General features: G+C 47.5%; 14 protein-coding genes, 4 long non-coding RNA genes and 1 pseudogene across 28 annotated transcripts; 12 read left to right on the plus strand and 7 right to left on the minus strand.

The window, feature by feature from the left end:
* The first annotated feature begins 995 nt into the window (after positions 1-995).
* On the plus strand, positions 996-3,441 carry LOC120656726 (probable phospholipid hydroperoxide glutathione peroxidase). The gene is made up of 6 exons (XM_039934914.1): positions 996-1,347; positions 1,622-1,698; positions 2,309-2,370; positions 2,515-2,633; positions 2,954-3,121; positions 3,216-3,441. The coding sequence occupies exons 1-6, from the start codon at positions 1,087-1,089 to the stop codon at positions 3,255-3,257; spliced, it is 729 nt and encodes a 242-aa protein (XP_039790848.1). The 5' UTR covers positions 996-1,086; the 3' UTR covers positions 3,258-3,441.
* A 327-nt stretch (positions 3,442-3,768) lies between these two features.
* LOC120656725 (tripeptidyl-peptidase 2) lies at positions 3,769-25,623 on the plus strand. Of its 2 annotated transcripts, XM_039934913.1 has the most exons (35): positions 3,769-4,349; positions 4,432-4,570; positions 5,249-5,327; positions 5,453-5,526; positions 5,860-5,969; positions 6,054-6,134; positions 6,312-6,398; positions 6,475-6,617; positions 7,296-7,446; positions 7,524-7,646; positions 7,857-7,940; positions 8,041-8,228; positions 9,611-9,785; positions 9,893-10,014; positions 10,418-10,497; positions 10,871-10,929; positions 11,189-11,343; positions 11,746-11,924; positions 12,287-12,399; positions 12,465-12,635; positions 12,779-12,907; positions 12,980-13,080; positions 13,168-13,285; positions 13,694-13,773; positions 19,837-19,909; positions 19,996-20,081; positions 20,157-20,208; positions 20,289-20,420; positions 20,616-20,684; positions 20,793-20,885; positions 21,814-21,909; positions 22,748-22,846; positions 22,936-23,028; positions 23,377-23,526; positions 25,266-25,605. In XM_039934913.1, the coding sequence occupies exons 2-35, from the start codon at positions 4,510-4,512 to the stop codon at positions 25,419-25,421; spliced, it is 3,762 nt and encodes a 1,253-aa protein (XP_039790847.1). In that variant the 5' UTR covers positions 3,769-4,349; positions 4,432-4,509; the 3' UTR covers positions 25,422-25,605. The 2 variants fall into 2 exon arrangements, with proteins under 2 accessions (XP_039790847.1, XP_039790846.1); XM_039934912.1 differs by lacking the exon at positions 4,432-4,570 and having other exon boundaries at positions 3,783-4,349; positions 25,266-25,623.
* A 1,032-nt stretch (positions 25,624-26,655) lies between these two features.
* LOC120654188 (histone H3.v1-like) lies at positions 26,656-29,456 on the minus strand. The gene is made up of 9 exons (XM_039931729.1): positions 29,357-29,456; positions 28,832-29,157; positions 28,646-28,748; positions 28,483-28,557; positions 28,279-28,405; positions 27,718-28,193; positions 27,512-27,600; positions 27,198-27,284; positions 26,656-27,045 (listed from the first exon to the last, which is right to left on the minus strand). The coding sequence occupies exons 1-9, from the start codon at positions 29,387-29,389 to the stop codon at positions 26,937-26,939; spliced, it is 1,425 nt and encodes a 474-aa protein (XP_039787663.1). The 5' UTR covers positions 29,390-29,456; the 3' UTR covers positions 26,656-26,936.
* Positions 29,457-31,471: 2,015 nt separating this feature from the next.
* Positions 31,472-34,839, minus strand: LOC120656727 (non-classical arabinogalactan protein 31-like). The gene is made up of 3 exons (XM_039934915.1): positions 34,481-34,839; positions 34,183-34,237; positions 31,472-32,254 (listed from the first exon to the last, which is right to left on the minus strand). Exons 1-3 carry the CDS (start codon positions 34,766-34,768, stop codon positions 31,833-31,835), a joined length of 765 nt encoding a protein of 254 aa, XP_039790849.1. The 5' UTR covers positions 34,769-34,839; the 3' UTR covers positions 31,472-31,832.
* A 1,554-nt stretch (positions 34,840-36,393) lies between these two features.
* Positions 36,394-37,369, plus strand: LOC120653685 (16 kDa phloem protein 1-like). The gene is made up of 5 exons (XM_039931372.1): positions 36,394-36,469; positions 36,556-36,621; positions 36,712-36,850; positions 36,967-37,102; positions 37,199-37,369. The coding sequence occupies exons 1-5, from the start codon at positions 36,394-36,396 to the stop codon at positions 37,367-37,369; spliced, it is 588 nt and encodes a 195-aa protein (XP_039787306.1).
* An 11,716-nt stretch (positions 37,370-49,085) lies between these two features.
* LOC120656728 (calcium-binding mitochondrial carrier protein Aralar2-like) lies at positions 49,086-53,587 on the plus strand. The gene is made up of 10 exons (XM_039934916.1): positions 49,086-49,196; positions 49,429-49,594; positions 50,120-51,389; positions 51,499-51,617; positions 51,719-51,843; positions 52,065-52,164; positions 52,279-52,356; positions 52,594-52,677; positions 52,886-52,971; positions 53,085-53,587. Exons 3-10 carry the CDS (start codon positions 50,186-50,188, stop codon positions 53,200-53,202), a joined length of 1,914 nt encoding a protein of 637 aa, XP_039790850.1. The 5' UTR covers positions 49,086-49,196; positions 49,429-49,594; positions 50,120-50,185; the 3' UTR covers positions 53,203-53,587.
* A 1,714-nt stretch (positions 53,588-55,301) lies between these two features.
* LOC120653686 (subtilisin-like protease 3) lies at positions 55,302-56,976 on the plus strand. The gene has a single exon (XM_039931374.1). It carries the CDS (start codon positions 55,391-55,393, stop codon positions 56,870-56,872), a length of 1,482 nt encoding a protein of 493 aa, XP_039787308.1. The 5' UTR covers positions 55,302-55,390; the 3' UTR covers positions 56,873-56,976.
* A 1,232-nt stretch (positions 56,977-58,208) lies between these two features.
* LOC120654189 (subtilisin-like protease 4) lies at positions 58,209-60,726 on the plus strand. The gene has a single exon (XM_039931730.1). The coding sequence runs from the start codon at positions 58,234-58,236 to the stop codon at positions 60,592-60,594; it is 2,361 nt and encodes a 786-aa protein (XP_039787664.1). The 5' UTR covers positions 58,209-58,233; the 3' UTR covers positions 60,595-60,726.
* A 2,673-nt stretch (positions 60,727-63,399) lies between these two features.
* Positions 63,400-68,155, minus strand: LOC120656732. Of its 2 annotated transcripts, none has more exons than XR_005667975.1 (4): positions 68,002-68,155; positions 65,435-65,487; positions 64,726-64,834; positions 63,400-64,264 (listed from the first exon to the last, which is right to left on the minus strand). It is a non-coding gene; the product is annotated as an uncharacterized LOC120656732 (long non-coding RNA). The 2 variants fall into 2 exon arrangements; XR_005667974.1 differs by having other exon boundaries at positions 63,400-64,281.
* LOC120656731 (U-box domain-containing protein 33-like) lies at positions 63,586-68,005 on the plus strand. The gene is made up of 8 exons (XM_039934917.1): positions 63,586-63,903; positions 64,484-64,605; positions 64,735-64,856; positions 65,018-65,122; positions 65,450-65,873; positions 65,963-66,100; positions 66,182-66,715; positions 66,800-68,005. The coding sequence occupies exons 1-8, from the start codon at positions 63,624-63,626 to the stop codon at positions 67,778-67,780; spliced, it is 2,706 nt and encodes a 901-aa protein (XP_039790851.1). The 5' UTR covers positions 63,586-63,623; the 3' UTR covers positions 67,781-68,005.
* A 7,024-nt stretch (positions 68,156-75,179) lies between the features above and the next one.
* On the plus strand, positions 75,180-88,750 carry LOC120656733 (U-box domain-containing protein 36-like). The gene is made up of 7 exons (XM_039934918.1): positions 75,180-75,518; positions 76,785-76,915; positions 77,043-77,164; positions 87,259-87,369; positions 87,505-87,649; positions 87,729-88,220; positions 88,339-88,750. The coding sequence occupies exons 1-7, from the start codon at positions 75,335-75,337 to the stop codon at positions 88,543-88,545; spliced, it is 1,392 nt and encodes a 463-aa protein (XP_039790852.1). The 5' UTR covers positions 75,180-75,334; the 3' UTR covers positions 88,546-88,750.
* LOC120656737 lies at positions 76,534-77,049 on the minus strand. The gene is made up of 2 exons (XR_005667986.1): positions 76,807-77,049; positions 76,534-76,685 (listed from the first exon to the last, which is right to left on the minus strand). It is a non-coding gene; the product is annotated as an uncharacterized LOC120656737 (long non-coding RNA).
* On the minus strand, positions 87,592-88,081 carry LOC120656736. Its single transcript, XR_005667985.1, has 2 exons — positions 87,945-88,081; positions 87,592-87,794 (listed from the first exon to the last, which is right to left on the minus strand). It is a non-coding gene; the product is annotated as an uncharacterized LOC120656736 (long non-coding RNA).
* A 3,778-nt stretch (positions 88,751-92,528) lies between the features above and the next one.
* Positions 92,529-97,811, plus strand: LOC120656734 (U-box domain-containing protein 33-like). The gene is made up of 11 exons (XM_039934920.1): positions 92,529-92,799; positions 93,371-93,495; positions 93,642-93,763; positions 94,030-94,134; positions 94,351-94,547; positions 95,119-95,291; positions 95,379-95,522; positions 95,638-96,177; positions 96,256-96,318; positions 96,399-96,887; positions 96,978-97,811. Exons 1-11 carry the CDS (start codon positions 92,544-92,546, stop codon positions 97,794-97,796), a joined length of 3,033 nt encoding a protein of 1,010 aa, XP_039790854.1. The 5' UTR covers positions 92,529-92,543; the 3' UTR covers positions 97,797-97,811.
* On the minus strand, positions 93,233-98,658 carry LOC120656735. 9 transcript variants are annotated; one of them, XR_005667978.1, is made up of 5 exons: positions 98,232-98,658; positions 97,860-98,132; positions 97,509-97,732; positions 94,349-97,329; positions 93,233-93,558 (listed from the first exon to the last, which is right to left on the minus strand). It is a non-coding gene; the product is annotated as an uncharacterized LOC120656735 (long non-coding RNA). The 9 variants fall into 9 exon arrangements; XR_005667983.1 differs by lacking the exon at positions 93,233-93,558 and having other exon boundaries at positions 93,902-95,501; positions 95,597-97,329; XR_005667981.1 differs by lacking the exon at positions 93,233-93,558 and having other exon boundaries at positions 94,062-95,715; positions 96,958-97,329.
* A 2,303-nt stretch (positions 98,659-100,961) lies between these two features.
* LOC120653687 (serine/threonine-protein phosphatase 7 long form homolog) lies at positions 100,962-103,801 on the plus strand. The gene is made up of 5 exons (XM_039931375.1): positions 100,962-101,128; positions 102,422-102,761; positions 102,852-103,259; positions 103,346-103,546; positions 103,718-103,801. Exons 1-5 carry the CDS (start codon positions 100,962-100,964, stop codon positions 103,799-103,801), a joined length of 1,200 nt encoding a protein of 399 aa, XP_039787309.1.
* Positions 103,722-105,070, plus strand: LOC120654190. Its single transcript, XM_039931732.1, has 3 exons — positions 103,722-104,559; positions 104,645-104,692; positions 104,766-105,070. The coding sequence occupies exons 1-3, from the start codon at positions 104,484-104,486 to the stop codon at positions 105,005-105,007; spliced, it is 366 nt and encodes a 121-aa protein (XP_039787666.1). The 5' UTR covers positions 103,722-104,483; the 3' UTR covers positions 105,008-105,070.
* A 10,642-nt stretch (positions 105,071-115,712) lies between these two features.
* On the plus strand, positions 115,713-119,093 carry LOC120656740 (aquaporin PIP1-2). The gene is made up of 4 exons (XM_039934921.1): positions 115,713-116,298; positions 117,361-117,656; positions 118,077-118,217; positions 118,681-119,093. The coding sequence occupies exons 1-4, from the start codon at positions 115,962-115,964 to the stop codon at positions 118,774-118,776; spliced, it is 870 nt and encodes a 289-aa protein (XP_039790855.1). The 5' UTR covers positions 115,713-115,961; the 3' UTR covers positions 118,777-119,093.
* Positions 119,094-119,678: 585 nt separating this feature from the next.
* LOC120656738 lies at positions 119,679-127,878 on the minus strand (annotated as a pseudogene).
* Positions 127,879-137,070: the final 9,192 nt, after the last annotated feature.

Raw genomic sequence — 137,070 nt, forward strand, 5'->3', positions numbered from 1 at the left:
TCCGAGGTAGAGGCGGGCCCGGCGGATTTCATGAATCCTGAACCCGTGAACCCGAGGGGAGCGAGCGAGGGCACAGTGCAGCCTAGCTTCTCCAGGAGCTTTCGAGCCACGACTCTAGGTTGGTGTCGTCATCATCAATGAGCAGAACCTTCAGGCTCGCGATTTGGTTTGTTGGCGATTGCTCGCTGCAGACAGCATACTTACATTAGCAATGAGCCAATGACTTGAAATACGAGGCTGGCCGAAGGAAGATGCTCGGGATTATGCTCCTTTCACCAGTAACCACAATGCTCAGCAGGGTTTTGTCTCCTCGTACGGATCGAGAAGAGAAGTTTCTTTTCGGAAAAAGTAGAATAGGAAGTTCCTGCCCCACATGCATGCTGCAACGACTGCTAGCCGTCAGGGGGATCATACGAGATGCCACTTTGGGCACCGTTGCCAAGACGGCATAGTATGTTCCGCATTCAATAATCACTCGTTCGGCAGGTCCAGCAGCCTCCAGCCCAACAGTATTTTTTTCTCACACCGCTCCAGCACCAGCTTCCAACCACCAGCCAGCCAACAGTATTTTTTTCGCATACCACTCCAGCCACCAGCTCCAGCTCCAGCCTAGCGAACAGAGAACAGAGTGAATGTATGGTTTCGTATCGCACTGTAATGTAAGAGTGTCTCCTGGTCAGATGGCAAATTAATCATCTTAACGTTCCAGTGTCACCGCTGAGGCTAAGATTAGATGGTCGAGCGGCCGCGTGAAGATCGCGCAGCGAAGGGCCGCCGAATGCCGATCGGACGACGGAGGCCTGCGTTTGACCAGAGTCCCGATTGACGGGCCCGCGTGGGACGTGGCGAGAGGTAAGCACTAAGCCGCTCCGCGCCCTCTGAGGCCCCGGCCAGCCAACACGACGCATCCGTGACCGTGGGCCCACACCGCCCACGCCACGCATCCGCCGAGTTCTCTCCTTCGGTTTCGGAAAGCGTACCCGATTACCTGACCGCCGCAAGATATTCCCATTCCTCAGTCACCCACACGCGCGCTCCTCACCGGCTCCGCCGCACCGGTAGAATAAATCGCGGCCCCGATCCCCGATGCCCCCTCGCCCCGCCCCACTCCTCTCCCGCCTCCGCGCTGCCGCCGTCACCACCCCTCCCTCCTCCGCGGCGCCGCTGCGCTACGGCCGCCACCCTCGCCACGCGAGCCCCTTCGCTCTGCCCCCGCCCTGCCTGCGCTTCCCCCGCACCGCCGCGGTCTCGCCGCTCGTGCTGCGCCCGATCGCCGGCGGGTTCGCGCTGTTCAGCATGGCCGCCGCCGCCTCCTCCGCCAGCTCCGTCCACGACTTCACCGTCAAGGTGCGCAAACGGCCCCAATCGCCACTGTACAACACCAATACCCCGTTGCGTTTTGAAGGCGAGAGTTGGAAGTTTGTAGTCATGTTGTCGCGGAGTTTAGCATTTGCACATAGATCCCTCCTGACCCCGCTGCTATTCAACCCTTCTCGTGTTATTGAGCCATTTTTTTTAGTTCTCGTTTGTTTCGTTCCCCAAAGTCTCCGGTTGTTGCGGAGGTGTTATCATACGGTGTGAATTCTGATCCTAAAGAATTCCTGTTTTTTGTTGCTTGCAGGATGCTAGCGGGAAAGATGTGGACCTGAGCACCTACAAGGGGAAGGTACTGCTCATCGTAAATGTTGCATCCCAGTGGTACGGATTATTACTGCCTTAACACCATTTTTTCTGTTATGTGGTAAAATTGGTCATTGCTTAAGAAGTTGTGTGGAATGCATCATGTGATCCTTGCATTCATGCTGAAATGATCAGTGGCTCACGGTGAAACTGGCCCTAGAAGAGCTTTTTTGGTGTTTATTAGTGGCATATGCTCATTTAGTTATAGCGCAATGTATTTGAAATTTTAAGTGGTATGAGCTACCAAATGCGGCTATATAATTACGCTTTATTATGTAATATTAGCATATTGGAGTTTAAATTTTTGCTTGGAATTTTTTGTTCTAAACATGCACCTTGAGGGCCATAGTAGTTTCTGTTCTTGAGGGTTGACATGTGAGTGATTATCCATGTGTGGGAAGAAGTTGCCTAGTCAAGCAGAAAATGTGATTGCAGTTGGCTGTTGATATGTTGGGCTTCCTCGAAAAGAAAAGAGGATTGTTTATGCAGATTTAAGTTCATGTTTCTGTTTCTATTTGTATGTCAAGGAATAGAGTATACTTTCTGATTTTGAGTGCAAATATACAAATGCATGGTATAAGGTTACTTTTACTACTTTTGAATTAACAAAGCTATTTGTCTGTTGCAGTGGCTTGACCAATTCCAACTACACAGAGCTGAGCCAGCTGTATGAGAAGTACAAGGACCAGGGTAAGTATCTAATGTTGTATCTGTTATTCCTTAATTATGGTTGTCTTTTGGATATGCTCTGTTGCTCATATAGATTAGTTCCTTCATGCCAAATCATTGATTCATAATGTGATAAATGTTTTTGTCAATTTGATGCAACTTCAGGTTTCGAGATCCTTGCTTTCCCATGCAACCAGTTTGGTGGGCAGGAACCTGGGACTAATGAGGAGATTGTCCAGTTTGCTTGTACTCGCTTCAAGGCCGAGTATCCAATTTTTGAAAAGGTAAATTTGCGCACACTAATTTCCTTCTCCTTTGTACTATGTTCCAAGCTGAAAGGAAAAAAAAATCAGGCTGTTCATGACCAAGGAACTCAACCCAAGTACTTTCTGTTTTTCCGTATGTGGTCTCTGTGAAAAGTAATATTTGAACTCAATGTTCTGTTGCCAAGGTATCTGACATTGATTCCAGAAACAAATAGCTGGGTTTAGGGGGGCAGTTCCTTTGTTTAATTTATTCACCAATTGAGTGATCCATATGCTTGTAATTGTGATTCTGATTAGTACCAAGGGTGTTTAAAATTGTAACTTCCATTTTCTGTTAGGTTGATGTCAATGGTGACAACACTGCGCCCATCTACAAGTTCCTGAAGTCCAGCAAAGGCGGCCTCTTTGGTGAGAACATCAAGTGGAACTTCTCCAAGTTCCTTGTCGACAAAGAGGGGCGTGTTGTGGAGCGGTATGCACCTACCACTTCTCCACTCAGCATCGAGGTAAGTCACAACTTAACCATCAGTCTGGTCGGTGCTCTGATCATTGAGTTACAAATTCTCATCTTGCAGCACTAACTTTGGCGCATTTTTGCAGAAGGACATCAAGAAGCTACTTGGGAGTTCTTCAACCTTGTAACTTTGACCAGTAGCTGCAGTGCTGCATTGCATTGAGCACCTGATGCCTCAGGGATGTTGTAATAAAGCTGTCCTTAGAACTGAGATGTTTTTACTGTATTTCCTCTCCAAGCCCTGTCGTGTGGTAAATGCCATCTAATAAATTTGATGCAATGCATGATTTCTCTTGCAAAGTTTTTTTTTAATGAAACTTCTCTTGCAAAAGTTCTCTGGTATCTCGGTTGGCTGTTGACATCGGGCGTACTTGCTCGCCTGAATAAGAGGTCCGGTTGAGCAAGGGCAAACGTCAGAAGAATTCTTTCTAAAGACCAAACATGCATAATACGGAGTGTTTTCTTTTTTTTTGTTTCATGTTTGAAGTGGGAATTCCTAAATGGTGATGGTTTGAACTACGAATGAAGTCGTATGGGCTCAGTTTGCCTTTCCCATACGGCCATACCTCTCCACATCCTGGATTTTCCAGCTATTTTGTCAGGATATCACCAAAATTATCTGTTCAGCTCCAGCCACCCACCGGCTGCCAGACTGCAACAGCCACCGGCGGCCGGCGCGGTCTCTCCATTGTTGCTCCACAGCTCCAATGCAGCATTATTCGTACCTCCACTCCAAATCCCCACTCATTACCTCATCATCGTTTTCAGAAGCAAAGCTTTCCACGCAGATTCCACGATTAAATTGTACGAACGTTCAAATTAAACACTCAAATCCCGGAGACGTGAGGTGGCAGCACTAATCATGTGGCCGTCGCTACATAAGCCAGTCGCCCACGCCCAGCTGCGTCTCCTCCTCGCAGTCTCCGCCTGCTCCGGTCCACTCCGCTTCGGCAACACCAGCGCAGTTGCGGCGGCGGTTACGACCCGAGGCCCGAGCCCAAGCAGGGGCGTCGCGACCACCGCGATGCCTTCGTCGTCCTCCTCGCCGCCGCCGCCAATCGAGGAGACGACCGCCGCCGCCGCCTCCCCCGCGGGTGGGTTCCGCCTCACCGAGCCCTCCTTCCTCGAGTCGCTGATGCCGAAGAAGGAGATCGGCGTCGACCGCTTCCTCGCCGCGCACCCCGAGTACGATGGGCGCGGCGCGCTCATCGCCATCTTCGGTGAGTGCCCCCTTCTTCCCCATTCTCCAACTAGTCAATGCGTAAAATTGCGTAGCGCTACCCCCGTATGGGTTGGCTGCAGTTGACTTTCACTTCACACGAGACTGGAAGCTGGTGTTCGCGGACGCCGAGGAAGTAGGATTGAGGTGTTCGGCGCGACATGTTGAGGGTGATTCTAGGAATGCCGCGCTACTACCATACGGCATGTCGCCAACTGAAGGGTGGAGTTCACTAATGTTTGGTTCATAGCTTTGTTTGGGTTGCAGTGTTTAATTAAGTAGGCGAAGTCATTGTGCTGTGTAGATTGAGTTTTCTCTGTTAGTGCAGGTTTTTTTTTTTCGAATTTATCAATTGAGTTAGGCTCCGTGGGTTAAACTAGTTAAATCTTATAGCCTCACTGAATTTTATGGAGTAGATTTGAGTTTTCGACATTTCTGGTTTAAGCTAGTGTGTATAGTGTGATATCTGTCACGCATAGGCGATTCATTCTCTGTGGAAGTGTCAATTGAATTTTGCAGGATATAATTTGGTATTTGTAGAACCCTGCTTGCGCTTAGGGATGACTTCGCTTGCTTGTTGCATGGTTCAGATAAGGATTTACTTGTTTGCACATGTGTTTGTTTTACTAAAGAAACACAACCAAGTTTGTTAACATAAATAACCGTAGTTTGGTAATATCAAGATAAATAAGCATGGGAGGTAGTCAGAGGCTGTTACATCCGCATTAGGTATTCCTCTGGAAAGTTTGTTGTTTAGCAGAGCATGGGCAGTTCGCATAGCTCAAGTCTTAGGTAGTTGGGTGATCTACGATGGATTTGATTTTGCAAGCAATTCTATACATTTGATAGGTGTTGATTCTCCTAGATGTGTTGTACTGATGTGACTTGTAAACATGACAGATTCCGGAGTTGATCCAGCTGCTGCTGGGTTGCAGACTACTTCAGATGGAAAGCCTAAAATCCTTGACGTTATTGATTGGTACAGCCAACACTTCCAGCGTCTGCTTATCTGTTCTTGTCTTTTCATTTTCGATATGCCAACTTCTCTTGAATGTTGTGTTCATCAATTCAAGATTTCAAGTACATTTATGCTCCAAAATGCAGCACCGGTAGTGGCGATGTTGACACATCCAAAGTGGTGAAAGCTGATGCTGATGGTGCTATAGTTGGTGCTTCAGGTTAGTCAAATTGTGTTTAGCTTCTTTGTTATTTGTTGTTCTTCTCAAAAGGTAGAATTTAAAAGCTCAACTTCTTTTTGAAAAATGAATCGGAACATGAACTACTTTTACTTGTTGTGACACTAGGCTATGGATGTTTTCATTTTCTGATGCTGCACTAATTTTAGCACATACAAATCGTATAAATTCTTAAGGCATCATCTACCGGTCAAATTTTAGTTTACTACTGATTGAATGTTCCTTGTCTAGTCAAAGCTATGCTACCAATAGGACCCGTATTCTGATTGGCATTCTCCTGTTCCTCCCTGATATGCTAAGCTCTGTTTGCACCAGGTGCTCGTTTGGTTGTAAACTCCTCGTGGAAGAACCCTTCTCAAGAGTGGCATGTTGGCTGTAAATTAATATATGAACTGTTTACTGGTACACTTACATCTCGATTGAAGGTAGCTTTCATTTTCAGTATCTGCATCCTAAGTTTTTTATGTTGAAGTTGAGGTATTAACATGGATTACCCACCACAACTTCAGAAAGAAAGAAAGAAGAAATGGGATGAGGAAAACCAGGAAGCAATTTCTGATGCTCTGAAGCAGCTAAATGAATTTGAAAAGGTTTACATCCATTCTGATTTCAGCATTGGTTCTCCCCTCCTGCCTATTTGCTGTTTTTAGTTTCATGTACTGCATTCAGTTTGCTCTTTGCAGTTTAGACAAGTACTGCTGCCAGGAGCAATGCTAATTGTACATTCAAAAGTTCTCACCTTGGTGATAATGGGCTAATGGCTGCAGAAACACACTAAGCCTGATGACACCGCGCTGAAGAAGGCTCATGAAGACCTGCAAAGCAGACTTGATTACCTGAGGAAACAAGCTGAAGTAAGAAAAACACATATAATGCAAGGGAGTTTTTCTAGCTGACTTCTGGTGTAATGCGTTCCTTCTGTTTTTGCAGGGTTACGATGACAAGGGACCTGTGATTGATATTGTTGCATGGCATGATGGTGATGTATGGAGGGTTGCTGTTGATACCCAGACCCTTGAGGGTAACAATAATGGTGGAAAACTAGCAGACTTTGTTCCGTTGACAAATTACAGGTATGGTTAATTTTGTGTTATTCTGTTGTTAACTAGATGCAGCAGTCCCTTACATGCACAGTTCTTGTTCATTTCTTATCCTGGTTTTGTTTTATGCTGGTTTGAATGAATTGTATTTCATTTATCACTGATTTGGGTGCTACAAAGTACTCTTTTTCATGGTTATATTATATGGTTCCGCAACGTTCACTATTTGAACAAAAAAAAGAAGTGTTCAATAAAAGAACATTAAGTATTCAAATGATCAAATCTAATGGTTGATTTTCTAGTATGTTCAATATATGGCACTGCAATTATATAGTTCTGGTGTCAAAATGCGAATTCTGTATCTCGGGACTTAGGAGTCAGTTTTAGTGTAAAGAAGGTTTTTATGCACCTTATGTGCATGAATGCTTATATACCAGAATGTAAACTCTACTTGTTTCTAAGTTTTAACCAAAGAGAATTTTAACTCTATTGGCTTATTATGGTCGGGACTTCTGGCTGTTTTATATTTATATATGACCGTATCTATCTAGCTTCGGTTTATATGCAGTTTAGATTTCTACTGTAGACTAGGCATTCAAACATAACTTTTATCTTTGTTTTCACTTCTGTTTGATACCCATTGATGTTCTTATATGGATCAATATGTTTCTGATATCATTTGCATATCTGATCTACAATTTTTTTGTGCAGGCTTGAACGGAAATATGCAATTTTTAGCAAATTAGATGCTTGCTCTTTTGTAGCAAACATTTATGATAATGGGAACCTTGTTAGTATAGTAACTGACTGCTCTCCGCATGCTACTCACGTCGCAGGCATTGCTGCTGCATTTCATGCAGATGTACGTTACTTAATCATTGGCTTCTCGTTATATGGAAATTGTAAAAGGCACTATTATCTTGATATGTTGTTGCACAGGAACCTTTGCTTAATGGAGTTGCACCTGGAGCACAATTGATTTCCTGTAAGATTGGAGACACCCGCTTAGGATCAATGGAGACAGGAACAGGTCTGGTTAGGGCCTTGATAGCTGCTGTAGAGGTGATAATACTTCCTCCATTCTGTATGTCATTTATTGGTGTGAATTGCAAACTAGTTTTGCTTGTGGTCTATTGAACACTACCTTCGTAATACATCCTGGTGAAGTGCTTAATGGTTGAGGAATACCTATTTGACTAAAACATGCTCAGCACTCCATTGAAACTTAGATTTTTTTTCCCACGAACTGATTCCTTAAATTCTGACATCCAGCACAAGTGTGATTTGATTAATATGAGCTATGGAGAGCCTACCCTTCTTCCCGACTATGGAAGATTCATTGATCTTTCTAATGAGGTGAGATCCTTTACTGCATTGTTACTTCTTATCCATATTTATTCTTGGGTTCCAGTATTCTATCTTAGAATGCAAGCTGAAGATCTATATTGTTTCACAGGTAGTGAACAAGCATCGTATTATATTCATTGGTAGTGCCGGAAACAATGGACCTGCTTTAAACACTGTTGGTGCTCCTGGTGGGACTAGTACAAGCATAATTGGTGTTGGTGCCTATGTTTCACCAGCTATGGCTGCTGGAGCTCACTGTGTTGTACAGCCACCAGTTGAGGGGATGGAATACACCTGGTATGTTATTAGTCTGTAGTTCTTTCATGGTATTTCATAATACACCTGGTCAATAATTTCATGTGACATTGTGACGTCATCTTATTATGATTGACAATATATATTATGCAATTAAAATAAGTTTGGTACAACCGAGGAATTTAAAATCAGGTGTGTTTGTTAGGGCTTAGCTTCTACTTCTCTTTGGATGTAAACCAAAGCACAAATTCGCGGCCTTTTTTAAAGTTAAAACAACCCATGTAAGTAGAAGCGAGCAGATTGTGGTTGTTATGTGAGGTAACTTTGAAGTTTTCGAATCCTTAACATAAATGTTTGAATTTAAATATTTTAGGGTTCAGTATTTGAAATCCAGAATCGAATTTTGATATTTATAGTGCTTTGAATGCTTGATATCCAAAATTCAAAGTTAGAAGTTTAGAATATTTGGAACAATATGTAGTCATGTAGGATAAAACTGAAAGATAAGTTTTTCACATTGCTACTTTTATACATCTTTTGCCTCGATTTTTTGCCCATTTGATTTAATAGAGCAGCCACCTAATCTGGAGAATTTTCAGCCTAAACAGACTGGACATCATTCTCTGTACTAAAATCTTACCGTCTATTTGGTTTATTTATTAGGCAATATTTTTCTAGAGAGAATGAGTGCAACAAGTGAACAGTGAGGGGACAGTTTCATATACAAACTTTATGGGTGCAAGCAGATGGGAACGGGTGAGGAAGCTCCTCAACCATTTAAATTTTCACATTTTATGATCCGGACGGAAACGATGATGGGAATGGCGGGAACAAAGCGACCATAGGGGATGTGGGAGTAGGAAAACGAATGCTGGTTGCAGGTGGGAACAGCTAATTAAAATCGGGATAACCATCTATGACATGTCTTGAAAAACACATAAACAGGATATATATGTGTGTGTTACCCACCTGAAAATGAGATTCCGCAAAAACACGAGGAACAAAACCCCTCCCATTTCGCGTCCCGTTACTAGTGGGCTCTATCCCCAGAATATGTAGGTGGGTAAATCTTGGTGATTGTAATTGGGTTCCACCACATAAGATTCTTTTATGTAATCTTCTGCTTCTAATTAAGTTTTTGGCCTAGAAACCAAACTTTCAGCTTCAATCTAACATGTGTAATTGCGTATCATATGCTATACTTGTCCCTGTGAAATATTATCCTTGTTCTAGTGAAGGTAATTGTTAGGAAAAAAATGCAAGGAAAAGGAGGCCACATTGTCTTGTGGTATTGCTTCCGCTTGATCCTCATACTATACGTGGCAAATTCTAGATTCTTTAATATGCTTGATTTCTCATTTGGTGTATTACAACCGTGCCTGTTCTTAGAAAGTAACATTTGAATCTGTTTTTGGAAATGTAAGGTCTAGCCGAGGCCCTACTGCTGATGGGGATCTTGGTGTCTCCATTAGTGCACCTGGTGGGGCAGTTGCTCCTGTACCAACTTGGACGCTTCAATCTCGCATGCTCATGAATGGCACTTCCATGGCATCTCCTTCTGCCTGTGGTGGGGTAGCTCTTCTTGTTAGTGGCATGAAGGTTTGTGTGGCCAACATTTTTTTTTGTTAATGCAATGCAGTTAACCTTTTTTATGCTTGGTAAAGCAAGAGAAAACGACACTAGTTCTAATTTGGAATGCATTTCAGGCCGAAGGCATTCCATTAAGCCCTTATTCTGTAAGAAAAGCAATTGAGAATACAGCTGCATCTATAAGTCACGCACCTGAGGAGAAACTGACTACAGGAAATGGGCTTTTGCAAGTTGATAGGTTAGCTGCAGTTGTCTCTTCCATGTTATGCTCTATGAGGAAGATTGTGTGATCTGATTGATGGACTATGGATAAAAGCCCCCACCCCTCCCACTATAACACCTGGGTTTTATGGTCGGGTTGGCTAGGCGGGGCGCGCTAACATGGTACCAGAGCCGAGGTCCCGGGTTCGAACCCACCCGGCCACGCATTTCCGCTGCGCGATTTCCCCTGCGCTTCTCGTGTGTTGAGACCTGCTGCGGGCTACGCCGGGCTCGCACGCCGTAGGGGGAATGATGGACTATGGATAAAAGCCCCCACCCCTCCCACTATAACACCTGGGTTTTATGGTCGGGTTGGCTAGGCGGGGCGCGCTAACACTGATTGTGTTGGAATTTCAGCTGACGTCATATTGTTTTGGCAGGGCTTTTGAATATGCACAGCAGGCTAAGAAGTTGCCACTTGTTTCTTACAGAATCTCAATCAATCAAGTGGGAAAGTCAAGTAAGTGCCCTATCTGTTTTTAGTATTTAATTTAATAAATATTCTTCCAAGTGTTCTTGGAATCTCATTTGATCAAATCCTAATGTTCCCTTTCTTTTCGTGCGAGTCATTTTTTCTCATGAAAACTTCTTTAATTTGCACGATATTTATGCTTTATTTTGAATTAGCATTTGTAGTAATCGAATGTTACATGTGCATGTGTATACATGCTTGCATGTTTTTTATTCTATATTGTTTCTAGTCTTGAATAATGATGCAATCTCAACATCTGATGTGTTTTTATTGACATACAAGCTTAAAGATCTGTATCGATTTTTGATGTTGAGTTGATATATTATGTAATGGATAGCATGACAGCATGTCTGCCTTGCAGTTCCAAAACTAAGAGGAATATACCTTCGTGGGAGTAATGCGTGTCACCAATCAAGTGAGGTTAGTTCCCGCTAACCTGTTCAACCCACCCTATCCTGCTTGTATTTTTTCTTTCCAGACAAGAGGCTGGAGGTGCCAGCAGTGTCATTGACCAACGGAGATGGTGCTTTTATTTCTGTAATAGGGTAGTAGAAATGTTAAATTACCTTTTCCCCCCATTTTCCCCTCTGTAACCTGTAGGAGTAGGGCAGCTCAAAAGAGTGATCTATACTAAAAGTTCCTATTATATTGATAACTAGAATCATGTTTCACTTTTCAGTGGACTGTTCAACTTGACCCTAAATTTCATGAGGATGCCAGTAACTTGGAGCAATTGGTTCCTTTTGAGGAGTGCCTGCAGCTGCATTCAACTGATACATCTGTTGTTCAAATTCCTGAATATATATTGGTGACAAACAATGGGCGCAGTTTCAAGTTGGTACCTTTTATCTATGCAGCTAGATTGTTTTATTTTTTCTTTTATTTGCCCAACTTTAATATAGTGTTTTTTCAATATTTGTTGTGATTTCCAGTTTATGTGAACATATCAAAAAATAATTATTGGTGTATATGCATCTGGTCATGAGTGATGACAATACTTGATTTTTTTACCGGACAGTGGTTATTAGCTTAAATCACAGACTTTTATTGAAGTGATAGCATAGGGCATTTTAGCGCATAAAAGGCTGAAAGCTCTTCTGTTGAAGCTAGATGTAGTTTCATATCGATTAGATTTGCACATTGTTAATAGTAAATCAGAATCATTTGATCAATATGTGCTGTAAACTCTGTCAAGTGAAACTCTTCTCATTTGTTTTTTGCTTTGCTTTTTTGCAGCATTGTTGTCAATCCTGCTAATATCAGCAGTGGCCTTCACTATTATGAAGTTTATGGCATAGATTACAAAGCACCGTGGCGTGGACCCATTTTCCGCGTGCCAATTACTGTAATAAAGCCTATTACTCTACTGGGAGAGCCACCATCATTGTCAATTTCAAACCTTTCGTTTAGATCTGGTAATCATTTTTGTCACTTACAAAATTTTATTTTTATTCAAATTGTATGTCTGCTTGTTTTTGGATGTACCAGATTATGTCTGTGTGCCTAAATTATTTTTGGATTCTCAAATCACTTTATTTTTGCTTATAAAGGTCTACCAAAATATTTACTTATTCAGCCGGTCATTTGCTAAACTGTGCAACCCCCAGATCTCACACAGTGTACTTTGTTCAGAAAAATAGTATTTTCGTGAGTTTGGAGCTCTGGCTCATTCTTTGTTTGTTATATTTCTATTTATATAGTTTAGAGATTTAATTAACTCATCTATTTTGATTCAAAATAAATATAAGTTTGTATAAATATTTTCCCTTTCTTACAGGTCATATTGAAAGGAGATTTGTAGATGTGCCTTTTGGAGCTTCATGGGCAGAAGTTACCATGCGTACGTCAGCTTTTGATACTCCAAGAAGGTTCTTTTTGGATACTGTTCAGGTATTACTACATAAGTTATCTTGGTTCCTATTTCTAGATGCAATCTCTAACATCAAATATGTCAGATTTGTCCACTGAAGCGACCTATCAAATGGGAGGCTGTTGTTACTTTCTCTTCACCTTCTTCGAAGAATTTTAGTTTTCCTGTAGAAGGTGGTTTAACTTTGGAACTGTCCATAGCACAGTTCTGGTCTAGCGGAATTGCTAGCCATGAACCTACTTGTGTTGATTTTGAGGTACTTCTATCTACATGAATACTGTTTGTTCCCCCTGGTCAGCCTTAATCCTTACCTCCTAGATGGCTTTGTAAATTGTATTGAGGCACTCGTTAATATCAGCTGTTTCCATCCATGCTGAATATATTCATTTCAAATTGCAGATTGTGTTCCATGGAATATGCATTGATCAGAAAGTAATTGCCCTTGATGGCAGCGAGTCACCCTTGCGTATCGTTGCTAGATCACTTCTAGCATCCGAGAAGCTTGCTCCTGTTGCCACCCTGAACAAGGTAAGTTGAGATTTTGTAGAAGCTTGTGAAGAGTTTCAGTTATGTTTTCATAATTGATTTTTAAGCTTGCAGATCAAGACGCCTTATCGACCTGTGGAGTGTAATCTTTCTTCACTTCCCACTGACCGTGATAGATTACCCTCTGGCAAGCAAATTATTGCACTGACCTTAACGTGAGTTCATATTTGCTTCTGACATACCTATACATTCTTGTCAGGATTTTTTTGCTTTCATTTCTTTGTCTCACTGGATTTCTGCAGTTACAAGTTCAAACTAGAGGACAGTGCTGAAGTAAAGCCCCATGTGCCGCTACTTAACAACAGAATATATGACAACAAGTTTGAGTCTCAGTTTTATAGAATATCAGATTCAAACAAGGTGCATTTGTTTTCCTTTCAGAAAATTGTTTCTTTAACTTATTTGTTCCTCTTCAATGGTGGTGAATTAGATGTTCTCTCTTTCTGTTGACTATTTCTAGTATTGATTAAAGCATTCTCATCTTTTCCCTGATCTGCATGGATGTACCTGTAAAATTATCTGAGTTTAGAATTTGTGTTTTCACTCTTCTTAAAAATACAACTTTATTAATACGCGAGATGAATTATAAAATTATCTAGTTAGTCAGTTAAATCTGGTGTAGGGTCAATTTTCCCCACAGAACTGGGTTTGTGCACATAGGGAGCAGAAAATCGACATTGATATGATTGGTCGAAGTCACTCCTTTGACTTTTTAGTCCAACCAACATATCTGATATTGCCTTAGAATGTGTTTTTTGTGTGAAGCAGCGTGTTTACTCTTCTGGCGATGTCTACCCTAGTTATGTCAAACTTTCAAAAGGCGAATACACACTGCAACTGTACATAAGGTAAATCTCTCCACCTACAGTACCTACTTAAGTATCTCTGTATGCATTCTCATATTTGTTTGGCCTCATTTGTTTTTAATAGTATTGAAATGTGTTGATTATACATTGGTTAAACATAGAGAAACTTATTATGACCTCTGTGCTTATACACAACTACTCATAACAAGAGTTTTGATACATTATTGTAACTTGAATACTTCAGCTACAACAACCTATATATTGACACATCAATTATTTGACACAGATCTCTATACCATCGATTAGTCATGTCTCATTCTATACCATCGGATTTCAAATATCTTCACACCATGCTATTGCTAGATGTCCTTTCATATCTGGATGGCTCCGATTGAAAGTGGAGTTATCATTTATCCAACAGAAAATCATGAGTTAGGAGCTTCCCTGATGGCATGCACTGGATTTATGGCTATAGAAAAACAAAATATTATTCCTTACTAAAGCTTCCTATTACTCGCACGCGGCTCCTCTCTTGTTTTTCTTGCTAACATCTTTAGATCCTTCAAAAGAAAAAAATGTCGTCAAGGTGCAAATCTTGACTAGTGTTGACAGTGATAAGGATACAAGAGATGACTCTTTAATTAGATGAGCAAAAAACAGGATTAATGTTATGTCTTCTTACCTATAGTAAAAGGATAGGTTATGCATTATCTTCATGCTCTTTGTGTTCTTAGTTACTAAACACTAACCTTTATGTTTTGGTTGTAGTTTAAATACACTTTTGAGAAAAATAAATACACTACACTCTTTTTGCATCATATGGTGGTACATGGGAATCCTTTTCATTATATGTGTTGGTGTATATTGAGTCCATGTATAGAGGCCAATCTAGAGGCCCATGTATAGGAACTATATATCCCACCCTTCTAGGGTTTGGAGGAATACAAGCAATTATTCTCTCCTACATGGTATCATTTGCCTAGGGTTTCTCTTCCTCCCATCCCAGCCGGCGCCGGCGCCATGGCCGGCCGGCCGCCGGCGCCGCCGCCTTCATCCCTCTCCTCCTTCCCTCCCCTGCTCTGCTCAGCCGCCGGCACCGGGTCCTCTGCTCCGCCGGCCGCTGGATCTGCTGCAGGCGCCGCCGCTGGCCCCCTGCAGCTCGAGCAGGGGCGGGTCTCCTCTGCTCTTGGTGCAGCGCCGGCCGCGTGGCCCCGGCCGCCCCGATCCGCCGCCGCAGGAACCTTGGCCGCCGCCCGATCCGGCCCTGGCGCCCCTCCGGCCGTGGGCGCGGGTGCGTGGCCCGCCGCCGCCGCCGCCCTGGCCGCCCAGGGTGCGGGGCGGGCTGGCCCTGCCGCCGGATCCGCCCGTCCCGAGCTCGCCCTCCTGGCCGCGCGGGCGTGCCCTGCCGCCGCCGCCGCGACCGCGCCACCGTGCGGGCTCTCCCTCCTGGCCGCGCGTGCCCCGCGCGAGCTCGTCCTCCTGGCCGCGCGAGCGTGCCCTGCCGCCACGGCCGCGCCGGCTGCGGCGCCTGCGCCCACGCCCGCAGTGCCCGTGCCCGCTGCCGCGGCGCACAAGCCATGGCGCGCGTGTCCGCGCCCGTGCTAGCCGCGGCACCCGCGTCCCTGCACGTGCCCGTGGCCGCCCCTGACCGCTCCCGCGGCGCCTCTTCCCGCGCCCACGCCGCCCGTGGCCGCGCCCGCGTGGCCTTGGTTCGGTTTGCCCCCCACGGATGCGCCGTTCGCCGCCGCCGCCTTGCGCGGGCCGAAGACCGCCGCCAACGCTGCTGCGGCCGAAGCTGCTCTCGCCGCGGCCCTCCTCGCCGCCAAGTCCGAGGCTACGACGACTCAGGAGCGGGTCCGCGCGGCTGCCCTCGCTTGGGAGCGCGAGCGCTCCGCGGCCGACGCTCTCACTCGTCGGGTCGCCGCGGAGAACCGCTACTTCCTTGCCGCCCCCGCCCCCCTTCCCTAGCACGGCGCCTCGTCCTCTCACCAGACTCCGCCCTCTGGACCTGGACCCCGGATCGAGCCCCTCCTTGGTGCTCCTCTCACCGGCCAGACCGGGGGTGGGGAAGGCCACGGGCGTCGGCGGCGGGGTGGACGTCGTGGTGGTTGTGCTGACGGCACTACTCCGGCTCCGGGTGGTATTGGTGGAGGTCGTCGGGGCACTCCGACCCCGACTCCGGCTCCCACTCCTGCCCCTGGAGGTACGCCCTGGCCATCCTTCAGCGCCTCATGGCCAGGGCGCCTCCCGATGTGGTCGTTCCATGGTCAGGGGGGGACTCCTCGTCCTCGGCCCCAGCCGGCGGCCATACTCGCCGCCGGCGCCGGCGCCATGGCTGGCCGGCCGCCGACCTAGCCTGGGGGGTGGGACCAGGCCGCACTGGCACAGTCCTTCAGCGCCATGGGGCGGACGACGCCGGTCAGCACCGAGTGGATCGCCGACTCGGGTGCTTCCTTCCACACTACCCCAGATGCTGGTATCCTCTCTTCTGTCCGTCCCCCACACCCCTCTTGTCCTTCTTCCATCATGGTTGGTGACGGGTCTTGCCTTCCTGTCACCGCCGTGGGTTCTGCTCCTGGTTCTTTTCTTCTTCCCAATGTCCTTGTTGCTCCTCAGATAGTTTATAACTTTCTTTCTATTCGTCAGTTTACTGCTGACAACTCTTGTTCTATCGAGTTTGACTCTTCTGGCCTCACTGTAAAGGATTCGGCCTCCCGGCGTCCGCTCCTCCGGTGTGACAGCACGGGCCCCTTTACATTCTTCACCTTCCGTCTTCCGCTGCACCACTTTCACCTTCTTCTTCGTCTGCCGTCTTTGCCGCGACGCCGTCTTCTACCATCTGGCACCGCCGTCTTGGTCACCCTGGCCGCGATGTTCTGGCTCAGCTCAGCCGTAGTACCGATGTTCCTGGTACTAAGGCTCCTGCTGAGCACCTTTGCCATGCGTGCCAGCTTGGTCGTCATGTTCGTCTTCCTTTTTCTTCCTCTTCTTCGCATGCGACGCATGCCTTTGACCTTGTTAACTGTGACCTGTGGACCTCTCCTGTTCTCAGCCTCTCTAGCTACAAATACTATCTGGTGGTGGTCGATGATTTCTCACACTACTCTTGGACTTTTCCTTTGCGCGCCAAGTCTGAGACCTTTCCCACCTTCCTCCACTTCTTTGTCTGGGTGTCCACTCAGTTCGGCCTCACCATTAAGACCGTCCAGTGTGACAACGGGCGTGAGTTCGATAACTCCATCTCCCGTTCTTTCTTCCTCTTTCGGGGTGTTCAGCTGCGTATGTCTTGTCCGTATACCTCTCCTCAGAAAGGCAAGGCTGAGCGGATGATTCGCACGACGAACGACGTCGTGCGCACCCTTCTGATCCAGGCCTCTCTGCCCCCGCGCTTCTGGGCCGAGAGCCTCCACACCGCCACCTACTTGTTTAACCGCCTTCCGTTCACTGATTCTCCTGCTCCCACTCCACACCACGCTCTCTTCGGTACCCCTCCTCGCTACGACCACCTTCGGGTCTTCGGGTGTGCGTGTTACCCTAACACCTCCGCCACCGCTCCTCACAAGCTGGCGCCCCGCTCGACTCGTGTGTTCCTTGGGTACTCCCCTGACCACAAGGGGTACCGATGCTTTGACCTCATCTCTCGCCGCGTTCTGATCTCCCGACACGTCGTGTTTGACGAGTCGGATTTCCCCTACTCCTCCACACCTTCTCCTGACCCCGAGCTGGAGTCACTGTTTCCGACTGACCCGATGGTTCAGCCACCATTACCTGTCTGTCCTTTCCCTGCAGGTTCTCCCGGCACCGCTTCCGGTGATCCCTGCTGCGCCGAGCGCGGCCCCGGTGCCCGCTGTCGCGCCATGCGCGGCCCCAGGACCTCCTGTCCTGCCGGGTGCAGCCCCGAGGTCTCCTTCTGCGCCACGCGCGGCCCCGGTGCCTCCTCCTGCACCTGCGCGGTACGCTCAGCCGGTGCAGGTGTACCGGCGTCGGTCGGCACCGACATCGGCGCCGCCGCGGTACGCTCAGCCGGTGCAGGTGTACTGGCGTCGTTCGGCGCCGACTCCGGCTCCGGAGGCTCCTGCGACGCCTACACCGGAGCCGTCGCTGCCGCCGCCTCGCTCTCGAGTCGAGCCGGCGGTGTACCACCCGCCAGTCGTCCATCGGGATCCTCGACATATCCATCCCATGGTGACTCGGCGGATGGCGTCTCAGGCTACGACTCTCTCCGCCACCGAGGGAGAGCCACGGGTCTCTCCGGTACCCTCTGTCCGCGACGCCTTGGCGGATCCTCACTGGCGTCGCGCGATGGAAGAGGAGTACGCGGCTCTTCTTGCTAACCAGACGTGGGACCTCGTGCCGCGTCCATCTGGTGGCAATGTGGTCACGGGCAAATGGATCTCGACGCATAAGCGTCGGGCTGACGGCTCACTGGAGCGCTACAAGGCTCGCTGGGTTCTCCGGGATTTCACCCAGCGGCCTGGTGTGGACTATGATGAAACCTTTAGTCCAGTGGTGAAGCCTGCTACTGTGCGCACGGTCCTCGCTTGCGCTCTCTCGCTCTTGGCCTGTGCACCAGCTCGATGTGAAGAATGCATTTCTTCATGACACTATTAGAGACAGTCTACTGCTCTCAGCCGGCGGGATTTGTGGACTCCAGTCGTCCGGACATGGTCTGCCGGCTCAACAAGTCTCTCTATGGTCTGAAGCAGGCTCCTCGAGTTTGGTATTCTCGGTTCGCCTCGTTCTTGCTGATTTTGGGATTCACCGAGGCCAAGACTGACACTTCTCTGTTGATCTACCGCCGTGGGGATGAGACTGACTACCTGCTGCTCTATGTTGATGATATTGTGCTCACAGCCTCCAGTCAGCAGTTGCTTGAGCGCGTCATCTACTCTCTGCAGCAGGAGTTTGCTATGAAGGATCTTGGTCAGCTCCATCACTTCTTGGGCGTCACTGTTGAGCCTCGCCCGTCTGGCCTTCTCCTTCGCCAGCGGCAGTACGCACTCGATATTCTAGAGCGGGCTAGGATGACTGATTGCAGGCTCTGCTCCACCCCTGTCGACACTCAGGCGAAGCTATTTGTTGATCTGGGTGCTCCTGTGACTGATCCTACTGCCTACCAGAGTCTGGCCGGTGCCATGCAGTACCTCACCTTCACCAGGCCGGACCTCACCTACGTTGTTCAGCAGGTCTGTCTCCATATGCATGATCCCCGAGAGTCACACCTTGCTACGCTGAAGTGTCTCCTCCGCTATGTCCGTGGCACTGTGGACCTCGGCCTGGTGCTTCACCGCTCGTCCTCTGCTGAGCTGGTTGTCTACACCGACGCTGACTGGGCTGGCTGCCCGGACACTCGCCGCTCCACTTCCGGTTACGCCGTCTTCCTAGGCGGCAACCTGGTCTCCTGGTCGTCAAAGCGGCAGCCGGTTGTCTCCCGCTCCAGTGCCGAGGCGGAGTACCGTGCTGTCGCTAACGGCATGGCGGAGGCGTCCTGGCTACGACAGCTCTTGGCGGAGCTCCATAGCCCGCTCGCTAAGAGCACGCTCGTCTACTGCGACAACGTCAGCGCCGTGTATCTCTCCACCAACCCCGTTTAGCATCAGCGGACAAAGCATGTGGAGGTCGACTTGCACTTCGTGTGCGACAGGGTCGCCATCGGCGATGTTCGGGTACTCCATGTCCCGACCACCTCCCAGTTTGCCGACATCTTCACCAAGGGACTACCCTCATCGACCTTCTCGGAGTTTCGTTCCAGCCTCAACATAGCAGGTGGCTAGTTGTAGCTGCGGGGGGGGTGTTTGCCCTTTGTACTTTCTTCTTGTCCAGTCATGAACACCACTGCGACGGTTGTTCAGACTGCGGGGGGTGTTGGCTTTCTTGTTGTCCAGTCTTGAACACCGCTGCGCCGGTAGTTCAGACTGCGGGGGAGTGTTGGTGTATATTGAGCCCATGTATAGGAACTATATATCTCACCCTTCTAGGGTTTGGAGGAATACAGGCAATTATTCTCTCCTACAATATGTTTGCAGGCTTATCATACTCAGATGTTGTAAACCATGTTATGTATCATGGCCTCTGGTTTATTTCATAATATATCTAATGGTGTAGGCATGAGAATGTGCAATTCTTGGAGAAACTCAAGCAATTGGTTCTGTTTATTGAAAGGAAACTAGATAAAAAGGTATCCCATCTAATACTGGTGTTTCACATTTCGAATAGTGATTTACCAACAATATGGCTTATGTAGATGTTGTGACCTTATTGCAGGATTTCATTCCATTGAGTTTTTACTCTGAACCTGACGGCCCTATAGTTGGAAGTGGCACCTTCAAATCCACAATTTTAGTTCCAGGGTATTTCATACTCAAATGTTTGCTATTTTTTTTGCTATAATATCACTTTGTTACAACATATCTTTACATTTTCAGAGAACCTGAAGCATTCTATGTGGGTCCTCCATCTAGAGAACAACTCCTAAAGGTATATATCCTCTTGATTTATATTTTGGTTAGATACAAATACTATCCCAAAAGCATGCTCTTGACTTTGTTGCCCTGCAGAATGCTCCACCTGGGGCTGTTTTGGTCGGGTCCATAACCTATGGTACTGTAAGCACATTTAACAAGACAGATGGACAAAAACAGCATGATCCAGTATCTTATCATATCTCGTATATCATTCCACCCTCAAAGGTTAGTATCTCCAAATCAAATTGCCGCCTCTCTATTTTCTACCATGGTTGCTGTTATTATGATTCTTTCTGGAACCATAAAGTCTTGATACTTTTTGTACACACGTTTGTGCTCTATAATTTGCTCATATGTGCAATTGTATTTTGTTTCATCCATTCATTGTTCAGCATATTCAATACAATTATGTCATCGCAGGTTAATGATGATAAAGAAAAGTCGGTTTCAGTTGGAACAAAGACAATATCTGACCAGTTAGTTGAGGAGGTCGGTCCCCATTTTAACATTATAAATCTGTGATGTTTTTTAGATTAATAATAACTAATTCAAGCTCCTGGGAAGTAATACAATCCTTACAATTTATTGCATGACTAGGTCCGGGACACCAAGATAAAGTTTCTTTCCAGCCTTAAGCAAGAAACTGAGGAGGACAAGTCTGCCTGGTCTGAACTTGTTGCATCTCTGAAGGTAAGCGTTGACGTACAATTCTTATTAACAATTTACCTTCTGATTAGTTGTAGTCAGAAAGATCAAATGGTATGATATCTACATTGTGCAAATTAAATCACTTGTCTAATATTCTGTTAACTATGTGTCAACTCTCCTTTCTAGTTCAAACTTTAGGCAATCTTGTAAGCAAGGATGGTTATTTCCTTTTGTGATGTTTTTGTAGGATCCTCAAATGTAATTACTGCTGAATTACTCATCATGCAAAGTTAAAAAATCAGGGGCAAACGTGTAGTTGGACTTCAAAATAAGGGCAACCTTGCAATTTTCCCTAAAATATATCATGTTAACATAAATTTGGAGGGCTATGTATATCTGATTCGGGTGCCATGTAATGGCTAAATGACAATCATAAAAAGGCTATAAATGTATAGGAAAACTCAAGATGTTCCATTTTTCATGTTGTAAAAATCATTGATCTGATTTGTTTCGATTCACATGGCTTTCATGAGAAGTCTCTTTTATTCTAAGTTGTATCGTAGAGCACTAGCAATATTCAGTTTCCTGTGGAACTGTTCTTCTCCAAATATAATTTTGTTTCCTACATAATTTCACTTTCAACTTTACTAAACATATGGATTGGAACATCTGATGCACATACTTGATCAGTTGATGTCCTATATCATGCGAAGTATCTTACTGACAGTTTACTTCCTTTTTGGTAAGGTTGTGTACTCGTACAGAATTGCTATGCACTACTTCTAGCCTTGGTTGGTATTGCATATTAGTTATTATTATTAGATGGTAAATAAAATATTTTATTTATTTTCTTTCCGAAAAAGTTAATGTTTGAATTTTTCTCTTGTCAGAATCGTAAGCTGTACATAGTTATATTGTATTAGTTGTTTTTGTAATGCCAACTAACTTAACCTTTCATGGCATGTTGCAGTCAGAATATCCAAAATATACACCTTTGCTTGCTAAGATTTTGGAATGCATACTCCAGAAAGCAACCTATGATGATAAGATTGGCTATGAAAAAGCGGTAACTACTAACTAATGTTCCTTTTCATTTATGGTGATCTGCACCTTTTTTTTCAGAATGTGCCATGCATATAATGTCTAGTTTCTGAACTTACTAAAGTTTAAACAAATTTACAAATTTGATGTACTTGTTGGAGTATAAGTGAATTGCATGCCTTTCCCCATCAGCTTAATCTTTTGGGTTGAACTGGTCGGTGCATGCAACTCAATATGGTATCAAAGCCAAAGGTCTCGAGTTCGAATCCTAGCTGGCACAATTTAATAAATAAATTGTTGCCCACTCCAATATTCCACGTTTGCGGCCTGGGGGAACCTGCACGTGAGGGGGAGTGTTGGAGTATAAGTGAATTGCCTGCCTTTCCCCATCAGCTTAAGCTTTTGTGTTGAACTGGTCGGTGCATGCAACTCAATAGTACTCATATGAGATTATGCTCCTTGTTTAATGCTGTCTACCATCTCTATGTTTGGTGCAAACCATTTGGATAATGCCTTTTGAAACTCATTACTAGCTGTAAGACAGATCAGATCGGTATTCCTAAACTGGAAATAGATTTTCCCAAGGAAGCCTATCTGCAACTGCATGGGATGAGATATGTGTTACAATTCTCCGTTTCTTCTTGGCTTAGATCACCAGTACAGCTGTTTGTGCTTCTTATTTTTCGCTTTACTATATTATGAAGACCTTGGCTCTCTTGGCTTTTGCATAGCTCGTTTTCTTTATTTTATATCTTTCATATATATATGTATACAGCAGTAAGGGCTTCCCTACTGTTTCGCTCACCCAAAAACAAAAACTCACTACTTCTTCTTTTTTTTCACTTTGTAATTTTTGTGTTCAGGTTATTGCTGCAGCTGATGAGGTCGTGGACAGTATTGATAAAGAGGAACTGGCAAAGTATTTATCTCTAAATTCAGATCCTGAAGACGAAGAAGCACAGGTAATTGGATGAGTACTTTTTTTGTTTTAGTGGAAATGTACCAGCTCTTTCTGAATGCTGACTACCAGAAATATTTTACTCCATGATAGAAATTTAAGAAAAAAATGGAAGAAAGACGGGATCAGTTGGCTGATGCATTATACCAAAAGGGTCTTGCATTGGCAGAGATTGAATCACTAAAGGTGCAGCATCTTACCTTTTCATTTCATGATTCATTTGCCTAAATGCTTTTTTTTTTAGTTTTTGTTGCTCATGTTGTCAAAACCTAGAGCTTTGATCTGCATCTTGCTCATTATTGTTCCACTTTTAATCACTTTTATCCTGAAATTCTAAATGTTGGAAACCTTATATCAACATTGCAAAGTATATCCCGATTAGTTTTTCAACTTTTTTTGCTCAGCGAATATGTGGGTTTTTTTAATGCTATGTCCATTTGGTACTCTAATTTCTTGTTTATGGTGTAATATTTTTTCAACTGAATTTTCAAAAGCATGCATTGTGTCATAACTCATATCCTTGTTTTGTGACAGTCCGATGAATCAATTGAGGCATCTGCTAAAGATATTTTTGAGGAGAATTACAAAGAATTGATTAAATGGATTGATGCCAAATCTGCTAAATATGGCACTCTGAGTGTCTTGCGTGAAAGACGCTGTGGAAGACCCGGTACAGCATTGAAGGTATGCTGTGCCTACCAGTTTCCTACGATTTGAAAGTGCAGTCATATAATCTTCATGAATATAATCAGAGGATACCATGGGTAGGAATTGCAGAATGATATATTTTTATTGGTAACCATGTTTAATGATAATATATGACTATCTACTAGTTATTATTGTTTAATTGGATGCTTGCCGAGTTCAAGCGAAAACTTGTAGATATTGCAGAAAAGAAGACTTATCTGTAACTACAAACCATAATCTAGTGTTTGCTATTCCTGTAGTTCCGGCACATCTTCTGCATATTTTAGCTAGTACATGGGCTAGGAGCAGTAAAAAGTGACCCCTTTATTTATTTTCATTGGACAACACGTTGTTACTAGAAGCGATGAAATTTTAGGTTTATTCATTGGAAAACAAAACGTTGTTCCCTTGCATTGGTCTCAAGTCTGAGCTGGCTGGTCTTGTCATGCATACTTTTATTAGTCTTACGAAATGTATGATAGTCAATATGTTTCTGTTTTGATCTACTCTTAATTTGTGTAGAATTTACATCAATCTACATTGGGATTTATATCAATTATCAGTTTATTACTACCCCAACCATAATTTGTCATACGAATTCAGTTATGGCCTGTTTGGATGTTGGTATTGAGGCCCAAGAATTGGCATTGGCCTCGAATACCCTCAATTCTGTTGTTTGGATGGTCTTGACATTCGCAGGCGGAAACGAGCTCCAATACCATGCGACTTTCCATCTGCTTTCTCGACCCAGCCCACGATACCGAGGCCTCCTCCGTATTCACCAGAATCGAACCTCCTCCTTCCCCATGCGAAACAAAAACAGAAGCCGACGCTCGCCTCGTGTGGCAGCGGCTGCGCACCTCGCCTGAAACCTCTCCCGCGCAGCAGCCCCTCCCCCTCTCCTTGCCGGAGACCTTCTCCCCTCATGCACCAGCCCCCTCGCCACAGAGCTCCTTCCCCTCGTCTTCTCCTGCTCCGGCAAGGCGAGCGGCGGCTGCGAGGATGGCGAGCGGCGGCGCGAGCTCTCGGCGTCCCTTCTTCCCCAGCAGCCGAGCTCCCCCATGGGCAGCCCTTCTTCCCCATGGCCGGTCGACCTCCCCCATCGGTGCCCCCTTCTTCACCATCGTCTACCGGCTGGCGAGATCCGCCATGGCCGGTCGAGCTCCCCCTTCTCCCCCATGGCCGGTCGAGGCCCCCCTTCTTTCCCATGGTCGGTCGAGCTCCCCCATGGTCGCGGCTGCTGAGATCCGCCCGCCATGGCCGGGGTCGAGCTCGCTCCTCCTACTGTGGCCGCCGTGGTGACTGCTACTGGCCTCCTCCAGTCAATTCCATGATTTTGCATCCAAACAGGAAATTGATTTTAGCTACTTGCTAGGATTCCAAAAGCCAATTCAATGGTCATCCAAACAATAACATTCGAATTGTGGCCATTTCAATACCATGACTGCCTTGGTATTGAACCCAATTCAATTCCACCTCTCCCAATATCTACATCCAAACAGACCCTTAGTGGTTGCAATTGCACGTGAATGACAGAGGGATGAAACTTAATATAAAACTGTAAGACAAAGTCAATAAATCTGAAGTACCCTGAAAGTTTTGGCACTCCCCACATTTAATTTTCTACTGTTGTGAAGTCTTTTTAAATTTTTCTACCATTGTTGCCCCCTAGTTTTTGTTCTTTTGATTTTCATCACTAAGCTTGCGCTAATGTTTGCCGTTTTCATTATGGACAGGTTCTAAACGACTTGATTCAAAATGAATCTGAACCAAAGAAAAAGCTCTATGACTTGAAGATCCAGTTGATTGAGGAAATTGGATGGAGCCATGTTTCAACCTATGAGAAGCAATGGATGCAAGTCCGCTTTCCCCCAACTCTGCCTCCATTCTGATTGTCAACCCATATCTTTACTACCATTCTCTAGCACCAGAGGGCTCGGTAGTTGCCATTGTTACGTCAGTTCATTGTTTCGATGGTCATTTGCTTGGCATTATTCTTTTAAATATTTGACGGCAACTGCAGCGAACCCATTTTTCTCATAAATATTAATATAAAAAAGGCATCTAGGCAAGCTACTGGGTTTATGTGGCATTTTTCCTTTTTGGCATCTTTCGTGCACTCCTGACTTTAAAGATCCAGGTGGTCGATTCATATTTAGGGTCACAAAGTTTGGACAGTGGCACCATATAGTTTGTTTATAAATAAAAAAAGGAAGAGAAGATATTGCGGTACGCACGGAGCATCTATGCAATGAATGCATTGGGAACTGACGTAGCCATCGCCGTAAATTACTTAACGCATCGAATGAACAAGAGAAAACGTCCAAACACGAAAATATTATTATTGTTCCTAGAAATGTTATGTCCAGCAATAGTACAATTTATTGTTCTAGTATTGTTATATATGGTGATGCATTAGTTTGGCGTTGCTACTAGATCAACTGTAATGTTTGGATGTCAAGTTTTTGATAGTTATGAGAGCAGATTGCGTGGGGTTTGAACTATGGTTTCAAAACTACTGCTCCCTCTGTCCTAAAATATAGGTATTCCGGCGTTTTTGAAGAGTCAAAGCTTTTGATCAAATTTTTAAAGAGAATTATAAAAATTTATGGCATCAAACTGATATATTATAAAAATATATTTATTGAATAATCTAATGATACATATTTGATATCATAAATATTATTATTTTAGTGTATAAATTTGGTCAAATTTGAAAATTTTGACTTTTCAAAAATATTGAAATGCCTTATATTTCAAGACGGAGGGAGTAGGTTTGTAGCAACCAAATAACCCCCCCCCCCCCCCCCCTCCCCAACATTCTCCAAAGTTGCCTTGAGTTTGGTAAATTATTTGGCTTGTGCATCTAACACATACAGAGCGAATAAAGTAGCAATGGCTTTACTTTGTTTTGGTTCTAGGATTCTTAGAACGAGGTTTAACTGCCTATTAGGAATGTCAAACAAAGTCAGTTTATAAAACAAACTTAACCCCTGCGCTAGGAACCCTGACGAATCTAACGAGATCTTTGACTGCGTGATTAAAGGATGGTTAGCTAATCATCAATTAATTACCATCATTAGATTTGTCGCGAAAAGTTACACACATCCCTAAAAAAGTTTTACAGATAGACTTCATTTAGTATTCCATGCATGCAAGATTCTCATCTCACGGTGTGTGTTCTAGGAACTCTACAACAAACCAAACAAGACCAATCAGAACCAGATGCCCAAGGGCCAAGCACTCCCATACCAACAACTTAAACTTGGGTCATGAAGAAAGTGCTGAGTTTGAAATTTTCTGCAGTTCTTAGGAGCAGGCTTACAAAAGCTTAGATGCTTACCCGGCCGCAATCTAACTAAACCCACCCCTACGCTTTGGCAGGGCTGTTTCTACCCTGACCGCTTCTACTTTTCCTTGTGTGCTAACTTTTTCTTCTTCATCATGCGCTCGCGCCTCTCTTCTTCCTCGATCAGGAGCTGCTGCTCCTGGTCCTCTTTCCTTGCAAGTGCTGCGCTGAATTATCAATAAAAAAATATCAGCTACTAAGTAAATTCAAATTAACCTAAGGTACTGTGCAGACATTACATTTAAATTTGACTTACGCAACTGAAGCGAAAACAGTTTCTCATATGTGAACAGAGCTAAAATTAAAAATAACCAGGTACCTTCTTCTCTCTTCCTTCTCTATGCCAGCAAAATCAGTTTCCATGTCACTATCATCATCTTCGGGTTCAAACTTGTTAGGATCGTACCTGCACACGAAGCAGAGAACAAATCAGAGCTTTTTTTTTTTTTTAGAATCAGAGCAAACAGAGCTGGTACCGAAAATTCACAATAAGGAATGCCTAGCTCTACCGATGTACTGTTTTTGTGACCAGGTGGCTTGTATAACATAATAATAATAACCCTAACCAATGGAGGGCACCAAATGAAAGAGCATGGTAATACCAATACAAATAAACAATTTTGAAAACCATACTTGAAAATTTTTCTGATCATCAATGAATATTTCCCCCCTCCATCATCGGATTTTCTTTTCACGGCACGCCTATCCATTGGACGAGGTACCTGCCAACGTAGAAGAATGTTGAAGGGCTCAATGAATATTTTGTACTAATAAGAAAAACGTGCTTTTACATAGAATAAATATAGTACCGAGCTGTGTTATGGCAAACGGTTTGTTACCATGAGTTTCGAGCCAGGATCGAGCCGCTTTTTTTCTGATTTCAATCCCCCATGGATCTGAGCCAAACCATTCTGCCCAATACGCTGACGTTGTACAGATCCATCAGGCCTACCTTTCAAGGATAGCCGATGGCCATTGCCTTGTAGCCTCGGACTCTGCAACTGTTGCTGCACCCTCTGGCCCTGGGACGCAGGCTGCTGTTGCTTCTTGCTCTGTACTGACGGCTGCATCTTTCGGTTATTCGAGGATGGATTCAACCCTGGAGTTTTCTTGATGTTAGGCAGGTTGGAGCCGTTTGTACCAGCAGCAATCATCCTTTTTCTGCGTGCAAGAGAGTCCTTTCCCAGAGACCCTGCATTACCATGGACACGGGCCTGAAAGGAAGCATTGTATTTTGACGATAATCTGGCGGGTTGACCTGAGGACGGCGTGCCCATGCCAGCAGAATGCATCACCCCACCATGGACATGAGACTCTGCATAAGTACAGGCATTTTGCTCATGAAATTTACAACAACAGGAAAAACTAACTTTTGCTTAACAGATTAGTAGTGTCCCTACCAGATTTGGGAACAAGAGCTGTTCTATTGTCAGATTGCTCTTTTGTAGGTTGTGCAGTATCAGCATCATCTGAGAACAAAGATGAGTAGTCTCGGTTCTCGCGAAGTGCATCAACCTTTCTTTTCTCCTGCAAAAGTTTATAAATCAATCTATGCAGAAGTCCATACAGAAACCAGCATAATTAATATTGTTTTATTTTTTTACCTCACTGACAAACTTTGGCTTCTGCAGATTCTCGACTGTACCAGGTTGCACCTTTGACACCAACTGGGCACATTTCTGCCAACCATGTTTCAAGATAGTCATACGACAGTTCAGTGAGATAAAATCCTTAATGTAATAATTAATAAGTAGTATTTGGACGTACTCTGGACGACACATTTTTTCGTTCTTTCATGAACGATGAGCACCCTTCTTCAATGACTCGGCGAGCAAGCACTGGCTTCGAAGGACCAAAAAAGGTGCCATATCTAAAAAGAATTACAATCAACCACAAGAATAAGATAAGTACCCGAATAGAACTATTCGAAGGCAATAGCAAGAGTACACTTACCCATCCTTCGCTGGCGGAAATATTGTCCGATTCACAGATGAACATCTAGCCTTGCTGGTTCCAACAGCCATTGCTGCATTTTTCCTCCTAATTTCCTCCTTTAACTGCTCCCTCAGGCTAAGTATCTCTTGCTGCCCAACTGGAGCCTCCTCCTCCTCCTCCTCCTCTACTGGCTCAACCTCCTCTTCTACTTCCTCTTCCATGTCATCCTCCAACTCCTCTTGCCTCTGATGTTTATGCTTTGACAACTCGTCATCATCATCGCTATACACGATGAAATCACCGAGGTCATCGTCATCTTGGTCGCAATATTCGTCCTCCAATTGCTGCTGGAGGCATAGCATTGGTTAGAAACGATGTGATCTGCCGATAAAGTGCTAATTCTACCAATAGACAGCTAATTCTGAGTTGTAATAGACGTCAGCATTGGAACCAATAAGCTTTGCGATGAATAAACTAATGGTAACGATCATGATCGAAAATATTTACCAGAGAGAGAGAGAGGGGAGAGAGATTGTATCTTACATTATTGGTCTCCATGTCGAATTTGCTCGCCATCTGTTCGCAATCTAGCTGATCTTACGTAATTCAGAATGCCTAAAACAAAATAGAGACCGAACTTTTTGTGAGGAAGCATGCAGAGAATAGAGTCGATCAATAGAACATGGAACTCGATGAAAGCGTCGAGTTCGAACACAGATCAAAATTAATGTGTTTTTCCGTAAGATCTATCAAGTTTTAACAGCATGCAACTGAATATAACATGAAAGAGGATTTCTGGAATCTGGAAAACAAACTAACCCGGCGGATTCCCGAGCCCTAAGCGCGCAGCGCAACCGCCTCGCGCAAGCCCGGCGCGTTCGTGGGCTGCTGAACCGGCGCAAAATTTTCACGGCGGCGCCAGCACGGAGAAGAGACCAACCTGCTCACCTCAGGTGATGGCGATCCCGGAGCGCCGCGCAGCGATCCTGCCACGTCGTCGACGATGCGGCGGGGTTCGATCGCCAACCGTCGTCGCCGCCGCCGTTCTCGTTGTCGTCGCGAGGAGCGATCTGGGAGAATAACGGGGCCTGCGCGCGTGGGCGTGGGGTGCGAGCCCTCCTGGTATATATAGCCGCCCGCGTCTTCCACGCGTGTCGTGGCGGTGCACGTCCTTTCGCGGCCTCTCTCATCTCCGCCTCGCCCTCCTCCCGCCCCGCCCGCCTATAAGCAGATCGATCCCCGCCTACTCCTCCACCGGCCGTCCCCGCTGGGCGACGGCTGCTGTTGACGCGCGCGTGCGTGGATCATATCACGCGAAGCCCTCCCCCGGCCCTCGCGATCACGCGCGGCGACGCCCGCGGAAGTATCGGCGCCAACCGCTCTCCTGCCACCCCCCGCGCGCGGGCCATATGATGATGATGATCTGGTCGCAGCTGCATCCCTGCTGGAGTCCGAGCCGCCTATGAATACGGAGAGCCCCTGCCGATCTCCAGCTCAAGCCACCATGGCCTGGGGGAGTTGGGAGATTGGGAGGGCCTACGTAGTAGTAGCGGATCGGTGGGCTGGAGGAAGTCGCGGATTTCGATTCTGAGATCGGATGGATCTTTGGCTTCCGAATTTGTCCTCCTGACCTTATTATTGGAAAAATCGTAACGGACTGTAGGTCGGTTCAATTTCTTGGTAACGGATTGGAAACCGTAAAGGCCACGTAAAATCCGGCGGTGCGTGGCGCAATAGCTGGGCAGTTACTGGAGCGAAAATAGGAAACTCCTTTTGGAATTTTCTAGCGCTCGCCCTTTATTTAGCAACTCTTAATTTAGGAAAATTAAAGCCATTCTTGACCGGTTCTGTGCCATGCTGGCAATCGTCGCATGGTTCTTCCATGTTCGTGCTCGTAGTCGTATTGTCCATGATCTCCAGCCGGGGTGCGAAACCTAAGGATTGTATTTAGTTCCTTCCAAAAAAAAAATCTTGCTATTAGGGAGTATTAAATAAAATCTGTTTACAAAATATTTTGCATGATGGGATGTAAATAGCTAGACGAATCTAATGAAACCTAATTAATTCATGATTAGCGGATGGTTATTGTAATATACTATTGCAAATCATAAATTAAGTAGGTTTATTAGATTTGTCTCGCGATTTACAACTCTTTCGTGTAAAAAGTTTTGTAAATAGATTTTATTTAATGCTTTTAAATATCGAGATTCCTTTTGATATGATGGGATGTAAAATTGTTAAGAAGGGAACTAAAGAGGGCAATTACCGGAGATTAACATTCCAGCAATATTTACAACCATGAACTTCAGGTTCTGTATTGAATTCAAAGAGTTGAGCTACGTACCCAGAGCTAATTCTTATATAGTTTTATGTCAGAAAAAAGCCACACCTTAATCAGCTTAAGTACTCCGCATTCGGTTCATCCGTCTTCTGAAACTGATTGTCTTGAACATACATTGGGCGCATCAGCACTGCTGCAGTTCAGACTTGTCACGAGAACGGCTATCGGCTGGCTGATGCCAACTCTATCCGCAATGGACGTATAATAATACGGATAAAACCCTGAAGGTAATGGTGGACTGCTCCATACAGATGTAACAGATCGCTTCATGCGCCCCTACCTTTTCCAAGACCCGGTTTGCTGAGTTCAAAAAAGAAAAGGGACCTGGTTTGCTTGCAGCTCCATTACCTCTGCTCAAGCATCGACTCGGCAAGAGATTGGCCATTACTACTTAACAACAGCACAATGTAACGTACGATCCAGCTACACAGCTACAATTTGATGGAACAAATTATTCAGGTCCACACATCACAGAATGAATGAATGTGAGCAACGCAATCTAATTTGCATCTTGACGTCCTCATCCCTCTTCTTTGGTTAGCACATCCATACTGAATTATCTCCAGGAGAGGCAAGACAACTCAAGCTGGTAGGGGGATCCACCAGTCACTCTGCGTTTTCGTCGAGCGGCTATGGGTGATCCGCCATCTCACTGGGTTGGGTCCCCACTTAGCATCTTCACTGCTGCGCATCTGAGTTATCATTCTTGACTGCTGAATCAACACCTGCGTTATTAGGAGAAATCGTAGTCTGACCTACCCTGGGAACTTGATTATTTTCTCCCGCTGGAGCCGTCTCGGTGGGTTTCACAGGCTCATCCTTCATAGGTTCAGATGATGGCTTCTCTAATGGTTTCACAGGCTCATCCTTCACAGGTTCGGCTGAAGGCTTCTCTAATGGTTTCGCATGTTCATCCTTCACACGTTCAACTGAAGGCTTCTCCAATGGTTTCGCAGGCTCATCCTTCACAGGTCCAGCTGCAGGCTTCTCTGCTGGCTTCACAGGTACAGCTGAAGGCTTCTCTGTTGATTTCACAGGCTCAGATGTAGCACCAAGCTTGAGCCTCATTTTCTTGGATAGTTCCATGACTCCCTTTATTTCTGAAACACAGGACATCAATATGTATGTAAGATCAAGCCATGTCAACAGAGGAACGTACTGAACAGTCTGAACAGAACATGAAATTTCTGCTGATATTTTTTTCCTCTAAAAGAAACTTCCGGTGCCTAATATTCACCATCTGAATTACTATGTCGAAGACGCATCATTAAGATGGTGAGTCAAAAAATTACCCCTGAATATAGGTAAAATACACGTATTGTATGATTAGACGTGCTGTGAAGAATGTATTTGGGATGACAAACGTTGCTGAGCATTCAAAAGGTGAAAAGAATACATTGCGTACTGCATTCAAAGGATGTACGATGTATATTTCATGTGTTTGCATGCATGATTTTGGATCCATATATCATTGGAAAGTTATGAATGTGAATTCAAAAGAGGTGGAGATGTGAATGGAATACATCAAGCTTAGAGTGCGTTAGCAGCAAATCAACAGCAGAAAATGACTCGCAATGATCAACAAACATTTCCTATGACAACATTGATTATACAACCAGCCAGATGAGGAGCAAAGTGATTAAAGCCTATGTTACGTGTGCAACCACGTCAGTGCATCTACCTCTGCAACCAGCTCATTGACTATCTGCGATTCTGGAGAAAAAAAATGGTATGAAACTTCCCCCCTCATGTGGCACAAATGCGAAGCATGGTACCAGTACAAAGAACCAAATTGGACACACTATTAGTCTTATGTAAAAAAATAGTCACCAAAACTGTTCTTTCAATGGTTGAGCAACACATATGGTTACATATTTCCATTACCTATAGGGTCTACTATAAACCCTTCATAGCCAAGATGGGCGGCTAGAATTTTCCATATGACCATCCACACATCAAATACCACTTGACTACATGGATGGAGTTCCTTTATCACACCTCACAGTTTTATACTAAATATTAAAATGTCTATCAGGCCTTCTTATCCAAGCTTTCCCAAATCAATTCTAAGGCCCCAGCAATTTCTAATTGCAGCGCTAACATTCTCTTAACCACATAACCTCAGCAACGACAATTTCACCTGTCATCAATCAATGTGACTGGAAATGATGCTAGGAAATTTTACCATTGGGTTTGATCATGGTGCTCTGGCTAAAGAGATGAGCTACAAGAGAAATGGAGGATTCTGACCAAACTACTAAGGTCAATCGCTCAGGACTTGAAGAAAACATATAACTGCAGGCTCCCATAATCATAATACAAAAATCTTTTTTATTCAGCAACTTAAGCAACTCAAAGGAGAATTTAGTTTTGTTAAACATTAAATTTGTCTTTCATTTTTTAGTTGGCAGATTGGAGCTCAAGGGACCATGGACCCATCTCATCTAAAATTTAACATGTAAAGTTGATCAACCCTGCCCAAAGTTCCACTTATGCCATTAAATATTTCTCCATTAACTCACATTGTCCTCAATTCCTCCTCTAAGCAGTCAGCGACCCATTTGAAATCTCCCGCCCCTGGACTTCTCTACCACTTGCACCACAATATGCGGCCTCCCTGTCATGAGCATGACACCACCGTGCATAGACCTAACTACCTAACACCTAAGTGTTTTCAAGTCCATGTAGGAGCACCCTGCTGGCCTGCTAGGCTGCTAACACATTCGGAAAGCCCTGACTGAACTTTAAGTTATCCCTCCCACCTAAACAAACCCAAGATCTAAGACAAAGGGATAAAGTTCCATGCTTCATTTCAACCTTAGTGGCCTCCATAGACACAGCTCGCCAGCAACGAGGGCAGCCATAGCAAGAGGATCAGAAATCAGGACACCGGCACCACTGCATCGAGTTACACAAAGCCCACAAAAGCCTAATCTTTTCTGTCCTAACCGTAGATTGGCCCAAATCCCTTCAATTCAACAACTATTGTCATACTAACAAGACAAAAATTTAGGTTTTAATTGTATACCTTTCAGGATCTCACGCACAGCATCAGTGTTGCGGAAATCAGTAGCTTGGTAAACCTTCAAAAGCAAAGGTTGGGCCATTCAGAATAGATTTATAACACAGCAAGGTACACGAGCAGAATAGCTTGAAAATACGTGACTTCACTAAAAGATTGCTCTAAGACCGTGTAGCCTCCTAGATTTCAAGAAGCATAAGCTACTGCGACCAATTCTGCCTTCTCCACAAGAGCACATCCATCTAGCCTTAGTGAGAATTTAGGGCCTTTTGATATTAGACAGAGAGAAAACTTGAGTGCGAACCTGGACGAAGCGGACACGCAGGTCGGCGACGACGGCGCGGATCTTGTAGTAGTCGGAGGTATGGAACCCCACCTCCTCCAGCTTCCGCTTCTTCGGGGCTGGGGCAGGCGCTGGCGCAGGCGCTGGCGCCGGGGGTTGCGCAGGTGCGTCGGGCTGAGGAGGGGGAGGATGAGAGACCTGATCCGGTGCGGGTGCGGGTGCGGGTGCAGCCGCGGGCTCTGCCGACGGTGGAGGAGGCGGGGTGGCTGTGTCGGCGGCGGCGGCGGCGGCGGCGGCCGGAGCGGCCATATTCGGGTGCGCGTGGGGAAATGCTGCGAGCCTGCGACTCTTGGTCAGAACTCTGAACGGGGGGAGACGACTGTGCCGGTAGGGGTGCTCGTTATCTCCCGTTTATAAATCTATCTCGTCTGTTAATTACCTTTAGTTAAAATATATAAAATTTTAGCCATCATTTTTAAGTCCTATCCTTCTTTTTAAAAATATAAAAAGTTCAACCCTTCAAATTTCTAGACTAATTTTTTATATCATTTGCCACATCTTGATATAGTAGCGTTGTGATACCAAGGGGGGCGTCTATACATAACGCGCGTGATTGGCTGCCGTGACGTCGCAAAAGCAGCTGGCCTGCATCTAGTACTTCGATCCATGTCGAGAGAGAAAAGTCAGTGCACGATCCAGGTAATAATGAGGAAACGAAAAAGTAAACGGATCATTATTAGTGTGCAATATACATTAAAAATAATAAAATATTTCAAAATAAATAAAATTGTTCTGAAACAAATAAAAATGTTCTATAAAAATATAACATACTAATTTAGAAAAACAAAACAAAATGTTCCAGAAACAAGACAAAATGTTCTGTCCGAAATAAATGTTCTGGAACAAATAGAAAACTCTATACAATGATCTAATAGAAAAGGAGCCTGGAGGACCTGGTTGACGGTGATTGCACCGAGCACTTGGTTTAACGGAGTTCTAATCCGATTCAAAAAAAAAAGAGCCAAACAAATCGAATAGAAAAGTAGGCCTCGTGGGCCGAGCTTAGCCTGCGTCGCTGTACTATCTCGCTTCTGCGATAGGCTGCGTCCTATTAACGCGCGCGATGAATAGAATTACCCATACCAAGCAATGGCGGGTTGGAATTGTAACCATCAAGAAATCAACATAATTCTTAATATATATTTGAAATAAATTTTGCCATGCTTGCAACATTTTTTTCTTGGATCAAGTGGTTTTACAAGGAGAAACAGGCTACCATCATTGGCCACTTAGGCATGTCGAAGTCTAATACTCCCTCCATTTCAAATTATAGATCATTTTGATTTTATTAGATACATAAGTTTTATTATGAATCTAGACATAATGCATATTTTGATGCACAACGAAAATTATATATTTAGAAAATTCAAAATAACATATTTTTTTTGAAAAACTAAAAACATATAATTTACGACGAAAGGAGTAGTGTATCCTTGGGCAGGAGTAGCCACAATGAACACTTGAACAGAAGGCTTTTCACACTTTACCGTGACTGTTTAGGTCGCTATCCACTTATCTGACCCAAAGAAAAATGTAAATTGTTTATGTTTGGTTAAATTTGGTATAATTGAACCCACGTAATTCAGTTGTACAAGGCAACCAAATATCACGGTATCCAAACTAATCACAACCTTAGACCATTTATTTATGTAGAGTATTCCATTTTGAAAAAAAAGATAGTAGGGTATGAAAACGCAATTCATTAAATGGCTTGGAGTTTCTCTTTGATGTTCTTGTTGAAACTCCTCTTGCACTTGAATGCATGTTCTTACTCTCTGCGTTTAAGACGCCGTGGAAAATTATTAATTGTAGCTTCATATGCTGTATATATCCGCGGTGTTCTTGCGTTCTGTTCTCTTAGCCGCTCCTCCTCCATGGAGACGAGAGGAGTTCTGGAACTTCTGTTGGTGAACGCCGAGGACCTCAAGCATGCTCATCATCACCCGCGGCGTCTGTAGCAACCATCCTGTGTTTCAGAAACTGAATTTGTAGTAGGATCGAGCAAACTTGGCTCACCGTGCGGCTCCTGTTTGCAGGATCAAAGAGACACTACGTGACCATCGACTGTGGTGGTAAAATTGTGAGCAGCAAAATCACGCAAGGTATGAATTCGTAAATTATATGTCTAAATTCTATCTAGCATATTACCTGAGTTACGTTCTCTTTGAGCTGGCAGTGTTAATTCCCTGCAGGTAGAGATAAAAAGATCTGGTGGAACGAGAAGTTCACGTTTCCGTTGTCGGACACCGAGTGCAAGGAGTTGGCGAAGGTGACGCTGACGATCATGGAGATCGACAAGTTCGCCGAAGACACCCCTGTCGGCGAAACCAAGTACTACGCCGAGGGCACAACGCACAACACGCCGACGAACTCAAATCGTCGTTCACCTTCAAAACTCACAGATAATTAGTTAATTACACCGCTCATCCGCGTTGACGTTTTTGCAGGGTGCACGTCGGCGAGATCATCAGCGAGGGCGGCGAGCAGGAGTTCCTGCAGGTGAAGCCGGCGCCGTACAACGTCGTGCTGGAGGACGGCACCTACAAGGGCGTGCTCAAGCTGGGCATCAAGTTCATCTCCAGCGTAAGCGCCGCACATGACGCGATCACACTTCTCTCTGATCCCCATGGTCAATGGATTGGATACTGCATATGAGCACGATCGTTGCGGCAAATGCAGGTGAGACTGCCGCCGTCCAAAGACTGCGTGCGGTGGTCGGCGCCGGCGAGGCAGCCGGGCGTCGGCTACGGGCTGTTTCTGAACTTCGCGTGCCCGAGCATCCCGTGGAGGCGGCTCTTCTTCTTCTGCAGTCGCTCGAGCGGTGGACAGAGCGGCAACAAAGATCTGTGAGAAGTGAGAGACCCGTCATTGTGATATGTGCCATGGCCAGGAAGCATGTAACTATGAGACTGCACACAGTGGTCTGATTAAAATGTAATTAGATCACTACGCTTTGGATTAGTAATTACAGTTTTGAGCTAGCAAATATTTTAGTCGGATCTTTTGAAGAACTGGTGCCATGAAAGTTTACCAAAAAGTTAATTTCAATACGGAGGATGTTGTGTGACTTGTCTTTTTTGGGAAGATCTTTGGCTAAATAGAGCGCCAAAACTTCAATTTCCAGAGCTCTTCTCCTTTGCCAAAAATGCAAAGTCTCTCTGAGACATGCTTTGGATGTGGCTGGACCTGAACATCTCTTTCACCTCCCACTCTCAAATATTGCTTTACATCAGCTGACCTTATTAGCTTAGGACTTGATTTCATTACACAACTCTTCAGAATTTGACATCTAGACATATATTTGGGGATCGACGATCTTCTCCTCCTCCAAAGCATATAAACATCTTACAGGACACAGAGTAACTCATATGGCATTCAAATGGCTTTGGAAATCGGCATTGCCAAAATAAACATAAGGTGTTCTTTTGGCTACTTCGCCATGATCGATTATCAACAAGGGAGTAACTCATATGATCGATTATTAAAAGGAGAAATATGGCTCTACCCTCCTCCTATCTACGTGTCTGCTGCAACCAATCGGTGGAGGAGTCTTTGGCACATCTCTTTCTTCACTGTTCATTTGCTCAGAGTTGCTGGTCCTCTATTGGGCTCAACATTGGCCAGCAGGATCCATTCTCTACACTTGACAATTTGAGGGCACAACTGAATGTTCCTTTCTTCGTGGAAATCATCATACTTAGGAGCTGGGGAATCTGGATGCAGAGAAATGACTACATTTTTAAAGGAATTCAACCGAATTAGCAGAATTGCAGAAGTCACTTCATAAGGAATTTGTCTTAGTTATTCTAAGCGCAAAAGCGAGATTAAAACCTCTTATGACATCATGGCTAGAAGACCTTGTGTAATCTTTATGATCTTTTTTGTTTCTTTCTTTGTTTCATAAAGAGTAAAATGCACTAGGGGTCCTTAAATTAGTTGACCTGTTCTGTTTAGGTCCATGAACTTCGAAAATGCATTTTTAGGTCCATGATCTATTCAAGTGTGTCACTTGAGGTCAAAAATGCCTTTGACCGGCGTTGACTAGCTACATGGACAGCCACGTCTGATCCTACGTGGTCAGCGCGTGCCAAGGCCGCGCATGGCATGCACGGCGCAGCTCGGCCAGCGCCGAGCGGCGAGGGAGACGAGCAGGGCTAGGATGGCGCGCGCATGGGTCGTGCGGTGGTGTGGTGAGCCTCACCGGTCGGGCACAGGGTGCAGAACCGCGGCGAGGAGGCAGCCCGACGGAGGCCGGCGAGGAGGAGGGCGAACGGGCGCCGGTGTGGGGGTATGGCGAGCCTCACTGGCCGAGCGCAGGAGAAGGGGGGAGGACGAAGGGGCGAGCTCGGCCGGGGCCCTGCTCCTCCGATACGCCGCTGTTGGGGGAGGGAGAAGGCGTGGGGAGCAGGGGCGGCCGGCGGAGCGCGCGACGACGGTGGAGGGCTTGAGCTCCACCGCTCCCTCTCCTCCATGCGCCGGCGAGGGCTCGAGTTCCGGGTGGCCCGAGCCATGGCTGAGTTCGCCCCAGCACAGGTGGCCACCGATGGAGCTGCGTCGGGAAAGCACAGGTGGTTGCGGAGGAGCAGGGGCCCCCGACGGCGGGCCTTGCGGAGGCGGACGAGCAGGGCCCCACCCCCGACGGCGCCGGCCCATCCCTCCTGTCGGGTACCACGATTAGGGACACCCTAATCGGAGTACTAAGATCACCTTAAAAACGCAAACACATGTTAGGCGACTGAGCCCACGAAGCCCCACGGCCTCCTTCCAATCTGGAAGAAAGGAAAGAACTCAAAGAAGCCCAGTATGCGGCCCATTCGCACCCCTCTCGGACCCGCGGGGTGATCTCCGCCTCGCTCGAGGGCTCCCATCGAGACCATCGACTGCGCCCCGCATCTCCGCCTCGCTCGAGGGTAGCGAATCTACCCTCGAGCGGGCAAAACATCTCCGCCTCGCTCGAGGGTAGTGGACCGACCTTCGAGCAAGGCGAGTCATCTCCGCCTCGCTCGAGGCCACCCCTCGGCGTAAAGGACAAACGGCCCTGCCGCTCACCCGCCCGTCGTACGAAGGCATTAAATGCCAACCACTCCTCCACAGCACCCAGGACAGACGGCGTCAGGCCACCATTCCCCACAGTGGCTGTGACCGGAGTCCCGTCCGCCAACTCCGGTCACTGCTCCGCCATCCCGGACGCTGTGGCAGCACTGTGGGACCTGCGACGCGGGGCGAGACGCTCGGCACAGGTCCGGGATCTCCGCGTGACTCTCGGACCTCCTTAGTGCACACGCCAGCACTCCGTCCAGGGGGTCCGGGACCGCCACGTGCCCTGCTACCGATGATGCATGTGACCCTGACCTGCAGGGTCCACGGAGCGCCACCACGCCACATCTGGAGGACTGTACACCCCACAGCGACGACCATGCCGCCTGCTGGGGCTGGCAAGACGCCAGCGCGATCTCCGCAAGACAAAGGACGATATCCAGGACGACTGCCACGCCCGACGCCATGCCCCACAGCGTACTTCCTACAGTATTCGACCACTGCACCACCGCGATTCGGGGGAAAACGACGACTTCCCCGTTCCCCTGCGCATGTACACCGTCCCTCCTTGTGACTATAAAAGGAGGAGACGGGCTTCCTTTAAGGGGGACGTTCGGGACGTTCGCGATCATCGTCATACACTCAGCACCACTGAGCACCCGATATTGGCACTCATCTCAATCGTCTTCTCCTCTAGTAGAGACCTGGGAGCTTCCCTCCCTCTCTCGCCACGCCTATATCCCCCTACTACAGGCACCTCCGGTGCAAGATAATACAGTGCCCTCGCACACCCCTTTGCTGGACGTACGACCCCGCGGCCAGAACCAGGATAAACCCGTGCGTTACTGTGTTGCCTCTTGCATCAACATCTGGGACGAGGAAACACGCAACATTACTAGTTGGGATCTGGACCGCCGGGTCAGGACACCGACAGTTGGCGCGCCAGGTAGGGGAACGCTGCGTGACATTTTCTCTTTTGTTCCCATTTGATCTCCTGGGATGGCGAGCAGATCCACCCGTACCCCATGGGTGTTTCGGATCCGCTCCCAGCAGGATACATGATCTAGTTCGGGAGTCTCGAGTTCAGAGCAACCGGCAACGGTTACCTCATGGAGCTCCTCTCGCCCAGACGCAACCCGGACATTCCGGCTTCACCAGCCCGGCGCAACAGGCGCTCGGGCCAGCACTCGTGACAAGCGCGTGCAGAGCGGCGCCGGGCGGCACGCATCACCTCCCCTACGTGGGTTGAGGTTGCCATGTCGCGGCTCAGCGTCGCGGCCGACGGGGCCACCGCTTCTCATCACGTGTTTCGGCGTCGGCAGCGCCGGCACCATCATCGACTGCAGCCCTAGTGCCTCCCAGGGGGGGCGCGACTGCGGCGTCGCCCTTCCCCATCGGGATGTGCAACGCTGCGTCCTACGCTTCTTCGTTCAGCACCAACTTCGCCGAGTACGACGACCTGCCGGGTCATCACCTCCTGTCGATCCGCAGCCTCATCGCATCATCTCCGAACGACTCCTACCCCGAAACGGCGAGCTCGATCGCCGGCGACATCAACTTCTTTATGGACAACTTCACGGCCGAGGAGGCCGAGGACTACTCCGGGGTCCGCGACCCCGGCACTTTTTGCTCGTTCCAGCTGTCGACGGCTTACTGACTCACTTGCTCCGAAGACTCCAGCGAGGGGGATTACGATCCCGCCCGGGAGTGCTTCATGGTCCAGCTCGCGGACGGACAAGACGACAACGCTCCGGGTGATGACGGGAACGGCGGGGCAGACGCGCAGGCGAACCAACCGGTGGTGCCGCCTGCGGCTCCTTCTTCTTCGTCAAGCTCGGCGACGCGACAAGCACAGCTGGCGCAGCTCAAGGAGCTTCAAGCCAAGCTCGACGAGCATCGTCGGCAGACCCAGGAGCTGTGCACCGCACTCGAGCAGCAGCGTACCGCGCGTGGTGCACATGTCTAGGCGGCGGGACGTGTTGCCCGGGAGCGGATCCTAGCCGACGACAACGTCGACAAACCTCCGGAATTGAAAACAGCCGGCGAAAAACTCGTCGCTGCAGCCTACCTACTCGAAGCGATGCCCGAGCCATCGACGACTTCGGGTCGCAACCTGCGCCGCGAGGCACAGGCGCTCATCGAGCAAGCTGTTGTGCAGCAGGCCGAGAGCTCTGCGTCTCGCATGCGCTCGATAGCCCCGAAGCAGCCTGGTGGGACTGCACGTCAGGACCACGAGGCTTCGGTGCACACTCCACCAGGAGGTAAAGGAAAGGCAGCCGTAGCACACGACGCGAAGGCACCCTCGGTGCACGACCGCATCAGAAAGGCTCCCGCAAGGGAGCGACTCCACGACACGCGCGGGCATGCCGGCGACGGCGACGCCCGCTACGTCATCAACGGCAGGAAGTACACCCCTCGGCGGGGTGGACGCTTCGACCCCGAGCACGACAGGGGTGAGTCACCGAAGCCTCCGGGTACCAGGGTGTTCAGCCGGGAGATTTGAACTGCTTTTTTTCCCCCACGCTTTCGACAACCCACCACCCTCGTCAAGTACGCGGGCGAGACCGATCCTGCAGTCTGGCTCAATGACTACCGCCTAGCGTGCCAGCTGGGCGGTGCGACGGAAGACGCGGTTATCATCCGCAACCTTCCCCTTCATCTTGCTGACGCCACACAAATGTGGCTCGAGCACTTGCCCGCGGACCAGATCCACAACTGGGCCGACTTGGTCCAGATCTTCGTGGGCAACTTCCAGGGCACATACGTGCGCCCTGGGAACTCCTGGGACCTCAAAGGGTGTCGTCAGAAGCCCAATGAGTCCCTGCGTGACTACGTGCGGCGCTTCTCCAAGCAGTGCACCGAGCTCCCCAGCGTCACCCACGTCGAGGTCATCAACGCCTTCCTTGAGGGCACGACGTGCAGGAACCTAGTGCACCAGCTTGCGCGGAGCTGTCCCGCCAACACCAACGAATTGTTCGACGCTGCCACCAACTACGCCACCGGCGAGGAGGCCGTTGGTGCCATTTTCGACGACAAGCCGAACAAGCGCAAGGAAGATGCGCCTGTGGAGTGCAGCAACGCCAAGATCAACGCCCCCGCCAAGAAACAAAAGCGGGGGAGAAAAGGGAAGAAGCAGGCCCAACCAATCCAGCGTGGACTAGGGTAGGCGGAAGACTCCGACGAGGCCTTTGTCGCCGCCCCGGACCGCAAAGGACCTCGAGGCCCTCCTCGAGGTGGAGGCGGCCTATTCGATGACATGCTGAAGAAACCGTGCCCTTACCACAAGGGCTCGGTCAACCACACCCTTGAGCAGTGTGAAATGCTCAAGAGGTACTATAACCGCGTTGCGCATCACGACGAGGACAAGAAGAAGGATGCTGGCGATAAAGGTGGAGATGACGAGTTCCCCCCGGTAGAGAACGCCTTCTTCATCTTCGGAGGACCAACGACGAACATGACCTCTCGGCAGCGCAAGCGTGAGCGCCGGGAAGTCTTCTCCGTCACCAAGGCCACACCATCCTACCTCGACTGGTCGAAGGACACCATTTCCTTTAGCCGCGAGGACCACCCCGACTACGTCCCGCACCCGGGACGGTACCCGCTCGTTGTCGACCCCATCATCGGCAATACCCGTTTCTCCAAGGTGCTCATGGACGGAGGCAGCAGCCTCAACATCATGTACGCCCACACCTTGGAGCTCATGGGGATTGGACTAAACAAGCTTTGCCCCAGCAAGTTGCCATTTCATGGTGTTGCGCCGGAGAAGCGAGTCCAACCCCTCGGCCAGATCGATCTGCCTGTCTGCTTCGGCACGGCAGCCAACTTCCGCAAGGAGGTACTCACCTTTGAGGTGGTGGGGTTTCGAAGATCCTATCATGCCATCCTTGGTCGTCCCTGCTATGCCAAGTTCATGGCTATCCCCAACTACACCTACCTCAAGCTGAAGATGCCGGGTCCGAAGGGTGTCATCACCATCGGTTCTTCGTTCGAGCACGCCTATGAGTGCGATGTCGAGTGCGTTGAGCACGCGGAGGCTCAAGCGGAGGACGAGGCCCTCGCAGCCACCCTCGACAAAATGGCAAGCGAGGTCTTGGACTCCACGCACCGGCATGCGGGAAGCTTCGAACCCACCGAGGGTGTCAAGAAGGTGCCTCTCGATCCGAATCGCTCCGACGACAAGGCGTTGCAGGTCAGCGCCACCCTCGACAGCAAATAGGAAGTGGTGCTCGTCGACTTTCTCCGCGCCAACGCAGACATCTTTGCGTGGAGCCCCTCGGACATGCCTGGCATACCGAGGAAGGTCGCCGAGCACTCCCTTGATATCCGACCCAGCTCCAAGCCGGTGAAGCAGCGCCTGCGACGTTTCGACGAGATCAAGCACCGGGCGATCGGCGAGGAGCTGCAGAAACTTCTGGCGGTCGGATTCATCAAGGAAGTATTCCATCCCGAGTGGCTAGCTAATCCTGTATTAGTGAATAAAAAGAACGGGAGTTGGCAGATGTGCGTAGACTATACTAGTTTAAATAAAGTATGTCCGAAAGTTCCCTTTCCTTTTGCCACGCATTGATCAAATCGTAGATTCAACTGCGGGATGCGAACTTTTATCCTTTCTTGATGCTTACTCCGGTTACCACCAAATTAAGATGAGACAGTCCGACCAGCTCGCGACTTCTTTTATCACACCTTTCGGCATGTACTGCTACGTCACGATGCCCTTTGGCCTCAGAAACGGCGGAGCTACATATCAGCGGTGTATGCTCCACGTTTTCGGGGACCATCTCGGGTGCAACATAGAAGCATATGTCGATGACATCGTTGTCAAATCCAGGAAGGCGGACGACCTGGTTGCCGATCTCAGGATCGCATTCGATTGCCTAAGGGCCAAAGGCGTAAAACTCAAACCCGAGAAAGTGCGTGTTCGGAGTCCCTCGAGGCATGCTCTTGGGCTTCATTGTCTTCCACCGGGGCATTGAACCGAACCCTGAGAAAGTCTCGTCCATCACTCGGATGGGACTGATCCGAGACCTAAAGGGGGTACAAAGGGTCATGGGATGCCTAGCATCCCTTAGCCGATTCATCTCGCGTCTCGGCGAGAAAGGCTTACCCTTGTATCGACTCCTGAGGAAAACCGAGCGCTTCACTTGGACCCCCGAAGCCCTAGAAGGCATCGCTCACTCACGCCCCCATTCTCACGCCACCCGCGGAGGGCGAGCCCCTCTATCTGTACATAGCCACGATGACCCAAGTGGTCAGCATGGTGGTCGTTGTCGAAAGACGAGAGGAGGGTCATGCTCTACCTATCCAACGGCCGGTGTACTACATCAGCGAAGTATTGTTTGAAACTAAGACACGCTATCCATAGATTCAGAAGCTGCTGTACGCTGTGGTTTTGGCACGGCGCAAGCTGCGCCACTACTTCGAGGCCCATCCCGTCACCGTGGTCTCGTCTTTCCCTTTGGGAGAGATAGTCCGCAACAGGGAAGCCAAGGGTAGAATTGCCAAATGGTCTGTGGAGCTGATGGGAGAAACTCTTACCTACGCCCCCTGCAAAGCGATCAAGTCCCAAGTCTTGGCTGACTTCGTGGCTGAGTGGACGGACACTCAGCTACCCCCACTGCAAATCCAGGCCGAATGCTGGACCATGTACTTCGACGGGTCGGTGATGAAAACCGGCGCCGGTGCCGGCCTCCTTTTCATCTCACCCCTCGGAGATCACATGCGATACGTTATACGCTTGCACTTCCCTGCGTCTAAAAATATGGCGGAGTACAAGGCCCTCCTCAGTAGCCTCCGCATCGCCATCGAGCTCGGCATCAAGCGCCTCGACGTGCGCGGTGACTCTCAACTCGTCATCGACCAAGTGATGAAGGAGTCTAGCTGTCACGACCCGAAGATGGAGGCATACTGCAAAGCAGTACGCCGCCTCGAAGACAAGTTCGACAGCCTAGAACTCAATCATGTCCCGCGCAAGTACAACGAGGATGCCGATGAACTAGCCAAGATCGCGTCGGGGCGGACTACCGTTCCCCCGAACATCTTCGCTCGTGACATCACCAAGTCCTCTGTCGAATTAAAGGATCCGACAGAGCTAGGCCCCTCTACCGCCGGGCCCTCCGGCGGGAACTCCCCAGCGAACAAGGCCGAGCCCATGGACACTAACTTTGAGACCTCCTCCACGGACAAGGCCGAAGCGATGGAGATCGACGAGGCCCCCACTTCGCAAGATTGGCGCATCCAGTACCTTGACTGGATGATTCGAGTGGTCCTACCCTCGAACCGCACTCAGGCGCAGCGCCTCGCTAGGCGGGCCAAGTCCTTCGTCTTAATCGACCACGAGCTGTACAAGCGCAGTCCCTCGGGCGTCTTGCAGCGATGCATCCCCACCCCCGGGGGCAAGGAGCTGATCCGCGACATCCACGCTGGCACCTGCGGTCACCACGCCGCACCGCGCACCCTCGTGGGTAATGCATTTCGGCAAGGGTTTTACTGGCCCACCGCGGTCATCGACGCCACCGACGTCGTGCGGACATGCGAGGGTTGCCAGTTCTACGCTCGAAAAACACATCTCCCGGCCCATGCTCTGCAGACCATCCTCATCACGTGGCCGTTTGCCGTGTGGGGACTGGACCTCGTCGGTCCGCTGCAGAAGGCGCCCGGGGGCTTCACCCACTTGCTGGTGGCGGTCGACAAATTCTCCAAGTGGATCGAGGCTCGACCCATCGGCAAGATTAAATCCGAGCAAGCCGTTTTGTTCTTTACCGACATCGTCTTCAGGTTCGGGGTCCCGAACTCGATCATCACCGACAACGGCACCCAGTTCACAGGCAAGAAGTTCTTGGCGTTCTGCGACAGCTTCCACATACGTGTGGACTGGTCGGCTGTGGCGCATCCACAGACGAACGGGCAAGTGGAGCGTGCCAATGGCATGATCCTCCAAGGACTGAAACCAAGAATCTTCAACAAGTTGAATAAGTTTGGCCGGAGGTGGCTCACGGAGCTACCCTCGGTTATCTGGAGCCTGAGGATGACTCCAAGCAGAGCCACGGGCTTTACCCCGTTTTTCCTCGTCTATGGCGCCGAGGCCATACTCCCCACGGACTTGGAGTACGGGTCGCCAAGGCTCAAGGCATACTAAAAGCAGCAGAACTAGCGAGCTCGTGAAGACTCACTGGATCAAGTGGACGAGGCTCGAGACATGGCACTCCTACACTCTGCGCGCTACCAGCAGTCTTTACGAAGATATCAAGCGCAGAGAGTCCGGCGCCGAGACCTCAACAAAGGGGACTTGGTGCTGAGGCTTCGACAAGACAACAGGGGCCGCCACAAGCCCTCACCACCGTGAGAAGGCCCATACATCATCGCCGAGGTGCTCAAGCCCGGCACGTACAAGCTGGCGAACGCAGACGGCAAAGTCTTCACCAATGCTTGGAACATACAGCAGCTACGTGCACCCGAAGAGGGATGCCCAGCACTAGCAGCCGGAGGCCCGGACCTCCCCCCTCGAGGGGTCCGGGATCTCCACGTGACTCCTGGACCTCCTTAGTGCACACGCCAGCACTCCGTCTAGGGGGTCCGGGACCGCCACGTGCCCTGCTACCGATGATGCATGTATATATGCAAGACCCTGACCTGCAGGGTCCACGGAGCGCCACCACGCCAAATCTGGAGGACTGTACACCCCACAGCGACGACCACGCCGCCTGCTGGGGCTGGCAAGACGCCGGCGCGATCTCCGCAAGACCAAGGACGATATCCAGGACGACTGGCACGCCCGACGCCATGCCCCACAGTGTACTTCCTATAGTATTCGTCCACTGCACCACCGCGATTCGGGGGAAAACGACGACTTCCCCCATTCCCCTGTGCATGTACACCATCCCTCCTTGTGACTATAAAAGGAGGAGACATGCTTCCTTTAAGGGGGACGTTCGGGACGTTCGCGATCATTGTCATACACTCAGCACCACTGAGCACCCGATATTGGCACTCGCCTCAATCGTCTTCTCCTCTAGTAGAGACCTGGGAGCTTCCCCCCTCTCTCGCCACGCCTGTATCCCCCTACTACAGGCACCTCCGGTGCAAGATAATACAGTACCCTCGCACACCCCTTTGCTGGACGTACGGCCCCGCGGCCGGAACCAGGATAAACCCGTGCGTTACTGTATTACCTCTTGCATCAACATCTGGGACGAGGAAACACGCAGCATTACTAGTTGGGATCCGGACCGCCGGGTCAGGACACCGACACCTCCCCACGCCTTCTCCCTTCCCGACGGCGGCGTATCGGAGGAGCAGGGGCCCGACCGAGCTCTCCTCGACTCCGCGGCGGTGACGGCGAGCTGCGCCGGACTCTGTCCTCATCCCTTCTCCGGCGCGCCCTCCTCCGACCAAGCGCACCACGGGGCTGTGCCGCCATCCCCTACTCCTTCCTCGTTGCTCCCTGCCGTGCCGCCGCGATAACCGCCTCCGCCGCGGTAATTTTCTCCCTCTCCTCGCCATCGAGCTTCGCCACCACTCGCTCCATCTCTGTGCGCCACCGGAAGCCAAAGCCGAGCCCAGGTGAGCGCCTAATCAGCGATTTTGCCATCGCCGCCGCTGGCTGAGCTCTGGCGACCCCACGCCTCACCGCCGTCGGCATAGCTCCGACCTCCTTCCTCTCCCTTTTTGCACGCACCGTATTCGTCTTGTCATGCAGGTGCTCTTCCTATAGCTAAAGGCGCCGCTGCGGCCGTAGGCTCGCCGGAACGCAGCTCGTCGCCGACGCGCTCGCCGCCGCGCCGCCATGCGTGCGGCCAGCTCGCTCTGCTTCACGCCGCTGCCGCAAAAACGCTAGATTGGGCTTCGCCCCGTTGCCGCGATGCTCATGCGCACCACGCCGGACCTCGCCATCGCCGGGAACGGCGAGGCCGCCACCGCACTGCGCCGTGATAGCTGCCACGCATCGTCAGGGCGGTGGGCGAGCTCCAGCCCCGGCGTGGGCAGCGCGCGGCTCGGCGCGGACCCGAGCGGCTCCCAGAGCTCTGGCGGCACGGACTCCTCGTCGGGCGGCAGCTTCCTCCCCTTTTCCCTCTCCCTCGTGCGCGGCCGTGGCGTTGCGCCGAGCAGCGACGACGACCTACTGTGCGCAGGGCCATGGCGGCGAGCTGCTGTGCGAGCGGAGCACGCGTGGCGGCCAACGACCACATTGGATCAGACGTGGCTATCCACGTAACCAGTCAAAGTCATTTTGGATCTCAAATGACACACTTGAATAGATCGTTGACCTAAAAATGCATTTTCGAAGTTCATGGACCTAAACAAAACAGGTCAACTAGTTTAAGGACTTCCACTGCATTTTACTCTTTCATAAACTTTGGACTTTGCTTATAACATCTTTTAATATTTATATATTTAATCTAACCCCTCCTGTTTCTTCAAAAATTTCAATACGGAGGATGGTCTGGCCTTTTATTCACTGGGAAATTTGTACAATTGTTTTGTTGCTAGCATTACGACCTCCGTCCTATTCGGAGCCGTCAGATGCACACATCGAACGGCACGCACGTCCTGGTAGAATCGCACACAGAGACCCACTCACCCACCGCGTGCGGCGGCCTGGAGACAGCTGGAGAAGCGAAACAAGCAGACTAGCAGGAGCAAGGTGGAGCAGGGTTAACCATTTCGTTTTCCGGTCAAATCCCGGTGTCTAGCGGAAACGGAATTCCGTTCCGAAATTTCGGTAAATTTCGGCGAATTTCGTTGAATTTTGGTCGAAATTTGTTGAATTTTGAATTTGAAAATGAAATATACCGAAAAATACCGAAATTTCGGATCCCGGTAACTGGCGGAAACGAAAAATTTTCCGAAATTTCGCCGAAATTGTTAACCCTGAGGTGGAGACGCAGCTGACGTGAGTCCATGCTCCCACCCATGACGGCGTAAACCTCTCGCCATTAGAGGGGGAGGAGAAGCTAAGCCAACGGCGGCCTTTCTCCTCCTCGTCCCCGTGAAGCACGCTCTGCGCCTCTGCTACCGGCGGGAGCTCGCGCGCGTCTCGAGGTAAGCCGCCTCTGATCCCAACTCGCGCAGTCGCGCGCCTCGTGGTGCTCGCTCGGATTGGATCGAGGGATAGTGTTAGCTCGCGTATGCTGGGGGATGAGACTTTGGAGCTTGTGGGTGGGGCTTTGCGCGAGCGAGCGACGCCGTTTCGCGCGCACAGGCTGTTCGATGAAACGCCCGTAGAGCCGGGTAGCTGGGATTCGGAGTCTCCATGGTTTTTTCCTCTGTTTTTTTTCTGAGACATCAGATCCTAATATTCTATTGCAGCTACTGGGTTGCTTTCTGCTTGCTCGGTTCGGTTGTGATGGTAGGTTGCTTATGCTTGTGAGATACCGTCTTACTAGGGTGCTACCATTCTGCGATGGGGTGTTCCTTGTTTCATATTCGGTGTTGCGTGCTATGCTTATTCACTGTTTGATAGTCATTCAAATGACTATGCTTATAGTATATTCTTATTATTGTTTTTCCGTTTGAGAACTACTTCATTGGGCTAAATGCTCTTAGTTCATTCCTTGGCCCCTGCAGATCTCAAGCAGCTGATTAGTTGAACATGTTCTTTTTATGATACCCTACCTTGCAAGCTAGTAAAAGATGAGCTCGACCCATCGAGCTTCAAAAGCTGCAAAATCAACAATCAATTACCACCGGCTTTCATTAGATGAGCACCAATTATTTGAGCCAGATGCTTTAGTTACTAAGGATCGAGATGCCGATCATCAACCGAGGCAAAGTCCTCAATCGGGCAAAACATATACTGATAGAAGATTGACCACTCCCCAGTTTGTATCTGCATTGACAGGGATCTGGAATCTTGTTGGCCACCCTGAATCATCTGGTACAACTCAAAGATCTGAGAGCCATGGTATTTCAAGTAGGGAAGACCCTATGTGTTTTAGCAGGGATCAACAAGGACGCATATTAACACCTTCCTGTGCGGAAAACTCAAGTGGTCTGAGTTCTCGAAACTGTTTATCTACACCAAAATCAGTTTATGAAGATCTTAGTTCAGTAAAGAAGGTGTTAATGCTGACATCATTCAGTAGCACTTTTGGTGCTTCATCCACATGGAGACATATGCATTCCATCAATAAGATTGGGGGTGCACAATATTTGCAATGCGCAAATTTATACTCCAAGCAAACTAAAAACACAGAAGAAATTGGGACTTCTGAAAGTAGCAAAAGAAGCATGTGTGAGGAAACTTATTCTGCTTCCACCAATATGGACATTACAGATGATGACTATTCCAGTCAAACAAGAAGCACACCTGCTGAGCTATGTACTAGCTCAAATGAAGAAGCTAGCACTACACATGATGGTGAAACTTCTCTACATGATACTGAATCCAATCTAGAGATATGTCATGAAAATCCTAATTTTTCAGCTGCCACTGTCCACCAAACGGAAATTGCCAAAGAGGCAACAATAATGGCAGGAAATCAGATTTCCAGTAAGGCATGCACAGATTCTCAGGTTGACTCACTGACATGCGTGTCTTGTCTGGTTGGTGGCGATGTTGTTCTTGATCCAGCAAATGCAGATGAATATGCTTATGTTGGTGGCATATGTCCACAACATTCTGTTGATAAGTGTTCACATGAGTTTCAACCAACGTTTGAGCATCGATTTGATGGTGCTGTTACCATAAACAGGCATGCTGTGGCAGGAGCCTTAGCTGGGACTGCAGTCAGTGTTTCTTTGCATCCAGTTGATACAGTGAAAACCATAATTCAGGCTAACAGTTCTGGACAAAGTTCATTCAACCAAACACTGAGGCGCACTCTTCTTGAGAGAGGTAATGTTCAAATATAGCAACCACCACTTAAATTTTATCCCATGTACTGTTGGCCTTGGAGAAATATCAATTGCTATAGTATTTTGAGTTTGATTAATTTCTTGTAAAGGTGTTCTGGGACTTTATGGAGGACTTGCCAGCAAGCTTGCTTGTTCTGCACCCATTTCTGCAATTTATACCTTAACTTACGAAATTGTCAAGGGGACTCTTCTACCTGTTTTGCCACAGGTGATTTCAGTTTCGTTTTTCTACTGATATTTTTTATCTAGTAATTTCCGTCATTACATGTTATACGTTTCTATATTGCTGTTGCGTTGACACCTTTGCAGGAATATCATTCAATTGCACATTGTGCTGCTGGTGGTTGTTCTAGTATTGCAACATCCTTTGTTTTTACACCCAGTGAATGCATAAAACAACAAATGCAAGTGGGTTCTCAATATCAGAATTGCTGGTATGCAATCTTCCTTGCATCTTACTGGGCTGTTCATCTGTTTATTCCTTTATTTAGAAGCTTCTTTTTAGAGTCTAATAAATAGCAGAGATAAACAGAAACCTACTAGTTTTTTCACAGCGAATGAATTTGTATGTTATCTTCAAAAGGACTACTTCTGTAGGATATCTTCATTTCATCATTCTCTTCATCATGCTCTAGTAAGAGTTTCATGTCATCAGGAATGCTTTAGTAGGATGCCTTAAAAGGGGCGGCATTACTTCATTATATGCTGGATGGGGTGCTGTTCTTTGCAGAAATATCCCACATTCCATAGTAAAGGTATCAAATTTTAAGCACCTGCATTAAGTATAATAATTTACTTTTGCATAGCTTTGACAGTTCGTTTTTTTGTGTTTAAAAGAACATGACCCCCCTTTTTTTTCTAACTTGCAGTTTTATGCCTATGAGAGTCTGAAGCAGTCTATTTTGAAATCAGCGCCTGATAATGCCAAGCTCAGCTCTGGCGAGACGGTTAGTTTCTGAACTTTACCTTTTAAATCATCTTCCCTTTTATGTTTTTATTAGTTAGAACTGAAGCACGACTTGTGCGCACTTCTAATTACATTGTACCATCCTGCATTGTTTGCCAATGCTGGAGAGAGAGGGAGGGAGGGAGCTGCATAGTGCATAGAAGTAGGATGATTGCATTCTGCCATCTCAAACACAGAAGATCAAATGAACCTTGAACCCTTTTTTGGTTCATTGCAGCTTTTATGTGGAGGTTTTGCTGGGTCGACTGCTGCTTTGTGTACAACCCCATTTGATGTTGTCAAGACACGAGTGCAATTACAGGTAATGTGACACATGCATATGCAACGTTCTGAGTTAGTTTATCCAATAACTTCCAGTTGTGATGTTTATCATATATTGTTGACTAATCTGATAATAGAATTGTAATCATTGGCACGCAACATGATTCAATTTCAGTCACTTGTATTTATTGGAAACAAACTAATGGTCCCAGCAGAATTAATAACTAAGTTTTCTTTTTGTTTATTAGGCACTCTGCCCTATTAGCAAGTATGATGGGGTTCTTCATGCACTAAAAGAAATTTTCCGGCAAGAAGGCTTCCGTGGTCTTTACAGGTGCAAACATTTACTATAAGCATACCATGCTATTGAACTTGAGTTATTATTCATTCTTATCAGAAAAATCCTATTGAAGTATGCAAATTATCAAGCAACATGTTTTCTCACAGGGGTTTGTCTCCAAGGCTGGTTATGTATATATCTCAAGGTGCTATATTCTTTACGTCCTATGAGTTTCTCAAAACAATTATGTTTCCTGAACAAGAGGTTCCTGCAAGTAGCTTTTGATCATGAAATGAGAGAACATGGTGCAACAGTGCGGTGGTAAAGAACAAAGAACTTGTATTGATACGTCAACCTCATGAACTAACTTCTGGGGTGGTCTGACTTAGAATTTAGTTGTACTTACTGTGCTATCCAATTTTTGTGTCTTGAAGTCGTGTACATCATAGAATACCTTTTTGGGTAATCTCAGATTTAGGCGATAGAGAATTTTGTACCATCAGTAAAGGTGATAGCAGTAAAGGCAGTAATTCCCTTTCAGGGAACCTGTGAATGTGTCATGGACTCATGGTTCTGTATTTTGGTTTCTTACTGAAACAAAGGTCATGTTTATTGAAGGAATCTGCTGTTCAAAATCCAATATAATTTGTGGTTACTTTCCTGTGATCAATTGTTGTGCCCAGCAATAGAGCTTCCACAGTTATCAGAAATTCGAATGCTTGTACAAATGTATGTTTTCTTCCATTTGCATGAAATTCAAATGCTTGGAGAAGTGTATGTTTCCTCCCATCTGCATTAGCTATTAAGATATACAAGCGTAATAAGATATTTCACATCCAAATGATGTTATTGAACTTATCATTAAATGTAATTTTTAAGTTGTATTTAAATTTTTTAACTAAGATGTTCTCGAAAGGCAATGGTCAACTGTGTATTACTACTCTTAACGACTCGTGAAATGACCAGGTAATAGAGGTATTATTATTTCTGAACCGTGAATGATCGAAATGCGCAAAGATTACATTGTGAGAAAGTAGTTTTTCTTGATATCAATCCATGAATCTTCTGACAGTCATCCAATATACACAAACTTGGCACGTACATAGCCACAGTTACGGAGTTACCACACGCACACAGTAAAAAGTGCTCGAGCAAAAGCTAAATCTAAGCTCTCCTATACCTCATCCAGCGCTAGCTATGTCGTGCGCACCAGTCACGTCTGGAACCTAGCACACACGGCTGACGCTCAACTGCTTAAGATCTCACCGACGATGCCACTGGCTCCGGCAATCCGGCGCGCCGCGCGGCCGCGCACCTGGCCAGGAAGTCGGGCTCGCACGCGCAGACCCTCCCGTCGTCGAAGTTCTGGGAGTAGCTGGCCGGGTCGTAGTTGAGCCCGCCGGCGCCGAGCACGTACGTCCGGGAGCGCCGGCGCGGCCAGCCCATCCGCCTCACCGCCTGAGCCTGAGCCACAGCGCCGCCAGGCCGAACCAGCCCCAGCACGACGCGACGGCCGCGCTCGTGCGCCCGTACGCGTCCTCCATCGTCTCCCTCCTCCTGCCAGGTCCCGGCTGTTGGTGGTTCAATCTGCTATTGGGGGAGGAGACTGAGAGAGCGCGGCGAGTGGCCAGGTGCGCCGCGTGCTTTGCAATGCCGTCACATCCAGCTCCCCTGAAATTTATGTGTGCTGGGCGACGGGTTGAAATTTTCTACAGAAAATCCAAAATTGCAACGAGATTTGGAGCTACTATACTACTACTTTTGAAGAAAAAAAATCAAATAAAATTCCAACGGTTTTGGAGCTACTACTAGTAGTCGTGCTCAGCCGCCAGGAACTCGACACGGAGCCACACAAAATTCTCTGTCACGACCCAACATGGACGCAGAATTCGCTATTATCCCGATGCGTGACGTAACACTTGTGGCGTCGCACTGGTGCTTCCGATAACAGCAGAAACGGGAAATGGACCTGGAGGCCTGCTCTATTTTTGGGATGTCATTTCCTTTTTTATGGGGAAAACAAAAAACCCACTGGCCACTGCCATGCGAGACAGGTCGGTAAAGTTTGTACCTGTTTACCGGACGCGGACTGGGAAACGACACGGACTTGTTTGTGTTACTGTTCCCTAAAAATGGTCAGTTCCAGTTGCAACTGCCACACGCGCTGAGCGTTGAAGCAGCGTTTCGACTGGATTTCAGCTAAAACAGTCGAACAAATGACCTGAACCTACCTACTCAAACAGTCAAAACTTATTCAACTGTACGAACCTACGAGCTCAACTCCTTCGCCACCTCCGTTCAGCCCAAGAGCGGCCATGCATTCTCGCCGACGAACTGCCTCTGCACGCATATATGCCTGCTCCCTCCTTCGCAATGCATCTCCACCTCCATTGCAGCAGCCTTGCATCCTTTGCACACATGCAACTCCACCTCCATTGCAGCAACCTTGCGAATTGCCTTCTCCCCATCTCAAATGGATCCAGCAAAGATCGCTCTGCTCTTCGCGCTCTCCTCCGCGCTGCTCGCGGCCGCTGCAGCGCACGATGACGACACATTGACGAGCAACATGGGCGAAGGGGTCGTCATCGGTGTCCTCGACGACGGCATCGACGCGGGGCACCCGTCGTTCGGCGACGAGGGGATGCCGCCGCCGACCGCCAGGTGGCGGGGCCGGTGCAAGCACCCCGGCGTCGCGGCCTGCAACAACAAGCTCGTCGGCGTGAGGGAGTTCACGCGGCACCTTCGCAACCCCGCCCGCCGGGCGGCGAGGGCTGGCACGCACGGGACGCACGCGTCGAGCATCGCGGCCGGCACGCCCGTGCGCAGCGCCGACGGCGGCGCGGTGGTGTCCGGCGTGGCGCCGCGCGCGCACCTCGCGTTCTACCAGGTGTGCGCGGGGCGGGGGTGCACGAGGGGCCCGGTCATGCACGCCGTCGAGACGGCGATCGCGGACGGGGTCGACGTTCTCTCCATGTCGCTCGGAGACGACGGCGGCGTCGGGTTCCACGAGGACCCCGTCGTCGCGGCCACGTTCTCGGCCGTCATGAAGGGCGTCTTCGTCTGCGCCGCCGCTGGCAACGACGGCCCGACGCCGGGGTCAGTCGCCAACGACGCGCCGTGGATACTCACGGTCGGCGCAAGCTCAGAGAGCTCTCCGCACTCTAGCAACGTCGCGGCGTTCTCCTCCCGGGGCCCGAGCCGCAACAACGGCGGCGTGCTGAAGCCGGACATCGTGGGCCCTGGCGTCGACATCCTCGCCGCCGTGCCACGCTCAACGCGCGGCCCAAGCTTCGCGCCCCTCTCCGGCACGTCCATGTCGGCGCCGCACCTCAGCGGCGTCGCGGCGCTGATAAAGAGCGCGCACCCGACCTGGTCTCCCGCGGCCATCAAGTCCGCGATCATGACAACTGCCGACACCTCTGTCACTGACGAGACCGGCGCGCCGGCGAGCTACTTCGCCATGGGCGCCGGGCTCGTCAACGCGGCCAAGGCCATCGACCCGGGCATGGTCTACGACATCTCGCCGGAGGAGTACATCCCCTACCTCTGCGGCTTGGGCTACACCGACGACCAAGTGAACCGAATCATTTACCCTGCACCCGCCGTTCACTGCGCCGACATGGAGAACACCGAGGCGAAAGATCTGAATACCCCATCGATCATGGTCGCGCTGACGGCGGACAGGCCGGCCGTGACGGTCAGGCGGACGGTGACCAACGTCGGAGCGGCCAGGTCGGCGTACCGGGCGGACGTGAGTGCGCCGGAGGGGGTCTCGGTCACGGTGGTTCCTGGAGAATTGCAGTTCGACGAGGTGGGCCAAAAGGCGAGTTTTACCGTCACCGTGGAACGAGCTCCTGGCGTCGTGTTGGCGTCTGAGTTTTTGGACGCGCAGATTGCGTGGGTGTCAGAGGAGCATGCCGTGCGCAGTCCGGTATCCATTGCTGCTAGGTTCTGATGGGCACTTGATGAATAGTTGAAGTAGTTAAAACTCTAGAATTCAGATTGTACATAGGGGACTGTTTACATCAGATGGCTGAACGTGAATCACGTGACTGGACATTTTCTGACTTCCAACAAGTTTAGTAGTGTTTTTCACATGAGAAAAATTGTCACGTATGTAGAGAAAGTTGAAATCATTTAGCAGTTCATGACGCGGTCGTTCGTTTCCGGTCATGTGACTTAGGCCCTGTTTAGTTCCCAAAAAATTTCAAGATTCACCATCACATCAATTTTTTGGACATATGTATGAAGTATTAAATGCAGTTTAAAAAAATAACTAATTGCGCAGTTTAACTGAAAATGATAAGATGAATCTTTTGAGCATAATTAGGTCATGATTGGACACTAATTACCAAATGAAAACGAAAGTGGTACAATAGCCAAACCCAAAAAATTTCGCAAACTAAACATGCCCTTAATTAGACACATTTTACAAATTTAGAAACCCGTCATGCCTGATGGGCTTCATTTATGTTTCTGAGTCGTACAACGTCACAAGGGGATCCATACATGTTACTTCTAAGCATGAGCTATTGAGTAGTATATGACGGGTCGATCATCAGTTCATCGTCCTTCTTGCATGGAAAAGCAAACACTTTATGTATAGGCAGGGGCGGATGCACACCCCGGGCCACCCGGGCCATGGCCCGGGGTTCGGCCCAAATTTTTTTCATTTTGCAGTAGTTTCTATTTTTGTATTTGGATCAATTGTTAAAAAGGACTTGGATCAATTGCTGAAGAAGAATAAATATATTACTTCGCGATGACGTTTTTTGTATGTTATCTATCTTTCCGTTTATATTTTCATGTATCTTTTGAACTGTGAGTTTGTGGACGTCTATACTTGAAACTCGGCCCGGGATTCGACTCAATCCTGGTTCCGCCACTGTGTATAGGTGACCACTGCATTTCCATCTTGGAATGCAAGAACGATATCTGCTACGATTGCCGGTGACGCATTGAAACCTTCATTGCAGGTAGGAATCAAGATTTCAGTTGGGTATTCATCAACATTGAAGGGAAGAACTGAATTTAAACTGGGGTCTGCGCACAACTTAAATGTTCAGCATTGTGAGGTGCAGAATCCTCCTCCATTTCCTCCACGTTTGGAGCTCAAACGAAGCATCAACTGAACCTGTGGCCGCAAGCAAGCAACCTCTAATCCTGCCAACCCTTGCTATTTTAAGCTTGTTCATCCTGCTGGCACGCACAAGGTTACCAATCATTCCGATCAGGCACAATGCCATTTTTAGGATAATCAGCTCGCATGTAGGTGGTAGCCGTCATCGGATTCACCTTGGTTCGGTCTGTTCTCCAATGGATCCTCCGAATCCAACGCGCTTAGCGGCGCTTCTCTCCCTCTGCGTTGCCGTCTTCCTCCTCGCCTCGCTTCTGGCTAGCACCGCCGTCGCGCACAACGACCATGGCCTGCACAGGAACTACCTCATCATCGTGCGCACGCCGTACGAGTACGACCGGGACCTGTTCAAGGACGTGTCGAGCTGGCACGCGTCGCTGCTCGCGTCCGTGTGCGACATGGCAGAGGAGGAGCTCGACAAGGACCCCTCCGCCATGGCGCGGCTCATCTACTCCTACCGCCACGTCGTGAACGGCTTCGCGGCCCGCCTCACCGACGAGGAGGTGCGCGCCATGGAGAGCAAGGACTGGTTCGTCAAGGCCATCCCGGAGAAGACGTACAGGCTGATGACCACGCACACGCCGCAGATGCTCGGGCTCACCGGCAAGGCGTTCCACGGCGGCCTGTGGGGCAAGAGCAACATGGGCGAGGGGATCATCATCGGCGTCCTCGACGACGGCATCAGGCCCGGGCACCCGTCCTTCGACGCGACGGGCATGAAGCCGCCGCCGGCCAAGTGGAAGGGTCGCTGCGACTTCAACAGCTCCGTGTGCAACAACAAGCTCATCGGCGCGCGGTCGTTCTACGAGTCGGCCAAGTGGAAGTGGCAAGGGATCGACGACCCCGTGCTGCCCGTTAGCGAGGGCTCGCACGGCACGCACACGTCGAGCACGGCGGCCGGCGCGTTCGTGCCCGGCGCGAACGTCATGGGCAACGGGCTCGGGACGGCCTCCGGCATGGCCCCCCGCGCGCACATCGCGCTCTACCAGGTGTGCTTCGAGGACAAGGGCTGCGACCGCGACGACATACTGGCAGCGCTGGACGACGCCGTCGAGGAGGGCGTCGACGTGCTCTCGCTCTCGCTTGGCGACGACGAGGCCGGTGACTTCGCCTACGACCCCATCGCGCTCGGGGGATACACCGCCATCATGAAAGGCGTCTTCGTCAGCGCCGCGGGTGGGAACATGGGCCCGGGACACGCAACAGTTGCCAACGAGGCGCCGTGGCTGCTCACCGTGGCGGCAGCCACAACCGACCGGAGGTTCGTGGTCTCTGTAAAGCTCGGCAACGGGGTCGAGCTCGACGGCGAGTCGCTGTTCCAGCCCAAGGGCTTCCTGGGCATGCAGCGGCCGCTGGTAAGGGACCTCAGCGACGGCACGTGCTCCGACGAGAAAGTCCTTACGCCGCAGCACGTCGGCGGAAAGATCGTCGTCTGCGACGCCGGTGGCAACTTCACCGCCCTCGAGATGGGGGCCGCGCTACGCGAAGCCGGCGCGGCCGGCATGGTCGTCATCAACATCCAGGAACTCGGCTCGGTGATCCAACCCAAGGCGCACGCCCTCCCGGCGTCGCAGGTGCCTTTCTCGGTAGGGCAGAAGATCAGGGCATACATGAACTCGACGGGCGACGCGACGGGCGAGCTCATCTTCAAAGGAACCGTCCTCGGCAACCGCGACTCGCCGGTCGTGGCGGCGTTCTCGTCGCGGGGGCCGAGCAAGCAGAACCAGGGGATCCTCAAGCCCGACATCACCGGCCCCGGGGTGAACATCATCGCCGGCGTCCCCAGGCCGGCGGGGCTCATGGCGCCCCCCAATCCGCTGGCGGCACATTTCGACATCCTGTCCGGCACGTCCATGGCCACGCCGCACCTCAGCGGGATCGCCGCGGTGATCAAGAAAGCGAACCCGACGTGGTCGCCGGCGGCGATCAAGTCGGCCCTGATAACGACGGCCGTCACGACGGACCACCGCCGGAAGCCGATAGCGGCGCACGACGGGTACCCCGCCAACCTGCTCACGCTGGGCGCCGGGTTCGTGAACCCGATGAAGGCCCTGCGGCCGGGGCTCGTGTACGACCTGTCGGCGGCGGACTACGTCCCCTACCTGTGCGGGCTCAGGTACAGCGACCACGAGATCAACTCGATCATCCACCCGCTGCCGCCGGTGTCGTGCGCGCAGATGCCGGCCGTGGAGCAGAAGGACCTCAATTACCCGTCCATCACCGCGTTCCTGGACCAGGCGCCCTACGTCGTGAACGTCAGCCGCGTGGTGACCAACGTCGGGCGCGCTAGGTCCGTGTACGTCTCGCTGGTGGAGGTGCCGGCCGAGCTGTCGGTGACGGTGACGCCGGGCACGCTCCGGTTCACCAAGGTGAACCAGGCCAAGAGGTTCACGGTCACCATCAGGCCCGTGGGCGCGCGGAGGGAGAAGGGGATCGCGGAGGGGCAGCTCAAGTGGGTGTCGCGCAAGAACGTGGTGCGCAGCCCCATCCTCGTGTCGTACAAGAAGTTCGTCCAGGACACTGCTCATCTCACTCATTGATGACCAGTACTGGATTGGGTTTGTCAATCGCCTTGGCCCTTGGATGTAATGTGGGTCTGCAGTAGGATAGGTTCTCGTGTTTCCTGTTGACAGTCGGGTTCTGTCATGTGCAGTGTATGCCTGTATTTTAGACTATAAATTATGTGGATCAATATATTGAAGTTTCATGTTTGTCACCTTGAAATTACAGATATCAATTGATGTTTTATCTCAGCGGTGTTTGTTTTATCTAGAAACTTTTGAGTTGCAAATGACCTTTTACAAAATATCACTTGCTTGAAAATTTGTCAAGAGAATAAATGGAAGTGTTGGATGATGGTGAACCAAGGTTATGAGTAGCATAACAGAATCATCTTTTAGGCGCAAATAGATGACACTGGAATTATGAGAAAAAAAAATGAAAGGCAAGGGGATCCATCATAACAAGTAACAACAGCGGAGATCACCTATTTGGATGTCAACTTCTAGGGCAGTTCAAATTCCAAATTTCAAACTAAATTTATGGAAGTACTATAATTTTTAAGGAGAAGTCTATTTTTTTAATCCTGAACTAATATGGTCATCCGATTTTAGTCCTTGAGCTACGAAACCGGATATCCTACACCGAAACCGTTCGAAAAACAACCTTGGACTCAACCTAAGGCGGTTTTGCTATAATATAATTTCTGAATTTCTAGGATTTTACACCTCTCTCAATTAAATAATGGAGGAAGCATAGTTTACATTATCTAAAATTTATGATATTTTGCTTAGAGGTACCAAAAGAGACAAGGAATCTACTTTGGCTAGATGTGTGACATTAGACGTAAAGGAATTTGAATCATAAAAGTTTAAAAATAGGTAGAATTCAAAATTTCTTGAATTTTTAGGCTAGTTGAACCTTTACTAAAAATGCATTAAAAACAAGATAATTCAAACTTTTTTATTTAGTTTAATAAAGTATTTTTTATTATCCCAAGTTCTATAGAAAATTATCAAATTAGAATTTTAAATATTCAAATTTGATTCAAATTTGAGCATTGTGAAGGAATTCAAATAATTTCAACAAAAATTGGACCAATAAAAAATATTATTAAACTAAATAAGAAAGTATGAATTATCATGTTTTTAATGCATTTTTAGCAAAGGTTTAGCTGGCCTAAAAATTAAAGGAATTTTGAATTTTACCAATATTTAAAATTTTATAATTCAAATACCTTTATGTTTAAAGTAGCACATCTAACTGAAATTGATTCTTTGCCTCTTGTGCTACCTCCCAGCAAAATATCTTGATTTTTAGACAATATTAACTATGCTTCCTCCACTATTTAATTGAGAGAGGTGTAAAATCTTAGAAATTCGGAAACTATACTGTAGCAAAATCGCCTTAGGTCGAGACCACGGTTATTTTTTGAACGGTTTCGGCAACTGGAGGTGTAGGATGTCTGGTTTTGTAGTTCAAGGATCAAAATCAGACGATTGTGATAGTTAAGGGTTCAAAATGGTCTTTCCCCTAATTTTTAACAAGTTGAGGAAAAGATGTCATTCAATTGACAACTACTTCATCTAGGATAACATTTCTATTTTTATATAAAATGAAAGAAAAGAAACACAAGCATTTTCTTTTGGGTGGAGAAAATGGCATCGATGTATTATTGTATTACTTGAATGCAAGAATGTCAAGGAATGTAGTAGTATTGTTTACTGTGAAGATTCTACAGGATGTCTTAGATTCGTAGCTCAGAGCTAAGTCAAAATGGAGCACAATGCTACAGAATTTACAAGGAAACTACTTTGAAGACTCCAAGTGTGTCCTTGCCAAGAATGCACGGGATGGAATCATGGAATGGACGAAAACAACAGCCTTGACGTGTCGACCGGGTTTAGCCTGCAGGGGTTTACTGGTACTTCTTCCACCATCATATCGGATGGGCCACAAGCCCACAACGCGCTTGGTCTCTCTCCGCCTCTGAGGCCTCGGCGGCCGGCACGTAGTGCACTTTTGAACGGAACTCAGCTACAGTTTCTCTTCAATTTCATCACTCCACAAAGACAGGACGATGCTGGTACAAACGTACAGCACTGACTGATGCTGCGCCAGCTGAATTCTTACACCACTAAGGCCGTGTTTAATTCTTTACGTGTAAAAATTTTGCGTTGGAATCTTACTAATTTAAAGTACTAAATGAAGTCTATTTACAAAACTTTTTGCATAGATGGGTTGTAAATCGTGAGACAAATCTAATGATACTAATTAATCTATAATTAGCAGATGTTTACTGTAACATCACTGTTGCAAATCATAGATTAAGTAGACTCATTAGATTTGTCTCGCGATTTACAGTCCATCCATGCAAAAAAATTATAAATAGACTTTATTTAGTACTCCATGTATGTGTTCCAACATTCGATGTGACGTTTTTTTTTACATTTATGGAGTTTAAGATCTGGTGCCTAAAAGGGCAATCGCGGGATGGCAGTTGACTTTGACCGTTGGGAACGGCCAAGTCTCCTGATTTCGGGAGTGGGCACGCGCAAGAGTGCAACTGCAAACAAACTGAAATCGCAATCCTATTCTTCCCCGTCTTCAGTCCCGGGAGTTGATGGTGGCGTGGAGACCTTAATTCCTTAAACCAGAATCTCTAGCCGCCATTGGAGGACACTGATCTTACACGTTGCGTGGCCACTTGGATAAACTACCGAGTTCGTCTGCTTTCGTAGATGACGCTGATGCGCGTGTTCATCCCCGACACCCGATTCATAATCATTAGGCGGAAACACAAATTGTTTTTTTAAGTAGTAATATACAATTCCAGAACCGAAACAGACAACCATCAGTTTTTTTTAAGGGATGGTGGCATGGAGCCAAATCAAATGTCCTCGGTATCTTGAGACGCTACGGGAAGGTGCCTGGCAATGTTAATTCCGTCGGAGTTGACGTGGCCGAGGTCATCAAGCCAATCCGAGCTCGTACGGGAAATGGCACCCAATGCTACATATCCAGAATTCCTTCGCCAACAGCGGCTTCAGCCGGAGCTAGGTCCGGAAGGATGCAGAGCCCCGGGGGCGCGGCGCACCGGCGGTGGGACACGTCGTCGTCGTCGCAGTACAGCTTCAGGACGTCCGTGAGCAGCGCCGCGGACATCACCGCCGGCGATGAGGTGGAGGAGGCGAGCCCGCCGCCCGTGGAGGGCAGGGTTTTCGTGGCCGTGCCCGAGGAAGTCAGGCACGGGAAGAGCACCCTGCTGTGGGCGCTGGAGAGCCTGGCCAAGGACGGCGCCGGGGTCGTGATCGCCCACGTCCACTGCCCCGCGCAGATGATCCCCATGAGTAAGCTTTCCTTGATACTCGTGTTGTTTGGACGATTGCCTGACGAATTTCAATTACTGTATCCATGAACATGAAATCCTGAATGCTGCCGCCACTTGCGGTTCCACGAAAAATTGGATGTGTTTTGTTGACAATGGAAAGCAGTTAGGACCAAGCAAAGTCTGTACACAGCTACAACCAGCACAACTTAAAAGGGATTTTCTTGTTTCGTCATGCAAATTGTAGTCACTGAGAGTAAACATACCTTGACTTTCTTACCTGCTCGTTCTTTGTTAGCTGAGCTACTAAACTTGTTTTCACATGTCCGAAAAGGCATTGCCATCTTCTGAATTCGTGCCCCATGGTTCATTCCTCTGAAAGCCTGATAAATCGTCTCTGCTGCATGATTGTCGGCATGAAAAAACTACGAAACTATTATGCATTGAAAGAAACAGGCATACATGCTCTAAAGCCATGAAACTGGCAGCAGTTTTAAGACCATAATTTTTTGCCATGGTACAGTAAAAAATTCTTCAATGATGATAAATACTGCTCAAGAGTTCAGACTTCACTGAATTGTCCTTATATTCTGTTATTTCAGTGGGGGCAAAAGTTCATCACACGACGGTGAATCCGCAACGGGTTAATGACCATAGAAAGAAGATGCGAGCAGAGGCAGAGGAGAAACTAGATGAATATGTTAAGATGTGCATAAGGAAAAAGGTGCTCTTCCCCACCTCTCTTGCCATGAATAAAACTAATGAACCACCTAAACCGCCCAGCAACACAGGAGAATACAGTGAATGCATATATGCCTTAAATGATAAATTGCTGCCACATTACCTTTTATAGGTCAGCTGCGAGAAACTAATAATAGAAAACGAGGATGTTGCTAAAGGGCTTGAAGAGCTTATTTCCCTTCACGGCATCACCAGGCTTGTCATGGGAGCAGCTGCAGACAAACACCACTCAAAGTATGAATCACACCTGATGATTAGAGTGTCTTTCTCATGTTTATATTTGGATTTTGGTAGTTTAAAGTTGCAAAACATCATCAAACTATATTCCTTATTAGTGCACAAGTTATACGTGGCAAAGTTGGTCCTGCTATCTAATAATTGTTCCCCTATTGTAGGAAAATGAAATCACTTAAATCCAAGACGGCACTCAGACTGATGGAGACAGCAGCCTCATCGTGTAAGATATGGTTTACTTGTAAAGGCCATCTAATATGCACCAGGTATGATTAAGCTGAGAAGGTTTTTACCTGCCTAAGATATAAACTATTTTCTGGAACATTAAGTATCAGTGAAGTGTCAATCAGTTGGTGGTCCAATTGTGATAACACCTGCACCTTGAGGCTAGCATCCATAGTTTGGGCTCCACTAAAGTTAAATGTGGTTATTTGTGAACCTTCTTGGATTTGACCCCATAACATCTCATTTATTTGATTCTTAACTTGACTAATCAACTCCATATCACTACAAAATAGCTATAGTTAATGTCAGTAAAGTTCATTGGAAAAAGAACAAAAAAGGGGATAAAATCTGACCTCTGAATACTGCAGGGAAGCAAATACAACTGTTCCTGCCATACCAGCATCACCTGCATTCACAAATGCATCAAACTCCTCAGTAACCAGCGTTATTAGCCATCTGAGATCAGTTACAATCAGTCATTCACACTCAGAGAGCGAGGCATCAAGCTCAAACGGAAGTCCAAGGCATGATCTGATAAGATCGAGAACAGAAGTGGGGTTGTATCCCTCTCTAGAAGCTATCAGCACACCGTCTCGGCTACATGAATCCTATGGCAGGCCTACAAGTACATCAAGGAGCTCTATAGATTCCTGGAGTGAATTTGGGAGATTGCAGAACTCCTGGTCTGATCCATCAAGAAATGACGATGCAGTCACTACCTCTGGATCAGCAATGCCACATCAAATGCAAGAACCTGACGATGAGAATTTCTCATCCCCTTCTCATGAGCTGGTACGTATCATAAAGAAGAATGACGATTTAATAAAAACTCTCGAAAATGAAGTATAACTGAGTACTGAAATAAGTTTGGTACTACACAGGAGAATCCAGTTGATGCTAATATATACGATAGGCTCACAGAGGCTCTCAGTGAAGCTGAACTCTCTAAGAAAGAAGCATATGAAGAATCAAACAAACGCCGAAGAGCTGAACGAGATATGATTTCAGTTCTTCAAAAGGTAAGGTTTCTCCCTTATTAATGATTGAGATTGCAAATATCAAACCAACGGACCAACCAAAGTCATACACTAATTTTACAGACAAAAGAGATAGAAAACTTATATCAGCATGAGATCAGGCAGCGAAAAACAACTGAGGAAACGCTCATGAGACAGGCACAAGAGATTGAAGAAATGGAAACACAGCATCATGCTATCTCCAATGAACTACATGATGTCAAGGAGCAGAAGTTCACTCTAGAGCAACAAATAAAAGAGATGGCATCTGTAATCAAAGATTGCGAAGAGAAGATGGCGGCGAACAAACACCTTCTCGATGTGCTGCAAACAGAAAACGAGAAGCTGCAGCAAGAACGAGACGCTGCAGTGGCTGAAGCTGATGGCTTGCGTCAGAAGAATGACCAGAAAATTTCAATGCCATTGCCAGCTGAAACACTTAATACTGAGTTCTCCTACTTTGAGCTAGAACAAGCAACCCAAGGCTTCGAGGAAGGACTTAAGATTGGCGAGGGTGGATTTGGAAGCGTCTACAAAGGGTTCCTCCGCAACACAACAGTTGCTATAAAGTTGCTGAATCCGCAAAGTATGCAAGGACAGTCAGAATTCAACCAAGAGGTGATGCAATTCATCAGATTATTGGCTTCACTTCATACAATCAAATAGGCAATCATGCCTGACCCTTGAGTGACACCATTGCAGGTTGCTGTCCTCGGTAGAGTGCGGCATCCAAACCTTGTCACACTGATTGGCTCCTGCCGGGAGGCGTTCGGCCTGGTTTACGAATTCCTCCCCAACGGCAGCCTCGAGGACCGGCTCGCGTGCATCAACAACACGCCGCCACTGACATGGCAGGTGCGCACCAAGATCATCTGCGAGATGTGCTCGGCCCTGATCTTCCTCCACTCGAACCAGCCGCACCCGGTGGTCCACGGCGACCTGAAGCCTGGCAACATCCTCCTCGACGCCAACTTCGTCAGCAAGCTGGGGGACTTCGGCATCTGCCGGCTCCTGAGCCAGTCGAACACCGCCATGTCCAACACCACCAGGTCCATCACCACAAAGCTCCACCGGACGACCACCCCAAAGGGGACCTTCGCGTACATGGACCCGGAGTTCCTGTCCACGGGCGAGCTCACGCCGCGGTCCGACGTGTACTCGTTCGGCATCATCATCCTGCGGCTCCTGACGGGGCAGCCGCCAAAGAGGATCGCAGAGGTGGTGGAGGACGCGATGGAGCGAGGGGAGCTGCACGCCATCCTCGACCCCACCGCGGGGGACTGGCCGTTCGTGCAGGCCAACCAGCTGGCGCACATCGGCCTGCGGTGCGCGGAGATGAGCCGCCGCCGGCGGCCGGACCTCGCGGGGGAGGTGTGGAAGGTGGTGGAGCCCCTCATGAAGGCCGCCTCGCTCCCCGCCGGGCGCCTGTCGTTGGCGCCGTCGCTGGACGATGCCAACGCGCCGTCCTACTTCGTCTGCCCGATCTTCCAGGAGGTGATGAGCCACCCCCACATCGCGGCGGACGGGTTCACGTACGAGGCCGAGGCCATCATGGGGTGGCTCGACAGCGGGCACGACACGTCGCCGATGACGAACCTGAAGCTCGAGCACTGCGAGCTGACGCCGAACAGGGCGCTCCGCTCGGCGATCCTCGAGTGGCAACAGCAGCAGCAGCGGAGATAACCATTTCGGAAGCGCCCATGCAGCTCCGTGTCTTGATCCTTAATTGCAAATGTAAATTGTGTACATAGTGTTTGGATTCTATGCGTCAAAATTTGTTTGAATTAGGATGAAGAAAAACAATAAAAGGCAAAATTCTTTAGTGTTCTGGAACAGTGTGGGGTATCAGATTTTGCAATGCCAAGGCTACCTTGTAAATCGAAGCGGAATGACAACAGACTTACCTCTCATAGATTGTTAGTGCAATCTGATCCGCCTCGAATAGGCAAATCCCCCAGGAACATCGGCTGACGGCTGGGAGCCTGGACGCCGGATCGAGCGGCGTCACAGCAAGGCTACTGGGCCAACGACGACGGAGGAAGCAGGTCGTCTGACAGGCGCCCATGGATGGGGGAAGAGCGAGCAATGTTGAGTGCTCTATTCTATTTGTGATGAGTGAATTATCAACCGTGCGGTGTGATCGTGCGCTTGGTCTTTGGATTGCAGGTACACGGGCGTCGAGTGTTGACGGGGAGCTGCCGTGGAGGTGCTGTGGCCGATGAACCGTGCGGTGGACGGCGGTGAAGGGCAGCCGGGACCGGAGCTCGGACCGGGCGGCAGATGTGGCGTCCACTCCTGGATCGAGGGCGCAAGCGGCGACGGAAGACAGGTTTCTTGGTTTGCGCCACAAAACCAAGGAGACGGACAGCGGTTGAAGACGCCAAGTCGTGGAGGCACGGGCGTCGGTCTCGGAACTGACGGAGGCGACGGGCGTCGACGGCGTCTAGGGCCTCGCTGCGGGCGAGGAGGTGACAGGCGTCGGGCGGCGTCTAGGGCCGTTAGAAGGCAGAGGCGGGAACGACGTCTAGGGCCACGGCGTGGAGGCGGGAATCTTCCCGCGCGTGAATTTTTGGCGGTTTTCTCAAAACCGGCCACCTACCCAGATTTCGCGGACCCTCCAAAACCGCGGACCAGTACTTCGTCGACGTGGCGGCATCGCAGCAAAGACTTCGAGTCGAAGAAAGAAGCTCCGCCGTCGATCGAGTCTGTACAGCGGGCTGCTGCAGACCCGACCGGTCTGACCGGTCTGGCCGCAGCAGCTGGGTATAAAAACCCCTACCAGGCCGTGGCTGGTTGAGTCTCTTGAGTCTTTTGTTTTCTCTTCGTTTTTCCTTCTCCCTGCCTCTGCTCCAGGTTAGGGCCAAGGACTCCAATGCAAAAGAGGGTTAGGGTTTAGCTAATCTCTCAATTTTAATGGGTAGGATGACGGGCAGATGGCTCTAGCTTTGTATAGGTGAATTCCTCTGAAACTTATGAATGAAATCTTGTTGAGTTCATCTATGTGTGCTGAGTATTCGTCCTCCCCTTCCTCTCTTGCATTTTTGGCTTGATTTCCTCTCTTTTGGATGATTCGTGTGTAGAGAAATCGAGCCCTTGGATTCGTGTTTTGCTGGACTTTTTGTGACGATTCCTATGCATCTAGCCTAGTGCCAAACCCCCTGGAATCGCGAGTTCACACGAATAGGTTTTGTGTTCTTGAGAAAACCCCAATCCACTTTGATCTTTTCCCAAATTCTCGAGATACTTTAATCTTTTGGGTGAGATCTCTTGGGGATATGTTCACGGGACCAGTGTGAAGATATCCTCCAAGTTTCGCTGGATTTGGACTTCTTTTGATCAGATTTGCCTTTTGAAGCTTTGGTCTCGAGCTGTCTGGAAGGGACCGGTCTGACCGGTCTCTGAAACCGGTCTAGATTTTTGAATTCCAGCCCGACCGGTCTGACCGGTCTGTGATAGCGGTCAGACCGGTCTGACTCAGCAGTGCTGCTTTTTGAGGAGTTTTTTTTCCAGTATTGCTTCCGTGAAGTTTTCTAGAGTGTGCTGCTGTGAGATAGCTTGTCCATAGCTATTCTCTCATACCCTAGGTGAAGGGTTTGCGGTGATTTTGGGATATAGGCCGACGGATCAATTTCAAGAGAAATTTTGATCGGCTCCCATTCACCCCCCTCTGGTCGCCGATTCCAGTCTCTCAATTGGTACCAGAGCTTGGTTGATGTTTTCAGTACCTTAACCGGTTCGAAAACCACTTGGCGACCATGGCGAGTCTTGGAAAGATCCCGGTATTTTTCGTAGATGATTATGCCTACTGGAAGGTTCGCATGAGAGCCTTCTTGCAGAGCATGGGAGCCGAGGTCTGAGATATTACCAATAACCAGGCTTACATGGTGCTTGCCGCTCGGGTCACTCCTCTTCAAGTGACCGAGCACGAGGCTAACGCCAGGGCTGTCAATGCCCTGTTCGCTGGCATTTCTCGTGCGGAGTTCTCACGCGTCCAGGGTTTTCAGGAAGCCCACAAGATTTGGACGTGCCTTGAGAACTACCACGATGGCACACCTCAGGTCAAGGCCAGACTATTCGAGACTCACCGGCGTGAGTACGAGAACTTCACACAGGAGCCGGGAGAGAGCATTGACTTGATGTTCAGTCGTTTTCAGTGGATTGTGAACAAAGTCAATGCGAATAGATCTGCTAATGCCCTTGAGTACACAGAGCACGAGAAGGCCCTCAAGTTGTTCTACGCACTTGACCGCTCTGTGTGGGATCTCAAGGTGAACACCATCATTGAGTCTGCTGGCTATGAGACTCTGACGGTGAACGAGCTTTTCAGCAAGCTCATGGCCACAGATGTGGATAACCAGACACGAGCCAAGCTCAATGGTGCCCCTCCTTCCAAGAGCATCGCTCTTGTGACTGGCCCAGGTGGATCGAGCTCTAACGCTAACTCTGCTCTTGGCTTTTCTCTTGCCTCTTTGCCTTCTGTTACAGATGAGCAGCTGGAGACGCTGGGCGACGACGACTTGTGCCTCCTCATCAGCAAGTTCTAGCGCGTCTACCACAACAGGCAGAGGAAGAAGAACCCCGGGTGCTACAACTGCGATGATTTGAACCACTTCATCGCCGATTGCCCCAAGAAGTCTGGCGGTGGCCAGAACAACCACTTCGACTACTACCGCCACCGCGACCACGATGAGGGAGGCTCCAACAAGGAGCATCGGCGCCACAAGCACCGCAGTCGTGACCGGGGAGGACGCTTCGACAAGGAGTCGCTCAAGAAGCGCTTCCAGTACAAGGCCAAGAAGCGCGAGAAGGCCTTCCTGGCACAGCTCAGCGACCTCGACAAGAGCTCCGACACCGACCGCTCTTCTTCACCGATCTCCGACGACGACGACAAGAAGAAGAAGAAGCGGGACAAGGAAGCCACCGTCTTCATCGGCCTTTGCTTGGCGGCCGGTCGGCGCAAGGGTTTCTGCACCATGGCGGGTGAAGCCGATGGTGCTCGTGCGTCTTCAGGTGGACATGCTACACTGACGCACGCCGACTCTTCTCCTGGATCCGAGAGTGATTCAGAGGTAAACTCCACGATCGACCTGCTAGATACAGAGGTTAGGGAGTTGTACGCCGCTCTCGACAACCAGAAAAGGCTGCTTAAGGAAGTAGCTAGAGAGCGTAGAAAGCTTAGGGCTGAGCTGGCTTGTGCTAGGGAGAAATCTAGTGAGGATGAGTGCGCTGACTGTATATCTCACATGAACGATCTTGTTGCTCTCCGTGCCAAGCATGATGAGAACGTAGCGAACTTAGATGTTGCTAGGACTTCGCTTTCAAACGTGTCTCATGAGCTCGCTAAGGCCAAGCATGAATTAGAACTGGTTAAGGACGCTCCAATTGTTAGTGATGTGCTTGAATGCGATGAGTGCCCTATCTTTAAGTCCGATCTAGCTTCGTTGCAGTCCAAGTTTGCTACTGTTGTGTGCGAGCTTGAGGAGATGAAGTCTAGGCCAGTTTTGCTTGGTGCTTGTAAGCTTTGTCCCACGCTTAGGTCGGAGCTAGATGAGAAGAACGCTTTGATCAAGTCTTTTGGGAAGACTAAGGTCGTAGAGTCTAGCCCACCTATTGACTGCTCTATTTGCCCTGGTTTGATTGCTGATCTGGATAGTCTTGCGGTAGAGAAAGCCAACTTGGAGAATGAGAATACCTATCTTAGGGCGATTCTGAGTTGGGTTTCTAACAGTGAGCCGCAGTTGGGCATGATGATTAAGTAGTTCAAGCGTTGTGATGGATTTGGGGTCGGTTACACATACACGAAGTCAGACTTTGACAGGTTGTATGGTAAGATTGGCAAGGCTGCTGGAAATACTGCTAGCACGAGCACGCAGCCTCAGCTTGTTGACCCCGCGGATGGTGTGCTTAAAGAACCACCGAAAGCACCTCCGCAAAATCAGGTTTGGGTTCCAAAACCCAATGAGCTGAGGAATCCCCTCGACACGCTCCCTACTGCCGCAGCCTAGGTTGCCCAGAAGAAGGGGGCTGCTCCTCCCCGTCCGCAGGCTAGGCCTTCACCTCCCAAGCGTGAGGTGAGGTACCACTGCGAGTTCTGTGACAGGGAAGGTCACCTGGAGGAGTTTTGCTTCAGGAGGAAGCGGGTTGTGAGGCGAGAGCAGGAGAGACGGCGTGGTGGTAGGCAAGATGCTAGGGCGCGCCGTGTAGGTGGAGGTCAGGGAGACGGTGGTGGTTACCGTGCTCCAGCGGGTGGTCGCTTTGCCGGTCGTGCTCCTGGTCGTATTCAGTACGGCTATGGACCACGGGACCGAGGCTTTGAAGGATGTTTCGATGCTCCACGCTTTCCTCGCGGTGGTGAGTGAATTGTCAACCGTGCGGTGTGATCGTGTGCTTGGTCTTTGGATTGCAGGTACACAGGCGTCGAGTGTCGACGGGGAGCTGCCGTGGAGGTGCTGTGGCCGATGGACCGTGCGGTGGACGGCGGTGAAGGGCAGCTGGGACCGGAGCTCGGACCGGGCGGCAGCTGTGACGTCCACTCCTGGATCGAGGGCGCAAGTGGCAACGGAAGGCGGGTTTCTTTGTTTGCGCCACAAAACCGAGGAGACGGACGGCGGTTGAAGATGCCAAGTCGTGGAGGCACGGGCGTCGGTCTCGGGACTGACGGAGGCGACGGGCGTCGACGGCGTCTAGGGCCTCGCTGCGGGATAGGAGGTGACGGGCGTCGGGCGGCGTCTAGGGCCGTTAGAAGGCCGAGGCAGGAACGACATCTAGGGCCACGGCGTGGAGGCGGGAATCTTCCCGCGCGTGAAGTTTTGGAGGTTTTCTCAAAACCGGCCACCTACCCGGGTTTCGCGGACCCTCCAAAACCGCGGACCGGTACTTCGTCGACGTGGCGGCATCGCAGCAAAGACTTCGAGTCGAAGAAAGAAGTTCCGCCGTCGATCGAGTCTGTACAGCGGGCTGCTGCAGACCCGACCGGTCTGACCGGTCTGGCCGCAACAGCTTGGTATAAAAACCCCCCACCAGCCCGTGGCTGGTTGAGTCTCTTCAGTCTTTTTGTTTTCTCTTCGTTTTTCCTTCTCCCTGCCTCTGCTCCAGGTTAGGGCCAAGGACTCCAATGCAAAAGAGGGTTAGGGTTTAGCTAATCTCTCAATTTTAATGGGTAGGATGACGGGCGGATGACTCTAGCTTTGTATAGGTGAATTCCTCTGAAACTTATGAATGGAATCTTGTTGAGTTCATCTATGTGTGCTGAGTATTCGTCCTCCCCTTCCTCTCTTGCATTTTTGGCTTGATTTCCTCTCTTTTGGATGATTTGTGTTTAGAGGAATCGAGCCCTTGGATTCGTGTTTTGCCGAACTCTTTGTGACGATTTCTATGCATCTAGCCTAGTGCCAAACCCCCTGGAATCGCGAGTTCACACGAATTGAAGGTTTTGTGTTCTTGAGAAAACCCCAATCCACTTTGATCTTTTCCCGAATTCTCGAGATACTTTAATCTTTTGGGTGAGATCTCTTGGGGATATGTTCACGGGACCAGTGTGAAGGTATCCTCCAAGTTTCGCTGGATTTGGACTTCTTTTGCTCAAGATTTGCCTTTTGAAGCTTTGGTCTCGAGCTGTCTGGAAGGGACCGGTCTGACCGGTCTCTGAAACCGGTCTGACCGGTCTGGATTTTTGAATTCCAGCCCGACCGGTCTGACCGGTCTGACTCAGCAGTGCTGCTGTTTGAGGAGTTTTTTTCCAGTATTGTTTCCGTGAAGTTTTCTAGAGTGTGCTGCTGTGAGATAGCTTGTCCATAGCTATTCTCTCATACCCTAGGTGAAGGGTTTGCGGTGATTTTGGGATATAGGCCGACGGATCGATTTCGAAAAAAATTTTGATCGGCTCCCATTCACCCCCCCTCTGATCGCCGGTTCCGCGCCGCCGGCGCGTCAAGGGCAGGGCAGGTTGCCGCCGCGGTCCGCTGCGCCCGACCGAACGAGGGCAGGGAGTCACGGGGTATATCTGGTGGAAGGTTGATAAATCATTCATCTTTAAAGTTCATTTGATCTCATTAGCTGGTGCAATCATATTCAATATTTTAATAGAATTCATTCGACATTTTCTATAAACAAGTTCAACATTTGACTTCAAAATGTTGGAACCGTAAATACCAAATGTTGAAATTGAAATAACGGAGCGGCTGGGGCGGCGGAGCAGCAACGACGACGGGTCAGCGCGCGGCGGCATGGCATGGGAGGCACGGCGGCGGGGCAGAGAGGGCCGCAGGTGGTGCCTGCGGGGGTCGGTGGCGGGGGCACGAGAGGGAGGCGCGTTGTGAGAGATGGTGAGGGTTAGGGTTTGGGTGTGTTGATCCAACGGTTCTAGATGGTTGTACGAATCTCAAACACTGGAAGATGGGTAAGAAAATATCTACCGGAAGATATATAGGATTGGCCGGGAGTCACAGGCACATATGTGGGCCGACTGCTCGGGCCGTGTTTGGTTTTGTGTAGCGCAAGTACTGTAGCAAACTTTGATCAATAATTTGAGGTACTAAATAAAAGTATTTTACAAAATTAACTTCACAACCTCTGCGCTACTTCGCGAGACGAATCTAATGAGGTCTTTGACCGCACGATTAGATGATAGTTACTGTAGCATCACTGTAGCCAATCACGGATTAATTACCGTTATTAAATTCATCGCGAAAAATTACACCCATCCGTAAAAAAATTTTCTAAATAAATTTCGTTTAATGCTTCATGCAGATAAAATTCTCTCGTAGCACAAATAGCGCTACTTGCAACCCAACGAGGCCTCGGTCGCTACTGTCTGGAAGCTCATGTTAGCTTTTATCGTACAATTCACTCCTTTTTAGTTACGGCCCGCGTGGCTCCAGATTACGGGGTTGCTGGAGGTGGTCCAACATACTTGCGTCAGCGTCTCAGCGCATACTCACGTCAGCCCAAAATAAAATGGGCTAACCGTTTGTCTTTTTTGCGAGTAAGCTGATTGTTTATTTTTTTTAAAAATTGCTAATTGTTTGTTCTGAGAACAAGTAAACGAATTGCAGTTGACTTAATTCATTCAGGTCTTCTCTACTTCCGGACGGGGAAACACGCAAGGCTGGAGAGTAGCGTTGCCTTGTCGACGAAGAGTTGAAGAAATCGCAGCGATTGGGGCATCTCGAAGTGCTCATACTGCATATCCTCCAGCTCATCAGCCTCCGTGCTCACAGCGGCTGGAAAAGCCTTGGAATGGAGCGCGGCGCCGGTGGAGCGCACAGGCAGGGGAGCCCGGCGGCGGGGGACAGGGTTTTCGTGGCCGTTGACGAGGTGAACGGGGGCAGCACGTTGCTGTGGGCGCTCCGGAACCTGGCCAAGGAGGACACCATGATCGCGGTGGCTCATGTCCACTGTCCGCCGCAGAGCATCCCCGTAAGTAAGTATCCCGTTGACGATGCTGTTATGTGCTTCTTTTGCTTGAGCAATGAATTCAGATCCACGGTTCAGGATTCTGCTGCCCCTGTGCGTTTCGGGCATCGTTACCTTCTCAAACAAATGGATGTCCAGAGGCTTGGGCTTAGAAGCCCATGCCAACGACAATGAGTTTTGAGTCAAAACTTTTGACACTTCGAATCTGGATGGTTCTAAATCCTTAAGAATTTTACCCCGTGAGTTTACAACAAAAAACAAAGCGAAAGAATTGTTTGTAGAGTCAGAAATCCCTATGGAATGGTTGTTCCATACGAATTTTGAAGGGTTTTAATATTTTAACATGAGGTCCAACCTAACCCAAACGATTGTAACTAGAGTTTTATGTTCTTTCCATATAATTCAAGGTATCACGGCATTCCAATCTTATTATTTTTCTAATTAAATTCCACAAAATTACAATAATTTTTACTAAATTTCACAAAAACTACCACTTCTAGTGCTCATTTCACAAAACTATTACTACTTTTTTTATCTCAAAAAACCCAATATTTTGGTTCTATTTAAACCTGTCACATAGTGTAATACAGGACGACCTGAAATGTGTGTAGTTATATGAAATGGACATAACAAGTGGTAGTTTTGTGACAATTAGGCTAGGAATGTGGTAGTTTTGTGAAATTTACAGTATGTTTTTCTTATTCCAATGTTCTGAGAACCCCGAGTTTCAAAGAGCCTAAATTATCATGTGGCGGCCACACAAATTTCATAGGAATTTCATAAAATACAAAAGAAGAACGTTGGCCTAACTACGTGGCCTTAAAATAAATAATAAGCTACTGTTGCATGCCGTCGAATTTCATGGAGGTTGTTCGTGATCCTAAGTAGGTGACAAAGAAAATTTGACTTTTATCTGCTTTAAAAATTGATTTCTATCTGTTTTATTTGAGCACCTAAACTGTGACACTTCTTCTGCATTGTCATATGTCGAAAAAACAAATCCTACCATATGACCAAGAAAATTTCACATCTCATAGTACATTAACTCAGTCCATTAAAATGTATAACATGTAAAGAGCGTAGGCTTCTTTTCCCTTCCCAGGGCTCTTATCTCTCTCCATCCAAACAAATGGAATTTCATCCGAATATGAGGTAGTGAAAATTTCTCTCCATCCTGTTTCAGAAAAAAAATTCTCTCCAGAGCTTCAAGAGATTTTTTTTGTTTTTTTTAAAAAAAATCTCATTCTGAACAAATTGCCTTCTATTGTTTCAGCGGGGGTACAAGTTCATCATACCAAGATGGATCCACAAGTGGTCGACGCCTACCAAAAGAAGGAGCTGGTGAGGGTAGAGCAGAAACTAGATGAGTATGGCCTGATATGCAGAAGACAAATGGGACAAAAGGTCAGATTACCCTCTTCTCATCTTCTGTAGTGCCTTCCTCCTGAAACAATCAACTAGCACATTCCAAAATGGAAAGATTAAGAATACCAAAATTCCATGATTTTCTATTGTCATTGCGGTTTGGCAGTTCCGTTGTTGGAAAGTAACAATTGTAAAGGATGAAGTTGCCAAAGGGCTTGTGGAGCTTATTTCTCTTCATGGCATCACCAAGCTTGTCATGGGAGCAGCACCAGATGAACGCTACTCAGAGTATGGATCACAACTCTTTTGTCATATCTATATCTATAATGTACAAGTTAAAACAATTGAAACTTTTTCTCACTAAGATTAGGCCCACCGTATTCTTCACGGAGGTCCCATTGTCAGGCCAAAAAGTTTGACGAAAGGGGATTGGGACTTATTTTTTTGATAGAAGGAAAACATTTATACCGAAATGCTAATGTTTTTTACACCTGCAATTTTCTATACCAACCTCTCACCCCTTGTACCCGCGTATTACTTTTCTTTGACACATATTTTACTTTCCTACACATGCACTCACCAATAATTTGTGTCATTATTTATTTTGGAAACATAAATAATTAACATCAGCGTTTTATGGAAGGAAAAGAAAGACGTGTATATTTTTGGAAGGAAAATAAATGACATCGTTGCTTGATGGAAGGAAAATTAAATACGTGCCATGCACATCTTCCAATTTTGGATAGTAAGCACGAGGATATAATCCCACAAACAATAGCTGATATAACTTCTCTAGCATCTCGGTACGGGACAGAACACAGAACACTCGTAGAATTTAATTTCACAAGCATTTTACCAACCTCAATTTTTCATTACTCATTGATATATTGTGCTGTTGTGCCAAAACATTAGGTGGAAGTTTAAGACAAGCTAAGCTACGCATCTGTGAAAGAAAAATTTCACAGAAAATAAGATCAGTATCCAGATTGGATATTTAGATAAAGGATGTATTTGGACGTGTATTAAATATACGAAGTAGGATCTTGGAATAAAGTCAAGAAAACAGTGCCTAAGGAAAAGAAAAAACATGTGATTATAAGTAAACAAAAATGCTCAACTCTGTGAATTTTAGTACTTGTCATTGCATTATTCGATTACAGGTCCTTTGAAGGAACAAACTTATATGTACCTTGACATATATTTGTTATACAATCAAAGACAACAACAAGACTTTAAAGTTGCTAAGAAAAAAGTGAAAACCCCTAAAACTCTAACAAAAAGGTTGGCTCTTAACTTTTTTTCCTTGAATATGCAGGAGGACCGCGTATTACTGCATAAATAGGTAGAAAGTATGTTATACAAAAACGCACAGCAGGATATGCTAGTACTCAAGCACTCCCCCTTCGACTAAGATCCTATTACATGAATCAGAGCAACCTAAAGAAGTGAGTTCTCCATAGTCGATTTACACTGAGAGCAACTCCAAGAGACTCACTATGCATCCTAATTATTAGAAATAGAGATTTTGATGGAAAAATAGCCTCCAAAAGCCTCTCTAAGTGGTTATCCAAATATAGCCATCATCTATTCCGGATTTCTCGCTAACCAAAGATAGATAGCGAAAATGGCTCTCTAGAGTGTAAACAAGATATAGAAAAATTGTTAGAGAGTGAAGGTGTATAGAGAGCGATTTTTCTGTACATAACTCTCCAAATGATAATTTAGAGAGTAAAATTTAGAAAGACTCTTAGAGATGCTCTGACAGACAACCTTTCCAGAAAAAGAAATAAAACGAGTGATCGGAATCGTCAAAAAATAGAACTTGAAAGAATGGTCGAGGATGTAAATGCACATATGACATTTCACTCTTTATGATAATATGTGTGTGAAGGAAAAAAGTGAAAGAATAAAGCGGAACAGACGCTTCTCTCAAGATTTTTTTTTACTGAGCTATGAAAGGCTTGATCGATCCAACATTGGCTCTGCTCTTCTTTCTCCAGCATTGGTTCTTTCTCCATAGTCGATTTACACTGAGTGCAGATAACCTAATGCGGAATCTCCCGTGATCCAAAGGTTGGCTCTTAATTATGTGTACCGTAACTATAAAGATCTATATGCCACTGATCTCTGGGTTGATTTACTCTCTTTCATAGAGATCATTTTACTTTAAGAAAGGAGATAAATTCAAACTTGGTTTCTCTAGTCTTTCAAAAAAAAACTTGGTTTCTCTATCTCCATCTTCAATAAACAAAAAAATGCAATGCTAAATGGATTGATTTTATAATAAAAGTTTAGAGTGCATAAAAATAGTTAAGAGTAAGAACCATTAAAAATAAATATTGGATAACTGAGACTTTTATAGGTATTAAGCTACTTTGTGCTGACCAATTAACTTATAAGTCCAAGCTGATGGAGAAAGGCTCCCTCACATGTCTATAATTGATCAGTGGACCCTAAAATCCATTGACTTTATGCTTGAATTTCAAATAAACCCTATTGTGAAGGTCTCTAAACATATTAAGAAAACAGCTATGCAAATAATTGTCACACCCTGAAATTTTTGGATTTCAGGATGTGATTAAAATTAAAAAAAATCAATAATTTTCTCATAGTTTTAAAATTTTCTCAACATTTATTTTTCTTCACAGAGAATTTAGTGTAAAAGAAAATAAATATTGGTGGTTTTTCAAATTAAATGATGTTGTTCTTCTGGTGATGTATTCATGTCACATGCATAGTGTTGTTGAGTGTGAAAACCTTTCAAAACGTGTTCTATCATCAAAATTTCTTCCCGGGAATTTTCTGGATTTTTCTGGATTCTTTTCCCATTTTCCCTAGAGCAAACTCTAATTTTTAGAGGCTCTTCCAAATCTTCTCATGAGCTCCAAATATTTTATTTGAGTTCGTTAGGTCCCAATATATTTCTAGGATTTTTCCTAGAATTTTTGGGCCATTTGGAATATTTTTCGGACTTTAAATATGAATTCTAGATTTTTCTAGAATTATTTTAATTTCGAAAATAATTAATTCCGAAATTTTAAATGGGCTAAGTCTATCAAAAATGCATAAATCCCTAATGGACCTCAATGGGCCCATTCATGTGTTCCCTAATGGGCTAAAGGCACGTAAAGCCCATTAGCATGGAAGGGAGGTTTAATACCACATTGCTAGTTGATGTGGGATGGCGAGACTTTTCTCTCTATATATTAAACCAACCTCTCATGGCAATTTCACACCAAAAATATAGACTACCCATAGGGAGGCTCCTTGTTTGGGAATCCCTAAAATAATCTTTTCCCCAGAATCTCACCATCCTCCGCATCCGTACATCTCCGGTGAAATCTGACACCACCCCAGTGCTCAGCTCGTTGTCCTCTTCGTCGTGGTGTCTTCCTTCTCGTGAGTCATCGCCATTTCGTCGTCGACCCCATGCCTTCTTCCTCGACTCCGACGATTTCCTTCTTCTCCGGTGAGCAACTTCCTCCGTCTTTTCTTCCCTCTCTCTCGCTCTGCTCCGCTCGGTCTTGTTCGCCGTCGCCGCCATCCGCCATGCGCCGCCGCGAGCTCCGCTCCGCCCGCTCTAGCTCTGCGCCGCCGCCAGCCCACCCCAATCCACTCCCGCCGTCCGATTTAGATCCAGCGGCCCAGATCTAATATGACCCGAGTCAACTAAACCAAATACCGTTCAACCGTGGTCAGTTTTGCAAATAAACCCCTCCGTTTTTCCAAAATCAACCCTCCGTCCATCGCAGTTCAAAACTATTTCTGTTTTAGTCCAAATCTTTACGGAAAACACCCTGAGTTTTTCCAAAATAGAACCCGCCATCCTTAGTGCGTAGTTTTGCAAGCTAGCCCCTGAAGTTTAGGTTTAATTATGTTTAGGTCCCTGGTTTCTTCAGATCTAGCCCCTGGAAGCCCTGTTTCTTCACAAATAAGCCCCTAGAACCTTGTTTTAGCCATATCTTTCACGTTTCAACTCCGTTTTCAGCGATTCTTGCGCTCACGTGATCCTTGCAACGTGTGCGATAGATTTATAACCTTTTTATCCTCTGTGAGCACACTTTGTTGTGTCTTACAAATCTTTTCTGTTAGTCCTTAACCTTTTTAGTTAATCACGACTAGATCCCTGAAGCATCGTTTATCCCATAGAATCGCCGTTTTAGTTCCGTTTTTCGCGTTTCTTGCGCTCCCATAACCATAGCAGTGAGCCCTATCCTTTAGTACGTTCTTTTAAAGCCTTTCTTTGTTTTGGTGTATTGTTCTTAGAGGTATCTTGTTGTTTGCTTTGTATGTTGCCCGATGATTGCTTCGAGTAGAAGGATCATTGTTTGAAGATTGAAGATCAAGAATTCCAAGTGAGCAAAAGTTGAAGAGCAGTAAGAGTAGCTTTTCGTTGGAGAAAGGCAAGTGACCCTAACCATTTTTCTATCTATGCTTATTTACAAGAGTAATATGATGATTTAATTGGAACATGGAGAACCACCCAAGAAAACAGTACAACCACAATACTATATGGCTCTGGTCTTGGCTGATTAATTAGAGACTCTAGCTTGTGACAGTCTTACCGAAAGGGCAAGAGGGGATGCATCGACGGGGTATAGCTCGGTCCTCTTGGGACAATTGGTATTGTTTAATGGTCCTTTGGCAAGGTACCACCTCATTAGGACAGTGTTATGACCGCTTTGACTTGAAACCTTAGCGGATTGTCATGGGTTAGGGAATCTTTGTAAAGGCCTCGTAGCGTCCCTATGCAATCACACCTCGGAAGTGTGGTATTGTGCCTAGCTAGCACATTGCGTGGTTGGGTTCAAAGTTCTTCGGAACTTTTACGCGAATTGTGGTGAAAGTGTACAACCTCTGCAGAGTTAAAACTAACCGGTTAGCCGTGCTCACGGTCAAGAGCGGCTTGGACCCTCACATGATTAATAAACTTAAAGATGGATTTAAATCATTTTCTGGTTATTTTTTGTGGCCTTGCTGAGTACCAACCATAAGTGTACTCACCCTTGCTTACTGCTGCTCAGAAGGAGAAGGTGTATAAAGATTTCTGAAGATGTTGTTGAGTTCTAGGCGTACGCAACCCCCAGTCGATTGCCTGTGAAGTTTGGAGCCTTCGTTTCCAGGATAAGCTGTAAACTCTGATAGTCTTTTATTTGTTTTAGTTTTTTTTCGTGATACTGTTACTGATTATTCACTTATGATGTCTCTATATGTATGAAACTTGATCCTGGCATACATATAGCTATGCATTTGGTTTTGTCCTTGAAACCGGGTGTGACAGAAGTGGTATCAGAGCTGTATCGACTGTAGGACGTAAGCCTAGATAGCAATGGTCACTTCCTAAGATCTATTTTGTCACAAAAGCAATTCCTATTTTACCCTTGACCTCTTTGGTGAACATTCTCACTCCTTGACCATTTTTATTTCTAAATCAGCCTTGATAACTCACCTTTCTCTACTGACTCTCTTTTCATTTGCACTTCATTATTTTGCAAATGTTAGATCCTCAACTCTTGTCTATTTATTTATTTTCCTGGATCACTCCTTGATTATGATCATACCTCCCACTTGATGTATGATTTTCCAATTGCATCCAGCTCACCTTCTTTTGATATGCTGGTGAAATTGCCCCTTGAATTTCTTTTTAACTTACCTTTTTGGACCTATCTCCCCTTTGCTTTATTCACAATGTGCTCAGTGTCTCTCCTTTCTTTCCAAGAAAATGCCGCTTTGGATTCATCCCTTGATTTTTGATTCCAAAGTATCTTTCTGACTCAAAAATATTTAGATAGATCCATACCACGTATCCTAATGCATGTCCAAGTCATCTGAAGAATGGAGCTGCTAGTTCATCATGAGGAGTCAAATTGAAGCAGTTGGAAATTGTACCACCTGCTCACATTCCTGCTCATATTGGATGAAGAATTCAGAGCACCACCACAGAATCAAGCCTTAGTAAGATTATGACATTCTCACTATCACTGCAATCACAAAGGTGGATCAACGCTGGACAAGCTGAAGGAGGCATGTGCCATTAATGCTGAAACTGAAAGAAGACAACCATGCTTAGGAGTACCCCTTGCAGCCCTATTAACAACGATTAGCATCATTCCTTGACTGTGTTGTCTGGTGGAATTCTGTGTTTGCATGATGATGTTTGACTTTATGATCTTGTTTGATTCGTTTCTTTGTAATGATTGTTGATGTATTGTGGGTCTTCTACCTACAATGACATCAGTTGCCTAGATGTGTTCTTCTTTTATACCTCCCCCTCCTTGTTATCCTCTTTCTACCTAATCCTTTAATGGATGTCAAGAAGGAAGTTTATGGCAACACTCATCTACAATGATCGACAAATGAAAGAGGCTGAAGACAAGAATGCTCTCTTTTCCTTTCTGTTACCCCCATATCTGTCTCACCTCCTCCTTGATTTATTTAAGTTGCAACCACCAAGAGTTTGTGAAGATGATAATATGGACGTTACCTTGATACTCGCTTTTTCTTTCTCTCTACTGACCTTGTCCCTACCACGCAACCAGATGGTGAGCCCCAGCAGAAAGGAGAAAGAAGACATCAACATTCTAGCACAAACTCAAGGAGTACAAGCAATGGTTCCAATCAGGGTCAACAACCAACAGCATGTTACAGAGCAAGCCGCCTCTCGTAGGAGCCACAACCCTGTTAGCAGTGATAATCAAGTCCCAACCGGTCTGCCAGCGTTTGATAGAGAGAAGCTATTAGCTATGCAAGCTCGTGTCCTACGAGGAAGGTTGTAGTCTAAAACACCAACCCTAAGTAACATAGAGATGACCAAGGCAGAAGTCCCCACCGGACCAGTAAAGAGGCAAGTTGCTGAAGCATGGAACAATGAAAAGCGTAAGAGGAACTATGAAGCATCAAAGCCACTAATAGAGGAACAACACGAGGATAATAAGACTTCGGGGACATATCAGTGTTGCGAGCATTATGGTCGTCCGTGTCTCCAAGAGGATAGTTTAATGACAGCAGAAGCAAGACAACGTTAACATTCAGATATCAAGAGAAAATTATCCACCCAAGATTCAGTCCTAGAAGAAGTCGCCCAAGATGAAGACAGTACTCAGACTATAAACCTAGAGGATTGGAGTACCTCTTCCAAAGATCTTCAGTCTAAAAGAAGCAAGCGGCCTAAGAAATAAATTGGTAAGGCAAGCCAAGAGAAGGGCCAACGAAGCCGATGAAAGAATGGATGGTTAAAGTAGGAGTTAGACTGAGTATCCATAAAGTGTTTGATGTGAGTTGCAGAGAATAAAGAAGCATATCTGCAGAGGTATTGTAAGAGGAAAAGACCAAGAAGAAAATTTAATATGTGTTGGATGCTATCCACCGAAACATTTGTCTCTTGCTAGCCTTGTGAATCTCGGGACGAGATTCCTTTTAAGGGGGGTAGTTCTGTCACACCCTGAAATTTTTGGATTTCAGAATGTGATTAAAATTAAAAAAAAATCAATAATTTTCTCATAGTTTTAAAATTTTCTCAACATTTATTTTTCTTCACAGAGAATTTAGTGTAAAAGAAAATAAATATTGGTGGTTTTTCAAATTAAATGATGTTGTTCTTCTGGTGATGTATTCATGTCACATGCATAGTGTTGTTGAGTGTGAAAACCTTTCAAAACGTGTTCTATCATCAAAATTTCTTCCCGGGAATTTTCTGGATTTTTCTGGATTCTTTTCCCATTTTCCCTAGAGCAAACTCTAATTTTTAGAGGCTCTTCCAAATCTTCTCATGAGCTCCAAATATTTTATTTGAGTTCGTTAGGTCCCAATATATTTCTAGGATTTTTCCTAGAATTTTCGGGCCATTTGGAATATTTTTCGGACTTTAAATATGAATTCTAGATTTTTCTAGAATTATTTTAATTTCGAAAATAATTAATTCCGAAATTTTAAATGGGCTAAGTCTATCAAAAGTGCATAAATCCCTAATGGACCTCAATGGGCCCATTCATGTGTTCCCTAATGGGCTAAAGGCACGTAAAGCCCATTAGCATGGGAGGGAGGTTTAGTACCACATTTCTAGTTGATGTGGGATGGCGAGACTTTTCTCTCTATATATTAAACCAACCTCTCATGGCAACTTCACACCAAAAATATAGACTACCCATAGGGAGGCTCCTTGTTTGGGAATCCCTAAAATAATCTTTTCCCCAGAATCTCACCATCCTCCGCATCCGTACATCTCCGGTGAAATCTGACACCACCCCAGTGCTCAGCTCGTTGTCCTCTTCGTCGTGGTGTCTTCCTTCTCGTGAGTCATCGCCATTTCGTCGTCGACCCCATGCCTTCTTCCTCGACTCCGACGATTTCCTTCTTCTCCGGTGAGCAACTTCCTCCGTCTTTTCTTCCCTCTCTCTCGCTCTGCTCCGCTCGGTCTTGTTCGCCGTCGCCGCCATCCGCCATGCGCCGCCGCGAGCTCCGCTCCGCCCGCTCTAGCTCTGCGCCGCCGCCAGCCCACCCCAATCCACTCCCCCCGTCCGATTTAGATCCAGCGGCCCAGATCTAATATGACCCGAGTCAACTAAACCAAATACCGTTCAACCGTGGTCAGTTTTGCAAATAAACCCCTCCGTTTTTCCAAAATCAACCCTCCGTCCATCGCAGTTCAAAACTATTTCTGTTTTAGTCCAAATCTTTACGGAAAACACCCTGAGTTTTTCCAAAATAGAACCCGCCATCCTTAGTGCGTAGTTTTGCAAGCTAGCCCCTGAAGTTTAGGTTTAATTATGTTTAGGTCCCTGGTTTCTTCAGATCTAGCCCCTGGAAGCCCTGTTTCTTCACAAATAAGCCCCTAGAACCTTGTTTTAGCCATATCTTTCACGTTTCAACTCCGTTTTCAGCGATTCTTGCGCTCACGTGATCCTTGCAACGTGTGCGATAGATTTATAACCTTTTTATCCTCTGTGAGCACACTTTGTTGTGTCTTACAAATCTTTTCTGTTAGTCCTTAACCTTTTTAGTTAATCACGACTAGATCCCTGAAGCATCGTTTATCCCATAGAATCGCCGTTTTAGTTCCGTTTTTCGCGTTTCTTGCGCTCCCATAACCATAGCAGTGAGCCCTATCCTTTAGTACGTTCTTTTAAAGCCTTTCTTTGTTTTGGTGTATTGTTCTTAGAGGTATCTTGTTGTTTGCTTTGTATGTTGCCCGATGATTGCTTCGAGTAGAAGGATCATTGTTTGAAGATTGAAGATCAAGAATTCCAAGTGAGCAAAAGTTGAAGAGCAGTAAGAGTAGCTTTTCGTTGGAGAAAGGCAAGTGACCCTAACCATTTTTCTATCTATGCTTATTTACAAGAGTAATATGATGATTTAATTGGAACATGGAGAACCACCCAAGAAAACAGTACAACCACAATACTATATGGCTCTGGTCTTGGCTGATTAATTAGAGACTCTAGCTTGTGACAGTCTTACCGAAAGGGCAAGAGGGGATGCATCGACGGGGTATAGCTCGGTCCTCTTGGGACAATTGGTATTGTTTAATGGTCCTTTGGCAAGGTACCACCTCATTAGGACAGTGTTATGACCGCTTTGACTTGAAACCTTAGCGGATTGTCATGGGTTAGGGAATCTTTGTAAAGGCCTCGTAGCGTCCCTATGCAATCACACCTCGGAAGTGTGGTATTGTGCCTAGCTAGCACATTGCGTGGTTGGGTTCAAAGTTCTTCGGAACTTTTACGCGAATTGTGGTGAAAGTGTACAACCTCTGCAGAGTTAAAACTAACCGGTTAGCCGTGCTCACGGTCAAGAGCGGCTTGGACCCTCACATGATTAATAAACTTAAAGATGGATTTAAATCATTTTCTGGTTATTTTTTTGTGGCCTTGCTGAGTACCAACCATAAGTGTACTCACCCTTGCTTACTGCTGCTCAGAAGGAGAAGGTGTATAAAGATTTCTGAAGATGTTGTTGAGTTCTAGGCGTACGCAACCCCCAGTCGATTGCCTGTGAAGTTTGGAGCCTTCGTTTCCAGGATAAGCTGTAAACTCTGATAGTCTTTTATTTGTTTTAGTTTTTTTTTCGTGATACTGTTACTGATTATTCACTTATGATGTCTCTATATGTATGAAACTTGATCCTGGCATACATATAGCTATGCATTTGGTTTTGTCCTTGAAACCGGGTGTGACAATAATGGGTCTAAAATGCTAGTTATCATTAATTACTTTTAGCTTAGATGGTCAAAATATTACTTCATCAACAAAATGAAGACACTGTCAAATTTGTATGCAGAGCAGATATGTTTCTCAGTATTCATATCAATCAAGAGAAAACATGGGCATATCAATTACCAAAAATAAGTTTGAGCGAGTTAACATTTCGTAAACTGTGAACTCCAGCGCTTTATTTTCCTGGAAAGGTCCCTGGTCTGAGACAACACGCAGACTGATGCAGGCAAGCAACACGTGCAAAATATGGTTTACTTGCAAAGGACATTTGATATGTACCAGGTAAGGCTAAGCCAAGCTGCATATACAAGCTACTGTCTTAGCCTTTTAAATTTTAATATATTTAAATGATTATATCGGTGAAGTTCATTGGAAAGTACATGAAACTTTTTTAGACTCACTTGTTCACTGTGATAGGGAAGGAAATAAAAATTATTTTGCAATACCACCATTACCAATTGAAGAGGCACTTCGTGAGGCTCAGCACTTAAAGGAAAAAGTATCTGAAGAAACAAACAAGCGCCAAAAAGCTGAACTGGATCTGCTTTCTGCTCTTGACACGGTAAATATTTATTTTAGGAATTCATCATTCAGGATGCGAAGTGAGTTCATCTATGAAAGATTTACCAAATACTATGTAGATCACTGAGTGGAGAATATTGCATCAACATGAGAGGCGCCAGCGGGAAGCAATCGAGGAACAACACCTGAGAGAGAAACAAGAAGTTAGAGAAATGATAAAACAGTTTGAAGCAGTTTACGATCAACTAGATGATGCGCAAGAGCTGAAGTTGCGCATGTTAGAAATGGAGTCTGCTAGAAAAGATCACAGGGAGGAGCTGGCAATGAACAAGTACCGTGTTGAAACGCTTCAGGAGGACAACAAGAAGCTGCAGCAAGAGTTGAGAAGGTGCATAACAGAAATGCAGTCCGCTAGAAAAGAACACGAAGAGGAGTTGGCAACGAGCAAGTACCTCGTCGAACTGCTTCAATCAGACAAAGAGAAGCTGCAGCAAGAGCTACGAGCTGCGTTAACTGAAGCTGAAGACTTGCGCGGGAAGAGCTTGCTGTCATCAACATCTGAGCCAGATAACACCTCTCCGCCATCGTACTTTGTATGTCCAATTTCTCAGGTGAGTTACTTAATACGGAAATAAATCGCGAGTTTCCTTCATTCCTTTCTACGACGATAGATGGTTCAGATCGGAATGCGAAACATGGTTTCATATCATTATCATGGATGATTTTCAGGATGTGATGAACGATCCACACGTTGCAGCAGATGGGTTCACCTATGAAGGCGAGGAAATCAGGGGATGGCTCGACAGCGGGCACGACACATCGCCCATGACGAATCTGAAACTCTCTCATTTCGTGTTGACCCCAAACAGGGCGCTCCGTTCGGCGATTCTCGAATGGCGGCGGCAGCAGCAGCAGCAGCAGCAGAACTCGACATGACCGCGTCGCGAACGCGCCTGGCCGCTCCTTGGGAGTGGGATCCGCGGCGGCGTCTCGGGCAAGTCTCGGTCTGCACACTCCCGATCCTGATACAGAGGATAAGGTGTGTAACTGAGACTGCGAAGGGCAAGATGATCACTTTACACGTTCGGTCTCAGTGCTTTTAAACCGTTAAATTGTAACGGAAGGTGGACAAAATGGTATAGCGAATAAAAAATATTAACACCATGGTACACAAGTGCGAATAAATTTTTTAATGGTACACAGATTAGCATCAATTGTTTTAACGATACAAAGATAAATGACTCGAGAGTGAGACCCTGAGACATGGTGTGGAGCGCGCGCTGCGGTGAAAGAATGGGGCAACGCGGCCGGCCGCCACCCGAGCTCTATGGCGGCAGCCACGGGTGCCCGGTGCGAGATCTTCTATCAGTCTTTCGGAATCTTCCGAGACATTCACTCCGTTCGCTTCGCTTTTTTCGGCTTCTTTCAACTTCTTCTCTCTCACATAAACCAGCCGAAAACAGTCAAAACCAGCCGAAATCAACACAACGAACAAGGTGACTTGTGCCATCTTTGAAGCCCAAGTGTAAGACCCGCGGGGACACTATCGCGCACGCAGGCCGCAGCTGCTCCCGAGCACTATCGTCCCAATCACATCCAGGTCCAGGCAAGGCAATGAAGGGAGCAGGATGCGGCCGCCGTCAAACGCTCGAAGTGATTTCCACCGCGACCACGATGCTTTGTTTTTTTCTTTGTTTTCTTTTTGTAATACCTTATTCAATATTCTTTTTTAAACTGATTCAACATCTGAAAATTAATCCAACACTTTGAATGAACCAATTCAACATTTTTAAAACTGATATTGTAAAGTGTATTAAATATTCTGAAATGACCTATTCAAATATGTTGAAATGGAGTATATTGTAATGTTAAAATTTTAAATAAAAAATAACATATCCATTAATTCCAAAGAATATTGTGATGCAAATGTATTTTAAATTTGATTCGCAGTTGAAGAGAAAAGATCATTTGAAGTTAGAGCAACTTCAAGAGACTCTCTGTATTCATCCTAATTGTTAGAAATAGAGATTTTGATGAAAAGGTAGCCTCCAAGAGCTTCTCTAAGTGGTTATCCAAATATAACCATCATCTATTTCAATTTTTTCGCTAGCCAAAGATAGATAGCGAAAATAGCTCTCTAGAGTGTAAATAAGATACAGAAAAGCTATTGGAGAGTGAAGATGTATAGAGAACGATTTTTATGCACATGACTCTCCAAATGATGATTCAGAGAGTGAAATTTAAAAAGACTCTTGGAGATGCTCTTAGAAACTTTTTAGCTTTCTAACCGCCTCCCCCCACTCGCGCTCCACCATGTGTCCACTTCTCGTCGCATACCTACCTGCTTCGCTTCCGGCTACCACGCGCAATGCTAGATGTGTCAATTGGTGACCCTTAAGTGCCCCTCCAACCCTCTTTAGTTCAAAATTTTGTACTAATTTTCTAAATTAAAATCTCATTTTGGAGAATTAGTATAATATTTTAAACTAAAAAGGGTTGGAAGTGCACTAAGGATTACAAATTTGCACCCCTACACAAGGCTGTTGCCTACTGTTGTGCACATGCAATCTTAAGGATTGATATATGATGCACAAATCTTAAACACTTGAAGATCCATCAATAAAAATCTTGTGGAAGATGGATAGAATTTTTAGCCCAGTGCCCCTAATTTGCGGCCCAAAATCTGGCCTGTTAGTAGTGGCCCATTGTAGTCTAACGGAGAAGTAGCCCGTAGGTCGTAGTGTTCGGCTCCAGCGCATAAAGCCTGACCCGTCTTCTGGTATCCACAAATTTTCATGGCCCATTAGTCCACATTTGATGAGTCCACAATCCTCTCAAAAAAAAAAAGAGCCCACACCACCCACAGCCGAGGCCTACTTAGGCCGGCCACATACTCTATACTCTATACAGCGTGGCGGGGGAGCTCTGGGAGCACTCCGCTCCTCGTGGGACGACACATGTCCTGTCCCGCGAGAGGGACGCCAGACGCGGTCCATTGATTTGCTACATCCACATCCCGCGGGCACGACGTGTCGGGGCCCACAACCCTCTGCCGCACCGCCTCGCACCCGCCCTCGCCAGCGCCAGGCCTGGGCGTGGCGGGGCCATGGCGGAGGCGCCGCCCCTCCCCTTCTACCTCTGCCGCGCATGGGACGGACGCGGAGCAGCGTGGCGGGGCTGCGGCGGCCAGCGCACGGCGGGCCCGCGGAGCAGCGGGGCGGGGCTTCCTCCCGGCGCGCGAGTGTGCCGGCAACCACGGCCGCCCGTTGCCGCTCCACTACCGCGCCCCTCCTCTGCAGCCCCTCTCCTCCCCCGTTGCCTCGCCAAGAGACGTCCTCACCTCCCCTCTCTGCTCTCCTTCCCTCCCAGAGCCCAAACCCCCGCTTCCCTCTCCCGCCGCAGCTCGCCACGGTCGCCATCGCCGCCGCAACGAGCTCGCCGCGGAGCACCCATCTCCGGCACCCCCAGCCCACGCCAACCCCCTAGCAAGCTTCGCCTTCATCCCCACAAGCTCACGTGCCCCTGTTCTTCGCCTTTCCTACTTTGTGCTCGCCGGGAACGCCGCTCGCCGCCGCCGTCGAGTCCCGCGCGGTGAACTCCTTCCTCCGGGCCGAATCCGTGCAAGCCGAGCCCGCAGAGAGCTTCACCAGGTCGAGGCGAACCTCCACGGCACATTCCCAGCCCGAGCCCGTCACTGGAGCGCCGCCACCGCCGCGCGCCACCCCCTGCTCGCCGGCGAGCCTTCTCCCGGCCGCCCCGAGCCCAAATCCGACCCTCCCGAGGTAGCTCTCCGTCGCCTCTTGCCCCCTCGCCCAAACCCCCTCGCCGCCGGCGACCATCGCCGCCGGAATTGGCCAGCGGAGCGTCCACGGGACGGCGTGTCCAAACCGGGCGCGGCGGAGCGCGCTATTGTCTGTCCTAGTTCTAGTGAAGCCCCAGAAAATTGGGCTCCACACAGCAAAAACAAGCATCAGAGTCCCAGGGCTGCAGCGTGGAGAAAATCATGACATCCCTGTTATCTTGAAACATGGGTCCACGGTCCACAATAAGGTAAAATATGTGTCCTGACTATTGATATAGAGTTGTATTTCAAGGGTAAAGAATTATTGTTTAATAACCTAGCATCAGTGTACGTAGTTGCCTCGCTCTAGCATTTTTAGCATAATCGCTTGTTCCAGTGTGAGTGGCGCCTAAACTTTCTCTCATCTATTTAGGCATCACTCAAAACATACATACATTGTGGAGGGGCCTTACGCCACGCCAATGCGACGACTTCTGCTATGGTCAAACACGCCTGAAAATGCCCACGGCAGGAGCGTTTCATGATCCACGACACCAATTTGCAGCTCTAAAATCGACTGATGGCTTGCAGCGTAACGCCGCGTCGTTTGTTCGGTTGGTACTTGGTCGTTGTGTCGTTCAAGTCCGTCGCCTGGGCCCACACGCAAACCATGAATCACGCCAGCGTCATCAGGACCACGTCCGAGCTCGCGCCTTGCTCGCGTGCATGCTGTGCCAATGCGGAGTCTCTTGGCTTGCATTGGTGCGTCGTGGCGGTGACTTTGGGTTGTTAATTGGCGGGTCAATGCAGCGAAACCACGAAAACTATCGTGCATTGACCCGTCACCCGGCGTAGGGGTGCTAATGGGTATCCATTAGGTGTCTCTCCAACCCTCTTTAATTCAAAATTTTGTACTAAATCTCCAAAATCATATTTCAATTTAAAAAATTAGTATAAAATTTTAAACTAGTGAGAGTTGGAGGGACACCAAATGAATATCAATTGGCACCCCTCACCCGGCGGGCCACGTCCCTTTCGTTCCGGGCTCTGGCCTCTCCTATTTCCGCCACGGAGACATACTGCTGCAGGGCACTAGGAGCTCGCGCCACCGGGCTAGCTTCCTGCGCTGATCGTAGAGAAGAAGCGGCGGCGAATGGAGGAGCACGAGGAGTGGGAGCCGCTGTGGAGCGCGCGGGGCAGCCCGGCCACCTCGTCGGCGGGATCCCTGGAGGTGGCGGACGAGCTGGACGAGCAGCAGAGCCCGCCCGCCGGCGGCAGGAGCATGGTGGTGTTCGTCGCGGTGCCGGAAGAGGTCAGCGACGGGAGGAGCACGCTGCTGTGGGCGCTGCACAACTTGGTCAGGGACGGTTCCAAGGTCGTGATCGCTCATGTCCACAGCCCTGCACAACGTAAGCATTTCCTCTCTTTTTTTTTCCTGGGGGGCACCGGATCTTGCAAGAGCATCACGACCAGTGCTCAGTTATGCATCACTTGCTGATGGAGAGGGGAAATGAGAAGCAACTATATTCAATTAAGATTCTTCATGGTGATATATATCCAAATCCAACTATATCGTCCCGATCAGCCAAAGCGCGAGGATGAGTTCACGTACATGTCTTGGTATTTGAATTTTGAAAAGAAGTTGCATATCTTATACACTTCGAACACGTACGGAATTTGAAATTTTCACACATGCAAATGTTAAACGGATCTACACACTACAACCGTGTCACCCTAAAACATGCTGCATACATAATTTTCATGTCCTTTCAATGAATGAGAGTTTCTAGATTTCTCTTTCTTTTTAATAATTGATGTGTCACAATCTACTACAGAACAAGGTTGGTAAAACAGAAAGTGCCTTGACACTTTTAAGCGTGAGGAGGAATTCTTGCGTCTTTTTGTGCAGAAAGGGAATGCTTGCATCTTATACACACTTAGTATAGGTTGAAACAGCTTGTGCTTTCTGCTATATTTCAGTGAGGGATCAAGCCAGCATTAAACCTGAAGGAATCAATGAGTACAGGAAGCTGAAGCGAGCAAAGGCCGAGAAGAACTTAGATGCGTATATTCTGATAGCAAAATGCGCCAGGGAGGATATAGAGGTGCACTCTCCTACACCCCTTTATTGTAGCTACACGCTGGCTTCTACCACCCTCATGAATTAACTGCAAAACTTGCAATTTTCAATACTGCAATGTTCAACACTAGATTAACTCGACATGATGAACATAATATTCTACTGTTCCAGGTTGGTTGTGAGAAAGTAATAATTGAGACAGATAATGTTGCTAAAGGACTTGAAGAACTCGTCACCCTTCATAACATAACCGATCTTGTAATGGGAGCAGCTCCAGATCGACACTTCTCAAAGTATGGATCAGTAACCAAATCTAGTGTTTCGCGCAATTTTCAAAAATTGGGAGCACACATAAGATGACTAGGTATCTCATTTCAACGAATCTGGATGATTAATGAGAGCATCACCATACTCTTGGACTTAAGTACCCGAGATATTGATTTTTTTTTTGTTTTGCTCCTTCCAAGAAATTTGTGAGAAGCTAGCATGCATAGACCAAGAAGTTTCTTAAGAGTATTCCTTATGATGGCACATTCTAACAGATCGTCTCGAATTGTAGAGAAATGAACACACCAAAGTCAATGACAGCACTAAGGCTTATGGAGACAGCTGCTCCATCGTGCAAGATATGGTTTACTTGTAAAGGGCATTTGATATGTACCAGGTAAAAGCAAGGTTCAATTGACAACTGGAATTTTACCTCCAGGCTTCTATATCTACAAATAGTACATTCAAGTTCACTGGGAGACCAATATACTGTGTCCTTAACAAGAACTCTACCTCTGATGGTCCCAGTTCAAAATATAGTGAGCATTAATTTCAGTGCACTAGTGTTTAAAATGTCTGAAGATTTTATTAACCATGTTATCGAAACTTACAGGGAAGCAACTGAAGGCCTTCCTGTAATACCTGCATCACCTGCAAAAAATGCAACAGAGGCACCAGCATACAACATTTCAAACCAAATGGGATCAATGGCACTCACTGAGTTGGAATACGAAGTATCAAGCTCCAAAGGATACACTTCAAGCTCATTGGTTGCAACAGAAATGACGGATTGGGATTATCTTTTCGGAGGTGATTATCCTAAATACATATTGAAAGATAATGTCATTGTTGAAAAATAATCATCTCTGTGATTTTTCGGCTTAAATACGCAAGCACATGATTCTATGCTTACAAGTAAAACCTCCATATTAGCAGAATGCAGGCCGAAATTTAGGCATCACTAGAGTTCACAAATAGATTCAAGACATTACAATTATGTACTCCCTCCGTCCCGCAAAGAATGCAATTCTAGTCTTCTCTATAAACTTGGTCAAATCTATAATAGTTTGACTTCGGACAAAACTAGAATTGCATTCTTTGCGGGATGGAGGGAGTATTTTTGTAAATTATATTCCTATGTTCAAAGTAATGATAAATGAATGAACCCAAATACAGCCAAAAAAATTAACAGATTTATATAAAGCAACAAATCAACCCAACCATTCTTAGATCGTGAAAGACAACCATGTTCATGTGACATGTGCCCAGAAAAATAAAAAAAATATTTTTTATTCAAGCAAATAAGACTACCTCTAGCCATGCGGTCCAATTTACTTTTGAAGGTAATCACAATGGTTTTTCACTGTAATGGTAACTCCAGATTGGGGGATGATAGTGTATGGATCATCAAGAATTGATGATGATACTAATTTCTCCGGAACTGCTACTCAACATCCAATTATTGGAGACACAAATGAACTAATGCCAGTGGTGCATTCTTCTACACAAGAATCTGATAATGTCTACTTGCTGCTAGCATCAGCATATAATCAGGTGAGTACAGTATTATAAGTGAAAATGCTATCGCTATATAATAAGGTGCCAAAATAAATTAAGACTTTTGCTGATGGTATCACACAGGAAGACCAACCCAGTGTAGATGAAGAAATGTATGAGAAACTTCAAGATCTGTGTATTGAAGCTAAGCTGCTGAAGGATCAAGCTGATGATGAATCTAACAAAATACGCAAAACTGAAATGGACCTGCATTCAGCACTTCAAAGAGTAAGATTTGTTTTGTGGGTTCACACTGCTGCTTGCATTATTTAATGTAAAGTAATGAAAGTAGACCCTCTGACCATCATATTGGACATTACACACCACCAAAATCTCCTTGCAGATTAAAGAATCAGAAGATTCATATCTTCAAGAGGTGAGCCAGCGAAAAGAAATTGAGAAGACTCTTGCTAGACAGAGGCTGCAGATTGACAAAATGAGAAGACAACAATGCATATTATCTGATGAATTACAGGATTCAAAAAAGCATAACCTTATGCTTGAACAATGTATAACACAAATGAAGTCTGCTGCAAAAGATCACATTGAAGAAATTACCAATTATTTTATAAAACAATCATGTGAAGAATCTAAGAAACGCCAAAAGATCAAAATGGATCTGCTTTCAACACTTCAGAGAGTAAGCGCTTTGTATCAGGAGTCTATGGTTCAACTAAGGAAGTTCGTGATAAAAAAATCTGAAGGATCATTACAGGTGAAAGAGATGGAGAGTTTGCTCCAAAACGAGAAGGTACAGAGGGAATACATGGAGGAGAAGATAGCAAGACAGAGGACAGAGATTGAAGAAACAAAAAGGCAACGAGATCAACTGTATTACGACTTACAAGATGTAAAAGAGCAGAGGCTCAGACTGGAACAAGTGGTAAGTTTGACAGTCTGTATTAAGATTCAGTGTATTGTTAAATATTGTTCAGAAATATCTCACTAATCTTTTGAAAAGGATGTGTCTGAAGAAACTAACAGAAGAAAAGCTGAAAAAGATCTACTCTCATATCTTCAAAGGGTAAGTTTTCTTTTTCCTTTTCTGCATTGGTCCATACAACAAAATGCAGGACTTTACCAAAATGTTGAGTGCCCATACAGATTAAAGACCTGGAGCATCAGCATATACATCAGTTGAAAGAAAAGGAAAGAATGGAGGAGACAATGGCAAGGCAGACGGAAGAAATTCAAGGAGCAAAAAGAAAGCTACATGAGATGCATAGCAAACATATGACTGAAATCAAGTCCACTGTGAACGTTCATGAAGAAAAGCTTGCAAACAGCAAACAGCTTCTTCAAGAGCTCCAAGCAAAGAATGAAAATTTACTCCACGAGAGAGATGCTGCAGTGACAGAAGCGAAAGAGTTACGCCAAAAGAACAAAAAAAGAGCCTCAATGATAACTGAAACTCCGAACACTGAGTTCTCATTTGCCGAGCTGCAGAAAGCAACCAACGGATTTGATGAAGAATTTAAGATTAGTGAAGATGAATTTGCAAGGATCTATAAAGGTTTCATCCGCAACACAAATGTAGCAATAAAGTTGTTCCATCCACAAAGCTTAAAAGGACAAGCAAAGTTTTATCAAGAGGTAATGGACATCACTTTCCTTTAATTCTATAGCACCTTTTTCAGAATGAGCAGTGACATTATTGTTGTACCTGGGGCATCACTCCTGCAGGTTGCTGTCCTCAGTAGAGTCAGGCATCCTAATCTCATAACACTGATAGGAGCATGCCCAGACGATTTCGCGCTGGTGTACGAATTCCTCCCAAATGGTACCCTCGAGGACTGGCTTTCATGCAAGAAAAACATGCCACCTCTGACATGGAAGGTGCGCACAAGGATCATTGGGGAGATATGCTCAGCTTTGGCTTTCATCCACTCACAGAAGCCTTATCCAATTGGTCACGGTGATCTAAATCTGGGAAACATTCTCGTAGATGCCAACTTCGTCAGCAAGCTGGGAGACTTGGGCATCTGCCACCTCCACAGACAACCTGACTTACCGACCACCAACCTTCAACGTTACCCTACAAAGAACCATAAAGGGACACTTTGTTATATGGACAATGGTGAATTCAAGACAGCTAGGGAGCTCATGCTGTGGTCCGACGTGAACTCATTCGGCATTATCATACTTCGCTTACTGACGGGGAGATCACAGCAACAGATTGGTGAAATTGTGGAAGAAGCAATGGAGAAAGGAAACCTGCATTCCATCATTGATGCCTCTGCAGGGGACTGGCCATTTACGCAGGCAAACAAGATGGCACATCTTGGTCTTAGATGCATCAACTTGAGCTGGGGACGCCAGCCAGAACTTGCTGGGGAAGTATGGGTGGTGGTCGAGCAACTGATGAAAGCCGCTAGCCTGACCACTGGGTCATCTCAATTTGAATCACCCTCCGATGCTCCACCTCCATCACACTTCATCTGTCCAATTTTTCAGGTTAGTGATCTACCAAATCCACATGGATTTAATAAAAAAGCCGCATGAACCAATGATGTGCCAATAGCAATTTGTATACATGAGACTGAAGCATCTGAATTCTGAATTTACCCATCTTTGTCTGATGCACGGCCAACAGGAGGTGATGAGTGATCCCCACATGGCCGAAGATGGGTTCACATACGAAGCCGAAGCAATCAGGGGATGGCTTGATGGAGCTAACACATCGCCCATGACAAACCTGAGACTTGCAAGCCGCAAGCTCACCCCAAACAAGGCGCTCCGTTCAGCGATTCTCGAGTGGCAACAGCAACAGCAACAGCACCAGAGATGATGCAGTCGCTGGATGCGGATGCAGCAGTTCATGCCAGATGCTTCATCCAGCTGTGAATAGTGTCTATAGGGTTTTTCATGGGTTTTCGTATGCAGATTGGTGTAAGAAAAGGGGAACCGCTAACCAGTTGAACGGAATCGGATTCTCACCTGTCTTCGCGAGCTGCGGATGGGGGCAAGGGTTGGCGCCTTCGGGTCGACGGCCCCAGCAGGGGCGCGCCAGATGACCCCCAGGTTGGTTGGAGTTTGGAATCGCCGGATTCCTCGTCGTCTGCTGGCCTGGCTCCCATCGTCCACTCCAGAGACCAGAGGCCAACAAGGCCACTTGGAAATTCGGAGGAGCACGAGCCGTAAGCGGATAGTGGGAGCTTGAGGCATCGACTGGGGGCGATTGTGGGGGTGGAGCTAGCGGCGCCGGCGAGGCGGCGACCTTGATGGTTGCTGGAGAGCTGGGGCTACAGTGCTACAGTGCTGGGTAGGGGCTGGTGCCGCAGCCGAGCTGGCCGCCGTCGGCGCGTCGCTGCCCGCCGGCGTGCCAGCAGGCTCCGCAAGTCCGCGAGCCTGATGGGCTGCGGCAATGAACAAACAGCGTTTCTTTCTTTTTTTATATTAAAAAAATCAAAATTTCAAAAATATGTGGCCGTTTCAGGAAATTACAAAAATGGGCCCTGTCGCCAAGGCAGGGGGCGACAGGCCCTTTTGGTAATTTTTTTTACAAACAGGTCCCTGGGCAGCGCAGCGCGGGGACTCGGCGGCAGGGGGTCGGTCGCCCCCCCCCCTCGCTGTCGTCCTCCCCTCGGGCGACAGAGTTCCCCCACTCTATATAAGGCCTCCCCCTCATTCCATCCTCATTTGAGGCCAAAAATTCTACCAAAAATCCAGATAAAAAAGATAGGGGTGAGGAGAAGGGAAGCGGCGAAGCCCTGCCGGATTGCGCACTTGTGATCTGCAGGTAATTATATTTAACTTATATATTTTTCCATTGCTATTGTAGAGTAATTAAATTTAATTACTGCTATAGTAGAACTATTTAAGTAGGAGTTTAAGAATATCTTACTTGCATAGTAGTAAATTAGTTTAGGAAATTAAGATTACGCGTTTATTATTACAACTGCAGTACTATTAGAGATGTATTTATAAATTAGTTATGATTTAGACTAGAATTTTGAATATGCAGTATAGAATTTAAGTGTTATCACGTAGTTATGAATACTTATATGTTGTAGTTAAAATTCGTACTTAGTTTGTACGGATGATTGAATAATGTAGTGAAGTAAAGAGTATGACTCGATAAGTATTTGGTGATGTATATATATGTCGAGCAAGATGCAGTTTCAAGTGTTTTTTGGTAACTGTAATATTTTGTATGGACCAAATGGAGTAGACCTTTCTGCCTTCAAGTGCACATCTAGCGCCATAGATAAACCTCTAGAGAGGAGTTTTGGTTCTATATATAAGTGGCTGCAGCGTGGGTTCCGTGTTGATCTGGAGACACATGTGATGACCGTCCATGCTCTTGTGAATTAGGAGGTAGAAGGTAATTTATGGGAATTGATGATGATACACAGCACTGATGACTGACAGAAGTACATGCAAGCAGCTCTAGAGCGTGGGTGGCCTCTGGCAATTCTTGTTCAAACTCGAGAGAAGATACGAAATGAAATCCAACATGGTGCAGATCAAGCAACTCCGAGTATTCAAAGAGATGGTGCAGATCAAGCAACTCCGAGTATTCAAAGAGGTGGTGCAGATCAAGCAACTCCGAGTATTCAAAGGGAGACAAACTATATTGAGCAAGATGAGTCAGAAGAGATAGAGAACCCAAACATTAGACCACAGGGACCTGCAATGGAGATGGAAGAACATGAGGGCTCATCTGATGACGAGCAGTACTCATTGCCAAAAGAGTGGAAGGAGCATGATTTTAGCAATCATGTCGTAGAAGACGTACGACATCAGGAGTGGGAGTACAGAGGGAATGAGGTGGTGCAAGGTGCAACATATCCAAACATTGAAGCCGTAAAAGATGCTGTGAGAATGTGGGCAATATCATTGAAGCGAGAATTTAGAGTCGTGAAGTCTGGCAGTAAAGAATATGAGATGAAGTGTGTGAATGCTGGATGTACATGGCGAGTACATGCATTCAAGGGTAGATGGAAGTCGAACTGGAAATGTTCCATTGTGACAGAGCACACTTGTTTGCTGTCAGAAGTTTAGGTATCACATCGCAATATATCATGCGATTTTGTTACAAATCAAATATATGGGTTGATTATGGACAACCTAAATTATGAGCCAAAAATGATTGTTCGACATATTGAGCAAACTTACCAGTACAGCATTAGTTATTTGAAGGCATGGCGGGCTAAACAAAAGGTGTTCGAGATGCGGTTCGGCACATACGAGGCATCATATGATAACCTACCTCAAATGTTATCCTATGTTGTTGCTAGAAACCCTGGAAGTTTCTATGACACTTACCTCATGCCAACCGTGAGGAGGGGACAAAGCTTTCTGCTTCGAGCCTTCTTTTGCCTAGGTGCATGTGTGAGAGCTTTTCAGTATTGTCTTCCGGTTTTATGCATTGATGGGACATTTCTGACTGGAAGGTACAAAGGGCAGATACTCACCGCAATCGGGGTAGACTGCAACCACCAAATAGTACCGGTCGCCTTTGCATTTGTTGAGAATGAGAACACAGAAAGTTGGTATTGGTTCCTCGAACGAGTGAAGATTCATATTGTTGCCGCCCGTCCAGATGTGTGCCTTATAAGTGATAGGCACGCAGGTCTGCTAGAAGCAATTATGAAATTACAAGTCAGAAATGGAACAACGCCTCCATTATGGCCAGATGTGCAAAACAGATGGTGCATTAGGCATATGGATGCAAACTTCTTTGACCACTTAAAGAACAAGGAACTAAAGGACTTGTTCAAGAGGTTGTGCACTCAGAATCAGCAGAGAAAATTTAATGCTTTGTGGCAGATGCTTGATCAGCTAACTGCGGAGCAAGTGAAGGCAAGGGCAGCAGGAACCAGCAGTAGCCAGTCAGCAGATGCAAGGGCTTCTTTGGAGAAGCCATTTTCACACTAGATTCGAGGTGCACCAAAGGAGAAATAGTCATTCATTTATGATACAAACGGAATGCGGTACGGTATCCAGACAACAAACCACGCAGAGTGTTTCAATATGTTGATGCGATGTTGTCGTGGCTTTCCTCTCGTGGGAATTGTTGAGTTCATCATGTATGGATGCATGAAGTATTTCAGAGAGCGATACATGGCTGCAACCATAAACATGAGCAACCCCCAAATTCAGTTTTGCACAAGAGTGACACAATATATGCAAGACAAGATAGCAAAGGCCAGACAGCACCACATCATATCGACGAGTACAAGGGAGCATAGATTTGAGGTGCTATGCAAGGATAGAACTAGTCGTGGCATCCGAAGAGATAGGGTGGTGCAAGAGAGTTTAATTAGAGCAGATGGCACTGCCCGCTGCACCTGCATGAAGCCAAAGTTATTGCATTTGCCCTGTTCGCACGTCATTGCCACTTGTGCAGAATCTGGGTTGCAGCCCGGAGTGTTTGTGTCACCCTATTTCAGCAAGGAGGCAGCTACATCCACCTGGGGACATCAAATATACGAGATTGGCATAGTTGGACCCTTTATTACGGACCGAGAGGTTAAGACTTATGTTCCTAATCCAGCCGCTAAGAAAGGCAAAGGCCGTCATCAGACACGTCGTATAAGAAATGGTATGGACGACTCCGAGACAAGCAAGGCACAAAAGCGTTGCAGCCAATGTGGAGCATTGGGTCACAACTACAAAAGGTGTCCTCAGAATGCAATTCACGGTGATGCAGACGCTGGTCCTTCTGGAAATCCAACAGATGGAGCACCTCCTACGTTCAGACCACCATTGACAAGAATTGCTCGTGGAAGGCACTTAGTGTCGTGATTTAAGTCATTGTAAGTTCATTCTGTCGACTCGGTGCTGTTGCTTGGTGGCACAATCCAAAACATATATGGTGTTATATTGTTGAATGTGTTTCTATACGTATGTTTACCTTTGTACTAATCGTGCAACCCTATTTGAATGTTTTAATGCAGGTATGGGCTCGTTGCTAAACCCTGTTATAGACGTGAGCCACCGGTCTTTCGCCGCAGCAGTTCAGCGCCGAGCCATTGGAGTGCTATGACTGCGTCCACAAGGAGAGGTCATCTCTATACACCAAGATTGGGTCGAAAGGTATGTATTTAAATTTTATATGTTAGTTCCATTGTTTATTTTATAATCTTTGTACTCACTTTTCTTCATTTGTTACATTGTTTCAGGTTACGTGAGTGCGGTCTACTGACTCCAGGCCGTCTTGTAGAGGGTGGGATTGTGAAGCTCGACCGATCCCTCCTGACAGCGCTAGTGGATAGATGGAGGCCGGAGACTCACACGTTCCACCTCCCATGTGGGGAGCTGACTCCGACGCTGCAGGACGTGGCCTACCTACTGGGTCTCCCTATCGTCAGTGATGCCGTAGGTCCGCGTGTGGTGCCGGCTTTGTGGAAGGATAACCTGGAGGAGCGCTTTGCTCCGGTACAGCGCGTGGCAGCAGCAGGACCGATCAACCCGCACCCGCGAGCCACAGGTCCTTCGAAGACCTGGTTGCTACAGTTTACAGTAGGTATTTCGATTCATCTTTACACTATGTTTTTAAAATTCATATGTTTCATTGTGAGTTTAAATCGTACATCATATTTGTGTATGCAGCCTACCCAGTTGGATGCGGATGCGGACGAGTATAGTGTGACCAGATCGCTGGAGGCGTACCTGCTATGGTTGTTTGGTTACATCATGTTCAACAACACCCATGGCAACTCCGTCGACAGGATCCTACTTCCGTACGCACGAGAGATTGCGGATGCAGAGGATGACTTACCGCCCTACAGCTGGGGTTCGGCGATATTGGCGGCCACCTACCGTGGACTCTGCGATGGGTGCAGCAAGACCGATGGTGAGGCTATTTTCTCGGGGTGCCCACTCCTGCTTCAGCTTTGGTCGTACGAGAGGATAGCGGTTGGTCGCCCTATCGTGAGCCAGGAGCCATACCACGACATCTTGTACGGCGACGACGAGGAGGGTTGGCCTATTATGGGTACCCTCTGGAACTGGCGTCATGTACATTCGCGGAAACTCTACTTCTGTCTTGGTTAGTTACTCGATACATGAAGCTCATTATTAATTTCATATGTTTTGATGTGCAGAGATCTTGGGCGCATGCCCAGGTTAGGCTTGCATATCCTGATTTCGTGTCGGAGCTGGATATGCTGACGCTAGAGGACGTTATCTGGGAGTCATACACCCCAGAGGCGGTGGCGAGACGTGCACCTTTAGGCCTGTCTCCACACTGCTCTGCGAATGCGGGCATGTGGCTTACTACAGTCGTTCTTGTTTACGACATCGCGGTTGAGGCGCATTGCCCACACAGGGTCACGAGACAGTTTGGACATCGACAGGAGTTTCCGGTGGCCACGGCTTTGGACCGAGTCGAATGGCACAACCACAGGTAATTATAAATGCACTTGTATTATTCAATTGTATCGAATCTAACGATTTTTTGTCGACCACGTTTGTAGGTTGTCGAGGAGTGGCATGTCGTGCTCAGCCGTTTGGCTCACCATGATGCAGCCGTGGTTGGAGCAATGGGACGATGCAGATGAGAACGTGGTCGAGCCGACAGGACCACACACAGACAGCTCTTTCAGGGCTTACCTCACCTGGTACTTGCCTCGGACTCGGGCTCATTTGGTCTTTCCTGACACGAACCCACAGCCACACCAGGCGAGTCTTCGGGATGGCTACGCCAAACACCACGTGGAAGCACTAGCTGGCGCGGTGAGTCTCTTCATAGTGTTTGCGAATGGATTCAAATTCATAATATTATTCAGTATGCAAGTAAATTTTCCATTACTAAAATGAATGCAGTTTCGACTTTGCAACATGATGGAGGCGGACTGCTCCGCTTACCTCACGAGGGTGGATCACGGTTCCCCTATGATCCAGGTTGAGCAGAGAGAGGCATGGTCCAGGCACCATGACCACTTGCGTACAGTACTGTACGATTTTGGTAGCCGTGTGGACTATGAAGAGAGCCAAGGATCGTCCCAGACCTCGACGTCGTTCCCGTGTCCGGCGCCGACGCACGAGCCGACCTCTCAGCCAGATCAGGGACGCCAGTGGAACACTACTTCAGGTAACATGGATACTGAATTTAAATAATATCAGTTTTTGCTATACTTTTACTAATCGACACAAACAGGATTCGGTCCCTCTTCTTCCTTCGGCCATACTGGCCATTGGGGCCAACAAGGATCCCACTTCGTCCCACAGTAGGGGATGTGAATGTTTGGAGGGACAGCGCCAATTGGGGGACCGTACCCAGGGATGGGACCGCCGCCATCGACACCAGCCTACCCAGGTTAGCTTATGATTCATATGTCATTTTCTACATGTTACTATGAACTACAATAGTGTGCGCTGACGTGCAAGTTTTTTATGCGTAGAATTCTATCCAGATGCGGGCGTTGGACCTTCTTCCTCAGCACAACCTGGTACATAACACTCTCAATTTTTTCACAAAGTTAAGACGCAACATATGTTGGTTCACGTTTACATATTACGCAGGGTTCGTCTCAGACACGTTCGTTCCAGATAGCGGTGGCTTCAACTTAGAAGATCTCGACAACTTCACTTCCCTCTCACCCGCGGAGCAAGGTGACCCCGATGTCTCGGGCTCTTCACAGCTAGGAGGAGCACCACTTGGTTACTCTCAGCAGCAGACACCGCAGCCTTCTTTGCGTCCTCAGCGACAAATGAGGTCTCTGGATCGTCACACCTACTCGCAGGGCCATGTCCATGCCCAGTAGAGGGCGAAGAGGGTCCGACACCGTCGGGGTGGCTAGATATGACTTATGTTTGTATCTCTTATGTTTCTTCGTAATGACATAGTGGCCGAACGTTTATATCTTATGGTACCAACGATGTTGTCTTCTCGTTCTTATTAACTACTTTTCATGCATACGCCTCTGTTCTCTCACGCATTTTCCATTACGTACGAATTATAGACATTGAAACCGTAAACTAACATTTATTTATACACAACAAATGCAAACTTCCATGTTCAGTACAACACATATCATAGATCATGTCATGAAATCATCTACATCGTCATCCGAGTTCTCATAGGGTGGTGCTGCACGAGAGTTTGAAGACTTGGACGAATCTCCGGTTCTCTGATCCTATCTTGGAGGCCAAGGTTTGGGGGGCATAAAATCATCGTCGTCGTCATCCCAATTAACACAAGATGGTGCTGAAGGTGGTGCATTACGACTGGACGAACCTCTGGTTCCCTGATCAGGTCTTGGAGGCCAAGGTTTGGGGGCATGAAATCATCGTCGTCGTCACAGGTAACACAAGATGGTGCTGCAGGGGGTCGGACTGGACGAACCTCTGGTTCGCTGATCAGGTCTTGGAGGCCATGGTTTGGGTGGCATGAAGTCATCTTGGTCGTCGTCGAGGTTAACAGAAGTTCGTGATGCAGGTGGTGCAGTATGACTTGATGAACTTCCGGATTGTTTGATGAGATTTTGTACCATATGAGTGTTTGATGAGATTTTGTACCATATGAGCTATATATCTGATATGGGTTATGTGTGCTATATCTCTAAACAAGAAGAGACAAGAAAAGGAAATGAGAAGAAGCTAGCAACCCCGTGGGCTTCACGTACACATGACAAGCTAATTGCACAAGAGTGCATGCATGCTTTTGTGTATATTCCGATTCTCAAGATCAGGTAGCGCTGATCATTAGTCTACATGACAGCCATGGTGCATGGCGTCCTTCCTACGTGTACAAAATAAACCAAGATGCAGTGCACATTTCTTAGTGTGTGAACGGAAAACAGAGTGTACATCCTGGCCCACCAGGCAGTCGTTCGTAGTTACTAGCATCCTAATCTGATCCAACTAATACGGAACGGCCACAGCGTTTTGCATGGATCGGAGCAGCCCAACAGAATTCCGGCGGCGCCCGATCGACGCGTAGCCTGGGTCCATCTCCCTGCCCTACCTGCTGCCTATAAAAGGCCAACACCTCCCTCACGCTAGGGGGTCCTTTTTTTCAATCGTGGCAGCTGGGTCGAAGGAGCCAGGGGCAAGGCGCGCCCCCAGCCGTTCTCCATCGGAGATACCGGCGTCGTGTACCTCCTGCTCGCGTTGACGAGCGGAGGAGGAGGAGGCCAGGAGGCAGGCGCACTCGTCCATCGCCGTCCATCTCACAAGTAGAAGGCAGAAGCCAGCGGTCGCGCCGGAGTCGAGAGATCGCCGCGCCAGCCGTCATCGAGCTCGCCATCTCAGATCGCCGGCGGCATGGCTGGACACTTCAAGGGTGAGATTCTTTATATTGTTGTTTAGATGATCTCCCTTTCCACACAGGGCCGGCGCATGGAGAAGCCAGGAGAGATGTGCTCATCCTCTCCGCATCCATCATCATCCAAGCCGCCGCCGGCGCCCGAGGCCAAGTTCTCACGAAGGAGCGGGAGTCCGGCCATTAGGACCCCATCAATCTGCTCGTCGTGGCCGGCTTGGCAGCCAGCCGGCCGGAGCAGCGCCGCCTTGCTGCTTGCACCTAGACGAGATTGCCGTGGATCAAATCCATCTACTCCATGGATCAAGAATCCATCTACAAGGAGGTCGCATCGCACCTGCACCTTCGTCTGCGGATCTGCATCGTCCAAGTCTGCACCACGCCGAGGCGGCAGCCTTCATCCTCAACGAATTCGAGCTCGTCGGCCATCGTCGACAAGGAGCTGGGAGTAGGCGATCTCGTCGGCGCCGGGCAAGGGCTAGGGTGCACGCAAGGAGAACAGAGGCAGGAGGAGGATCCGGAAAGGTCATGCCTGTGCCGCAACGGCGGCAGCCTCGCCCTTGTCGTCTTCATCTGCCTCATCCACGTCTGCACCAAGCCGGCGGCGGCCCTCATCCTCTCATCTTCCTCACACTCGCCATCCACCATCGCCATCCACCATCGGCAAGGGGCCGGGAGTCGGCAACTGCCCCGGCGCCGAGCAGAGGCCGAGGAACGAGTCGAGTGACGAGGAGAAGACTATGGCGCCTCTGTTCATCTTCGGAGGCGTGTTAAGCGCAGCCGGCGGCGAGGCCGGGGCTGTACGTTCAAGCCCGGCACCGAGCCGATGATGACGGCGACACCGCGAAGATGCCGGGGCAAGAAGGGACGTCAGGGCGGCAAGCGATGCCAATGGCGGGCGGCCACTAGATGCCGAGCTCCGGGGAGCCGAAGAGCCGATCTGCACACATGCGAGCCCACGCGTGCATTGCAATAGGTGTGCGTGTGCTGTTGATGAGAAGCCAATAAACTACAGGGGCATGCACGGGGAGCACGTGCGCCGCAATGAAGAGCAAACAGAGAGCAAGTGCATGGACGTGCTGGTGTCTTTGCAACTAATTGATGTCTCTGCAAACGGGACTTTTGCCGCGGGGTTACTTCGTCTCTCGACGATCGGCTGCCACGACGCCACTGTCCCACGACGCCACTGTCCGAGCCACGTCTATCAAGGAGCCATGCCCAAGCTGATGGCGCCTCCAACTACCACCACGGCCGGACTCACGCGCAGAGAAGCAGGGAGGTGCGCTCGGCCATTGTCGCTCGAGCCACTGAAGCTAGAAGACGGCGACCACACTGGAGTCGAGGAATCCCCGGCGGAGCAACGGCACCCCTCCTCGTCGACTACTACTTTTGCTCGGCCACCAGCAGAGCGGCGGCACCCCTCATCGTCGACGACCATCTCGGCTCGGCCGCCAGCAGAGCGGCGGCACCCCTCATCGTCGACGACCACCACGGCTCGGCCGCCAGCAGAGCGGCGGCACCCCTCATCGTCGACGACCACCTCGCCTCGGCCGCCAGCAGAGCGGCGGCACCCCTCACCGTCGACGACCCTTTCAGCTCGGCCACCGGCGGGGCGACGGCACCATCGTGGCTGGCACTGCACATCCAAGCCCAGCGCTTCAAGCCCAGTATCGACCGACGACGACCACACCGCTGTGGAGACGCCGAAGTGCAGCTCAGCGACAAGGCCGGCGCTTCACGTTCAAGCCCGGCACCGACCTGACGCCGCCATCACTGCGAAGACACCGAAGTGCAACCCGACGACGAGGCCGGCATGGTGCCGCCGCCCACGGCGTCGCCTCGAGAGCGCCGTAGCGAGATGCGCCGCTCGACGGCGCCGGCGGGGCTGATGTCAAGCCACCACAAGATGTCATCACGCCAAGGCCGAGGAGCTGCGTGCATGAAGCCGAGAAGTCGATCTGCATCTTGGCGCATGAGTACGAGCTCCGTGCAAGTCCAGGCTGCCACAAGTGCAAGACCAGCCACCTCGTGTTGTTGGCAAGAAGCTAAGAAGCTACAGGCCCATGCATGGCGTGGGAAGCTAAGAAGAACAAGCTACATCTACGTATTTGCATCACCAACACAAGATCCAAGTGTTCTGCGGACGAGAATTTTCCCGCAGAATCACTTCGCCTCCGATCTGCTGCCGCGACACTTCATCAACTCCGTTCAGCTCGCCGACTCTACATCGACTACCCACCTCTACTACGACACTCCGTCCGAGACCGACGAGGCCCGACGACTCAGGCGGGCGCCGCTGATGTCCCAGCAACGTCGCACCGGCTCATGGACCGACGAGGCCATGGATGACGCCGACGCCATCTACACCACCACCACCACACATGCATAGAGAACGCGAGCGAAGACTGATAATGACGACCACAGCAGCTTAATCGGAGGTGCTTCGGCAAGCTAGACTTGCGGAGATAATTAACCGGGTGCTTTCCGAGACCCCGGGAACCAGAAGACCACATCGCCCAAGTCGGATCTGCCCAACGGCGGCACACTATGGAGCGCACATATTTATAGGGAGCCTGTATTTGTATTTTTAAAATATAAATGAAATCCGTGTTCCATATCTTTTGTTTCTTTTGTGTATTTTCTATATACACTAGCACGCCCGCATTCTTCTTTATTTTCCACGCAGAGAAAATCATGTGTGATTTTTCTCTCAAAACACGGATCTCTGTTCATGCGGACGCAAAGTTATATTACCCGACGATCTTCGGCACCTTCTTCGTCTAGTTTGAGACATAGGGCCACCAAAGATTAATACCAATTTATAGAAATTGGGTATTGATTTGTTAATCAACTCCGTGTGCTCAGGAAAATCCTTGTATATAAATACATAATAATATTATAGTTTCAAAATTATATTTAAATATTAGATCTGAATGAAAGTTACCTTAATGTGTATCTCATACACCTCTGGCCGCATCCATATCTTAGCAGTACTTTCTAAGAATCCAATAACATTAGGATGATTCGCAAGTTCACATATACGCATGTATACCTTATGGCGTTCTAGCAGGTGTCCCTTTAGATCTTGCGTTGTAATACCATGAAACAATGTGCAAACTTGAAACCCTAATACTTTGGCCATAACCATCTCTATCGTACCATCCGCAAGTGGATCTAACTTTTTTCTAAATACAAGATCTTTCACGATATCAAGTATTATAGTAGATTTCTCTTCGGTCCAGAAAAAACCTCCAAAATTGGAGGCAGCCATGGCGAAATGCTGAAATAACAATAGCTACTATTATTCTAAGATTACGATCCAATATTTCAATATATAAAGATTACTTCTACTCTGATTCATAAGAAAATCACAATGAAAGGTCAAACGTTAATACCTGCAGATCACAGATGTGCACTTCGGCAGGACTTCGCTGCTTTCCTTCTTCTCACCCCTCTCTTTTTTTTCTATTTTTTCTGAAATTTTAGAGAATAGAATGAGGGGTGAGAGGGGAGGGGAGTTTAAATAGGGCAGCCCCCTATCGCCCGGGGGGGCGACCGGCCCCCCTGCACCACGCCCCCCATGGACGACAGGGGTCCATTTTTGCAATTTTTTGAAACCGCCATATATTTTTGAAATTTTGTATTTTTTTAAATATAAAAAAGAAAAAAGGCGAACAAACAACCACCTGCGGCCAGCGGAAGGCCTAGAGAAGGCCCAAGCGCCAAGCGGGCCTGTGCAGCCGCAGTGTAGTGTTTTTTCTATTTTTATATTTTTTAAAAACGTTTTTTACATAAATATATTTTTGGTTTCACAATTTACAGTTTTATACCCCTACCGTCCGGCAGGGGGCCGGCCGCCCCGCAGACGGGCACCGTCTGCGGGGCGGCCGGCCCCCTGCCGCCTCCTGCCGGGCGGTAGGGACCTATATATAATTAAAATTTAAGTTTTATCGCATGGAGACCCCTAATGCCCGGTGGAGGGGCGGCAGGCAGACCGACCGACCGGCAGGGGGGCGGCAGGCTCCCCCTCAAATATAAAAGCTGAGGTCCCTCCACACCTGCATTTGCAGCAAACAACATCCATAGAGGGAAAAAGGAGAGACGTGGTGTGAGGGAGGGAGGTAGGGACCTTTTTTCCCTTTGTGGATGTTGTTTGCTGAGCAACCCACTCCCTCACACCACATCTCTCCTTTTTCACTCTATGGATGTTGTTTGCTGTAAATACAGGTGTGGGGGAACCTCATCTTTTATATTGGGGGGAGCCTGCCGCCCCCCTGCCGGGCGGTCGGCCTGCCTGCCGCCCCTCCACCGGGCGGTAGGGGCCTCCATGCGATAAAACTTAAATTTTAATTACATATAATTCCCTACCGCCCGGCAGGGGGCCGGCCGCCCCGCAGACGGGGCGGCCGGCCCCCTGCCGGGCGGTAGGGGTATAGAACTGTAAATTGTGAAATCAAAAATATATTTCTGTAAAAAATGTTTTTTAAAAAAATAAAAATAGAAAAAGGCTCGTATTCCACCGTACTGTCAACCAGCCACAGCGCTGTAAAGCACCCCTACTCCGATAAGAACGGCCGGAGAAGGATCTGGAAACCAGGGAGAAATCGTTGAGCTGTCGCGTTCCATCACCCATCCTCAGCACAGAAAACTTCATCTCCTATTACTCCCTTCGTCCAAAAAAGAATGTAAATATCGCTTTCCGAGAAGTCAAATATTTTTAATTTTAACTAAATTTATAAAAAATTACAAATATTTGTGTCTTCAAATTGATGTAGTATAGAAATATATTGCATAATTAATCTAAATATACTTATGTTGTAATATATATTAGTATTATTTTATATAAATTCAGTCAAAATTAGAATTATTTGACTCCTCGAAAAACGAGATTTATATTCTTTTTGAGACGGAGGGAGCACTATTTTCAGTTCTGGACGGCTCTTCCAGATTCCGGCCAAGAACAGCCGCATCTGAAAAGGCTATGGCGAGCGCTGGACTTGGCCACAACCGGGCGCCGAACACGGCCAGCCGCGGCTGCGCCTGCACGCGGACATTCGGAATGAGAAGCTACGGAATTGAAGATACAGGACACGGGTGGGTGTGGCTGGCTGGCTCGCGTTCCATCGCGCGCTCGCCGAGCACGACTGCGCGATGGAGACAGGAGAGGGTCGACAGCGAGGCTCCACCGGAGGCATCGTCCTCGTCCTCGGAGCCGAGCGGGGGGCAAGCAATGTCACCAATCATGCGCGCGGCGAGTGGGCAGCACCGCCGTGATGGGGGGAATCGGAATTCGGAAATCATGCAACGAGGACAGCTTTGGTCGCTCGCTGTTTGGCTGGCAGTGGGCCCCTGGCATCTCAATTTTAGTTAGCTGCACGAACAGAAAGAATCGGCAGGCATAGTCTGCAGCCTGCTGACTGCTACTGAACCTTGCTTGCTGAAACTTGCAAATGGCCTTTTCTGCTTTTTGTTGTGTCATTGTGCGAGCAAAGTCGAGTCCATACTAAACAGGAGTATCAGTAGGAGGGAACGAAGCTGGGCCAGTCATTAGCATGACCTAACGAATCAGGGGCCCCATGCTACTGTTTCAAAAAAAAGGGGGCCCGTGCTACAGGTTGGGGCCGGGAATCTCTACACCGAAGCGCGCTTGATGATGGAGGGCATCGTCCCGCTCCTGCAGATGCAGACGTGGGGCACGACGAGAGCCCCGAATTCCAGGGCTGGAAGTTTTGCCTCTGGAGTTAGAGATCTGAATTAGGCTTTTTTTAGTTCATTTTGCATTTTGTATTTTTAGAAGGAAATCTTTAATATTTGAAGTATTAAACGTAGAGTAATCACAAAACCAATTACAAAATGAGTCTAATTAATCTATCAGTAGACCATGTTTACTGTAGCATTACTGTAGCAATTTAGTGTTTAATTATGTCCTAATTAGGCTCATTAGATTCGTCTCGTGATTTACAATCCATTTGTGTAATGCGATTTATTTTTCGACTATATTTAGTACACCATGCAAACGATTTATAAAATTTTTGCATTTTTCGTTTTGGGATCTAAACAGGACCTTAGAAGGTCATTTTCAGTGAAATCAGGCATACTAGATAACAACTTTTCTTTTCCCCTCTGGATGAACAATAAGAAATAATGTGGTCGGAAATAGCATGGCGCGTACAGTACAAGCTGCCGCAGCTGCGCTTTTTCATCTACTAACGGCTTCCATGTGGCACACGCACAGCGGCGAAGCCAGGGGGGTGCTGGGGTGCTCCAGGCCCCCCCCCCCCCCACTCCAATGCAACCCATGGAGCCCCCAAAGCCTCCCCTACAATTTTCAAGCATGAATCAAGAGGAGGAAGAGGAAAATGAGGAAGAAGAAGAAAAAGAGAGGGTGAAGGAAGAAGAAGAGGAAGATCAGCCCCCCTAAATCCAAATTCTAGATTCGCCACTGCACACGCTCTCTGATGGTGCCGGCGCCGGCGCCGGCGTACATAAACATGTGCAGAGCTGCAGCCTTTATGAATGTCGTGGTTTTCAGATGAGATTCGGTGGTCAGCCCACACCGGTTTAGCCCCTAGACAGAGCTTCTGTTATCACAACCCTTCCAGCTAAAAAAACACACCATCCTAACTGCAACATGCAAGTATGCAGCTATCTATCTGTCAAGGCAGGTAGGGATATGATGAATCAATTCAGACATGCCCATGAAAAACAAGCCAGGCATCAAATATGAAGAACTGTCACCCCTGAACAAAAAAAAAACTAGTACGAACAATCATCTCGTTTGGTATCTCCATCTCTGCAAATCATCACAGCTTCTGAGTTCAGACGAAGACCGTTGAAGGAGCAAAAGTCCCGCCGCTCTGTTTCCTCACGTCGCAACACGACGGCGGCGGCGCAGAAGCGTGACCACGCGGCGCGCGGCAGGCGCCGTGCAGGGGCTGCAACGCCGGCCGCGTCACGCCCCCCACCGGCCCTGCCGTGCGCGCCACACATGTACACGTACCAGTACCACGCACGGGCCGTCGCGCGCGCGCGCATGTGCCGGCGGACTATGGCTAGCACGGCGGCCGCCGGGGCGGGCGGCAGCACCGCCCCAACCATGTCAGCCAGGCAGTGGTTAGCCTTTTGTCACTAAACTAATCCATCCGATAGCTTAGCTTTCTTGTATTCTAGTGATAGTTGTAGTTATCAGTTCCTTCCATTTGCGGCCAATCATTCGAACTCGGCCCGCTGGCCATATCCAAACTCCGACCACCATAGTTCCACACGAGATTTTTAAAATCGGCAGTGGAGGCGACGGACACAGGACCCCGCGGCAGGCTAGGCTGACGACAACGGCGTGCTAGTTGGTGGTGGCGGTGGCGCCGCCCGCCAGGCCCGTTGATTGGAACGCAACCACTGATAAGGAGGCTGTTCGGATTATTTAGACTTACTTGTCTCGACTTATTTTCACTCACAAAATATTATTTATTTTACTAGTTCTGCACTATTCATACGGTCAGCCGAAGCGAACGTCTCCCTGCCTTTTCCATTTCCTCCGAATTTTTATATTTCCAAAAGAAAGAGAGCAGCAAGTACCCTTGTTGCAGGGCGCAGCTCTCGCATTTGGCAGAGACGCAGCGCAGCAACTTTTTACCCTCTCCGTGCACTAGTAGATTTCCAGTACAAGTCGCAGCAGCTCGGTTCATGGCCTCATGGTCATGGGTCCTTGCCTTTCACCGGCGCCACCAACCTTTTGACTCTGGAACGGCGAAAAAACATGCAGCATAAATTGGTCATGGGATATCTGATAGTATCAGCCTATCAGGAATTCAGGATATGGGCACTGTCATTTGTTCCACTGAAGATAATATTTCAGAATACCGTCCTGAATTCATTTTTGGAATAATGGCCTGGATTCTTTCCTCGGTAGGTTGCTGACCCTTTTTCTGGGGTGAGTTGCACTGCAGTTTTTGCCCCGGTGATGATTCTGCCGAGCCATACCGGGTGACAAAGCAAAGAGGTTAGGTTCACGTTCCATCACTCATCCAAAAAGCGATGGATGAAATCATGCCCTCCTTGCACATGTCAAAAGCAACGGCAGGAACAGAAAACTCTGTGCCGTAAGCTACTCCCGGTCCAGTAGTACTGCCATCCGACTTTCATCAGGGTGCCTCTGTTCAAGCTTTAAGCCTGATTAAGCCGATCATACGCTTTCAGCGAGATGAACAGCGAAGGGAGAAGAGCCACAGGTGACAACAAAAAGGCAAGAGGACAGCAGACAGCACTGCTCGGACGGGGAGCTGTAAACAAATTCTCTGATGATGGACGGCTGGCCAGTGGCCACCCGCGCATTGCGCAACCACACACGAGCAATTCCTCCCTGCCCCGTCGCTGTCCTGCGTGGCGGTGCCGCGGTGGGCTGTGACTTTTGTTTGGATCAGTGCGCTCTGCGCTTACTTGGTTTTGTTTGGTTTTCAATAAAACTAGTACACACGTTTTTCGATAAAAGAATTTTACATGCATGAAGTACTAAATGAAGTCTATTTGCAAAACTTTTTTAGGGATGGATGTAATTTTTCGCGACGAATCTAATAACAGTAATTAATCGATTATTAACTACAGTGTTGCTAAAGTAACTATTCTCTAATCGCGCGGTTAAAAACCTCATTAGATTCTTCAGAATTACTAGCGCGGGGTTCTGAAGTTGGTTTTGTAAACTGACTTTATTTGATATCATAATTAGTGATCAAAATTATTAGTATTCTTAGCACACTATAATTGTAGCGCGAACCAAACAAGTTCCTTGGCTTCGGATCACGGACAGAGCCCAGAGAACCCTTCGAAGCGAGGAAAAGGCTCACGGAGCCTAGCGAGGATGAGTGCAACAAAAGAATATTGCAAGCAAGTATAATATCTTCCCCCACAGGAAAATAAAAGAAAAAGACGATGGGAAATGGATGTAATGTATACTCGATCAGTGCACCTCCCTTCATTTTTTAAATGAAATATGAACCATTTCTTTCTACAAATTTTGCATCGTCAGGTCTCGTCACCTTGGATAGGCTAAAATATTTCTAGCTCCATCTTTCCGTTGATCCGTTCCATTTTTTTCTCATTTCAAAGTTTCTGCGCACCAATTTTCTCGCTACAAAAAAGAAACAAATTGGATAGGCCTGGAAATAATAGAAGTACAAGAAAGAGAACGGCATCTAACCAAACGCCAGTCCGCCCGTGGCCCCATCCCCTGATCCTCCACTCCCGTGCTCGCCACTTCTCTTCCTTTCCATAACCACCTCCTTCCTCACTCCACTCTCCGCACTACCTGCCCAGCTCTCGAGCTCCCAAGCTTCCCTTCACCCTGCCTGCCTTTATAATCCCCGTCCCCCCTAGCCACACCACCGCAGAGACGCACACCGCTGCTTCAAGAAACCACCGAGGCCAAGCGCGCAAGGGAAGAGAGAGGCCAAGGAGAAAAGATGGAGGGCAAGGAGGAGGACGTTCGCCTGGGCGCCAACAAGTTCTCGGAGCGGCAGCCCATCGGGACGGCGGCGCAGGGCGCCGGGGATGACAAGGACTACAAGGAGCCCCCGCCGGCGCCGCTGTTCGAGCCCGGGGAGCTCAAGTCCTGGTCTTTCTACCGCGCGGGTATCGCCGAGTTCGTCGCCACCTTCCTCTTCCTCTACATCACCATCCTCACCGTCATGGGCGTCTCCAAGTCCAACTCCAAGTGCGCCACCGTCGGCATCCAGGGCATCGCCTGGTCCTTCGGAGGAATGATCTTCGCCCTCGTCTACTGCACCGCCGGCATCTCCGGTCAGCTCTCCTTCCTTGCTGTGGCTTCAAACTCTTTCCAGCCAACTTGTTGACTTAATTTTACTGTAATTGATTTTGCTTTGATTTGTCTTGATCCTTTTTGCTATGGCTAATTTCTAGTGTAGTACAACGGGACCTGTTCTTTAGCTTGCTTATCTCAGTGGTAATCCTCCATGGTAGTGACTCAAGTAAAGCATGTAGTGTGCAATTTCCGAGATATTGCATCAAAGGGGTTGAGAATCCAAGAAAAACTTGTATAGGCAACAATCCACTTTGCTGTGTGGCTCTGGCATATTAAAATGTTACGAGACTTTCACAAGGCTACTCTTGGATACTCAACAGTCAGCCACCCAAAAGAAGATGGAAAACAAGATAATTATTGTTTGTTTAATTGATATTAATAGCTGTAAATCTGTTAAATTTCTTATTTCTTGCTCAGACAGTAGCTTAAATTTCCCTGCCTTTATCTTCTGTTTATTCCTTGTTTTTCCAGCATATAGCGATTTATAGTTATCTGCCATCAGGATGGGGATTAGCAAGCTCCTGCTAAATTCTTTTTTATGGGGGAAAAACAGATCTTAAGCCAGCTCCCTTTAGCTTCGTACTAATTTGTACATTTCATCGGGATACTGTACTACTTTAGGATGTGCTGCTTGTTATTATGCAAAGGCATCCTCAACCGCTAGGGGTAGTTCATATTGATGCAGCACTTCGTGCGACTGTTTCATCATTTTAAATTAGTTGAGTGCCCCTCACTTGACGTAAATATAGGCATATTAGAAGAGTAAATTGCATACAGGCAAATTTGTGGGTTGTACATAGAAAAATGTAGGTAAATTTTGCAATATCAGTGGGTCCTCACAGTGCATACATGCAATTAAACACTTATTGGTACTTAAATTTTTTTTTGCTCATGTGTTGTATATTGATTCTTGATCTCTGGTAGTATCTGGTTAATGTCAAATTGTGGAAGAACACATCATATATTGCTATTCAGCAAGCATAAACTACAAAACAACTGCAACAATCAGGGCTAATGGTTGTTATCTGCAACTGCAACAGGAGGGCACATCAACCCGGCAGTGACGTTCGGGCTGTTCTTGGCCAGGAAGCTGTCACTGACTAGGGCCATCTTCTACATAATCATGCAATGCCTCGGTGCTATCTGTGGAGCTGGAGTGGTGAAGGGCTTCCAGCAGGGACTTTACATGGGCAACGGTGGTGGTGCCAACGTTGTCGCCCCCGGCTACACCAAGGGATCAGGCCTTGGTGCTGAGATCATTGGCACCTTCGTCCTGGTCTACACCGTCTTCTCGGCCACTGATGCCAAGAGGAATGCCAGGGACTCCCATGTTCCTGTAAGTACTGCTGCTCCTTCATTTCCATAGTTTGTTCAATTGTCGGAGTAGTTCTTCCTCAATTTGTCGCTCATTACATACATGTAATTTAGTCAACATTTGCAACTAAATTCTAATATGATGGTTGTAATTTGTATTCTGATTTTCTGGTGTTCAACTTAATGTACATCATATAGTCATAAGTTATGCATGTAGTGATGAAATAAACCCTTTAGTGTTTATTGTCTTTGACATTAAGAAGCCACATGTAATGAACTGATGCACTCTGGGTCCTATGTATTTTACAACTGGCATTTAGCTGATTCCTTCATTTACTCCCTTTCAAATTTCAACTAATTGAAAACATATGCATACTCTTCATTGCATACTTTTCAAGTTTGTGCTAATGCTTACCATGAAATCCTTATTTGGTGAAAACAGATCCTTGCCCCACTGCCAATTGGGTTCGCGGTGTTCCTGGTCCACCTTGCCACCATCCCCATTACTGGCACCGGCATCAACCCAGCTAGGAGCCTTGGCGCTGCCATCATCTACAACAGGGAGCACGCCTGGAGCCACCATGTGAGTGGAACCCCTCTTCAGTCCTCTCTCTCACCCACTTGCCATTCCCAGCTGTTTGGTACCAATCGTGGAGAAAAGGTTTCCAAATATCAGACATGCAACCACCGTCTTTCCATTATGCAACAAATGTAGTGGCATGATCTGGAAAGTCCATTCTATGTATATTTTCACCGCACTGATGGGAGATATTTTTTTGTGGGCAAACTACCGTAATCATTCACTCACCAAACTCAAATGATGCAGACACAGTGGCATGCCATCGACAGGCATGGCCTGCTATAACTCTATAGCTCTGGCCTCTGTGTTAATCTTATCACAGAGGCTTCTCTCAATCCATGTAGCTGGCATGTATTATTAGTCTAGGCTATGTGTGTGATATGATATCATCCCGGACCTAGTGTTCTTTGTTAACATACCGAAGAGTTGATCTAACCTTTTTCGTGTTCCTATCGTTGTTTTGCAGTGGATCTTCTGGGTCGGCCCCTTCATTGGCGCTGCCCTGGCTGCCATCTACCACCAGGTGATCATCAGGGCCATCCCGTTCAAGAGCAGGTCCTAAAGCTGCCGCGGCCCTGCCGAGACATGCCGGTCCACGAACCACCGAGCGTCTTCATCTCTGATGTCTTGTGTGCCCACGCCTAGCATCTCCGTCGATTCCTCTCGTCTGTCTTCAGGACTGCTGCGCTGCTCTGTTATCTGAACCCAGAACCTGTGTATTCCTGTACCAGTTGTGTATGCTTTTTCTATCGTGGAGATTTAAGTTATGAGCATCTGTTGCAAGTTTCCATCCAGCTGCTCCGATCTGTTTTTGTGTCCGGATCGAATGGGCAGATATCATGTGAAAATGCGAGCCTATCTAGTGAAATTTCCATGAAAGACATCGGATTTGGATTTTTGTTAGTTCTAAGATACGCGTTTCGTCGGATATGCATCCTGACAACCAGTACTAGCATGACAGAAAGCCGCCTCCAGATGCAATCCGAACAATGAATTGCGACAGCAGACCCTTAATTAGAGACAGATGATAAGGATGCAAGCTAGATCATAGCGTAACCGTTAGCGGATTGAAGAAGCTCCAGTGCTGCATCTTCATTCTTGAATCTGCAGTAGTGGTGGGCCTTCCAGCAGCCGCCATGATTGGGGCGAGGACGAAGATGGACAACAGGTGTAAAAGACGGTGGTGGATGGGGGACCCGGGGCCTAACGCATCGCGGCCTGCGTACTCTACGCCATGGCACATGGGTTGTTGCTTGATTGTTTTGCATCGCAACTCGCTGGCCCTTTCGAAGCAACAGGGTGCAGAAATGCAAGTGCATAGAACTGGTACAGGGTATAGGCGCCTTTACCACTACCAACCACATTTTCACCATCACCCAGGTCACTGGTCACTGGTCACTAGGCGTGCATACACTTGGAAAGTTCCTGTTTCTGGAGATGCACGGCAGATGGCTACACCAGGGATGGCCAACATTTGGACCGGATAATTTGATTAACAATTAGACACTTTTCGCATGATTTCCCGAGTAATGGATTGACCCGGTGTTACAACAGCAGAAGCAACACTTTCCAGTGAGCAACTGAATGATATGTAGCTGTTAAGTTTTTAATAAAGAAAATAAAAAGAAAAGGGTGGTGAACGGCTCACTTGCTTTCTCCTGTGCAATGTCTGGACTTCTAGTGGAGTCCCCTTCTGTACAATGGCCTCTAACCCCATAAAAGAAAACGAAAAAGAAAATGTTGTAGATATGAGTAAGAGTATACAGGTTCAGAGTCACTGTTTTGAGTCCTTCGGTATCTGGACAGTCTAGTATACAACATCCCCTTCTTGAAAGGGCATGTCTCACCTGTCAATCAAGAGTGCAATTCAACAAATTTCAGTGTGTGCAGAATACATGGATAGAAGATTGAATGGTAATATTGTAAGTAATCTAGGCCTCAAATCACTCATTTCACGCAAGAGGTCATGTTTAAGAATTTTACCAATTCCAATTCATAAAATAATCAAAGCATACAGTTGACAACTAAATGAAATACAAAATAATGAAGTTATCCAGCCACATTTTATGAAACAAAGAACTTGGTTATCCAAATAAACTAGGCAAAACTATTGCACTCATGTAACATGTTGTCAACTCGTCATTATGTGCAGCATAGAACTAGTAAATCCATGAAGTAGTTACTAATGTAAATAAGTTATAACAGTTACTTTTACTCTGCAGTCCTACATGATAGTTGTAATTTTCTCTTCCTTTTCAAGAGACAAGTATAATCATTGGTTACCAGAAAATTCTGGCAGGGGACATACCTTTTCTGAAGTAATGGATTGACATCGTAGAATCTTTATCCACTTCCAACTGTCAGCATTTGATATAATTAATGGACATTTCTTCTAATATGATACAATTAAAGGTTTTCAGCAAACCAGCTTTGAACTGATAGCTATCAGCCTATCACATAGACCTGACTGAAAGCTTAAGCAGCAACTTCTGCAAGAGAGTCAATGGCCATGATTGTGCCCAGGGTGCGGAGGACCAGACCTCAAGTCCAGTGAAGGTTTTAGCTTCACATGATCCCCAAAGCTCTGCTGAGAAGAACACTCGGAAGGCAATGGCCTATCATGCGAATCCCACACAGTTGCATGTCGGGTTCAGAGACTACCCTCTCCTGGAGACCTGCTGAAAGTTGCTGCACTCGAACAAATCGTCTATGTACTGGGTCGGCAGGCTGGCTAGGTAAGTGATCATCAAGACCTCTTGACGTAACTGTGAAGCCCTCATTTCTGTAAGCTGGCAGCCTCACATGGTTTAACGGAATGGCTCCACTACCACAAGTCAGAGGAGTGGAAGCACCCGAAGTAGTTCTGGGGCTAGAAATTGGAGAAGGTGACATTCTACCATTTTGATGTTGTGGCGATCTTGATCTCAGAAGAGGACTTCCACATGGAGATACAGGACAAGATATGTTACTCCGAATATGGATATCACTGCACGAAGGTAATAATTAGAGGCACATAAAAGGCATGAACTTAAGAAACCAAGAGATAAATTCAACAAATATTGAGTGGGTTACCTGTTTGCCAAAGAAAATTTGGCAGCTCTTCTCTGGAAAATTGATTGGCCTTCCAAACCAAGCGAGGACATATTTCTGGCGTGCCCAACCACCTGAAAACCCATGAGAACCAAATAGAATGTAATGCAGACACATGAACAGCAAAAGGAAAAAACATAAAATCAGAAGCTGTAAATACATTCATATGGTCCTAATATTCATAAGTAGGTCATTAGTGTGCTAGTAGACCTTGTAGACAAATGATAAGCTTTAATAGCCACAGAGAAGAATGAAAGGGAAAAGATGCTAAAACTAAATACATATACTTATGAAATTTAGGGAACTGAAGACATATATCTGCAGGCTGAAGAAGCATGCCAGTTAATTAGCTGAACGATAACATTTTTTCAGCAACAGTGAACAGTTGATACCTTCAAATTTGTTTTGCAGGAAATGGCCGTCAACTGTTCAAGTGGATCAGAGGCAGCTGATTTTTGAAGTGGTGGTGCATTTCGTACAAATGGATGCTGCAAAAGGTCCACTGCCGTTGGACGGCTGGATGGATCACGTTGCAAGCACTGTCTTATGAAGTCTTTTCCCTCTTCTGATAGGTGATCTGGTATTGGCGGAAGCTCCTTACTGTTTCCTATCTTAAACATTGCAGCAATCTATTGGAAAAGTAAAAAGGTAAAGAGGCATTAGCATCAAGGTTACAACTGATAAAAAGATTATTCTGATTATACATTGTGCAGAACAAACAGCATCTTACAAAACAAACATAAAATGGCATCGATAGTATAAACTGATCCACCTAACAGCACTTCAAGTTTTTTTTGCGACAAAAAGGAACAAAGTGAGATTAGCCCACTCGTCATCCAGGTGAATGAATAGTTTTTTTTAAATGAATTTAGTAAGCATTCCGTGCACTTCCAAATCTTAGATGGCAGCATAAGGAGATAGCTCTGTGAAGAACAGTTTATAATAGTTATTCGGCTAGTCATGATTAATTAAGAGCTGATGAAACAATTTGTCATGCTGAACAAATAGTTTAAAATGCAGGACTGATTGCAGCCTAAACCAAAAGATGCCAGAATATTGTGACCTAGATGTCTTGGTTCACTACAAAAACCGTCCATCCACATGAACAGAGAAAAACAGAATTGGTCAGTTTTTTTAGAAATGCATGAAAACATGAGAAATGGGTTAAGGTGATGAACCCTTCCCTTCATTTGCTTGTGACTCCAATGTGAAACTTTTCAGCCTGCACCTTACATTAATGCTTCTGGCAATGAATATCACCAGAATATGCTAAGTAAAATGAAGGCCGCTGTCATAAAATTAACGGCAGCATGGGATAGTAACTTTTTTAGTAGCTATCTAGTTTTTAGACCTGTTCTATAAGAATCCAAGCCCGATTGTTAATACCACTGTTGAACTGCTGATTGGTAATTAATGAAGTAGCGACAAAACATGCATCATGCATCTTACATAGTACTAGGTAGGTTATCCTAGCAACAGAAATTTACAATACAGAAATATAAATCATAGATTCAGAGAATAAAACTAACCCCTTCATATTGACTCCATGGTGGTTTTGAGGTAGCCATCTCTAGGACTGTGCATCCTAAACTCCATATATCAACTGCAAGGTTACATCCACTAGAATTTTTTATAACCTGCATATTTGTCACAACATAAGCAAAGAAGTCCAAGACTTTTAAGCCCAACCAAAATAAAAAAGTAATGGAGTAAACAATGCAAGATAGCAATACCTCAGGAGCCATCCAGTATGGGCTACCCTTAAATGAGAAAGGGCACTGCTGCCCATTGATCTAAGAAATAAAAAAAGCATAACACAGGTTTAGACAAGGAACAAGAATCATCATTTGAAGGACGAAAAACATTCTCGAAATTTAGATGAAACTTAACACACACAGTTAACCAAATAACCAATGAAGTTACAATAAAATCCTCAGCTAATTGGAGCCATATCTAAGGCAACAGAAATACCGCCTGGTGACAAGCCAGGCTGACAATGAAATCTAGAAGATATGTTAACACGGACAACAAGGGCCAAAATAAAGTGGTCAGTGAAAAAGAGAGGATAGGAGAGAATAATGGCTTGTATTCCTCCAAACCCTAGAAGGGTGGGATATATAGTTCCTATACATGGGCTCAATATACTCCAACACCCCCCCTCCCCCCCCGCAGTCTGAACTACCGGCGCAGCGGTGTTCAAGACTGGACAACAAGAAAGCTAACACCCCCCCCCCCCCCCCCGCAGTCTGAACTACCGACGCAGCGGTGTTCAAGACTGGACAAGAAGAATGTACAAGGGCAAATACCCCCCCTAGCCACAACTAGCCACCGGCTACGTTGATGCTGGATCGAAACTCCGAGAAGGTCGAGGAGGGCAGCCCCTTGGTGAAGATGTCAGCAAACTGGGAGGTAGTCGGGACATGGAGTACCCGAACATCGCCGATTGCGACTCTGTCGCACACGAAGTGTAGGTCAATCTCCACGTGCTTCATCCGCTGATGCTGGACGGGGTTGGTGGAGAGATACACGGCGCTGACGTTGTCGCAGTAGACGAGCGTGCTCTTGGCGAGCGGGCTGTGGAGCTCCGCCAAGAGCTGTCGTAGCTAGGACGCCTCCGCCACGCCGTTAGCGACAGCCTGGTACTCTGCCTCGGCACTAGAGCGGGAGACAACTGGCTGCCGCTTGGACGACCAGGAGACCAGGTTGCCGCCCAGGAAGACGGCGTAGCCGGAAGTGGAGCGACGAGTGTCCGGGCAGCCAGCCCAGTCAGCATCGGTGTAGACCACCAGCTCAGCTGAGGACGAGCGGTGAAACACCAGGCCGAGGTCCACAGTGCCACGGACGTACCGGAGGAGACGCTTCAGCGCAGCAAGGTGTGACTCCCGGGGATCATGCATATGGAGACAGACATGCTGAACAGCGTAGGTGAGGTCCGGTCTGGTGAAAGTGAGGTACTGCAAAGCGCCGGCCAGACTCCGGTAGGTAATAGGATCAGCCACCGGATCACCTAGATCAGCAGACAGCTTCGCCTGAGTGTCGACAGGAGTGGAGCAGGGCTTGCAATCAGTCATCCCAGCCCGCTCCAGAATATCAAGTGCCGCGCCAGCCGCAGGGGCGGCGGATCCGGCGGCGGAGGCATCGAATCCGGCGGCGGGAACAGCGGATCAGGCGGCGGGCACTGCATATCCGGCGGCGGGGGCGGCGGCGGCGGCCAGCGCCACGGCGGCGTAGGGTGGCCGGGCAGCGGCGCCCTAGACAGGGAAGGGTGCGGCGTCGCCCAGGACAGGGGAGGGAGCGGCGGCGCCCGGAGCAGAAACAGTGGAGGGCATGGGAGGGAAGGAAGAGAAGGGAGGGAAGGAGGGAAGCGCCGGCGGCGGGGGCGGCCGGCCGGCCATGGTGCCGGCGGCTGCAGCGGCGGCGGCGGCTAGAGGAAGGAGAAGCTAGCTGATACCATGAAAGAGAGAGCATAGGAGAGAATAATGGCTTGTATTCCTCCAAACCCTAGAAGGGTGGGATATATAGTTCCTATACATGGGCCTCTATACATGGACTCAATATACTCCAACAGTCAGCTCTTATCAAAGAAGTTGAACCAGTGCAAGTAGTTATTAGTAGAGGTCCAGGTGCAAAAGGAAGGTACTACATTTACTCCTGTGAAGATGAAATACCATCGCTTGAAATTTGAATTGCTTTCTACAAATAGAGAGGAAAAAGAGTACAAAACTTACATGTTTTGCCATTCCGAAGTCAGCAAGCTTTACACGGCCATTAGGGTCAACCAATATATTTGCGCCTTTGATGTCCCTGCAAATTTAGGAAGAGAGTAAGTAAAAGCAAAGATAAAAATAAAATGCAGAACCCCTAGCAGGCATACAATAAGACTAAAAAGGTGAAATGTACAAATAATGCTACCTGTGTACTGTATTCTTTGCATGTAAATATGCTAGGCCCAAAAGTATTTGCTTAGTATAACTGCGAATTGCTTGTTCACCAAACTGCCCGTACTCTTGGAGAAGCTTATGTATAGATCCACCAGAAACATACTCCAGGTATATGTAAAGCTTATCATCAACCTGTTTTGAATAAAGTATGGAGATGCATTCAGAAGAATCACAAGATGCACCGAGAAAAGTAAGTATGTACAATTTTGCATGTTCCATGTATTTTTTTTCTTTTCCTGCTATTCACTACAAAAACAGTGCAGTTAAGAGTAGGAAACATAAATTGTTCAGATACCAATGCAATCATGGAAAGGTGCAAGCTGTCATAACAGCTGTATGAATACTGTATCTATTAGCAGTAGATTATACTAAAAGCAGTTTATACCGTTTCGGATCCATAGTACCGCACAATATTTGGATGCTGAAGTCGGCTCAGAAGTGATATTTCCTGTGAGACGAAATAACAATGTCAAAAAAAGATGATGAACATGTGGAGTATTCAATATTGAGTATGAACATGTAGAAAACAACATACCTGGCACAGCTGCTTTGCACTTTCTTTTGATTTAGGATCATCTGAGAAAAGGGTAACCTCCTTCATAGCACACATTTCACCTTTATCACTGAAATAGATGATAACGAACAATTAAAATGAAGAAATGAATAATGATCAAGTACAACAAAACATTCAGTGCACACAAGTCAAGACAGATGATAACTAGAGTTATTGTGATCCGATATATAATGTTTTCACAGGACTACTTCATCAATGGTAAAAGGAATGAGGATACCAACCAAGAAAAAACTAAGATTCAGAGTATTCCATAACTGCTTATATAACAAAAAAACAATGTATGTTCTATTCTAGCGCAAACTTCTTGCAGCACACATACGAGATAATCTGGATTTTTAAGGTAAAGCATTTGTGTCAATAACTCCTTCCAAATCTACCAATCTATTAATCATGATATAATCTGTGGTTTCACGAACGAGTAAAAGATTGCCAGAGAAGTTATTAGGACATAATAAAACTAAGTGCAGATAGTAACTTGCTAACACATCATAATTTATGAGGCGGTTGGCAGCACTTAAAACAAAAATCTGTTAGAAAGAGAACAGAAAATTGAACATTCAAAATTCGAAGGCGCATAAAATGTGGCTACTGGCTACCTATGAAAACTGACAAGTCAATCTGTACAAAACCATATTATGACTTCAATCAACATACAAACTGAAATGAGTACAACCCAGTTCCAATACCTGTTAAAACCAACATATACATGGCCAAATGTCCCACGGCCAATCAGTTTTCCCTTCTTCCATCGTGATCCAGGACTGGGTGGATTCTCTGTTCTACCAGGACTACGAGATATAGGACTTGTTGGGGTAGAGTTGTTTGGCAAAAAGGTGGAACTATTAGAGATGCTTAATGGCGGAAGCGGCAATCTGTGGGTTTGCTTCTTCTTCCCTTCAGCATGTCGACTTGTTGGAGATTCAGGAGCAACCACACCAGCCTTTGAATGCAAAGGAGAGACACTTCCACTATGCACCCTAGAACTTGGACCAGGACTTGTCATTCTTGGGCTTGGAATTGGTGAACACTCTGGACTACCTCGGCTAGGCTGCCAAAAGAGCTGGGCTAGTATATCACCTCCCACTGAATTATGCCCAGATGTCTGACCGGAACCTGGACTGGAGCACTGACCAGAGCCAAGGAAAGTTACATCTGCATGAGGCTTCACTGCCCAAAACGCTGAAGTTGGAATCTGATCAGGACATACAATTCTTGGGCTTCGAGTAGGACTTGACATCAGACTATTGGGAGCACTCTCCAAGGTAATCTGTCTTGGGCTTTGTAAATTGGATTGATAACTGTCAGCAACAGTACCTCTTGGAGATGTTGAAGGAATTTGGTTACTGAGAAAAGTATTGTTTCGCTTTGCGACTTCTTTGGTGCTCTTTCTGGTGATATCACTAGAACGCTCTTTGTGCACAACACTTCACAAGCAGAATATTCAAAATTCATAAGAATGAATTCAAGTAATTACAGAAACATATACAAAACATACAAATCATTCATGGCACCTGAGAGCATACCTTGAGCTATTTGTTGCAGTAACTCTAGTCGCATTTTCAGCCTCATTTCCCACAGGACTCTGAAGCCGGGAATCTCCAGGATCGTCACTACCAATTGAACAGTTGCTGGAGACAGAAGCAGTAGCCTCTTCAGCAACAGGTTCAGTAGCTTCAGGTCTTTTTCGAGGCCGAGGGAGTGGTAGCAATTGTCCTTTGCCACGCTTTTCCAAAGTGGACTTTGAGTTGGTAATATCAGAAGTAGTACGTGTCACCCTAGCACGTGATCCAGGAAGAGGAAGTGGTTGTGCCTGCGGTCTATCTGCTGCAAAGCTCTGACACCGAGAAACCTCTTTTGAAGGGGATGTTGAGCGGGACTGGGCAGTAGACCAGCAACCTTTGTCACCAGCTCTGTCTTTACCATGTTTACGACTCCCTCGTGATTTTCTGCTTCCCTTTTGCTCATTTGAACTTAGGAGACGCTGAAATGTATCAATGAGGTTTTCTTTGGCAGTCTTTTTCGCTTCTTTGGATGAAGATTTTCCCCACCATGTTGGCATACTGAATATAGAATGTGTTGTAGAGGATTTATCTATATACTCATAGCGAGATCATACAGATTGATCAGCTACCATGCTGTTTCAATTAGCTAGAGATGGCGAGCATGAGGATTAGGGTACTTCAACAAAGTCATAGACTGATAATCAACTCTCCACACGGAACACTGAAGTGTTAAAATTCCTGTTGTTGCTTCCTCAAGTAATACAAAATTTCAGCTTAGTGTCGTCTCCACCTCAAAGCTTGAAACCATATCCAAAAGACAGATGATATAAATAACAATATTTGTGCACTATAACAAAATATCACAATAATCTCCTAAGCTGACTGCAATGAATTTTCAATTTCAAATGTGCAATAAATGAAGCAATTATTAAGGGTATGAAAACAAACTGTGCTTTAAGAAAACACAAAAAATTGGAAAAAAATGCTCAAAGTGTAAAAGGCGTTGTTTCAGCAGTTTACTGAGGAGTTCATATTAAAACCCAAAAAGGAACAAAACCCACAATAAGCTTTTGTTCAAGCTTGTAATGTCATTCAACCACTATCTATACTACTTAAAAAGTGTGACTTCAAGTGGATCAATTGCATCCTGATCGTCCATCCATGAAATCAAAAGGCGCCGTCCAAAGTCAGACCTACTACCGAAATAGTGATGTTGGGTCTAACCTCGGACCCACCTGTGTTGCTAATCTCGGTTCTTGCATAATCTATATCTATATGCAAGTGTATAACTATACTAGCATAAAAGGCATGAAGTCAAGTCGATCCATAAATAATATACTAGCATAAAAGGCATGAAGTCAAGTCAATCCAGGGCTTCTCGTATATCCTATAAGCATCGACAATAGTGATCACTCTCCTTGATACCCCAATTTTAGATTAAAGCATCCAAAAACTATATGGTGCATTGAAACATGGTCAGCACTGTATGTTCTTTAAAGTAAAGGGTATATTGACTAGAAAATGTGGGTGAGATCTTGTAGCTACAGTTCAAAGTTGGACGACACACCCGAACACTGTATGGAATAGCATAAATAATTGAGATTACTTATGTAAATATCATCCAATATAGATTAGAAACATCTGCAGATTAATAAATGTATCAAAATGAAGTAGCTAAATTACTGAAAGTAAATGGTTCTTTTGACTGATCATGGTGTGTTTTGTAATTGTTTGTGAAAGTATGCATGCCTCCAACTATAAGGCAAATAATTGAAGAGCACTAGTTGGTCTAAAAGAGAAATCCCAAGGAAATGAAAACACCCTAGGGTCAGTATTTAAACCCCATGTAGGAACATATAACATCGTAAGTTGCTAAATTTTCATCAATTGCCTAGATGCGAAAGCGTAAAATAATGGGGAAAATTAATTACTATGTTCAAAGTCATCTTCTAAGACCAAAAAATCATCCACAATACTGACAGCCAGAAGGACATAGAATATAATCAAAATCACGATCATGTATGAAAAGACACCAGGCATACAGTATGCAGATTTCTCTCAGAACTTTCATGGAATGAGCATTCCAGTTGGTATGCTATGTATCACTGGCACAAAATGTGCAAAATCCATCCTGCACCATTCAGATTGGCGGCTTAAGCTACCGAGCTAACTTGCTCTGGCTTTTATACCAATTGGAACTTAGCTAGAAAAGACTAAACGAGGGCCGATGAGCCAAAGCTGCGAGATTTTTGTAAAAATAAACTGCACGTGATCGTGCCCGTGAAGAATAGCAGCCTATCGAACTACGGATAGGGTAGATTAGCACACCAGGTAGCAAGCAAAATCCTCAACTAGCTCAGCGTAGAGAAAGTAAGATTCCGATTCGATAGCTCACAGTAGCAACAGTGAAAATGGCCCTCAAAACAACATCGAGTCTAAGAACAATCTACCCAAGCAAAGCAACCAAGCAAGCTAAGGGTCACGTACCAGCGAAACGAAGGAACCAGCTCGAGCCCGGATGGATCTCCACTCCACCCGAGCCACCAGGTAGCACTAGAGCGGGCAGCAGAGGTGGAGGCGGGCGCCACCTCCCAAAGCAGCGAAGGCGGCGCTGGATGGAGACCCTGGCCTGCCGCACCCGGCCGCCTGCAGGCACCGAGGTCGCCGGCGCCGAGGCAGAGCGAATCGTGACGAGTGAAAAAAAAAAAAGCGCACCGACGGTGCGGACGAAGTCGGGGAGAAACCGGGTGAGCAGGGCGGGCGCTCGAGCGGGGGGAGGAGGAATCTGGGGAGGGATCGGGGGGAGGACCGCGCCCGAGGGGAATGCAGGACGCGAGGGGCCGGGGGGAAAGGGGGAGGAGGAAAAGGAGACGACGACGGGGGAGAGGAGAGCCGGGGGAGGAGGGAGGGGGGCAGTTTTTGTTCGCCCTGTCTGCTGCTTGCTTGCGCGATGCGGAGTGCGAGTGGGAGGGGAGGGGGGAGTGTGCGTGCGACGCGCCGCGCTGGGACGGACGGGACGGGGGGGAGTGAGGGATGGTTGGTGGTGGTGGCGAGAATCTCGTGCGGCTCGGGATCCCTGTGGGCTGTCCTGCCGTGGTGGGGTCCGAGGGCTCTGCTCTTTGCGCCAACCGCCAAGGTTTAACTATGGTGATGCTGTGCTGCATGTGCTGCGAGTGTTTAGCTTGGGAGAAGGATATGATTAGGATTAGCGGCGGATCAGCCGTGGCTTGCCGGGCAGCCGGCGGCGGAAGGAGCCTTTTCGATGTCTATTTAGAGGCTCATTGGTTTGATGCCAAAATTTACCTTGCTAAAACTAGGACAGGCCAAAATATTGACAAGAATTTTTTGCCAAAATCTTGGCAAGTACTTTGTCAGGTGAGCTACTTTTTTTTATTCCAATCAATTGAGTGCCAAAATTTATTGTTGCCAAATTTTTGGCAATGGAACCAAACCAATCAGATTCTTAGTATTTCCAATGTGTTTCTAAGCGTATATATACTAAATTTATTTCTTAGGTTTATTTGATGCTTTCGTAGAATATGTTTTTTTCCGGAGCGAAAACATCCATATGTAAGTGGCTCTAAGAAATAAACCTTTTGAATGTGCTCTTACGACTTGGCATTAGTTACCACGAAGTAGTAAGTTAGCTCTTTGGATACACATATTACCCTTCTTCACATATGTAAGCATACAATGTCACTAAGATCTTTTATAACAACTAAAATAATGTACCTCTCAACTAAGTACGTATCATATCATTGTGATATAATTAAATATTACCTATTTTCTGGATTAGGGTAGAATTCCTTGTAATAGTCCACTGATTAAGATAGTTACGGTAACATTGAGTGTCCTGCCATGCAAGGTCAGTCTTAATGCATGGTTTCATTGCATAGTTACCTGGAGCAAAAACTTGGTAATTGAGCCGGATGAGTGACATGAGGACGAAACTCCTCTCACATCCTATAGAACTCTCTCTTCTCTCTTCTCATGACACATCAGCAAAAATAAATACCCCTAAAACTCTCATGAAACTCCACTAAGACTGGCATAAGTAATTTCCTAATCAATCAAGAGAATTAATGAAAGAGAAAGCAAATAGTTTTACATGCAAGAAAATCATGTCTACACAAGAATCAAGGAATGGAGAAAGGGAGGGAGATGAAAAGAAAATGAGGGGATTGAATTATTTATTTCGAAGAAACTATTCGTTAGGAATGTAGTTTATATGGGTAATGTCTATATGATATTGTAAGTGTATACACTGTCTGATAGTGTCTGGATTGGGATTCCGTTATGAGCCTGCATATGTTGATAACTTTTAAAACCCAGAAATTAGTGAGAATTGTGAACTATGTACTGTTATTAGAGTCTATATTATATTTGTGAACTATGTACTGTTATTGGAGCAAATTATATATATCAAGTTAAATCGTTGGTGCTTATTATTTTTGTGGCATGATGATAACTCTGCTGCCATATTTGATCAAGCTTCATTGCAGCACGCATTGTGCATACGAGCACATTCGTTCTTAGCTCAACCTTGATTTGGTCCAGATCTACTAAAATCATGGTGAGTTTTTCAGTCTTTGACAAAGTACACTACAGCAGAAATCAAATATAGAGACGCTTTTGTATAGATATTTTATAATTTATCTTTACAAATGTGTCACAATATATTGTAAAAACACATTTTGTGGCATTTTAGAAAGTGTCACATGTATTGAGATACTATGTGAGGCATTTTAAATCATAGAGATATTTTTTCAAGTCATTACGTAAAATGTCAATACCGATTAATTATTAGAGGCAAGTTTGAGACACTTTGATTTGTGACATTAGCCCTATAGAGACATATTTTGAGTAATTCCTTTTAATATCTTGAGTTCGAAGCTCCATCACTGAAGTATTATCATATTTTCAATATTTTTAGTGCACCTAGAGGGTAAAGATACAATTATGTGTCATTACAATTTGTCTTATTGAACATAGAGATAATTACAAAGTATCTCTCTATCAAATAGGCACTGGTTGTAGTTGCACCTCTACGACATGGTGAGAAATGACTCAACATAGGGACAATGTACAATGTCTCTAGAAGCCATATATAATGTCTATACATGCATGTTTGTTGTAGTGTGTCGTGGTGTGCAAACCCACAGCCGGGTGGCGTAGTGCACCCGCCTAAACCCAGAGGGTGAGTACTCGGGGGTTAGCTTGGATTAGCCCAATCTCGGTAGAAGAACACAATGAACACAACTGGTTTAGAGTGGTTCGGGCCGCCGGAGCGTAATACCATACGTCCACTGTGTGTTGTATTGACTATGTCCCCTTTGTCTCGGGAGAGTCTGAGGGTCTGAGAGCTTGTGTGCAAGCTGGGGGAGGAGCTATGCCTGTCTCTGCATGTGTGAAAACTTGTGGAATCTCGTGTCCGTGTGAACCTGTGTTCTAGCAGGCGTGCTCTCTGTTTTATATGTCCAAGGGGAGCACATACACTGAGCGGGGCCCGACAGGTGGGCCCGGCGATGTATTATAAACTACACTTTGGCCTTCAATGCCACAGATCCGGAGATCTTGTCGTCGGCTTCCGCGCGTAGCTTCTGACCAGGGATGGTCTTGAGCTGTCTTGTCGGAGTAGAGTCTAGCCTCTGGAGCCGCGCGTCGAGGTCATGATGAAGCGCCGAACTACTGACTCAGTCCGCTGTAGCAGCGTGCACTGTTGCTCCAGTCAGTAGCTGGTCATCATGACTCGTCACCCATGCGCGCGGCTCTGAGTCTTTAATACTTGCCTTGGTAACTGACAAGCCGCCTCGGTAACTGGCGATCCACAGTGTGGACTGACAAAAGCTGCCCCGTGCCCAGCGGCAGCAGAGCACGCCTCAACCACTCGCACTTAATGCGGGTGGGTGAGGGAGCTTCCAGCGGAAGGCTTGCGCCCGCGCCTGCGTCTGCGTGACACGTGGCGGCTCCGGACCCCTCCCGAGCAGCTAGCTGAGCCGAGAGCTCAAGGGGGTCCGGATAGGCATGTGGAGGTCCCGGACCCACCTGCGGGAGTCCGGATGGCACGTGGAGGTCACAGGTGTTGAGCATTACCACCTTTGGAACACGTGGTGACACCGGACCCGTCCCCGAGCGGGAAGCGGGTCCGGGACCGTTGGTCCGGTGAGATGGAGTCGGACCCCAGGGGTCCGGCTGCTCAGCTCCTTAGGGCGTAGTTACGGATAACTACGCGAGTCTTGGCACAGTAGGAGTGGGTACCCCAGCTGCAGGGTACCGACAGAGGCCCCCGGGCCCGCCTCGGGAGAGGCAACGAACCCGCAGGTGGGGCCACTACTGTGAGCAACCGTAACATCCCAAAAATTTACTAAAATAAATCATGCGCTAAGGTTGTTTTTCGTCATTGAGCTCGACTCCCCCTTTAAACCCTAAACCCTAGTCCCGGAATTTTTCTCCTGATCAACCCGACACCCGATTTCAACGCACGTCCCATCCATTTCCCATCCAGCGCGACGCGTCGCGTCCGACCGCCGCGAATCTCTCCCTCTCTTTCTCCTTTTTCGTCCCTCTCCTCACTGGCGTGCACCAGACCGCGCACGCCGCCCGCTGGCCCGCGCACTCCGCGATCGCCGCCGGCGCGTGCCCGCTTTTTCCCCTCCCTCTTTTTCTCTCTTCCCTCTTTTTCTTTTCCTTTTTCCTATTTCTTTTCCTTTTCTTTCTTTTCCTTCCTTCTCTCTCTCCCTCTGCCGCGCGCACCCGGGGCCGACTCCCCTCTCCTCTCTCCTTCCCCGCGCGCTCGGCCCTCCCCTTGTCCCAAGCGCCACCACGGCCGCTCCCCTCTGCCGCGCGGCCCCACCGCGCCACCCCTCCCTGCTCGGCCACTCCGCTCCGCGCCTCCTGCTCGGCCCGCTCGGCCGCGTGCACGCGCGCCGCCCCGACTGGCCGTGCGCCCGCGCCCACGGCGCTCGGCGCGCCGAGCCGTGACGGCCACGCAGCACCAAGGCCGCACGCCCGCGCGCCAGCGCGCGTGAGCACGCCCGCCCAGACCGCCTCCGCGCGCCCACGCACATGCGGCCGCGCCGCGACCCGCTCGCCCAGTACCCCTCGAGCACCGCCCCGCCGCTCGACGCGTCACGTCGCCGGCCGCATCGCCAACTCGCACGCGCACGCCATCGCCCTGGGCGCGCAGCGCCGGCGACCCCGGCACAGCACCGCCTGCAAACGGCTGCCGCCTGGACGAAGCGTCGAGTCACCTCGCCAGTGCACACCCCGCCACTGTCACCGTTGACGCCGCACAGTGCCGGCGACCTCGGAACAGCGCCGCCTGCGCACGGTCGCCGCCTGCCCGAGGCGTCGTGTCGCCTCGCCACCGCCCAGCTGCCGCCGCCCCCGCTACGCGCCAAGCCACCGCCATTAAAGCCGATCGCGGAGTCCGCCGGCCCGCCACCACCGCACCCTCGCCTCCACCGCCTTAGCCGCCTATAAAAAGGGCCAAGGGGCGCCTCCGAGCTCCGCACCCACCACCCCGACCTCACTGACCTCCACGGCCCTCCTCTCCTCAGCTGCAGCGTCGCCCCGCCGGACTCCGGTGGCCACCGCCGCCCGCTCTCGAAGACCCGCCGCCTCGCTCCACCTCAAGTCAAGCCAGGTGGGGGAATCAAGCCGACGTGCCCCCTGCTCCTTTTCCCCCTCACCCCGGCCGCCGCCGTGGCCCAGAGCGGCCGAATCGGCCGCCGCCGACGAGCGCCTCCCCTCCCCTGTTTCCCAGTAAGGGGGAAGGAAGAGGACAGGGCAATATGCCCAAAACCCCCTAGCTTTTCCCCTAATTAGTAAAGAAACCTCCCACCTTTTTACCTTTTTGCAAAAATAACCCCTTCTCTTATTATAATTCAAAACCGATCCTCCCACCTTATGAAAACATTTACAACTAAGCCCCTGACCCTTTAGATTAACCCAAGTAATTTCTAAAATCCAAACCAAGCCCCTGCCTTCTTAAATTTAATTACAATTAGGCCCCTGGACCCTGATTTAATCCCTAACCCCTTAAGTAACCTATCATTTCATGCACCAAACGACCTCGGATCAACCTAAAATTTTACCACGCCTCTCATAACATAGTTTTGACCACGCCAATAGGAACACACCCAAAAATATTACTCCATGCCCCATATCTGATGTGTTCCCGATTCGAGCTTGACGATAAATCTTTATTTCTGTGTATTGATTGTGTGCTTGTTTGTATGCGCTGTAGACCACGGAGTGAACGAAGGTGAGCCCGTCAACGAGCAGTTCTGTGAGCAGGTGAACGAGGACCCGTTCCGCGACCCCGAGCCCGAAGGACAGACCTCACCGAAGGCTACGAAGACGGCAAGTTCAATCACATCCTTTGATGCATGTTTCTGTCCTAGTTTTTATAAACACATCCCAATGGCCTGCTTTATAAAATTGCATATGTTTTGCTTGCATGAAAACACGGTTGGATAGCCACCCCTTGATTTGTGATGACCATTCCTTGACCACCTAGATTAATGTCTGATTTTGCTTGGACGTTAATCGATATTAGAACGCTTAGGACTTTACTCATAATACGATTTATTTTATAAAGAAAATGTGTGCGTGTGGGATGGGATAAATGTGGTGTTTTTGTAAAGAAAGTTCAGACAGGATGGATGGCATTTCTACGGATTTGCCATTTGGTGTGCTCGTGCCAATGTGGCAGGGCAAAGAAGGGAGATATCCATCTTGTCGTGTCTAAGGATCGAGTTGGTGTGTCATCTCACCTAACTCCTCTATCGTGCAAACCACTCGACCGTTGAATGGGCAACGGCGTAGCATGAATCCCACTAGTTGGTGTGATAGCCATCAGGAGGGCTGAGAGCAACGGGTGACCAAGGAGAAGGGATATGCTCAGTGTGACTTATACCCCGGTTATACCTCAGAGTTAGGTCGACGACCCCTTGGTGAATCCCGTGATGGCTAGTCGGGCTTAGCTAAGGTGGGTAATGGCTATGTTGGGATCTACACCGACACGACGGTGTTCGAGATGTGGTATCCTACTTGTGGGTAAAGTTGCACACCTCTGCAGAGTTAAAAGCTATTCGAATAGCCGTGCCCACGGTATTGGGCGAGTTACGGTGTGGTCACATAACTAGTGTTTCTTGGGATGGGAAGGTGTGAGTTGTTTTGGAATTGTGTCCGGCAGTTGAGCCGTGTGCTACGACGGACGGGGAGTCCGGTAGCAGTTTAAAACATAAACTCCGTGTTACTCAAAACAAAAACTGGTTTCTGAAATGTTTTCTGCTAAATAAATCCCTGCATAAAATTTAGCTTTCTGCAAATAAAACCGTACCCTTATCCTTGATATACCTATGCATATTATTCTGATATAACCCCCTCCGTGGGTGTGGTTGGACTTGCTGAGTACGTTTGTACTCACCCCATTCTTACTTTTTACAGAGGAAGACCCAGACTTCGTACCAGACGACACTGAGTAGGGTTATCGTTCTACACCCAACCTTGCCTGTAGAACCGGCCCTGTCCGAGATGTTTTCGCTGACGCAGTACTCTGAGCCCGAGTTAGACCCCATGTGGGTTGCAGTCTGGTGTTATGTCGTAGCTTGGTTACTTTTCATTATCATCTGTATCGAGTGTCCTCCAAGGTTTGTACGGTTATGAACCATCTGATGTAATAAATGTGGCATCAGCCTCCTGGGACTGGTGTTTTGTATCACATTTAAGTTCTCTCTTCTGAG

This window comes from Panicum virgatum, chromosome 1N, assembly GCF_016808335.1.
Source record: "Panicum virgatum strain AP13 chromosome 1N, P.virgatum_v5, whole genome shotgun sequence".
Taxonomy (NCBI): domain Eukaryota; kingdom Viridiplantae; phylum Streptophyta; class Magnoliopsida; order Poales; family Poaceae; genus Panicum; species Panicum virgatum.

Bases quoted from the DNA above. Each gene is read 5' to 3' on its own strand.
- LOC120656726 (XM_039934914.1), top strand. From the start codon at position 1,087: ATGCCCCCTCGCCCCGCCCCACTCCTCTCCCGCCTCCGCGCTGCCGCC. The intron at 1,348-1,621 runs GTGCGCAAACGG...TGTTGCTTGCAG, and splicing joins TCCACGACTTCACCGTCAAG to GATGCTAGCGGGAAAGATGT. The intron at 2,634-2,953 runs GTAAATTTGCGC...ATTTTCTGTTAG, and splicing joins AGTATCCAATTTTTGAAAAG to GTTGATGTCAATGGTGACAA.
- LOC120656725 (XM_039934912.1), top strand. From the start codon at position 3,992: ATGTGGCCGTCGCTACATAAGCCAGTCGCCCACGCCCAGCTGCGTCTC. The intron at 6,135-6,311 runs GTTTACATCCAT...TAATGGCTGCAG, and splicing joins AGCTAAATGAATTTGAAAAG to AAACACACTAAGCCTGATGA. The intron at 23,527-25,265 runs GTATGCTGTGCC...CATTATGGACAG, and splicing joins GACCCGGTACAGCATTGAAG to GTTCTAAACGACTTGATTCA.
- LOC120654188 (XM_039931729.1), bottom strand. From the start codon at position 29,389: ATGGCGAGCAAATTCGACATGGAGACCAATAAT. The intron at 27,601-27,717 runs GTAACAAACCGT...CTACGTTGGCAG, and splicing joins ATCCTGGCTCGAAACTCATG to GTACCTCGTCCAATGGATAG. The intron at 27,046-27,197 runs GTACCTGGTTAT...TTGATAATTCAG, and splicing joins GAGAAGGAAGAGAGAAGAAG to CGCAGCACTTGCAAGGAAAG.
- LOC120656727 (XM_039934915.1), bottom strand. From the start codon at position 34,768: ATGGCCGCTCCGGCCGCCGCCGCCGCCGCCGCCGCCGACACAGCCACC. The intron at 34,238-34,480 runs GTTCGCACTCAA...TTGCTTTTGAAG, and splicing joins TGCGTGTCCGCTTCGTCCAG to GTTTACCAAGCTACTGATTT. The intron at 32,255-34,182 runs GTATACAATTAA...CCTGTGTTTCAG, and splicing joins TGTGCGTGAGATCCTGAAAG to AAATAAAGGGAGTCATGGAA.
- LOC120653685 (XM_039931372.1), top strand. From the start codon at position 36,394: ATGGAGACGAGAGGAGTTCTGGAACTTCTGTTGGTGAACGCCGAGGAC. The intron at 36,470-36,555 runs GTCTGTAGCAAC...TCCTGTTTGCAG, and splicing joins TGCTCATCATCACCCGCGGC to GATCAAAGAGACACTACGTG. The intron at 36,622-36,711 runs GTATGAATTCGT...AATTCCCTGCAG, and splicing joins GAGCAGCAAAATCACGCAAG to GTAGAGATAAAAAGATCTGG.
- LOC120656728 (XM_039934916.1), top strand. From the start codon at position 50,186: ATGAGCTCGACCCATCGAGCTTCAAAAGCTGCAAAATCAACAATCAAT. The intron at 51,618-51,718 runs GTGATTTCAGTT...ACACCTTTGCAG, and splicing joins TTCTACCTGTTTTGCCACAG to GAATATCATTCAATTGCACA. The intron at 52,165-52,278 runs GTATCAAATTTT...TCTAACTTGCAG, and splicing joins TCCCACATTCCATAGTAAAG to TTTTATGCCTATGAGAGTCT.
- LOC120653686 (XM_039931374.1), top strand. From the start codon at position 55,391: ATGGATCCAGCAAAGATCGCTCTGCTCTTCGCGCTCTCCTCCGCGCTG.
- LOC120654189 (XM_039931730.1), top strand. From the start codon at position 58,234: ATGGATCCTCCGAATCCAACGCGCTTAGCGGCGCTTCTCTCCCTCTGC.
- LOC120656731 (XM_039934917.1), top strand. From the start codon at position 63,624: ATGCAGAGCCCCGGGGGCGCGGCGCACCGGCGGTGGGACACGTCGTCG. The intron at 66,101-66,181 runs GTAAGGTTTCTC...CTAATTTTACAG, and splicing joins TGATTTCAGTTCTTCAAAAG to ACAAAAGAGATAGAAAACTT. The intron at 66,716-66,799 runs GTGATGCAATTC...ACACCATTGCAG, and splicing joins AGTCAGAATTCAACCAAGAG to GTTGCTGTCCTCGGTAGAGT.
- LOC120656733 (XM_039934918.1), top strand. From the start codon at position 75,335: ATGGAGCGCGGCGCCGGTGGAGCGCACAGGCAGGGGAGCCCGGCGGCG. The intron at 76,916-77,042 runs GTCAGATTACCC...GCGGTTTGGCAG, and splicing joins GAAGACAAATGGGACAAAAG to TTCCGTTGTTGGAAAGTAAC. The intron at 87,370-87,504 runs GTAAGGCTAAGC...TCACTGTGATAG, and splicing joins GGACATTTGATATGTACCAG to GGAAGGAAATAAAAATTATT.
- LOC120656734 (XM_039934920.1), top strand. From the start codon at position 92,544: ATGGAGGAGCACGAGGAGTGGGAGCCGCTGTGGAGCGCGCGGGGCAGC. The intron at 95,292-95,378 runs GTGAGTACAGTA...GGTATCACACAG, and splicing joins TAGCATCAGCATATAATCAG to GAAGACCAACCCAGTGTAGA. The intron at 96,888-96,977 runs GTAATGGACATC...TCACTCCTGCAG, and splicing joins AAGCAAAGTTTTATCAAGAG to GTTGCTGTCCTCAGTAGAGT.
- LOC120653687 (XM_039931375.1), top strand. From the start codon at position 100,962: ATGGATGCAAACTTCTTTGACCACTTAAAGAACAAGGAACTAAAGGAC. The intron at 101,129-102,421 runs GTCAGCAGATGC...ACATTGTTTCAG, and splicing joins GCAGGAACCAGCAGTAGCCA to GTTACGTGAGTGCGGTCTAC. The intron at 102,762-102,851 runs GTAGGTATTTCG...TTGTGTATGCAG, and splicing joins CCTGGTTGCTACAGTTTACA to CCTACCCAGTTGGATGCGGA.
- LOC120654190 (XM_039931732.1), top strand. From the start codon at position 104,484: ATGTTTGGAGGGACAGCGCCAATTGGGGGACCGTACCCAGGGATGGGA. The intron at 104,560-104,644 runs GTTAGCTTATGA...TTTTATGCGTAG, and splicing joins ATCGACACCAGCCTACCCAG to AATTCTATCCAGATGCGGGC. The intron at 104,693-104,765 runs GTACATAACACT...CATATTACGCAG, and splicing joins TTCTTCCTCAGCACAACCTG to GGTTCGTCTCAGACACGTTC.
- LOC120656740 (XM_039934921.1), top strand. From the start codon at position 115,962: ATGGAGGGCAAGGAGGAGGACGTTCGCCTGGGCGCCAACAAGTTCTCG. The intron at 116,299-117,360 runs GTCAGCTCTCCT...CAACTGCAACAG, and splicing joins CTGCACCGCCGGCATCTCCG to GAGGGCACATCAACCCGGCA. The intron at 117,657-118,076 runs GTAAGTACTGCT...TGGTGAAAACAG, and splicing joins CCAGGGACTCCCATGTTCCT to ATCCTTGCCCCACTGCCAAT.